The 111,820-nt window shown below is 43.8% G+C and overlaps 1 protein-coding gene across 1 annotated transcript; it reads left to right on the top strand.

Annotated features, from left to right (window-relative positions):
* The first annotated feature begins 10,837 nt into the window (after positions 1 to 10,837).
* On the top strand, positions 10,838 to 98,867 carry HIP1 (HSP70-interacting protein 1). The gene is made up of 11 exons (XM_087395332.1): positions 10,838 to 11,166; positions 11,367 to 11,418; positions 58,206 to 58,376; positions 58,994 to 59,081; positions 59,171 to 59,251; positions 59,388 to 59,452; positions 61,827 to 61,967; positions 85,313 to 85,429; positions 85,536 to 85,658; positions 85,797 to 85,854; positions 98,601 to 98,867. The coding sequence occupies exons 1-11, from the start codon at positions 11,057 to 11,059 to the stop codon at positions 98,699 to 98,701; spliced, it is 1,107 nt and encodes a 368-aa protein (XP_087251458.1). The 5' UTR covers positions 10,838 to 11,056; the 3' UTR covers positions 98,702 to 98,867.
* The last annotated feature ends 12,953 nt before the right edge of the window (positions 98,868 to 111,820 follow it).

The following is a 111,820-nucleotide window of genomic DNA, read 5'->3' as shown; positions in this document are numbered from 1 at the left end:
GTAATGGTCACCTGTATCTCGGCCAGCTCCCTCTCGCCTTCAATGTCTTCAGTGAAGTTGCTTGGAAATAAATCTATTTGTTTAGCAATATGCTTGGCCTTCAGTTTATGTTTGATATCAGTAACCACTTGGAAAATATCAATCTCACCAGCAGGAAGTATTTGCAATTCCATCAAGCGTAACTCCACATCTTGAGGAAATGGGCCTGGAAATTTCAAATCCTTAGACATATAACTACTCGAAAACTTTGAGGATTATTGGGAAAACAAATGTCTTGATTATTAGTTTTGATGATCATTTCCTATGAAGCCAAAATGATATAGTTACTTTGCACTTTTAAGCCAAGGTCATCCCAACAAAATAGGGTAGGCACTTTGCTCCATGGCAATCATATAAAACTAATTGTGTAATAGATGCCACCTCCTTTTTGATGAACTGGTCGTTGATCTGCTGTCCCCACTCAAAAAGGAGAGGTCTTGAATGTCTTAAAATTTATACTCTTAGCAATTTCTTCAAAAATAATGTTTACTCATGAAGCACCATCTACTATCACCCCTGGTATGGTCAGCTTTATGACTTTGATGGTGATCATTGGTACTTACTTCTTCATCATTGACCATTGTGCCAATGATAGGTATGGTAACTAAAGAATCAATCACTTGGCTACTCTTTGGATTCTTAAATTTGCTAAGTGAAGAATCCACGACAATTCTACAAACATTAGGCTAATTTTCATATTCTTTAATGTTTTCCATACTCGAGCTAGCTCTACACTAGAACCTGATGAAGTGCTCTGTTCCTATGCACTTGGTTCCTTAGACTTGGAAAATTTGCCTAGTTCAGTGATGGGTAGCTGAGACTGCTCAGATGGCATTTCTGCAGCTGGTGCTTTGCCCTTTAAATATCTGGTAAATTTAGTAGCAAATCCCTTTTATGCCTTCTAATTGAATTGATATCTTTGTCTAAGGGGCCAGTATCTATAGAGGTTCCAATTGGACCTTTAGACCTGGTAACCACTTGGGCGTCCACTATATTTGGTAGCTTGGCTACAACCGCCCCAGCATTTTGGATACACTTCTTTTTGTTCCATATTAGGTTTGAGGAACTTCAAATGATCATCCCAGATTGGACAGTCAGAATGGAGATGGTTCTTTCCATTGCAAAAACATGTGATCTTGGAAGGATTTGTCTTCTCCTTGCCATTCTACCCTTATCTTTCTGCTTTGGGCATGGCGGTTTCCACTAGTTGATCGAGTATTAGTGGTCACCTATTTTGCTAATACTTGGCAATTTACCAACATTCTAAGTCATCACACCCAAACTTGGTGCAAGTGTTCCAGTTCTTAGTTTTGTAGTCTTCTTCTAAGTATGCATTCGTAGAACACTCATTAATATCTGGTTTCCCAGTCTTGAGCTTATCTTTCTTTGCTGGCATTTATTCAGTATCACTGTCGATGTCTTTTTTCTTTGTCTTGCCTTTCAGGCCTTCACTTGTTTCAAGAGCTATAGCTTGGTCAAGCAACTCTTCATATATTTTAGTCAGGTTGACTATTCTTTACTTATGCAAGACCACTTGTGTGCATTCGGTAATCAGTCAGGCTCTCATAGACTTATCATCTAGTATGGTAGTCAACTTATTAAAGCTTGCATCCGAAGTACAAAGTCGTGGATAAACTCTTCCTTGTTTTGCTTTAGCTCGGTCAACTTTGCGTGAACATCTTCTTCATTAGTTTCCTACCTGAACTGTAAGAAGATAATACGTTGTTTGTGCTCAATAGATAACAGGATCTCGTATGCAAGAGAGAAAACAAGATAGTATGGAGAATCAAAAATTTGATTACTATAGAACTGATACAATAGATGGTGCTGCCTCCCAGCCGTGCACTCCTGTGAAAGAAGCTTTGATGGCATGCCAGAAATAGTAGAAGACGGAGGTTGGATGCTTGCTGTAGCCAGTGATGATGAAATGGGCTTCACGGGCTTGCTCTTCTATAGCCACTAGTCGTAGTCGATTAGACCTAATTTGGTGACCGACCCAGTCCGCCCAAAATGATCGACTAGGGGTTGGTCCCAAAATAGGCCACCGACCACACGATAGAACCGTTCGGCCCACAGCCATTCGGGATCATCTGGACCTCCAAACAGGCCCCGCAACCCGAGAGTGGGCTGCCCTGGGAAAAGCTCCATCTACCCTTAGTGCGGTCAGTCATGGGATGCCTTCCCGCACTTGCATGTAGCCTAGTTGGCAGTGTGCCAACTCCGTCCAGCCATCAGGCCACACATGGCCCCCATTTGGTGTCAAACCAGGACCTACCGGATAACTGAGCTACTCAAATGCCTTCTCCTCATATGGGGGGCTTACAAGTAGAGTTAGCTGGTTTCTGCGGCCTCTCCAGCAAGTCTCTTCCAAGAGCCTTCGTGAAGATGTCCGCAGCATTCTCTATAGTCGGATAGTACACCAAGTCGACCTCTCCATCCATGATAAGCTCGTGTACAAAGTGATATTGAATCTCAATGTGTTTTGTGTGAGCATGGAACACAGGGTTCTTTGCAATCGCCATGCAACTCTGATTGTCACATGATAACTGCGTGGGCTTGTTCTACACTGCACCCATGTCCCCCAAAATCCTCCTCAACCACATTGCCTCGCAAGAAGCAAAGCATGCAGATTTGTACTCAGCCTCGGTAAAAGAAAGAGCAACTATGGGTTGCTTCTTGCTGACCCATGACACAACTCCAGATCTAAGTGAGAAACAGTAACCTGTCACTGATCTCCTGCTGTCCACGTCTCCTGCCCTTGGTATAGGTGATGCCATAATCAAGTGTGCCTTTGATGTATTTCAGCACCCGCATCCCTACCCTCCAATGCTTCTCTTGGTACTGTAGTCATCGATCAGCGTCATGAAGTAGTAGGAACCACCCAAAGCTTCCGTCTCCATCTTTCCGTAGAGGTGCGTGTGAACGAGCTCTAGAGGAGCCTTTGCCCTGCTGGCCTCTTTAGGAAAGGGCTGCCGATGCTGCTTGCCCATCATGCAAGCTTCACATATATCGGGTAGATCTGAAATTTTTGGTAGGTCTGCAATCATTCCACTTTTATGCATCTCCTTTAAAGAACTAAGGTTTAGATGACCAAACATCTCATGCCACAGCTTAGTGTTCTTCACATCGGCTCGAGCATTGAAAGCTGAGAGTTCGTAGATGTTGTTGCGTTGTGTACCTTTACCAATGACCTTCCCTTGAAGATCCAGGATCTGTGCACCATTCTTATCGAATTGAACTTTGAGGTCCCGATCCGTGATCGCAGAAACGGACAAGTTCCTCTTGATATCTGGTACATAAAGAACATCGGACAACTGTTTTACAACTCCATCTGACTTGAGAGCAATCGTACCTTTTCCTTTTGCTGGACATTTTGCATCATTGCCGACTACTACCAGGATGTCATTCCCTATTGGCTGTAGAGAGGTATACCAATCCTTCTGACTGGTCATGTGGCGCGATGCACCACTGTCAATGATCCAAGGTTCATCCGCAAGTACATGAACTGCCTCCGTGCAAATCTCCTCAATTGCGACGAACAGCTCTACTGGTACTACCTGCACGTTGTTGCTGGACTCTTTCTTCACTCCGTTCTTCTCATCTGCAATCTTCTTGTGGCACTCATTCTGCTTGTGCCTCGCCTTGTTGCAATAGAAGCACTTGATCTTCTTCTTTCTCTTTTTATCATCAGAAGAAGATGGGTTACCAGAGTCCTTACCCTTACCTTTCTTTGATCCGGTCCAGAAAGCCGAATCTTCTCCAGTCCTCATCTTTTAACGCATCTCCTCCTCCAGAAGCATCGCGCTGAAATCCTCAAAGTTGAGGGGCGGATTTTTGTTTTGCGTATTCAGCGCCGTAACAAGACCGTCGTACTTTGGTGGGAGAATCCGTATGCACCTCCGTGTTAGATTTTCACTAGTGATGGTGATGCCAATTGTAGTCATCTGATCACGCAGATTCTTTACCCTGGTGATGAACTTCTCTGTCGCTTCTCGTTCGCGAGTTGAGTCTCTAGATTGTGAATCCGCATCTGATTCGTGGTCTCGTACTGATTTTTCAAGACCGTCCATGCCTCCTCCGCTGTGGTGACATGTTGAATTAACGCCATAACGGAATCACTTACACTGCAAACAATAGAACATAGCGCATCTGCATTTCTTCTTGTCCACGCGAGAATATCATCCGCAGTTGGTACTATATGTTGTCCTGCATTGGCTAGATCCGGTCTCACAACCAGCCTCACGTCCACCCCGGTAGCAGTGTCCCAAAGCTCATATGCGCTTAGGATGGTCTTCATTTGGGCCTCCAAACGGGCCCCGCAACCCGAGAGTGGGCTGCCTCGGGAAAAGCTCCGTCTACCCTCAATGTGGTCAGTCATGGGATGCCTTCACGCACGTGCATGTAGCCTAGTTGACAATGTGCCAACTCCGTCGAGCCATCAGGCCACACATGGCCCCCATTTGGTGTCAAACCAGGACCTACCAAATAATCAAGCTACTCAAATGCCTTCTCCTCATATGGGGGGCTTACAGGTATAGTTAGCTGGTTCCCCCGTAGTTACACGAGAGTGGAGCATTGATATCTAACATGAACCATCACAAGAATACAGAAAATACCCAATTGAAAATTGGTTGAACCACCTCTGTGCATTCTTGATTAAAGTACGTGAGAAATAATCCATATATTCTTCATCTATTGTAGTACCATTTATATAATAAACCTACAAGGAACTTTGAAGATGACTATATGGGTGTATCCTTAAAATTTTGAAAATTTACCTCGATGTTTGAATTGGTCTTGGATTTCTCTGTCTGTTCCATAGGTAGTTCCACTCGGTTTAATCCATACCCTAGGTGAACAGATTGTCCACTTAGAAAAACATGATCTCCAGATCTCCATTTGTCATACCCGCCTTCATGTGTACCAACACGCAATTGGTCCATAAGAAGATTTTCAATCCTTAAAGGGGTAGATCAATTTATACCAGTAGGCCAAATGGGGTTTTTGTCCACAGTTATAGGTACTCGTGTAAATTGCCTTAATTGCTCCATGTTCACCCCTTCAGATACTCAGTGGCATCTTCCTCCATCAAAAGCACACTGTTCTTTGTGTCTATTGATTCTTTGGCCATCTATGGTGGTTGGTCTCATGTACCAACACGCAACCGTTCGAAGTCCACACTTTTGGTATAATCTCTGCATAGTAATCTCATAGTAATCAACTTCCACCCCTAGGGTAGCTCTCTCTCCTTGCGCTCTGTGCTCCTGTTGGAAAATTTTTGCTCTTGCTAGCCTCCTTTGGGCATTGAACTCTAGTTTTGAGACTACAACAGTTCTCATGGAAGGATGTAGCCAATTCTTTTGGCTAAGGAACTCTTTACACCTAGCCACATATCTTTCATCTTCTTTGTGAGCGCATATGAGCCATTGGCTAAGTCAGAGCATAGTCGATTAGTTGCCTTAATACTCTCTGTATCCCACACTTTGGTCTTCCAACACAACACCATATTGTGCCACTTGTGTATAGTTACTTGGAAGAAATCTCTTGTAATAGCTCACAATACCCAACAATTGTTTCAACTAGTCACTGGTCAACATGAACCTCTCAATGATCACTCAATTCTAGGCTTTCTAACTCAATACTCTCAATTCCCCTACTAATAGCACGTCAAATTGCAATTCAAATTGACCCTTCCTAGGTAGGATCTCCAATATTGAAGCTCTGGTTTGCTCACTCTTGATAGGTTAACTCATAGGTGCTCGGTGCTCATAATAGCCCAACCCAACCCTATGCAGTGCTTGGGTAAAGATGCTCACTCTTGCAATCCGTTAAGTGCATGCTGGGGGTGATAAAATAGATGTCAACAACATAACTCGGAGGTCGAGTTTGCTATTGGAGGAAAAACCGTGTGATGACAAGGAGTCAATTCTTTCTAATAGCTAGAAGTATAGCACCACACTGAGTATACACATCATGGACAAATGGAAGGAAAACTACACTTGTATATTAAAGAAAGCTGATACAACCAAGCCAGGCTTGCAATGCACACTCAGTAGAGCAAACTTCCTAACCTAGCAAAAGCCAAGTGAGAGGGAGAGCGTAAAACACATAATGTCACTCTTTCTCCCTTCTCCCTATTACAACTCTTTTTTCTAACTATTGCAAAACCACCTTCTCTAGTTGCCATACTCAGCTCGCAGCTCTCCATTGGTTGACTACCCATAGTTTTTGGTAATCTCTGTGTCAAACACAAGGTCACCGCTTCTTAGTGCTGGTGCTTGCAATTTAGAAGTTGACTAACACCGTTGTTGCTTACTCAAACACCACCTATACTCGCTCCTACGTTGGCCTAACTCTAGGGACAACAATAGCACAATCCAAAACTGATTGCCACATTATAGCATTCCTAAAGAATATAGGTAATCAATTAGATATCAAACATAGCTCTTGAAGCTCCCACTTACAATATTTAGTATCCCAAAATATGCGGTCAAAATTGCTACTTATTTCAAGTGCAAAATATGGCACTTTACAAGTTGAGTGATAATTTAAATATAATCACTTACACCACTCCTATCCTTCCTTTCCACTAATTAATACATGTTTAATACTTTTTAACTATGGGGACGTAGTGCCACTTGAATGAGAGTTCACATAGTTTTTAGAAACCATTATATATAAGTATTCACAATTAGGTTTAGCACATTTAAAAATACATGATTGACTCATATACAATGCAAAATTCATCCAACATAATACAATGCTATATGAAAGCCTACAAAATATATAATTTTTAATTTAAAAATATGGTTGCACTAAAATTTTGTACCGTTGAATGTGAAACTATCAAAAGTTAATATTTTTTAGTATTGGATTGTGTTGATTATGTGCAATGTAAACTCTATTCAACTTTCATAGATAACGAGTTTAATATGTCATGTATAAAAAAATTATAATTGATTCTTTTAATTTCAAAAAGTGAGACTGAGTACAATTTTTTTAATGTGACATAAGTTTGCTTGATGATATACATAATGCAAATGGAATTTTGCATCATACATAAAAAGCCAAAGTCATTGAGTACATATTAAAGTATCAATTCTTATACAATGTAAATAATAATTGAATCAATTATTATACAATGTAAACTTCAATTTACTTTTAACGTCATCCACAAAAGACATTTGATGAGTTGAATTTAGTTTATACTTCATATTAAAATTTATTTTAATATTATTTAAAAAAAAGAAAAGATGACATTGTACAAGTCCAAAATTTATTTTTTTCCATAGCATATTAAAACTCATTATGTTTAGGAGCTAGTGTGTAAACAAAAATAAATATAAACTATCTTTAGGTAATTTAAATATAATATAAACGTCAATTAGCTTAAAATGTATCTTTTCACAAATGGAAAATCAAGTGACATTCATAAGTTAAATGTTGATGCATTTTTTAAAAACCATGATATTTTGATGTATCAAACTTTCAAAGCTTAGTTTAAAAAGATACAATGTAAAAATTTCTACAAGTTCTTTACATTATGATGTTTGTTCTATATAATAGATATAGATTTAATTTTGACCTATATGAGAAAGTTACCTTTCCTAAAAATAAAATAAAATAAAATACTATACATTAATCAAGAAGTTGCATATTAGTCAAAGAACTCAGTTCTTCTTCTTGCTTGGAGCTAGTGTTATCAGGATTTGGCTCACTTATTGTCTGCATGTTAAAGGGTGCTTTAGAATGCTCACAATAGGAATGCATGGGCCTATATAAAGGAGTATTTGTTTAATACAAAAACTTTATAGATAAAAGGACCTCTAGTAAGAAGCCATTGCATCCAACTCACTATCAAGTATAATTTGCTACTTTATGTGAAATATTTAAACATGAAAAATGAATTGAGAGAGAGAAAGAGAGAGATGATGATGATGATGATAATGATATTTTAGCGTCCTCGGGAGGCCATGGGACAATGACCTATGGGGCATAGCAAGAAATTACATAGTCTCCTCTAAGTGATCAAAGGGTTCAATTCTTGTACATTTTGTCATGATTCCTTGTCTATGCTCAAAGAGAAGACATAAGAAGATACCTAGGAGAGAGGGATTTTTGTAGTAGTTGATCTCAAGGAGTTGGGATAAATTGGCATATTGGGTAATCAATGCCGGATAGTGCACTCATCATGACTTTCACATAATGTGCATACTTGTCTTTTTTCTTTCCAGATCACTACTTACTCAGGTTTCAATGGCCAAATCATGGCAAATGAGAGCAAAGAAGTGTGATAGCTTGCCTTGCCTTGGGTGGCATGGAAATGAAAATGCATGGTTGGGTGCGCCTTAATGTTGCTTTATATGTTTCCCAACACATTGGTTTGATGAAAGTGCAATAATGCTTTAGTGTGTTATTCTTTGCACCCTCTTCCCATTTTGGTTTGATGAAAGTGCAATAATACTTTAGTGTGTTATTCTTTTCACCCTCTTCCCTTTTTAGCCTAGCATATCCTCTAATGGAAAATCTAGTGATTTCTACACATTCCATCTCTTAAACATTTTCAGATTTCATGTGCCCAACTAGAAGGGAGAACCTTACTTTTTAATTGTCTTTTGTACCTTGCAACTTGCATTTTGGTAGATGAGAATTTCATTCTCTTAACCTTCATCACATATTTGTACACCCTCATGATGGCTTCCATCTCAAATGCCCCGTGCTAGTTTCTAGAAGTATCACTAAGCGGTACTTCTCTTGACCCCAAGTGCCGTCTTCATAGCATTTTTTGCACTTTCTCAATGTCATTCCAAGAGGCTTGAGACATGCTACCCCCCTAAAATTCCACTCCATAAAGCAAAACTTGGACCACTACACTCCCACTATAGCACTAAATTGTCCAACCTTCGTATGCCATCTTTGTATGTTAGTTGAATTACATTTAGATTTGAACATGTTGTAGCTGGTCCCTCTTGCCTTAGTCAGCGTTCTATGCATGCACTCCATCATGATTTGCCAGCACATTGATACCCAAGTAGTTGAATGAGCCGACTATTTCAATTGTGTCACCCTTATAAGTCAAACACGGGTAGACCTTTGGTTCAACGATTTGACTACTGTGAACTTTGTTTTCTCCACATTGATTGATAAGCAGCTTGTTTCACAAAACTCTTCAACAATGTGTACGGCCTCATGTGCAAAGAGTATGATGTCATCAGCATATAAAAGCAGCATGATAAGATGCTTTCCCAATGTTGATCCTCCAAGCTTGTCCTCTATTGCCACCTAAATAATTGCTTATGTTGATCCTCCAAGCTTTTCATCTCTTGCCACTTACATAATTGCCTCCTTTGCATAGGCCAAATAGTGTGTGTAAGAGAGGACACCCTTGTTTTACCCCCAAATCACTACTGGATGGACAAAAGAAACCATTTCAACATACAATGGAGATGTTCGTATAGGCATTCCACTCCAACTTGATATTCTTTGGATAGAATAAGGAAGGAAACAAGGTGAATGATATTATCATTCATGAGGCCTGACCAAATGAAATGAGTGTAAGAACCAAAATACAATGAGCCTTATCGAGATGATCACTTGGAAATATGCAGAAGAGCACAATGTTCGAAAAGGAGGTAGTTAGCATAGCCGTGCAACGAGTCGTATGAAGCTTCCTGATTTCACTCTTGAAAACTATCACGACCTCCAACCTTTCAGCCCCGATGGTAAAGTGAATGTTTCGTGATCGAAGAGAAGCTTGAAAAGCAAAACAGATATACCAGTTTTTACTTGCCAATGTGGCTGCTTAATCTGCCGATTGATAGCCTCGCTGAAAACCTTAAAAACCATGCTTGTCGGTATGGATTTTGGGCCCCATGTGGACTATATATACGTGAGAATGAACCACAAACCTTTTGATCAACAACGCAGCAAAGAGCAAAACTCGGCATCGTACATTGTCACAATGAAGTAGCAATTCATGAAATGGAAGGAGGCATTTTCTACGCGAAACTCAAAAAATGCCATCACTTACATGTGAGCTACTGAAGGATCGTAAAATGTGGGATAAGAATAACATGAAGATGGAAATGCAGTGGCACCAAGGGAAAACTATGAAGCATGGACTCTTTCGCTGCATCAAGACTAGGAGAACACATGAACCAAAGAAGATTAGGATTGTCTCTATAAATTTCGATAGTTTGATGCTAATTTTTCAACATTAGAATCTTGTGATTGTGAGACAAGGTGAGCATGGAAAGAAGCTAAAAACTTCAAAGCGAGTGATAGGAGTCGAGCAAAATCAAAACAATACGACCACCACAGGAGTAACGGATCACTCCTTTTCTGTGAATCTCTAATGTGTTGTAGGACCTAGCAATGGACATTGTGGTGAGCTTGGTGATGGAGAACAAGGCGAGGGAGATGATAGGTGAGAGAAGAGGAATAATGGCGAGTTTGATGGAGGTGTACTTGGGCGAGGGAAGCTAGATTTGTCTCATAGCAGAGCGTCCCAAGCTAGATGCCAGGATAATTGATGCGCTGAACACTTACCAATTTCGCCTAGAGAGTTAGTTAAAGTCTTCAATACAACAATTCGGCGCCTTCAAGACAAAATCCCTTGCAACCATCCAAATTCAACGACAATGCATTTAAAGCCATAGGATGTAGACTAATAATTAAGTTACACGAAAGTAAACTTGGACCAATAGAGCTTTTTCTCAATCTTAAATAAAACGAGAAAATTATTTTACCTTTAAAAAGAGAACAACCATCACTATACCCTACCCACATTGGGCAGGCAATGACCTAATTAGCGTGTTTTGAGACTATGCTCGCCCATGGCGCATTGATTAAATTCTAAACTTCAAAGACAGAGACCTTAAAAGTTAAAATTAGAGAAAAGAGTGGACAAAAAGAGACGAACCCGATTGTTGTCAACTTATCTATCAGATACGTTGTAGTCAGCAGTCGACGTCCAGATTCATCCGTTTAGGCTAGCGAAGGGTTTTGGTGCCGTGCCATGGATCCGAGCAAGATTGCCCAGCTCAAGGCCTTCGTTCAGCTATGCGAATTCAATCCAGCTGTTCTTCAAGATCCTGCATTGCGCTTCTTTCGAAACTATTTGGAAAAGTGGGTGCCCAGCACCAGCTGCGACTTTGTTCTGTTTGGCTTTATTTTCGGCGGGAAGTGATTTGATCAGCATAGAGAGGTTTTATAGGCAATTGGACAGAGCTCATTGAGGAATTTGAAAGTGGGATGTGTAACGACGAGCTTCACGTGTCTGCAATCATAAACACAAATTAACCACTGTTACAACTTCGATGTTGCAGGCTTGACGCTAAACTGCCACCGTCTGCTTATGGGAAAGCTGAAAGTTCGAAGGTATGTCAATCTATGCCGTTGACATTAGAAAAAACCCTCTTGAATCATAAAGGTTATATACTGTATAATAGAAGCAATGATATAGCGCAGCTCAAACGATACCGCTAAGGGTTTAAGTAATGCATCCTTCACTGTGATCGTCCATGACAGCTTTAGGAAATAATCTGTCTCTACCAAGGTTTTGGCATACCAACGTTAGTGTTATCGAGCTAGCCAGTTTTGGAGAAATAAGTCATCACCATTTTAAGGGTGAAATTGACAAAAAGGATACCTCTTCTTAATCCATTACCACTCGTGGCCTGTGGGATTAAGGACTGAACATGGCGTGTGTGCAAGCTGTGGTGCCTAGGTTTCAGTAGAGGTACTGACATTTTGCGGTAACCTTTTGAAAGTTTGGATAGCAACTACTGCTTGGTACCTATGAAAACATAGGCGTTGCTTTGCTTAGTAAGTGTTTTTACACTGGTCTCTCATTGGCTGTAGATCTCCTAGTCCTTTGCTGCATGTTCATAGCCTTCTCTTGGCAAGTTTTTGTTAGAAATTACCCAACAGAGGGTATGCACAGCGGAAGACTGATAGTAATGCCCAGGAGCTCACACAGTGTGCGTGTGGGGTGTGGAATCACAAACTTCTTTACTTAATGTGCGTCACATAGATGTGCAGACTCATCAATAGACAATGAACCAGCCAGATAGAGAAACCACCAAAATATATTTCCGTCCAAAACTATGGACACAAAACAAAAGATATAGATCCAGAGTCCCACCAATGGTGTGGTCCTCTGATCTAACCACAAGGTCCTTCTCCTATCAGCCAGTTATCTCTAGACTCGAGCCCGCGTGCTTTACCTCGAGCGTCTGTAGACATTTTGTCCAGAACGATCCTCTCCACCTTGCTGTCTGGAAACCAGCCTAGGTGGGCTGCCACTCAAGCTTAGTCTGCAGCTCCTTCAGGGTCACCTTCACCTCCTGTGTATAGGCCCAAGGCTTGCCTTCTTGCTGCTCCTGTCTGCTGTCAGAGGGCTGCTCCAGAGAATGTGATCACAACACCTTGCTGCCCTAGAAGACAGCCAAGCTCCAGCCCTTCCTGGCTAAGTCTGCAGCCTTCAAGCACCCTCTCACCTCCTGGATATAGGCTCAGAGGGTGGCTTCCTGCTGCTCCTTTCTGCCTCCTAGATTGCTGGCTGCTGGATCTGCCCTCTGCCAGGCTCTTCTCCAGTGCCGTACAGTTCCGTACACTGTTGACGTCAGCGCCATGCAGATCCATCCTAGCTCCGGGTACCTTCCATGTTCTTTGATGTGAGGTGCTGCCCATGTGGCAGCCCCCTCTCTTCTTTTCCTCTTGGGCACATCCTGCCCTAGGTCTCCCTCCCCCACGCTCTCCTCATTTGGGGGCTTACAGAGAATGTGATAATAAAGATCCATATAGTCACTTATAGAGTTTTTTTGAGTCTGTCACATCAATGGTGCCACAATAGACGAGGAGTACATGGATTATTTTTCGTGTATCTTAATAAAAAATGCTAGAGGTGGTTTAACCAGTTTCCACTTGGTATACAATGTGTGAAGCTTTCCTATGAAGATTTAGGTAGGAAATCAATGAAGAAGATGTTCGAACGAAGCTAAGTGAGCTGAAGTAGAACAAGTCAAAGAGTTTGTACTTAGGATGCGAGCTCTTATGAATCAGTTGAGCACCGCTCCAGATAACTAGTCTATGTGAGCCTGGTTGATCATAGGCACCCAGGTAGACTTGCGTAAGCCAGAGATAGTCAATCTGACTAGAACTTATGAAGAATTGCTAGACCGAGCTGCTCTGGAGAAGAGTGAGGGCTCAAAGATTAAGGCAACGAAGAAAGATGGTGACTGACACCGAGGAGACGCCAGCAAAGAAAGCTCAAAACCGGGTTGAAGGCGGCCTTAAAAGAATTGGGCATACGAGGAAAACCAGGCAACAATGAGAAATGGTGTAATAAGTGTTCTAGGGGTGGACACGTGGAAGAGGAATGCAAAACTAAGTATTGTAATACTTGCACCAAGTTTGGGCATGATGAATCCGAATGTTGGCTCAATGGTGAAAACCACCTAGTGTCAGTGAACCAAGTGACGATTGATGCTTGGCCACCAAATGGTAAGCCACCATGTCCCAAGTAGAAGGACAAAGGTAAGGAGAAAACAGATAGATCTAAGATCGAGCGCTTTTGTTGTGGAGAAAATCATTTACGTTCTGATTGTCTAATATAGGCTAAACATTCGAAGTTCCTTAAAACTAACATGGAAAGAAAAGAAGTGGATCTAGAATGTTGAGCAGTTGTAGCCGAGCTACCAGATGCAATTGATGCCCAAGTGGTTAGCTGGTCATAGGATCAGTTGCAACCACGGAAGACATGGATTCTTCAAGTAAAGACATCAATTGGAAGGCTCAAAAGGAGTTAGCTGCTAAAATTGCAAGGGAGTTAAAAGGGAAAGCTCCAGCATTGGAAATGCCTGAGCAGATTCAGCATTCTGTTACCGAGCAAGGGAATCCTCAAATCTAAGGCAAATGCAACAAAACTGAGTGCTTCACCAGAACCTAGCGCAGAGCTAGCCCAAGCATGGGACATATTCAAGAAGATGCAAGTCAGTCTGACGTTCGTAGAGTTAACGTGAATAGCTCCTTATTGTCGGGATTTCTTTGCTCAGCTGATCAAAGAATCATCCGAGCAACCAAAAGAGGTACATTCTTTAGCTACTATACCTGTGATTGATACTCCAGTAGTTGATGAGGAAGTGACGGTAATCACCATCAAGGTAAGAAACAAACTATAATAGGAGTGATAGTGGGGCATTGATGACGTGAGTAGGGATGCCATAGTACCTAGTCCGTGCTATGGGTGATGGAGTTTATGGTTTTCAACCTTATGACTATCATGAGATTGAAACTGCACTATGTTGTGTTTTTAGAGCATGGGTTTGGGTATGTTTCTGGTATATACCAGGAGTGATAGTGGATGGTGGCTCTGGAGTGAACATCATTTCTAAAGAAATTGCTCAGTGATTGAAGTTTATGTCATACAAGCCATCACCTTTCCGAGTACGCATGGCAGATTAACGATCATTTGACCCAGAAGGTATGTTACAAGATGTTGTCATCTCTATATGTGGTATCTATTATACAATCAATTTTATTGTGATTGCCATGGAGCAGTATGACTATCCAATACTATGATTGGGGTTCATAAGAGATGATCACAGATAGTCAAGATGTATGCATACCTATAAATCCTCGGAAGGTCGGAGTAGTTGTCGACCAAAGAATTTGGGGGTCACAGATACATTTCCTCAGGATGTTGAGTCATGATTAATTGAGTTACAAATCCTACCTACGGGCGAGATTGATATTTTCCAAGTGGCTATAGATATCAAACAGAAGTTGAAAGTCGAAAAAATTGGTAAGCAAAAAGATATCTTTTCTAGTAACTTCACTAAAGACATTGAAGAGGAACGAGAGCTAGCTGAGATGCCGGTAACTATTACCAGACTCGGTATTGAACAGTTGGTACCAGAGCCAACACAAGAACTAAATCTTGGAACAGAAGACAACCTTGCCATGGTAGTGGTAAGTGCCAATCTTTCTTCTGAGCAACTAGGGGTTACGAGAGATTTATTTGTCAGGTATAAGGATGTATTTGCCTGGAGTTACAATGACCTACGCGAAGTTCCTCCTGTGTCAACATAAGATACTTTTGGTGCCAGATGCAAAGCCAATTCGACAGCTGAGGTACTGAATAGATCCTAACTATGCCAAACAGGTAAAAGCTGAGTTAGGTCAACTCTTGCGTGTTGGTTTTATTTATGCCATTGATCGTTGTTTCCTATAGTGGTTGTGCCTAAGAAAAATGGCAAACTCCGAGTCTGTGTGGACTATCAATATAGTTGAATGCCCAGACAGTTCTTGATCTACCCTTCACTGATGGAATCTTGGACCAAGTTGCAGGATATTAGATGTACTCATTTAGCCACCTTTGATGAGATGTTGGTAGATTTCTTGCGTTCATATAAGGCCCTACCTGAAGCCTTCAAACTTGAGATGTCTTTCTCCGATTATGTGAACCTCAGGCGTGATGATGCCCGCACATCTGGAGGTTACACACGCAGGAATTATGCAGCCAAGGATGTCAAGGACAAACTCATAGTGCATAAGTTCAAAGGGGATACTCGCACACCTAATTAGCTAGTGGAATGGCTTACGAGCTGGAAGATTATTTCCGCTTCTACCCAAAGCAAGATGAGGGCCGCATAATCTTTGGGGGTATGCACATACTTGGTGGCGGTATATAAGGGATTCACCTCAAAGGCCGACCACATGGAGGGTTTTCAAAAGAAATGATGGTAACTACCTTCGTATCCCCACTCATCTTCCTAGACTAGTACAGTCCAAGAGTATTTGCAGCACTTTTGGAGACTTTAATTGTTTGTATAGGGTGTATCTGAGGAAGGGAAGTTGCTGCGTTTCATCCAAGGATTGAGTCCTTCCCTAGCTGCAGATGTGAAGGCACATAACCCTCAAACAATTGAGTGTACACTTCAATTGGCAGAGGTGTTTGAGCCCAAATATGCCAACAAGGATAAGATGGCAGCGGGCAGCACATACGAGAAGGCAAATGAGGCTGAGAAGAAGCCTAAGGTGACTGATTGGCATGATAGGAAATCAGCAGCAACACCATTTCAGAGTTTTCGGTTACAGGCAGCAAGATGCCATATGCTAAGCCATACAGGTTATTTGATGCTAAGCTAGGAGTTAAGCCAAGTGTTGGTAATGAAAAATCTGAATTTAAATAACACACCAGGGCTATTATGGACAACAGAAAGCGGGCAAACTTATGCTTTAAATGTGGTGAGAAGTGGACTCCTGAGTATCGGGAAGTTTGCAAAATGTGTAACAATGGTACTGCAAAACTCAGCATGATTATTGAGATATCGAATGATTAAGGATTTAATGGGAGGCTTCTTAGACATTGGATGCCACTCATGATGATTCAGAGGGTGCACATGACGTGGAAGAAGCTCCAGATACTAGAGCCACGAAGGGGATTAATTCCCGGTGGTGCTATTGAACATAATATGCATGGTATACAATCCAATGACACTCAGCCAACCTGTGGCATGCGAGGCCGTTGGCCTACAGTCTTTCATGTGGAGCATACCTCTTGTGAGAGGGTGCAGCAAACAGAGCCACTTTGTGGTACCTTACCTCTTGTGAGAGGGTGCAGCAAACAGAGCCACTTTGTGGTACCTTACCTCGGTGACTGTTTGCTGAAGGTGTTGGTACAGTTTTTGTCCTTGATGTGTATGGTATCATATTCTGTTTTGATTTTTACATCTGAGTTTTCTTCCAGATCTGAGTTGTTTTCTATCACTGTTGTGTAAAGCACATAAATTTGAGTTGCGTTCCATAAATCTGTCTTGCGTTCTTGGGGTGATTCTTCCACTCGTGGGATTTGGCATTCAGCAAGCAATCTCCCTCTTATCTTGTTGTCTGGGAGCTGCTCGTTAGTGCTTGTGACAGGGAACAATCCTCCAGTCGTGGAAGTTGATTCCCAAGAGCGTTTGAAATGCAAGGTCCCTGCCTTCAGGCTCCCACACTTGTGAGCCTCCTACTTGGGCTCTGATACCATGTTAGAAATGCGCACAGCGGAAGACTGATAGTAATGCCCAGGAGCTCACACAGTGTGCGTGTGGGTGTGGAATCACAAACTTATGTGCATAGATGTGCAAGCCAGTAAACAGACAATGCTCAGAAACAAATATAGAAGCAACTCTTTATATTTCCGTCCATCCACAAAGTAGGACAGGATACAATTCTCCTTCTAGATGTCAAGCACTTTTAGATCTCTGAGCCCGCGTGCTCCACCTCGAGCAAATGTAGACTCTCTGTCTAGAGTGATCCTCTCCACCTTGCTGTCTGGAAACCAGCCTAGGTGGGCAGCCCTCTGAGTGAGCTAAGTCTGCAGGTCTTCAGCCAAGTTCACCTCCAGGATGAGGCCCAACTGTTGCTGCTGGTGCTGCTCCTTTCTGCTCCTCAAAAGCTGCTCCAGATGATATAGGGCTCAAGGCCCCCTTGAATGGACCGACCAGCCAGCCTCATCCTGGCCGACCAGACTGGCCGACCTGGTTGGCTGGTCCAACCAGCCCTATATAAGGGCCTTTGGCAGCCCCTTTTGGGCTGCTGCCTTTGCCCATTCCTGTGCCTATTGCAGGCCTTATGCCTGCCCATAGACCCCCACCATGCAGCCGTACTGCAGCCGTACAGGTCCGCGCCCTGTTTAGGACCTGCTGCAGGCAATAACCCTGTGCACAAGCCTGCCCAGGCCCCAAACAGGTCGCCATGCTGCGCCTCTAATTGCAGGTCCATGGCCTGCCCTTTGCCTTGACAACTGCCCACATGGCAGCTCATGTGCTGCCCATGTGGCAGCCCCAATATTTCCAAGTCTACCTCCCCCTCCTCATATGGGGGCTTACAGATGGGGAGGTGACCATTCCAACAAGGGATTCATATATGACTTACGTTGCTTATGGCTTGGCAATCACTATGTCCACAAAGAATACCATTTAGCCAAAAGGGCTGGAATCAAAGACACAAGTGGAGGCCCTCGATGGGATAGGCCAAGGGCTGCTTCTACACTAAGTGTCATGGGCATCTAAGGCAATACCTTGCTCATCATTTGAGGAGAGGAGACAAGATTATCTAAAGGTATAGCTGCAATAAATCGATCAGCCCGAACCACCGCAGACCAAAGCTTGCCAACCCCAAATCCATCAAGTGCTTGTGTCTCCTTGGAAGAGGATGCATTCTTTGTCCAATTTCTATTGGCAATTGTTTTTGGCTTAAAACCTTTTTTAGTAGATTGCTAGTCTGATGAAGAGGCTTTTTCTCCAACTAGCATTTTATCCACTACCTCAAAGTTTGAGGCCTACATTTTATCTTTGCCTTAATCGACCATTGGGGGTGGAATATGAGCTCTTGTAAGCATTGCCTTATTCTTGTATTTTTTGGGCTTCAACTCACAAACAGTATGGCCAAGTCAATAATAAATCACCACCCCTGACATTTGCAAGGAGGATCGGGTCCTAACGGACCCTGTGTCGTGTCACATGTCCATTTTTTTACTCATTCGTTGTTTGCCTTTAAAATTTGATAAAATGCTAGTATTCAAGTTCAATATTGAGTTAATAGCTACATGCTCCACCAGGGAACACTAGTACAGGCTTTGCCATGGAAGCGTCATTAGGGCGGGCAGCAGCAGAAGGAGGCTTCAATACAACCGTGGACATTCCGCTTGCATGTGTCCAACTTTGCCACACTCAAAACAGGAACCTGCAAATTTACGTCATTTCAACTTGCTGAGATGGCATCTTCACCATGTCAACCTGAAGAGCAACATGCGGGGGAGTGGGTTTATCAGTGCCCCACAATACAGAAAAAGGATGTATATTTCCAGGAGAATGAGGAGGACAGACCAACTTCTGCAATGCTTCAGTCAAATAAGGCAATGCGGGGCTTATAATATATAAAGGGAGATCAGACATCTATGTCTTACGAGACTTTGATAGTCCTTTGTAGGCATCCATGGATAGACATGAGCCAATTGATTGCCAAAAAAGAGATGAGATTTTTGTGAAAGCTGTTGCTTGTGGGCATTGGTGAAAATAACCTCACAAAAACCTTTGTCTGCCTTATGGCAGCAGGCATATGGCCAGGAAAGAACAAAACCACTGCTCATAACCAGTGCATACAAAAAAGAGAGAATATTTTTGCAAAAGCTGTTGCTTGTACTGGGCATTGGTGAAAATAACCTCATAAAAACCTCTGTCTGCCTTATAGCAGCAGGCATACGGCCAGGAAAGAACAAAACCACTGCTCTCTAAGACAAGCTCATAACCTGTGCATACAAAACCTGCCCAGGGACAGAAACTCGAAACTCAAGGACCGGATCATCACCCCAAGCACGATTTATGTCTGAAAAAGCCTAATACAAAGTGTCAGCAAGTGGCTGCAGCTCCGGATTGGTACACAATTCTGCGTCTTCTGCAACCAAGACCTGCTGACGCTTCAGGTCGTTCCTTTGGCATTGAACTGATTCCATGGAGACCTAACTGAGCTGAGGAAAGAGGATAGGACAGCAAGAGTAAAGGGAGTATGTAGATAGGTAATAGGAAGAGACAAGAAGGGCTAAAAGAAAAGGGGGTATGTAGATAGGGAATAGGATGAGATGAGAAAGGCTAAAAGAAAAGGGGGTGTGCAGATAGGGAATAGGACAGCAGACAAGGCAACGAGTAAAGGGCATATGTAGATAGGGAATAGGAAGAGATAAGAAGGGCTAAGAGACGAGGCGGGAAAAGCTTATAGACAGCACCTAAATTGTAATGAAGGTGGGAAATAGCAGGAAATTAGGTGGGAAAAAAGAAGGGAAATTGGTGGTAAGATAGGAGAAAGAAGGGGGACTATATAAGTGAGCCCCTAATGATTTGTATGGCACTTTTTGATGTGACATCGAATCCTATCTACTCTCCTTCCTCCTTCTTGCTACCTGCTGCCTACGCTCACACTCCCTCTCCTCCCTCTCTCTATCCCCTCATCCTTCTCTCTCTTCCTCTCTCCTTCCCCTTCTCCTCTCTTCTCCTCCCTTCCTTTTGCTATTCTCTCCCCATCTCCAAATCTGCCCCTTCCCCCTTCACTACATTGGTATCAGAGCCAGGTTACTAGCGCCCTGGTTTCCCTTTCACCTTCCTTCCGAATGGAAACAGTCCTGCCAATGCCAGAGCCACAACCAACACAGGGCCGGTAGTGTGCAACGTTCAATCACAAGCAAACTGTGATAATTTGGGATTATCTGCTCGCACCACAGATCCACAGATTTGCGAGGAAGCTTTGCAGCCATCGAGCGCCATAGCCAGAGCTCCACAAAGCTTATGGCTACCACCGCCATACAGAGATTTGCGAGGAGCTAGCCAGGACTCACGGAGTCTCAATTTTCACAGCAAGATCTCCCGTCAGGCCACCGCTGTGCTACCGCCGTGTTGCCCATCTCCCGTCACGCCCACTCCATGCCGTTCCGTCCGTTAGCCGTTCCAACCCGAATGCCCAGTCGTTACATTTGCCGTTCCGTCCGTCTACCCAGCCGCGAGATGCGTGAACACCCGTCGCCTGCTGCCCCATTGCCTGCTGCGTGATCTCGCTCGCGCCGCCGTTGCCCGCTGCGATGCCACTTTCTTTTTCCTTAGACTAAGGTCTAAGGTCCTAACTAGGGTACCTAACTAGGGTTAATCTTGTAGGTCAGTTAGGTGTAGTTAGTGTGGTGGGTTAGGATTGTAGTTAGGGGTTAGGTTTGGGTTTAGTTAGTTTGGACCTAGGTTAGGTTAGTGCTAACTAGGGTTAACAAGAGGGTTAGTTTAGACTAAGTGTGTGTCCAACAGTTCACTTTTCAGCCTCTTTTTAGGGGCCTTTTAGAGCCCGTTTGGAGCCATTTTGGCTCCATTTCGAAGCTTCTTTGACGACCCTTCTTTCGAGCCTCTCCATCGACATTTTCGTGTTTCCACGCACTATCTCAGGTGCTCATTACAGCAGGGTTTTGCTATCCATTTCTCCTTGCCTACATTCGAGCTCCTCACTCTAGGGCTAGTCACCATGGCACCGAAGCGTGCCCCTTGTGATACATTGCATGACACTAATGAGGTTGCTCAGTATGAGCAAGTGCCTGCTACAGTGGCTGCATTCACTGGTGGTGCAGAGGTTCCTTCCACTTAGCCTCTCTCTCCTGCATCCCGGGAAGCACAGGCAGTGCAGACATAGTTTCTGGATGCCCTTTCCTCTATGCTCCAGGGTGCTTTCCGCCAAATAGGACAGGAGTTTAGCCAGCAGCTTACCACAGCCATGGCTATGTAGGATACGGCTACGGCTCTTGTCTAGATGGGACAACAGATTGGTCAGTAGATCACATTTGCCGTTGCTACGCATGATAAGTAAGGGTAAGCAGCCCGCATCTCAACACGGGGACTATTCAGACAGTCAGGATGTTTTGTATGCTCCACGCAAATTGTTCTAGTAGGTAAGAACCTAGCCATTTTTGTCAAACGGTCGACTATGACCCAAATAGAGTCATGACCCTTGCGCGTTCGAGGCAAACCAGTAATAAAATCCATGGAAATACTTTCCCATTTATTACCTGGAATCTGTAATGGCTGTAATAAGCCTGCGCTTCTAAGGCGTTCTGCCTTAGTAACCTGACAAACCCGGCAACCTACTACATAGTTGTCAATAAATGCACGCATCTTAGGCCAATAAAAGGTATGCTTCACAAGAGACAGAGTCCTATGTATACCTGGATGTCCCGCACTAGGAGCATCATGACACTGCAAGAGTATCTTGGATTTAAGGTCCAAAACATCCGGCACACAAATCTTTTCATTCCGGAACAGCAAGCCGTTCCTAATCATCCACTGACCTCCCGCCGCCTGTACCATAGGTGGCACAATCCTTGAGTCCTGGTCAACCATGGAGCTCCCATCCTGGACTCTCTGCCAATAAGAACTGAAATAACTATCAGTTGCGTATAGCCCTCTGAAGGATTGAAATAGGTACGAGGATATTTCCGTAAATGACAGAGCATTTACAAACTTAACTCGACTTAAGGCATCCGCCACACTATTCAACGAACCCTTACGATAATGTATTTCAAAATCAAAATCTTGCATTAATTCTGCCCATCTAGCTTTCCTTCCCCTCAATTTTGATCCATCACACACATACTTAATTCTCGAGTGTGGGCCAACGATATTGAGTGTCGTCTAGCTTCTTACTCTCGAAAGCTACAAGTCTGCCCTCTTGGAATAGAGCTGTCCCAATCGCATAATCACTCGCATCGGCCTCTAAAACATAAGGCCGGGTAGGATCGGGTAATGCAAGAACGGGTGCTTCCTTATAGAAAACTTCAAGGTTTCAAAAGCCTTGTTCATTGCATCATTCCAAGAGATTGGCTGAGTAGACCTGCGTCCACGACCTTTCAATATGTTTGCCAAGGGTGCTGTGATATGTGAATAATCACGCACAGACTTCCGAAGAAATACCGTAAATCCTAGGAAAGAACGAAGTTGTTTCACAGTGTGAGGGATAGGCCATTCTGAAACCTTCTGGATACGATCCAGATCAATGCTAATACCTTCAGAAGAAATCTTGTGTCCTAAGTAAATGATCTTCTTCATAAAGAAGTCACATTTACTCATCTTGGCATAGAGCTTATGCTGTCTTAGAATAACTAAGACAATCCAGAGGTGTCCTATGTGATCCTCAAGCGTTCGACTATAGACCAAGATGTCATCTAAGAACACTACAACAAATTTGCCCAGAAAATCCCTGAATAAATCGTTCATCATCTGCTGAAAAGTAGCAGGAGCATTGGTCAAACCAAAAGGTAATACAAGAAACTCGTAATGACCATACCTAGTTCGGAATGCGGTCCTATCTATGTGTTTAGCATAGATACGGATTTGGTGATAACCCGTACGCAAATCAATCTTAGTGAAATACTTCGCTCCGGCCAAACGGTCTATCAAATCATCGGAACGAGGTAGAGGGTATCGATTCTTAATTGTCACTTTATTTAATCGTTTATAATCTATACACATTCTCCAGGAAGAATCTTTCTTCCTTCTTAGGAGGACAGGTGCACCCCAAGGTGATTTACTTTGGCGTATATAGCCCATATTCAGGTAATCCTGTAGCTGGGTAGCTAACTCATCCTCCTCTACCTGGCTCATCCTATAAGGTGGTACACTGATAGGTTGAGCCCCGGGGACTAAGTCTATGCGATGATCTACTGCCCGTTCTGGAGGTAAACCTTCCGGCAGTTGAGCAGGGAATACATCCTTAAAACTATCTAACAACATTCTCAATTCACGGTGTTCAAACACATTACAGAGACAACAAATGAAGAAAGCGGAATCAAAACACACTGATAGACATCGTAATGAGAAGTGTTTAATATATTCTGAAGCTGCATCGCAGATACAATAGGTCCCTGAGAAGAGGGAATTTTATCACACTGAATACAAAATTGGGTGTCCTTATCTACAAAAGAAAGTGTTTGCTCCGTCCATCTAATCTGAATATTGTGGGTTTTAAACCACTCTATCCCGATCAACAAGTCTACATGCTCTAGGTGCATAACATAATACGTAAGAGCCCCTGTGTAAGCTTGAATCCGGATAGGAAGCGCTTTAACCTTGCGATCCCAAAATTGCTTCCCAGCTGGAAGCTACACCTCATAGGTGTGATCACTAGGTACTGTGGACAGCCCCATCTTCTGCACAAATTTGTAATTAACAAAGTTGTGAGAGCTGCCCGGATCAAAGAGAATGTGAACCTGTTGGTCCATAACTTCTCCATAAACTCGGAAAAGATCATGGGAACCAAACAACGAAGTATTGAAAGTGCAATTACAAGAAAGTGGGTAGGTAATGACATTTACAGAAATACCTGTCCTCGAAACTTGGTTCGCTCCCTTGGCTTTGGTACCTGGACCCGCCTGGAGCTTCGGTCCAAGCACTAACTTTTGATTCTTGCGCTTTGGACATTCATTCTTGGTGTGACCCCGCTCCTCGTAGTAGAAGCAACGTCCTTCTTTCTTGAGCTTCAATGTGCGAAGGAAACGGGCTCGACCATTCTTTGCTTGAGTCAAGTTTTTCTTGGAGGCGTTGTCCGTAGACTTCGTCTCCCCGGTACCAGTCATAGGTTGAAAGAACTTGTGTTTGTTCTTTCCACTCGTGTCGAAAACTGTAGTTGCTTTGGCACGGGCCATGGTATCATCATAAATGCGCGCATAATTCATGGCCTCTTGCAACGCTGTGCATTTGTTGTTCTTTATTTGCAACTTGTATGAATCTGGCAAACCATCCACGAAGAAACCTAACAAGGTCACTAGATCCATCTTTGTGGCTCTGGTTTGCAGATCCCGAAATCTTTGAAGATAAACTTCAAAGGACAAGTTTAGCTTTGACATATCGAGGGCTTTAAGCTTGCCAACGATATCATAATCGTCCTCCTTCTTCAGGAACTCCTTCCTGAGGACCCCTTCGAAATCTATCCATGTATCTGGCTTAGGCTGGAGTTCCTTCCACCATAGCAACGCTTTACCTGACATGAAATCGGCTGCAAGCTGGATTTTCTTCTCATCTGGGTACGGGTGGAACTGAAAGTGTACCTGCCACTTGTGTAACCAAGTGTCAACTACCTCCTTCGTTCGAGACTTTTGATCTCCCGGAAAAGGGTCTGAGTTATGTTCGGGCCTAGCACTGAAGCCATGGCATCCACATGCGTGAGTGCTTGCACAGTGCTAGCCAGAAGAGTGAGAGTCGCTTGAATCCCTTGGAGTTGCTGTGTCAACCCCGTTTGATTTGCATTAACCTGCTCGAATTTTCCATCCAGAGCAGTGGTGAATTCACTAAAGGCCTTTTTCGTAATCAGGTCATCATAAAGACCCTGATCCTCCTCTCCCACAGGAGTGTAATCCAAATCCTGCTCTCCCATGGTGAACTCGGGAGAAATCTGATTTGAATATAAACTGAGAGAAATAACTGAGTGAATCGAAGCGGAAAGGAGAATGGAGCAGAGGAAAACCGTCCCAAGAGATGCTGACGGAAGGAGATGCTGAAAACTGGCGAACTGGAGGCGCAAAAATCCCGGAGTCTGGCTGAACTCGATGCCGACTGTAGCGTATGGAATTCTGCAGCAATCCGTACGGTACAGTACCCTCCTGCTGACCGTACAGGTGACGCAGCTGTACGGCTGCTGACGCGATCCGTACGGCTGCTGACGCAATCTGTACGGACGCTGGCGCAGTCCATACGGTTGATGACATAAGCGTGCGGCGGCTGACGCAAGCAGTACGGTGGCTGACGCAGGCATTACGGCGATGACGCAGGCTGTACGGTGATGACGCAGGCTGTACGGCCGATGACGCAGGCTGTACGGCTGATGACGCAGGCTGTACGGCTGATGACAGCTGTACGACCGCCTGGCGCAGGCTGTCCCGCAACTCGATGGCGCAGTCACTTCGTAGGATAGAGAGGGCTCTTTGCAAGGCTATGGCTGGGGCTGGAACCCTGCCCAACTATATAGGGAACAGGGCAGCCTAATTAGGAAGCCCCGCTTCCAAAAAAGGCTCACCCTCCCAGCTTTGGAGGGTGGTGCTTTTTCGAAAAAAGCAACCCCTCTCGCAGGGTGGCCGCACCCTGTTCCAGCTCCTTGCGTCTCTCCCTGCCCTGGCCGAAAATCGTACCAGCCATGGCGCCCAATCACAGCCTCCACCACAGCCCCGTCAGTCGCAATGTGCTTGCCTGCAACTCAGCTACCCTATCGCCTCTCTTTCCGTCTTCCCTGCTTTCTCCCTGCTACGTGCATCCTTCTCTCTCTTTAAACCCTTCAGTAAATTCGAAACTCTCTCCTTCTTTCTTCTACCTTTTCCCTACATCCTGACCACCCGTGCTAACCTAGCAGAATTTACAGCAGCAAATTTCGAATTTTAGGGCATACCTGGAGGAAGAAATCGGCAAAAATTCTCGCATTAGAAATTCCTACCTCAGGAGCTGGCTCTGATACCAACTAACACATCCCAGCACTCCTGAAACCTCTGATCTGCAAAACAAACACACACCACGTGAGAAACTGAGCAGGCTGCTCACCACCCAACCATGACATCTACGGGATGTGATCCCGAATCAGGAGATGTCCCCTCCGAGCCACGAGCTGAGCTACTGGCACGAACTCCCAATCAGATCCAAACCAACCTGGTGTCCCATACCACCAGGTGGCGCTATGAAGCCTGGGATCTGCCACTGGGCCTTGGGCTACGCTAAGATGCAGGCGCGCGTCTGCGACTCAATCCAGGATCAGACCTAGCATGTGGGAACGAAACTTGCTCCCAACTGCACACTGAGAACTGAACCCCCTGGGCCCCTTTTATAGACTTGGGCCCCAGCGCCAAAAATAGCGAAGACCTATAAATAGTCCGTACCCTTGCCACTCAACCCGAGAATCAAGCCTGCCTAGCTCTAAGCCTCCCAGGCGACCTGAGCTAGTCCTGTGTAACTAGTACACGTTGGATACCAATCCGTGCACATGACAATCCACCACAGATGAAATGCCTTTGAAGGAGAGAAAATAAGAACGTCTGGGTTCTTGTATGGCCAAAGAAGGGTGGAATACTTTAGACCAATAAATATTCTCAGCCCTCAAAGAATTTTCCGACAGAGAATCTCGGCCATGCTATTCCAAGTGGGATAAAATATGTTTCCAATCAAAACGCAGGCGAGAGACAAAAGGGCAGCCTCTGATCTTGCCTTGGATAGAGCCAAATAGGAAATCCCACTGAGTAGGCTGCCAATGCCCAAAGGCAGAAGTATGAATATGTAATAAGAGAGAGCGGACCATGAAAGCCCAAGGCTGATCTCCTTGCATAAACTGCAACATCATTTTCCCTCTGTGAGCAAGTAAATGCATTTGAATATTGAGAATGTTCAGACCCCCGTGCATCTTTCGAGAACAAAGATGATGCATAGAGAGTAATCTGAGACTTTTCTTGCCATTTTTTGAACACCAGAAAATTTCCATGATAGTTGACATAAAGGAAACCAGATCTGCCTTAGTGAACATAATGAGAGGCAGATAAAATTGTATGTATGCTATCAAAATGGATTGTGTGATTTGCAAACGAACATGTAATGGCCAAGTTATAAGCTTCCAATATTCAAGTTTTGCCCTCAACTTTGTTAGCACCCAATCAGTTTGTTGGAAAGGGTGAGTCCCCAACCTAGAGGATAGCCAAGATGTCGAATCAATTGAGAAGCGGGGACAATTTCCCTAGGCCACAAAAGACTGTGCCATTCCTGAGCATGCAACGGCAAGAATTTTGATTTCTGAAAATTGACCCGAAGACCAACAGCCAATCCATATGTAGAAAGAGCCTGCATAATCGTGGACAGATCACTCCGAGTATTTTTTGGGGTAAAGAATGAATCATCAGCATATGCTTGAGCGATCATGCTATGACTGCCAGGAATCTCCAAACCGTGCAACTGGTCAGTGTCCAAAAGGTGGTCCAGATATTGAAGCATTGATGAGTGGCTATGGCAAAAAGTAAAGCACTTAGGGGACATCCTTGCCTAACAGAACAACCAAGAGTCCAGGATGTAGAAATATCCCCTGAAAGTATGCAGGCAACTTTACTATCTTGATATAGCCAAGTGATAACTTGCTGCATTTTTGTGCCAAACCCCAATGCCTGCATAGTCGATGAAATAAAATCCCACTTAACAGTATCAAAGGCTTTGGCAATATCAACTTGCAATAACAGAACATCCTGCTGCGTGTATTTGGCATATTCAATTCCAACATAGGCATTAGCAATGTTATCTGTGATATGCCTACCCGGGACAAAGCCATATGGGGCAGGATGCAACCCATCATGTAAAAACCCCTTTAGCCGATCGACAATCATTTTGGTAGTGACTTTGTAAATGACTGGCATAAGGGTGATAGGTCTCCAGTCTGCCAAAGATTCACAAATTTGCTTTTTTGGAAGAGTTTAACAAGACCTCGCTTCCATGTGTCTGGCATTTTCTGATTTTGCCATGCAACATTCATTATATGTAGCAATGTATGCTTCAAAAGAGGCCAATATTCTAGAAAAAACTCGACTGTAAGACCATCCCATCCTGGAGATTTCCATCTGCCACAGGATTTGATTGCATGTGACAATTCCCTCTCAGTAAAAGGTTCCTCCAATTCCAAAGCTTGAGTAGTGGAAATAATAGGAGAAACATGTTGTAACAGTAAATTTCGTGCAACCAAAACCTGCTGTGAGGGAGGAACTGCAGAACCAAGCTACTGAGAGAAATGATGTACACAAACAGAAGCAAGCTGTGACCGTGAGGTGGTCCATGATCCATCAGGCATAAGCACCTTGCAAATTTCTGTTTTTAATCTCCTCTGATGGAAGCTTTTGAAAAATTGTTTGGAAGAGCAGCCTTTATCTGTAAAGGCTCTTTGTCTTGCTCTAGTCTCCCATTTAGCCAATTTCCTGTAATCATTGAGTTTAAGACAATGTCTAGCCTGGCATAGTGTTGTTTGCTCATGCAGGGACAACGAACAAAGATGGCTAAGTTTAGTGAGGTCCTGACAAGTGACTTTGGCCTGAGCAATAGTTTCCCTCAGAGTCTTCATGTAAGACTTGCCATAACCTCTAATCACAACTTGCATTTTGGAAACAAAAGAATCCCAGGCATCATCAATATGAATATGGCTGCGAGAAGACAGAGAATGAGATGCTTCAGTAACCATGGCCTTGAAAGCAGCATGTTGCAAATAGCTATTGTTCACGATCAGATGTCGCCTTTGTGGCAATCTATCATCTGGCATAGCATGAAAGGATAGGCGCAACCATAGAGGTGCATGATCTGAATGCACAAAGGCATAGTCAATCCACATTTTGCATGTAAAATCACCATTTTGTTGCGGAGCTACACTATACCATTGATCCAGACGTGCCTGATAAGAAGAAATGGCATTATGTTGGAAGGTGTATCTAGGTGACAAAGGCTGCAATTCCTTCCAACCAAATCCAGATGCATCAATAATTGAGACCATGCATGCCTTTTAGGGGTTAACATATGAGTATGTCTGGAGGTATTGTCACCCTGTTGTGGAGCATTAGTGAAATCCACATATAAAGGCATGATATCTCCATGGATATTGTTGCATGGCATGCAGTTCTTTCTCTAGAGGATTGAGGTGCATAAATAGAAGTAGATTCAAGCACCTCTCCTCGAATGATGCATTGAAGAACAAGCCATCTGCCTTTGTTGTCATTTAAAGCAATAACTGGTTGAAGCTCATGTTTGATCAGAAGGACTACCCCTGAGAAAGAGTGCTCCCCAGCATAGAAAATATCATAGCCACAGTAGTGTCCTGTCTTTTCTGCATAGACATGTTGGTTGTGTTCTTGTAATGCCACTATGTCAGGCTGAAATCTGTTGATATACAGCCACACAGATTTCCATTTCCTACTGTCACACATCTGCTGGACATTGAGTGTAAAACATTTGATATGAGCAGTCATATTTACAGATATTTATAGTAATATAACAAATATGTACAACAGCAAATTGCATGATGTCAGCCCTGCATTTCTATCTCAGGGTCCAGGCCTCTCCCCTGAGAAGAAGTATCCACCTGAGGAGTAGACAGCAAAGCAGCAACCTCTTCTTCAGGGAAGAGTGTTCTGCTAGCTGTCACTGCAGCCATGTGATCCCAATTCCTGTATTGACCTCTGGGGTGTTTCCACTAGAAGACGCACCATTCCAAGTGCGAGGGGGTGGAAGTCTTCGAGCAGAAATAACTTTTCTTGGACTTTGCCATCCATCAGTTGGAGGCTTCTGTCCTTTTGTCGAGGGTTGAATAGCAGGAGGTGAATGTGAAGAAACATTCCCATTTGAAATCATTGGAGCTTTGCCTTTATCCTGAATTCCAGAAAACTGTCTACTACTTTTGTTTTTATTTGCAATGGAGGTAGGAGCACCTTTAGTAGGCATTTGAACCGGCAAAGTAGCAGGAGGCATTTTATGCTGATTCATTGGACACTGTGAAGCCATGTGTCCAAATTTTTTGCAGTCAAAACAAGCCCCTGCAAATAATCCCCATTTCAGCTTATAAAAAGCACTTCCATGTCTACATTATTCACTGTGACTGAATAAGAGTCTGGTGTGGGATTATCAGTGACTGAATAAGAGTCTGGCCGTGGTGGGCAGACCACTTTGCCTAAAGATGCTGCAATTTTAGGCAAGAGTGAGGCCATGCATTGTGGGAAGTCTACAACTTCCACCTAGACCGGACATTTGTGTCGGATTAAAGCTTGAAAATCCCTTGTGGGAGACCATGGCAATACATGCACCATTTGCTGCCCAAAAAAGAGGGGCGAATGTTCCAAAAGCATTTGTTTGTGTATCTCATCCACCATAATAACCTCAAAAAAACCCCTGGCTGCATAGTGTACTTTGCGAACAAATGAGCCAGCCAGTGTGCGAGTCAACCAGTTGCCTATCTCTGCAGCAGGTGGCATCCATCCTGGAAAAAATAAAATAACTGCATTTTTAGCATATTCTCTGATTGGATCCACAGTTTCATCTACTTCAACCATGAGGCCAACGGATGGAACCGAGTCTTTCCACTCTTTCCTTGTGTCTGCAAATCCTTCATGCATGACATCATAGACCAGTTAGGCCTCAAGAGTATCATGTACCGGGTCATGCTGACCCTCAGCTTGCTTTTGCTTCTTGCAGTGAACCGAAGGCTCCTTTTGAAAAGTTTTTTCATAGGAATATTCAGCCATAGCTTTGTAAAAAGTGGAACCCAGAAAGGAGGTACCTGTAAAGTGATAGTGGAGGGAAAAAAAAAAACCCAGTCCCAAAAAAAGCCCACAGGAAGCCCACAGAGAAGAGGAAAAGAGTATATTTGTAAGGAGAAAGAAGGGAAAGAGGGATGTAGAGGTCGAGGAAGATAAAAACAGTTTTGTAGAGGAAAAAGAGAGAAAAAACCAGTAAAAAAAACCCAGATGAACTATATTTCAGAGGAAAAGGGAAGATTTTGGCGATGGGAAAGGTGCACCAGACCCAAAGACTCAAGAGGAAAGAAACGGGAGCAAAAGCCTTCAAAATCAGTGCGTAGATGTAGTCCGCAAGCAAATCCCTGTGTGGAAACAATCCAGGAACCGGAGATGAACTGGGAGCAGCAAACTGCAGCAGGCGGAACTGTCCGTACAGGCCGTACACATGTACGGATTTGTATGGGATATTGGCGGGCTGTACGGCAGGTAATAACTGCTCCAAGACACCGGTTTTTGTGCTCTGATGCAGTGCAACAGGGAGCTGAGGCTCACGGGCTGGTTGCGGGAGGCTCTAGAGCTGTTCTGGAATGCTGTCTCCTCTCCTCTCTCTCTCTCTCTCACACACACACACACACACACTACACACACCACACACACACCTCACTCTACCACACACACACACACACACACACACACACACTTTTTTTTTTTTGGTGGGTGAAACCAGTAACTATAAAATTAACATGAAATCAATGTACATGACATTAGACTCCAAAGGAGAGCCTAATGAAAGAACTCAAAAACAGTGAGAAAACACTTCAAGGCTAGTAGCATCCAAGTCCCTCGCAGCATAACTATCATATAAAGATTGCTTGAGGGACATTCTGAAGAAAGCATATGCCTGAGGAAACTGTTGTCCCATCCTAAAATGCAATCTCTGTGTCCAAATAGTCCATAGTACCCAAAAGCGAGCCTAGTGAAACAAAAGGAGGAATGGAGACATCTGAGATGAGAAGCATCCAAACATCTAGAAGAGTTTCCCGAATCTGATAGAGGGAAACCGGAGCCGTAGCAAATGAGAGACATGAGTGATCAATATTCGAGAGTGCGGGCAAGACCATAACAAATGGGGAACTGTCTCACGGTGATGAGAGCAACGGGGGCAGGAAGAGGAAGCAATACGACGTGCTTCCAATTTCACCCCAATGGAAAAAGCTCCCACTATACATCCCCAAAGGAAAAGCCTCTGTTTCAATGGCAATTTAGCTTTCCAAATTTTCCTGAGTTTTGATTGCCACCAAGATAAAGGCCTATCCAAATTCCAAAGTGTGTTGGCATGCTTATCAATCCATGGCGGTGGAAGAAGAAATCTGTAGACCATCAAGGATGTCAAATTATGCATTGAAAGTGAACAGGTAGCAGGAGACAAGGAAATCAGATTCCAGTCCAGTAATCTGTCTTGTACAAACAACGGAGGAACAGGAACAAATGGTTGCAACATAGTTGTAAGTATTCTCCAATTGGGGCTATGATGCAGACCCAAGGGGAATGTCCTGCAAGCTTGTGGAAATGAAAGCACATAACCATGTTGATCCACCACATCTCCGACAAATCTTATGCCCAATTTCATAAGATTATATGCTTTAATTGGTGCCTGTAAAGCAAGAGGCGATTCAAACACCTTGCTCCAATGGATGCTTTCCAAACGAAGAGAGTTACCATGATGGGAGGAAGCACCTGGCCATTTAGCATAAGAGAGAATTCTCTTCCAGTCATGAATAAAAGCAGTAGAAACAGGACAGCCAGGAATTTTCCCCTGAAATGTGGTCATGACTGCTTCCCAGTGATCTGTAATCCAATGCCCATATGCATGGGACTTCATGTTTCCACACATAGCTGCTAGCATAATAGCCCATGGCTGTTTTTGCTGAAAGAAATCAGCAATCATAGTGCTCTTTCTTGCCAACATATGAAACTGAAGATTGAGAATATTCAGTCCGCCATGAGTCTTAGGAGAACAAACAGACTGCATGGGAAGTAGTCGCAAAGCCTTTTTGTGAGATTTGCTTTTCCAAAATATCTCCATAGCCTGGGACATATAGGAAGCCAAATGCTTAAAAGACCAGTGAAGAAGAGGCAAATAAAAATTGCACATATGCCATAATGATAGACTGGACTATCCGAAGTCGAACATGTAGAGGCCAAGTTGACAAGTGCCAGTATTCCAGCTTCTTGTTAATCTTTTGAAGCACCCATTTAAGCTGTTGTTGAGGGGTAATATTCCAGCCAATGGGATATCCTAAATGCCTCACAATGGTATGGGAAGAAATAATGTGGCCTGGCCAGAGAAGTGCATGCCAATCAGCTTCTTTCAATGCTAGAAGATTTGATTTCTGAAAGTTGATATGCAGTCCAACAGCTATGTCAAAATCATTCAAAGTATGCATCAAATGAGAGAGGTCACTTTGAGAATTCCTGGGCATGAAATATGAATCATCAGCATATGCCTGTGCAAGAAACGGCTGTGCACTTGGAATTTGCAAGCCATGAAGCTGTCCTGTATCTGCAAGATGGTCCATATGCAACAATAACGGATGAGTAGCAATGGCGTACAGTAGTGAACTAAGAGGGCATCCCTGTCTCACTGAACGGGTCATAGTCCATGTCCTTGACAACCCACTACCAAGCAGACACTGTGCAGTGGCATGAGAATACAACCAGTAAATAACATGGATGAGCCGAGGGCCAAATTCCAATTTATGCATAGTCTGAGAAATAAAATCCCAATGGACAGTATCAAATGCTTTCGCAATGTCCACTTGCAGTATGAGAACATCTTGTTTAGAATATTTGGCATACTCAATTGCAAGCAAAACATTGGAGATATTGTCAGTAATCTGCCTTCTGGGAACAAACCCATACTGCCTGGGATGAAGTCCAGCTTGCAAGATAAATCGAACCCTAAGGACAATCATCTTGGCAATGAGTTTGTAGATGACTGGCATAAGAGATATGGGCCGCCAATCAGCCATTGTCTCACACAATCTTTTTTTGGGGATCAATTTGACAAGGCCATGTTTCCAAGAAGGGGGAAGAGATTGTTCTGCCCAAGCATGATTGATCATAAGAAGAAAAGTGTGCTTGAGATCACCCCAAAATGCACAGAAGAATTCAACAGTCAATCCATCCCAACAAGGAGAGCTGCCTTTACGTAAATGACTCAAAGCATCATCTAGTTCATTAAGCATAAATGGCTGCTCCAATGCATGAACCTGTTCCCGAGACAATATAGACTGAACATGCATAAGAAATTGAGACCTAGCTGCGTTCACTTGTATCGAATAATCAGGCTGAGGAGAAAAGAGATGGTGGAAATGACTAGAGCATTGCGATTCCAGTTCTGATTTGGAGGTGGTCCAGGTGCCATCATCCTGCCTGATCCTGCAAATATCCTCCTTTCGCCTATCCGCATGCAGGCTTTTAAAGAAGGCCTTGGAGGAGCAGCCCTTATCCAAAAGGGGTTTCATGCGAGCTCGGATTTGCCACTTCTTTAATTTGCGAAGATCATTTTGATGGATGATATGAACCGCATAAGCGTAAGAATCATGTTCAGAGGAGGTGAGCTGCCTATAAGAGCTGATTGCATCCATTTGTTGCTTGTGAGATTGAGCCCATTTCAGCTTAAGCCTGAGGTTTTCCATGTGACTCCGTCCATAATCTTGAATAACAGCCTGCAAGCGATGGGCTAGACTGATCCAAGCGAAATCCATGTCCTCCTGAGCATGTAAGAGGAGGGGGCGGAAAGCCACTCTCACCATGTTCTGAAATTGTTGATGAAGCAAATAAGCACTATTAACATGGAGTAGGCGACGACCAAAAAAAGGCATATCATCAGTCAAATGTGCTATAGATAATGTCAAGCATACTGGAAAGTGATCAGATAGCAAGAGGGAATGATCAACCCATAATGCACTACACACACACACACCTTTTTTTTTTTTTTTTTGGGTAAATCCATGATTATATTATCAGCAAAATTTACATGAGGGTCTCAAAAAAGCAGAGAGCCTCAACAGGAAATCAAAAGCAAAGAAAAACTATTTCCAGGCATGACACACACACACACACACACACACACACACAAACACACACTTTAAAACAAAAAAAAAAGTGAAAACTTTGAGTGCTTTATATTACAAAAGAGCTATCCAGAAAAAACTGGTAAGGTGAAAAAGTACATCAAGCAAAAATGTCCATGTAGGACAAATATACCTATATCTCACACACACTTTTTTTTGGGGTGAAATCTTTGCTTGATTATTACATGAGTAGCAACCTCAAAACAAGGTGCTACAATTACATCAACTGAAAATTTCAGTATATGCCAAAAAGACCTCATGATCTATGCAGCGGGTTTGCAAGCAATCAAAGAAAGATTGCTGCAGAGAACGCCTGAAAAAGACAAACAAAGAGAAAGTAGGATCACCAAAGACTTTACAATTCCTATATGTCCATAAAGTCCATAGTGCCCAATAGCGAACCCAAACGAAGAAAAGATGAAACTTCGGTCTGGATGGATAAAACCCAAATAGCGAGAAGAACTTTCCAAACGGAAGAGATGGGAATCTCGCTTGCAGGCGCTGTCGAAGCAGATAAAAAAACTCAGGAGAGCACGGACAATGCCAAACAAGTGAGGCACAGTCTCCGAAGAAGCAGAACATTTGTGGCAAAGTGCAGGAGGAATGCGTCGATGAGCCAATAGTTGTCCAGATGGAAACACTTCCAAAAAAACTCGCCAAAATAAAACCTGTTGCCGAAGCGGTACTTTATAGGCCCAAAGTTGCTGTAATCTTTTCCGCCACCATTTGGTTGCGCGATGCATTCGCCAAATAGAATCACCTCTCTCTGAAACCCAAGGTTGAGGCAAAAGGATTTTATACAATGCAGGCACAGTAGTTTGAGATAGCCTCAAAGGACGAGAAGAGGACCCTGGAGAAGTTAAAGTCCAATCTTCTAGCCGGTCCTGGAGTTCCAAACGAGGAATCGGAACAAAAGGCGAAACCATAGAAGTAATTTGTTTCCACAAAGGACGATAATGAGAGCCCAATCCATATCCGGTGGCTGCCAGAGAAAAAGGGAGCACAGTACCAACATCATCAATAACATCAGTAACCGAGGTGATGCCTTTAAACGAGACAAAGTAGGAACGTTGAGGTTTCTGTAAAGCCAAGGGAGGCTGAAAGACTTTCGACCAGTGAATGCTTTCAGCTCTCGAAGAATTCCCAAGCAAAGACCGCCGACCATTCCATTCTAGATGAGAAAGAACATGCTTCCAGTCAAGAAGCAGGCAGGAGACAAAAGGGCAGTGAGGCAAAGTGCCACGAGTGCAGCCAAAAAGGAAATCCCATTGATCGAGTTGCCAATGAAGAAACACAGAAATACTGATATGAGTGACTAGAGATCTCATCATAAGAGCCCAAGGCTGATCACCTTGCAGAAATTGCAGCAACATTTTCCCCTTGTGAGCAAGGATATGCACCTGAATATCCGTGATGTTCAATCCACCATGCATCTTGGGAGAACAAATGTGATGCATCGAAAGCAGCCTGAGACTTTTTCTGCCATGTTTGGATTGCCAGAAGATTTCCATAAATATATCTCTTACACACACACACACACTTTTTTTTTTGGGGGAAACCAAGATACTTATATTATGAAACATTCATTTACATCCGGGCAGTGCTCAAAAGAGAGCTAAAGCCCTATCCATCAGAAGCAGTAAAAGAAAAGTTGAATACAAGAAACATCTAAATCTTCCTCATGTAAGGCATCGTATAAAGACTGCCGTAATGAGGCTCTGAAGAACTTATAAGGATGCTGAAGGGGAGAATTCAGAAATGCTTGATTGCGCTGCAGCCAGAGGGTCCATAAGGCCCAGTATCTGATCCAGTGGAAGAAGAGAGAATACTGTGACAAAGAAGCTGATAGTTTGCCATACATCCAGAAAAACCTGTAGAACCTGTGTGCTGGAAATCTGAGAGATAAGAAATAGGAGATTCTGTCTAGAAGGTCTCTGGAATATGAACAAAACCACAATAAATGCGGAATACTCTCAGATGTAAGGTGACATCTTGGACAAAGAGGTGAAGCTATCCGTCTTTGAGCCATTTTCACTCCCACTGGTAGAATACCAACAATACATCTCCATAGAAAGAGTCGTTGCTTCAATGGCATTTTCAACTTCCATATCAATTGCAATTATCCTTTCCACCAGGCTAATGATTTGTTCAGATGCCATAAAGAATTAGCATGATGGGCAATCCAGGGAGGAGGTAGTATCAATCGATAAGCCTGTATAGAAGTCAATAATTGCAAAGGCCTAGAGGATATGCTTGGACTTGAAGACCGAAGGTGCCAATCTTGAAGCCTGTCTCTGACATTCAATGTCGGAATCGGAACCAGAGGGAGTAGGAGATCAGCAATAGCTTTCCAAATTGGTCTATGATGCATCCCCAGATTGTATTGTCGACATGCTACTGGAAAAGTGAGAATATTTCCTTGCATATCTACCACGTCATCAATGAACCGGATACCCAATTTCATAAGATTGTAAGCTCTGATGGGTTGTTGAACATCAAGGGGAGAGGAAAACACAGCACTCCAATGAATACTTTCCAATCTGAGTGAAGAAGCTATAGAAGCAGGATGAGGAGACCATTTGATGTGAGAGAGTACTTGCTTCCAGTCCTGAATCAAGGAATTAGAAAATGAATAACCAGGGATTTTACCTTGAAATTTTCGAAGTACTACTTCCGATGGATCAACTAGCCAATGTCCATAAGCATTTGTGCTCATCTGACCACACAAAATTGCCAGCATGATAGACCAAGGCTGCTCTTGTTGAAAAAATGTCTTGAGCATAGTGATCTTTCTTGCCAACACATGATATTTGATGTTTATTATATTCAAACCACCATGCATTCTTGGTGAGCAAAGCAAGTCCATTTTGAGCAACCGTAAAGCTTTTTTATGAAGCTTAGTTTTCCAAAAAATCTCCATGGCTTGAGACATAAAAGATGTGAGATCTCGAGATGACCAATGTAATAGAGGAAGGTAGAACTGGACATAAGCTAGAACAATAGACTGGACAATTCGAAGCCGTACATGGAGAGGCCATGTGGAGATCTTCCAATATTCTAATTTGTCCTGAATTTTGTTTGACACCCACGACATTTGTTGCTTATTGCTGATTTTCCAGCCAATAGGATAGCCCAAATGTCTTACTATGTTTTCCGGATGAATAATCTGGCCTGGCCACAGGATAGCATGCCAGTCACAATGCTTGAGAGGCAAGAGTTTTGATTTCTGAAAATTAATTTTAAGACCAGCTGCCAACCCAAAATCGGAAAGGGTATACATCAAGAGGCGAATCTCCAATGGACTGTTCTTTGGCATGAAGAATGAATCATCTGCATAGGCCTGTGCAATGAAGGGTCGTGAACCAGAAATCTGAAGCCCCTCTAGCTGTCCAATATCAACCATGTGATCCATATAAAGAAGCAAAGGATGTGAAGCGATGGCATAAAGCAAAGCATTGAGAGGGCATCCCTGTCGAACTGAACGTTCGAGAGTCCAAGACTCAGACAAATGATTCCCTATAAAGCATTGTGCAGTGGAATTTGAGTAAAGCCAATAAATGACATTAATTAGCTTTGGCCCAAAACAAGTTTTAACATGATTTGAGAGACATATTGCCACTGTACTGTATCAAATGCCTTCGCCACATCCACCTGCATGACCAACACATCTTGATCTGAATATTTTGCATATTCCATTGCGATGAGAGTGTTAGAGATATTGTCATGTATGTGCCATCTTGGAACAAAACCATATTGCCTGGGATGAAGTCCATCATGAAGGATACCCTTCATCCGGTGTACCAACATTTTGGCAATCAGTTTGTATATGACCGGCATCAAAGTGATGGGCCTCCAGTCATCCATAGTCTCACATAGAGGTTTTTTGGGCACAAGCTTAACCAGACCATGCTTCCAAGTTGAGGGAAGATGTTGATGCTGCCAGGCTACATTAATAAACTGCAGAATTGGACCCTTCAATTTAAGCCAAAAGGCTTCAAAAAATTCAACCGTCAGACCATCCCAGCCAGGGGATTTACGTTTACCCAAATGCTTAAGGGCTTTATCCAATTCATCATCTGAAAAAGACATTTCCATCATTGAGGCTTTTTGCAAGGATACAATAGGAGAAACAAGCTCAGTAAATCTGTTGCGAGCCAATGCAACCTGAGGTGTAGAATTGGCTTTGTCTATGTGCATATAAGTTCCGAAAAAAAGATTTAGAGGAACAGCCCTTATCTAGCATGGGTTTAACTCTGGCCCTGATCTGCCATTTGGACAGCTTGCGTTTATCATTGGCATCAATTATGGAAGAAGCACAAGACAATAAATGCTAGAGATCTTTGATGACTAATAATACTACTTGTATGATTTTGCCCACTGGATATGCTGTCTGGTTTCTGCCATGTACCATCTTCCATATTCCTTAATGACATTTTGAATACGATGTATGAAAGAGGTCCATGCAAAGTCCAGATCCTCCTGAGCATGAGATAGCAATGGCCTGCAAGCCAGTCTGATCATATGCTGAAATTTTTCATGAGAAAGAGATAATTGATTGACCTGTAAATTTCTGACTGAAGAGAGCTGCAAGTCATCCAGAGGGATACCAAAAGAAAGGGTGAGCCAAAGTGGAGTGTGATCAAATAATTGTTGTGAATAATCAGTCCACATCTGACATGTATATTCATCATATTGCTGAGCATGAATGAGATAATATCTATCAAGCCTGGCCCAATATTCTGTAAAAGCATTATGATGATATGTAAATCCCATAACTGAAGGGTGAGTTGCTGTCCATAAATCTGCAAATTGAAGTGATGATGTCATATGTTCCCATTGCTGGATTTCAGAGGGCTGCATATGGGATTTATGGGTGGTATTGTCCTTCCAATGAGGAGAATTGTTGAAATCACCACATAGTAGAGCATTAGAGGACCAAGGATATTGCTTTATGGAGTTCCACATTTGAGCTCTGGAAGCTGAATTTTGAGAGGCATACAAAGATCCTATTTCAAAAATCTCTCCATTGATCATACATTGGATAATCATCCATCGTCCACCAAGATCATTATATGCTATCTAGGGTGGTCTGGCTAAAATGCACAGCCCAGAGAATTGTTCAGATCCTGATTAAAATATATCATATCCAGAAAAAAACCCATGCTGGCCAGCAAAAAAATGCTGATTATGCTCTTGCAGAGACACAACATCCGGATGAGTTGTATTTATATAATGCCAAAGAAGCCTCCATTTATTCTGGTTGCAGAGGCCCTGTATATTATAGGAAAAACATTTAAGAGAAGCACGCATGAAAATATATACAAGAGATGATCGGTCCTCCAAAAGAAACGGGAGGCCTCAAGCCTCTGCCATTGCCACAGGGTCTTGCTGACCCTCAGCATCCAATTCCCTGATAATATCATCTTCTTCACAAAGGGGAAGACCCTTCTTCACTGCATTAACCCATGCCTTTGAGATGGGGTTGCTTGAAGAGGTAGAAGATTGTCCTGGAGAAGGAGCAGAGGCATCCCAATTACGCGATTGGAGAGGTCTTTGTTTGAGAGGCACCGTCTTCTTTGCAGTCTGCCATCCCTCATGAGAAGATGAGTTATTTTCCCCTGACTTGCTTTTTCTTTTATCCTTATTTTGAGCTGAATTGGCCTGGCTTCCTGTATGAACTAAAGGCTTTGCTCCTTTAGCTTCAATCTTTTCCACATATGTTTTCTGACCTCCTTTATTAGATGGCAGAGGAATAGCTGCTGGAGGACGAGGATGAAGAATAGAGGGACACTCCGAAGCAAGATGCCCAAACTTGTGACAAGAAAAACAAGCTCTAGCAAAAATGCCCCATTTTAAAGTGAAATATTTCTTTCCCAAATTAACACCCTCAATCTCAACTGCAATAGAGGAGGGGGGCGGTCTATCAGTATCCCATAAGATGTAAAAACGATTTTTATTACTTGTGGGACGAGGGGGACAGATCACTTGTCCCAATGTCATAGCTAAACCTGGAAGCTCTGTTCTCATATAATCTGGAAAATCAACCACTTCAACCCATACAGGGCAATGATGGTTGATGAGGTTCTGATAGTCCTTATTAGGGGACCAGGGCATGATATGCACCATCTGGCGACCAAAAAATAAAGGAGACATTTCCAGCATCTTTTGTTTTGTCAAAGCATCCAAAAGATGAACTTCATAAAATCCTCGGGAGGCAAAATAGACTCCTTCTACATAGCATCCACCTAGGAGAGAACTCACCCATTGTCCCACATCATTTGCAGAGGGAATTTTGCCTTGGAAGAAGATGATAACTGCAGTTTGAGAGAGCTTCTTCAAAGGATGCACAAGAGATGGCAACTTCATTTTGTGAGTGAGTTCCAGAGCAGGTTAAATCCATTCCCTTCTACTTTGTTGAAAATCATCATTCAGCATATCAAACACATAGGAAGCATCTTTAGAAGAAGGAGCTATGGGGGAAGAGGTTTCCCTTGATTGTCTTTTGGGTTCAGGAGAGAGGGCTGTCTTGACATAGTACTTGTTTGCTTCTGCCATGGAGGCTAAGGGATTCAACATATATTAAACAGAGAGAATCTGATAGGGCACAAAGAAGGGCTGGCGGGCTGTACGGAAGCTGGACTGAAGCACTGTACAGACGCACGAAGAAACTGATAGAACTGTACGGACAGATTGAGAGGTTGCAAGAAAGGAACTGACAAACTGTACGGGATTGCTGACAGGCTGTACGGGACAACAGACAGTCTGCACGGAAAATTTTACGACTGTACAGAAACTAGTACGGGGACAGTACGGACGGGAAGATTTGACGACTGTACGGGAACAGTACGGACGGACTGTACGAACTTTGGGAAGGAAAACTGCAGGTAAGAACTGTCGTGCAGGGTTGAACGGAGCCGCGATGGTAAGGTAGCCTGACTCAAAAGCCGTACGGGAACCGTACGACGGTCGTACGGAGGTATGGACAAAAAGGCAGGCGCCAAAAGATCTCGGACGACGTTGATCAGCGCGCATGCAGACTCTTCTCTCTCACGCATGCACCTCTCACACACACACTCGTATGTATACACACACACACTCTCTCTCTCTCTCACACACACATACACACACACACACATTTTTTTTTTGGGAAGAAATCTTTTATTTCAGTAGAATAATTACATTCATAGTTACTTCAAAAACGAAGTAGCTACTACTCAACTAAAGATCTCAGTATAAGCTGTATACACATCCTGATCAATCAAACGAGTCTGAAAGCAATCGTAGAATGATTGTTGCAGAGATCGTTTGAAAAAAAGAAAGGATGAAAAGAGTGGATCACCAAAGACTCTATGATTTCTAGCCATCCATAAAGTCCATAGGGACCAATAGCGCATCCATACAAAAAATAAATCAAAACCCTGTCTCTGTGGATGAAAGCGAAACAACCAGAAAAATCTGCCAAAAGTAACAGTAGGAAATTGCTGTCGAAGCCTCTGTCTGATGAGAGCAATGAGATCGAAAGTATTTGGACAGGACCAAAAGATGTGAAAAATTGATTAAGTAGAGTGCTGGCATCCGTGACAAACAGCTGAAGCAATATGTCTATGTGCGAGTAACTGTCCGGATGGAAAAATGCCAAGCAGAACTCGCCATAGGAAAAGCTGTTGTCGAAGAGGGACTTTGTAATGCCAAAGGAGACGCAGCGTTTTTCTCCACCACTTCATTGGACGATCCATATGCCAAACAGTATTTGCTCTGTGAGAAATCCAAGGTGGAGGTAAGAACACTTTATACAGTGATGACACTGTGATATGTGAGAGCTTCAAAGGACGGGCCTATAAGGAAGGAGAGCGTAAAATCCAGTCCTCAAGCCGATTTTGAAGTTCCAAATGAGGTACCGGCAAGTACGGTTGGAGCATTTCTGAAATTTTATGCCATAAAGGACGATAATGAGCTCCCAAGCCATATTTACGAGCAGCCATAGAAAAGGATAACATTGTGCCATCATCCTGAAGTACATCCGCCACAGATGAAATGCCTTTGAAGGAGAGAAAATAAGAATGTTGAGGTTCTTGTATGGCCAAAGGAGGGTGGAATACTTTAGACCAAAAAATATTCTCTACCCTCAAAGAGTTGCCCGAGAGAGAGTCCCTGCCATGCCATTCCAAGTGGGATAGAATGTGTTTCCAATCAAGAAGCAGATGAGAGACAAAAGGGCAGCCTCTGATCTTGCCTTGGATAGAGCCAAATAAAAAATCCCACTGAGTAGGCTGCCAATTTCCAAAGGCAGATGTATGAAGATGTAATAAGAGAGAGCGGATCATGAAAGCCCAAGGCTGATCTCCTTGCATAAACTGTATCATCATTTTCCCTCTGTAAGCAAGTAAATGCATTTGAATATTGAGAATCTTCAGACCCCCGTCATCTTTGGAGAACAGAGACGATGCATAGAGAGTAATATGAGACTTTTCTTGCCATGTTTTGAACGCCAAAAAATTTCCATGATAGCTGACATAAATGAAACCAGATCTGCCTTAGTGAACATAGTGAGAGGCAGATAAAATTGTATGTATGCTATCAAAATTGATTGTGTGATTCGCAGACGAACATGTAATGGCCAAGTTGCAAGCTTCAAATATTCAAGTTTTGCCCTTAACTTTACTAGCACTCGATCAGTTTGTTGTGAACGGGTGAGTCCCTAGCCTAGAGCATAACCAAGATGTCGAATGAATTGAGAGGCGGGGACAATTTCCTCAGGCCACAGAAGGTTGTGCCATTCCTGTCCATGTAACGGCAGCAATTTTGATTTCTGAAAATTTACCCGAAGGCCAGCTGCCAATCCATATGTAGAAAGAGCATGCATAATCATCGACAGATCAGCCCGAGTATTTTTTGGAGTAAAGAATGAATCATCAGCATAAGCCTGAGCAATCATGCTGCGACTGCCAAGAATCTCCAAACCGTGCAACTGGTCAGTGTGCAAGAGGTGATCCAGATATTGAAGCAGTGGATGAGTGGCTATGGCAAACAGTAAAGCACTCAGGGGACATCCTTGCCTGACAGAGCAAGCAAGAGTCCAGGATGGAGAAATATCTCCTGAAAGTATGCAGGCAGCTTCACTATCTTGATATAGCCAATTGATGAGTTGCTGCATTTTTGTGCCAAAACCCAATGCCTGCATAGTCGATGAAATAAAATCCCACTGAACAGTATCAAAGGCTTTGGTAATATCAACTTGCAATAACAAAACATCCTGCTGTGTGTATTTGGCATATTCAATTCCAATGTAGGCATTAGCAATGTTATCTGTGATATTCCTACGCGGGACAAAGCCATATTGAGCAGGATGCAACCCATCATGTAAAAACCCCTTTAGCCGATCAACAATCATTTTGGTAGTGACTTTGTAAATTACGGGCATAAGAGTGATAGGTCTCCAGTCTGCCAAAGACTCGCAAATTTGTTTTTTAGGAAGGAGTTTAACAAGACCTCTCTTCCATGTGTCCAGCATTTTCTGATTTTGCCACGCAGCATTCACACACACACACACACACACACACACACACACACACTTTTTTTTTTTTTTTGCGTGAACTTACAAATCCTCAAATTTTGTTGATCTGTGCAATAGGTTACAGTGCACCCCCAACCTGTTGCACGTGCAACAGATTGGGGGTACACTCAACCTATTGCACATGCAACAGGTTGGAGGTGCACGCAACTTGTTGCACAAATCAATATATTTTATAAATTATTGATTTTAATCTAGGATTTAGCTAGGGTTTAGGATCTATGGTCTAGGGTTTAAGGTTTAGAGCCCAAGGCCTAGGGTCTAGGTTTTAGGGTCTAAGATCTACGTTTTAGGGTCTAGGATGTAAGGGCAAGCGTTCAAGGTCATGAGTCTAGGGTTTAAAGTTTAACGTTTGGGATTTAGGGCTTATAGATTAGTGTATAAGGTTAAGATTTTAGTGTTTAGGGAGAAAAAGTGAAAAAGTAGGATCACCAATGACTCTATGATTTCTATCTTTCCATAGAGTGCAGAGTGCCCAATAGCGAACCCTTACAAAAAATAAATCAAAATCCTGTCTAGGTGGGTCTATCCCAAAGATCCAAAAGAACTTTCCAAAGGTAGCATTTGGAAATTGAGCTCGTAAACGCTGCCCAAGGAAGCTTAAGAAATCATGAGTATGAGAGCAAAGAAGATGAGGCACAAATTGCCGCGGAGCCAAACATCTGCGACAAACAACCGGAGCAATATTCCTGCGTGCCAAAAGTTGCCCAGATGGAAGAACTCCCAACAAAAACTCGCCACAAGAAAACCTATTGTCGGAGTGGAATTTTTGAATTCCAAATCTGTCTCAATCTCTTCGGCCACCGCTTGGCAGTGTGATTCATTTGCCAAAGCTGATTTACCTTGTGAGAAAACCATGGTGGAGGCAAAAGCACTTTATATAAAGAAGAGACACTAATATGTGACAGCTTCAAAGGGCGACAAAATGACCGTGGAGAAGAAAGAGTCCAGTCCTGAAGGCGATCCTCCAGCTCTAAAGGCGGAATGGGTTGAAAGGGCTGAAGCATTCCAGTAATAGTTTGCCACATGAATTTGTAATAAATACCAAGACCAAATTTTGCAGCAGCCAAAGGAAAAGAAAGGGGAATTCCATCATCATGAATGACATCTGCAACTGAGTGGACTCTTTCAAGCTAAGGAAATATGAGCGTCTAGGCTCCTGCACTGCCAATGGAGGGACAAAAGTCTTTGACCAATGTATGCTCTCAGTTAGAAATGACCCAACAGAGGGTACGCACAACGGAAGACTGATAGAATTGCCTAGGAGTTCAGACAGTGTGTGTGTTGGGTGTGGAATCACACACTTCTTAACTTAATGTGCATCAGATAGATGTGCAGACTCATCAACAGACAATGAACCAGCCAGGTATAGAAACCACCATATATTTCCATCCAAAGCTATGGACACAATACAAAAGAGAGATCCAGAGTCCCACCAATGGTGTGGTCCTCTGATCTTACCACAAGGTCCTCCTCCCATCTGCTGGCTATCTCTAGACTTGAGCCTGCGTGCTCCACCTCGAGCGTCTGTAGACTTTCCGTCCAGAATGATCTTCTCAACCTTGCTGCCCTGTGTTTCAGCCTATGTAGGCAGCCCTCCAAGTTCAGTCTGCAGCTCTTCCTTCTCTCCTGGTCCTCCAGGAATAGGCTTCAAGAGTAGGTCTCCTACTGCTCTTCACTGCTTGTCTTTCGTTGCTCCAGAAGATGAGTTATGGAGCCCCAAAGGGCCTTTTTTTATAGGGCACAAGGCCCCCTTGAACCAACTGACCAGCCAGCCCTAAATGGGCTGACTGTCTGGTCTGCTAGGTTGGCTCAGCCCAACCACCCCTACAAGGGCTCTCCTTGCTGGCCCATCTGTACCTGCCTGGCCACGTGTCACTGTGCTATTGGCCCAGGCCATATGCGCCCTATTGCGGTCCTTCTTGCAGGCTTCAGCCTGCCCTGTTTGTAGCACCATGGTTGTGCCACTGTACGACCTGCTTTCAGGGTCTGATGCAGTCCCCGACCCTGCCCATAACCCTTGCCCCCCTGCTGTACTGCGGATGTACCTGCTCGCCTCTGTCCGCCTCTGTCTGGAGCTCCAAACAACCCCGACCCTAGCCCAAAACTGCTGCGACCTGTCTGCCTGTTTGCTGCCCATATGGCAGCCCCTTTCTCTCTCTTTTCTTGGTGTTGCCCATGTGGCAATCCCCTCTCCAGGCTTTTCCCTCTAGGCAAATGCCCTAGGTCTCCCTCCCCCATGCTCTCCTCGTATGGGGGCTTACCAATGGAGAGGTGACCTTTCCAACACTCTCTGCTATGAGAGACTTTCCTTGCAAAGAATCCCGCCCAAATGAGAGAGGACATGCTTCCAATCCAGCAACATATGAGAGACCAAGGACAACCTTTGATCTTGCCATCAACACAGCCCAAAATAAAATCCCATTATGTAGGCTGTCAATATCCAAAAGCAGGAGTGGTGAGCTGTAAAAATAAATGGTGTATCATAGCAGCCCAAGGCTGAGAACCGTGCAAGAACTGCAGCATCATTTTCCCCTTGTGGGCAAGAATATGCACTTGAATGTTAAGGATATTCAACCCCTCGTGCATTTTTGGCGTACAGAGATGCTGTAGCGAGAGTAATCTCAAACTCTTCTTGCCATGTTTTGACCGCCAAAAAGTTTCCAGAACAGTGGACATAAAAGAAGAAAGTTCCGCCTTGCTGAACATTATTAGAGGCAAGTGGAACTGAATATAAACCACCAGAATCGATTGAACAATTTGTAACTTGACATGTAGAGGCCATGTTGCCAACTTCCAATATTCAAGCTTTTACTAATATCCAGTCAACTTGTTGGCGATGAGTAATTGACCAACCCAAAGGATAGCCCAAATGACGAACCATCTCATTGGGTGGGACAAATTCCCCTGGCCAAAAAAGATTATGCCACTCTTTTGAATGCAATGGCAATAACTTACATTTTTGGAAATTTACATGAAGACCAGCTGCCGATCCATATAAAGATAAAGCCTTCATCAATCAGGATAAATCCTGCTTTGTATTCTGAGGAGTAAAAAAGGAATCATCTACATAAGCTTGAGCAATCAAAGCACTGCTTCCCTGAATTTCCAAATTATGAAGCTTGTCAGATGCTATGAGATGATCCATGTACTGAAGCATGGGATGTGTGGTTATGGCATATAGAAGTGCACTAAGCGGACAGGCCTGACGGACCGTAGTAATTTAACATCATGCTGAGTGTATTCGGCATATTTTATTTCAACGTAAGCATTTGCAATATTATCAGTAATGTGCCTGCAAGAAACAAAAGCATATTGCGTAGGATGAAGGCCATCATGTAAATACCCTTTAATGCGATCCACCACCATCTTAGTGATGATACTTGTAAATGACAGGCATAAGGATTATTGGCCTCCAATCAGCCAAGGATTCACATATTTGCTTCTTGGGAAGATGTTTTACAAGCCCTTTTTTCCATGAATCCGGCATATACTGCTTTTCCCATGCATAGTTAATCATACACAGCAAAGTTGACTTGAGGATATCCCAGTATGGAAGAAAGAATTCAATTGTACGACCATCCCGTCCTAGAGATTTCCATCTGCCACAGGATTTTACCGCATCTGATAATTCTCTTTCAGTGAAAGGGCTTTCCAGCTCTAGAGCCTGAACATGCCAATGGGAAAAACATGCTGCAATATTTGACTCCGTGATGCAAGAACCTGTAGCGAAGGAGGATTTGCAATCCCAAATTGCCTTGAAAAATGATCCACACAAGCTGCAGCAAGTTGAGCTTGAGAAGAAGTCCAAACACCATTAGACATATGGGCTCGGCAAATATTTGTAGACTGTCTCTTGTAGTGCAGACTTTTAAAAAATTCCTTCGAGGAACAACCCTTATCAAGGAAAGCCCTCTGTCGTGCTCTTGTCTCCCATTTAGTAATTTCTCTGTGATCATTGCTTTGCAAGCAATGTCTAGCCTGACATAAGGAATTGCTTTCTTCAAAAGACAAAGGCCGAAATTGGTTGAGCTCAGTCAAAGATTGACAAGTGTTTTTTCTCGATGTCTTCATTTTACCATAATCCCGAATAACTGATTGCATTCGAGCAACAAAGGCATCCCATTCATAATCCATATCAATATGGCTCTGATCTAAAAGGGGCTGACAAGCATCATAAACCATTTGTTTGTATTGATCATGCTCCAGATAGCTGGTATTCACAATGAGGAGTCTTCTGTGTGACATCCTATCATGTGGTATTTCATGAAAAGAGATTCCCAACCAAAGAGGAGCATGGTTAGAATGTGTAAAGGCATGATCTACCCACAAATCAGTACACTCTACTGTGAGTTGATCTTGTACCAACGATCTAATCGAGCTTGATACAAAGACTGTGCATTATGATGGAAAGTAAAGCATGGCATGGTAAAAAGGGCGCTGGGGACAGACTGCAGCTCCCTAAGCTCCCGCCTCAAACCCCCCTTCCCGCCTCCTTCCGCCTCAGCCTCCACCCTCCTCTTCGCCTCGCCTCCCGCCCCCCTTACGCCTTCCTCCCGCAGCCTCTCCTCCCTGCCTCCTTCCACCTCTCCCTAGCCTCCTCCCACGTGCAGGCCGCCCCTCCCCGTCTTTCCTTTCCACCCTCCCTACCGCCGCCTTTGCCTCCACCCCGCTCCTGCACGCCTCCCTTTTGTCGCCTCGCCTCCTCTCGCCCCTTCCGCACCCGCTTTCTCCTCCCACTTCCCTCTCTCCACCCTCTCCTTCTGCCCCTGCTGCCTCCCCGCCCACCCCGCCTCCATCCACTCTCTTCCCTCCTCCCTCTCCTCGCCTTCACATCGTCTCCTTCGCTTCGCCTCAGACCCCTTACCTCCACCTCACCTCCTCTTCGACTCCCTCCTCACCTCCCGTTTGTCGTCCCCTCTTCGCCCCCCTTTGCCTTTTCCTCTTTGAGGGCTCTCCCTCTCCATTGGTAGCCAACTGCAGGGGTGTGTACCTGTTCCCCCGCAGCTGGTCCTTGGGTTTTTTCCTTTCCTTTGGGCAGCGATGAGCGGTTTGTTTGTGTTCAGGGAAGATTTTCTTGGTGGTGAGGACCCTTGGTTTGGCCAGAGGGGCTCTATGGCAGCACCCTCGAATCCCACAACCGTTAAGATTCTTCTCTCCCCAACAAGCAAGCAACAGGTGAAGCATGCAGTTCGGTCACTTCAGGACAAGGCGATCGTGGGTAGAATTGTGGGCCTCACTCCTACAAGGAGATAGGTGCAAGAGTGGATCCAGGCGAGCTTGTCACTAGAGGGTGACCACATTCAGGAGGTCTTCCATCTATGGAAGAGGCGCATTTCTCATCCAGTTGAGCTCCCCCAACTCTGCCTCGACACTCGTGGAGCAAAGCCCCATCCTTCTTGGTCTGCATCTGGTGTCCCTCTTTCCTTGGTACCATGGCTTTACAGTGGAGGACATGGACACGACACACCATGTTCCCCGTTTTTCGGTTACGCTCCGCTTTCAAGGGCTCCCAAAGGAGTATTGAGTCATCCTCCCCTCTATTGGTCGGGCATTTGGCACCGTGCTCACCACTGAAGCGGTCGAATCTGGCGGAGACTCAGCAGATGACGGGGTTACCTGGATCAGACTGGTGGTTGAGAGCTCGGAGTCCCTCTCAGAGTTGATCCTACTAGAGACCCTCGAAGGGGGCAACTTCGCTAGCGAGTGGAGATTTCTGGGTTACTAGGCTAGTGTCTTCGTTGTAGACAGATGGGTCACCTAGCCAGAGATTGCCCTCGCGGCCAAGGTCGAGCCTTCCCCCCCTGCACCCTTGTAGAGCAGACAGAGTCAGTATGCCAGAGCCCACCACCCCTCAGACAGGAGCAGCAAGAGTCTCAGACCCCCTCGGTGACTTCCTCAGAAGGAGAGTGGACCCAAGTTAAAAAGAAAAAGAAACCAAGCGAATAGGCCCGCAAGCGTCGTAGGCAGAGGGCTAGGCGTAGAGAGAGAGAGACAGGGCTTTTTGAGAGGCACTTGAGGAGGAGCAGCAGCAGGAGCCCTTACGTGGAGATCCACCTCCCTCAACATAAGGGGCGAGTGTCCTAGCCAGAGGATCCTCTTGTGATGGAGGTTCAGCGTCCGCACTCACCCTTGCATCAGCAGCGAGTCCCAGGAGCTCCTAACGCTGCGATGGCGGAAGCTGTGGATGTTAGCCCGGCAGTGGTTGAGGAAGAGCGAGTCCAGAGCCTCGATGAGGGTGATCAGCAGGGGCGGCCTGTGGTTGCCTCTACTCCCCCTGTCCCCCTCCCCCTCTAGATCCCGCTTCCTCTCCACTCCCCCCCTCCCTCCTGGGTTCCCCCCGCTCCCTCTCCCCCCCCTCCCTCCATCTCCCTCCCTCCCCCTTCGCCCCCCTCTCCACCTCCTCAACAGGTTCTTTAGCCTCCCACCCCCCTGCCTCGACACCCCTACCAGCAGGCAAGGGTAAGACGATGTCCCCTTCCGCTTCCTCACGGCAACATCCGGTCCAGTCGGGGAGGGAGCCAAAGGGAAGGGGCTTGTCCTCTCGGTCAGCAGCTCCTAATCTCTAGCCTGGACGTCCCTTACCGCAGGACTTCTGGAGATTGGGACCCTGGAATCATTTGGAGATTTTGAACTCTTACCCTCTACCCTTCAACCTTGGAGGTAACGCTTGTGGTCTTGCAGCCCCAGAAAGGGGGTTCAATTAGCGTAGTGGGCTCCCAGACACACCTAGTTTGGAGATTCCAGTTCGCATCCATAGGGTTGGAGAAGTGGTCCCGAGTGGTGTTTGATGCTATTCTGGGAGATCAGATTTCACGCATAATGGACGAGTGGATGGGGCCACAAGGATTGGGCCTGTGGCACGCCCATGGTGCGGAGCTGAATTTTCAGCTGGGCTTCACGCAAGAGAAGCCAATGTGTGGTTTGGCGGTAGGAGTTATCATATTGCCGCTTGAGGCAAAGGTTTAATCATGCATACTACTGGCCACTCCAGAAGTGTGTCGAGTTGTTCAGAGTCGAAGTCTCGTTCATGATGTAGTGGACACGGAAGATTGGCATTGAGCTAGTGTCCACCTTAGTACGTCGACGTATAGACACGGACTACTCATCCTCCAACCCCCCCACAAAGTCACATAAGGTAGTCTTTTTTGAATAGGCACCTGCTCACAGGAGGAGAGTCTTGTTTTCTGCAAACCCGTCCTCATGAGTTGGACCATAGTGAGTTGGAATATGTACGGGCTCCACGACCGTGCTCGTAGTCAATCGTTGTACCTGATCCTTCAGCAAGAGTTGCAGAGGGCAGTGATAGGGCAGACAATGGACATCCTTTTGATTCAGGAGCATATGTTCTCAGCATCAGACATCATACGGCGACACCACCTCCTCCCAGGGAGAGGTCCGGAGGTGTGGTCCCTTGCAGTAGGAGGGAGTGGAGGGGTCTGCATCTCGGTCTCACAGACAGTGGCTCTAGAGGTCTATGATGAGGGCGAGCTTATCCCAAGATGAGCAGTTTGGATGGGAGTTAGGATGGGATTGAGATCTTGAACGTGTATGCCCCAGCGTGCAGACAACACCGTCCGGCCTTTTGGAGGAGGCTTTCAGGGTGTCTTCCGGATGTAGATTCCTAGATTGTTGGAGGGGACTTCAACAACCAGGAGTTTGGGGAGGACAAGCAGGGCGGTGCCTCCTCTGAGATGCCAGCAGCAGAGTGGAGCACCTGGGAGCAGTTCATTTTCATGATTAGTGTGGCAGAGACCCGTGGGGAGTGCCAGATTTCAGCAGGATACCTGTCAGCCTCCTCTTCTCTTTCGGACAAAGGAGACATGATGGACTGCTTGAGAGGCTAGACCGCTTCTACGTTGGCGATTGGGCACTACACAGAGGCGGCTCTATCGGGATTCTAGCAGGTGCCACGATGTCAGACTACTCTCCAGTAGTACTTCACTTAAGAGCAGCCCCACAGAGGTCTTTTTCAAAAGGGGGTCCGCATTCGAGAGGACCTCTTGTCATGTATAACATCATACAGTAGCTTTGCTTCAAAGATATCATGAACAGGGCCATCCTGACCCGCAGCCTTCTTTTGCTGCTTATGCTGTCCCATTCGATCCTTCTGAACTGTTTTCTCGAACTCATACGCAGCCATGACAAACGTAAGACCATCCACAAAGTCCGGGTACACACCTGTACGATGAGTAGGGAAAGTGCACACACACCAAGCAGAGCTGTACGGAACAGCACACGTGAAGTGCACACACACAGAGCAGAGCTATACGGAACAATAGGCTGCAAATTTGCACAGCGAAAGAGTACTTGAAACTATACGGGAATCTGTACAAAACTCTATACGGTGAATTTGCACGGAAAGCAACGAATCTCTGTACTACAAAATTTGTACGGCAAATCTGTACAGAACAGCAGAGGAACACATAATGTGTATGGAGAACCTGTACGGAACACAGAATGTGTACGGGAGCCTGCACGTAGAATCTGTACGGAGAGCAGAAGTTGTACACAGAACTTGTTCGGAATAGCCGTACAACAGGCGCAGAATGTGTATGGAAAAGCAAAGATAGGTGCAGACCTAGATGGACAGCCTTACAGCAGGTAAGGGGAGTGGCAAAGGTACAGACACTACACACACACACACTTTTTTTTTTTTTGAGAAGAATATTTTATTGCTGTGAAATAATTATATTCATAGGTACTCCAAAGGCGGAGTAACTACTACTCAACTGAAAATCTCAGTATAAGCCATATATACATCATGATCAATCAAATGAGTGTGAAAGCAATCATAAAATGATTGCCGCAGAGATCGTTTGAAAAAAACAAAAGATGGAAAAGTAGGATCACCAAAGACTCTATGATTTCTGTCCATCCATAGAGTCCAAAGTGCCCAGTAGCTTACCCAAACAAAAAATAAATCAAAACTTTGTGTAGCTAGATGAAAACCAAATAACCAGAAGAACTTGCCAAAAGTAACAGTAGGAAATCACAAGTATGTGGACAGTGCCAGAAAATGTGAGGCATAGATTCAGCAGAATGTAGACATCGGTGGCAAACAGCCGGGGCAATATGTCTATGCGTGAGTAACTGCCCAGATGGAAAAATGCCAAGTAGGACTCACCAGAGGAAAACTTGTTGCCAAAGAGAGACTTTATAATGCCAAAGGAGACGCAGCCGCTTTCTCTACCACTTTGATGGGCGATCCATATGCCAAACAGAATTGGCTCTGTCAGAAACCTAAGACGGAGGTAACAACACTTAATACAGAGAAGGCACTGTGATATGTGACAGCTTCAAAGGATGGGCTGAAGAAGAGGAAGAATGGAGAGTCCAATCCTCAAGCCTATCTTGAAGTTCTAAATGAGGTACCGGCAAGAAAGGTTGAAGCATTTCTGAAATTTTGTGCCATAAAGGACGATAATGAGCTCCCAAACCATACTTGCTAGTAGTTGCAGAAAAGGATAAAAGAGTGCCATCATCCCGAAGTACATCCGCCACAGAAGCAATACCTTTGAAAGATATAAAATAAGAACGTCTGGGTTCTTGTATAGCCAAAGGAGGGTGGAATACTTTGGACCAATAAATATTCTTAGCCCACAAGGAATTTCCCAACAAAGAATTCCTGCCATTCCATTCCAAGTGGGATAAAATATGCTTCCAATCAAGAAGCAAACGAGAGACAAAAGGGCAGCCTCTGATTTTTCTTTGAATAGAGCCAAATAGAAAATCCCACTGAGTAGGTTGCCAATGCCCAAAAGCAGAAGTCACTTGAATATTGAGTATGTGCAAACCCCCGTGCATCTTTGGAGAACAGAGACGATGCATAGAGAGTAATCTGAGACTTTTCTTGCCATTTTTTGAACACCAGAAAATCTCCATGATAGCAGACATAAAGGAAACCAGATCTGCCTTAGTAAACATAATGAGGGGCAGATAGAATTGTATGTATGCTATCAAAATGGATTGTGTTATTCGCAAACGAACATGTAATGGCCAAGTTGCAAGCTTCCAATATTCAAGTTTTTTCCTCAGCTTTGTGAGCACCCAATCAGTTTGTTGAGAACGAGTGAGCCCCCAACCTAGAGAATAGCCAAGATGTCGAATCAATTGAGAAGGTGGAACAATTTCCCCAGGCCACAAAAGACTATGCCAGTCTTTAGCATGCAACGGCAAGAGCTGGATTTCTGAAAATTCACATGAAAACCAGCAGCCAAGCCATATGTGGAAAGAGCCTGCATAATCAAGGAGAGATTGCTCTGAGTATTTTTTGGGGTAAAGAAAGAATCATCAGCATATGCTTGAGCGATCATGCTACGGCTGCCAAGAATTTCCAATCCATGCAACATTCCAGTGTCCAAAAGGTGGTCCATATATTGAAGCATTGGATGAGTGGCTATGGCAAATAGTAAAGCACTGAGGGGACAGCCTTGCCGAATAGAACAACCAAGAGTCCAGGTTGTAGAAATATCCCTTGAAAGTATGTAGACAGCTTTACTACCTTGATATAGCCAATTGATAACTTGCTGCATTTTTTTGCCAAATCCCAAAGCCTGCATTGTTTGTGAATTAAAGTCCCACTGAACAGTATCAAAAGCTTTGGCAATATCAACTTGCCATAGCAAAACATCCTGTTGCATGAATTTGGCATATTCTATTCCAACATGGGCATTAGCAATGTTATCTGTGATATGCCTACGAGGAATAAAACCGTATTGCGCAGGATGCAACCCATCATGCAAATAGCCTTTTATCGGATCAACAATCATTTTGGTAGTAAATTTGTAAATAACTCGCATAAGTGTGATACGTCTCCAATCAGCCAAAGATTCACAGATTTGCTTTTTTGGAAGGAGTTTAACAAGACCTCTCTTCCGTGTGTCTGGCATTTTCTGATTTTGCCAAGCATAATTCACCATATGCAGCAAAGCATGCTTCAAAAGAGGCCAATAGTCTAAAAAAAACTCAACTGTAAGACCATCCCATCCTGGAGATTTCCATCTACCACATGATTTGATTGCATCTGACAATTTTTTTTCAGTAAACAGTTCCTCCAATTCCAAAGCCTGAGTAGTGGAAATAATAGGAGAAACATGCTGTAAAGGCAAATTTTTTGCAGACAAAACCTACTGTGAAGGAGGATCTGCATAACCAAATTGTTGAGAGGAATGATGTACACAAACAGAAGCAAGCTGTGGCCGTGATGTAGTCCATGAACCATTAGGCATAAGCACCCTGCAAATGTTTGTTTTTAATCTCTTGTGATGCAAACTTTTAAAAAATTGTTTGGAAGAACAGCCTTTATCTGTGAAAGCTCTTTGTCTTGCTCTAGTCTCCCATTTGGCAAGTTTCCTGTGATCACACACACACACAGATAAATATATATATCTATGTATAGATACACGAGACATAATCCAAGAAAAGTAATGAACAAAATTTGCCCAATCTTAGATATGAATTCTTTTATCTATGGTGTATCGGCCTTAGGCATGTTTAGATTGATTGAACACAAGCTGAAAACCAAAATCTTGGAGCTGAACAGCTTGTTTTTCTTCTAGTTTTAAAAAAGATTTTGATTGAGTATGCATGTGCTTTCTAAGTTAGGAATGTAACTTTGCATCTTTGTAGGAAGTGGTACGTAAGTGTAAGTATTTCCTTTAGTTTTAATGTTTTAAAAAATTTATTCTTTCCTGTTTTTTGGTCGATTTTGTTTCTTGATTTGTTTGTTCATTTTTGCTTTCTTCTTTATTTCTTGTTTCTTTCATTTTTGTTTAATTGACGTATTTTAGTAAGCACGGGCTTTGCCCAATAGACTCTGCGAGTCTTTAGAAACCCAATATAGCTGCTTAAGCTTGGGCACTGATGAGGACATAAGTGTTGCTTTGCTTGCTAAGTGTGTCTACCTTTTGTTTTTCAAAATTTTTTGGTTACCTCATTTTTCTTTTCTTTCGTTTTCTCTTCTATTTTCTTTGTAGAATTTTGGTCTTTAGAGAAACAATAATGAATTTGTACAATTGTAGTCTTACAAAGAAAGATATATATGTGTGTGTGTGTGTGTGTGTAGATCCTTGGGCAGATTTTGAGAGCTCGGTTTCCTTAGATTGCTTTTGGCAAGTTCTTCTGGCTTTTTGGTGTACATCCACCCAGACAGGATAGTTTGATTTCTTTTTTGTTTGGGTTTGGTACTGGGCACTCTGGACTCTTTGGAAGATTGCAATCATAGGGTTTTTGGTGATCCTGTTTTTTCCAATTTCTCTTTCTTCAGATACTCTTTGCAGCAATCGCTTTTTGATTGCTTGCAATCTCGTGTCTTTGATCATGATGTATATTTGTCCTACAGTGAGATTTTCTCTTGATGTATTATAGCTTTTCCTTTCTGGGATAGCTTTTTTTGTAATATAATGACTCACCCAAAAAAAAAAAAAAGTGTGTGTGTGTAGATAGATAGACAGATACATAGATATGAGAGAGAGAGAGAGAGAGAGGGAGTGAGAGAGAGAGAGAGAGAGAGAGAGAGAGAGAGAGAGAGAGGATGATATGATATGGTATGATTGTATGAAAGTCTGCGTGAGACCCTTTAGGATCTATGGGACTGGTGACCACTATTAGACTAGTAGTGGTCTTTTACAACTAGTGAAATAAACTACTTACAAAATCGTTATGTGCTTAGTACTTATGGTGCTCGTTTGTGTGGTACCCCGAGTACCTTGTTGTGGTAGCTTCCTAGCTTTTTGGCTGGCTGTTCCAACAGATTTCCTCTGATGTCCCCATATCCTTCTCTGATGTTTGCGTAGGCTCTACATCTTAGGATTACATGGTGTTCATCTTTGACCTCCCCTGTGCGGCAGATTTGGCAGGTTCTTTCCTCTCTGGGGATCTGGGGTCTTGCCCACCTGCCCCTCTCCACCTCTAGATCATGTGAACTGGTTCTAATTTTGTAGACTAGATGCCTTTTGAACATTGATATGTCTTCCATGAGGTATTATTGCATTCTGTACCCGTCTATTGGGTGAATTTCTTGTTTGTAAAATTGCATTTTTGTCCCTGCGTTATGCCTTAATTTCCGTGGTATTTTTTGCGTCACTCCCCCCCTGATTTCACATGCATCACTTGGTATATCAGTGGTTGTTATGCCCCAAGATTCCATCCATTTCATTCCCTCTCTATGCCATCCCATGATTTGCGTAGCTTCCATTGCTTTGTGTGGTATCCTTTTGGCAACTTTGTTGAGGTAACCCATGAATTGATATAATGCCTCTTCTTCTAGAGGTTTCATACCTGTCTCAAATGTATGATGTCATAGTGTGTCTGTGCCTTAACCCCAACTCCCCTATGAGAAAACGTTTTTTGTAAAGTTTCGATTCTTTCCAAGCAAGCCCTAGAGATCCTGGGTGCCCAAGCTGGGCATCTGTAAAGGATCACTGTTTGCACAAGCATGGTGTATGGAAACCTTCTCATTTCCCAACTCCATAAATGTGCCTTCTTGCACTTATTTTGGAAGCAGTACAAAGCTTTCAAACCTCCCAGAATTCTTCTCTCCACACATGCATTCCATGAGAGAGAGAGAGAGAGAGAGAGAGAGAGAGAGAAAGAGAGAGAGAGAGAGAGAGGGAGAGGGTATATACCAAGCAACTGACTTGAAATGCCATTGTTTATAATTTAGGTCAATCAAGGAGAAGAGAGTGATGATGATATGCCAGAACTTGAAGACAATTCCAAAAGGACATTTGCAACTGGAGCTTTTAATACTGATGGTAGTGACAGTGAAGATGAATCTGACTTGGAGCTGGACAATGGTGATGTTATTCCTGTTGATAATGATCCTCCTCAACAGGTCAACATTTTTTGCAGCCCTTAATGTTAAATGCTCTAATGGTTAGACACATGAATCTGGATTGATAGTGATGATATCATTTGAAACAAGCATAAGAACCGTGAAGATCATTGTCAGGAGCAAATATGAGTTTATGAGTTTATTTTTTCACCTAGCACTTTCGCCACTGGTCACTCTGACAATTTCTTAGATTTCGTGTTGCAGATGCTTTATTTCAAAATAAAATTTCAGAGGAAAAGATTTATAAGTTATAACTTCCCAGTTACGAAGGTTGATTTTCTAATTAGTTCCAGAGTTCTGGGCCTTATTGTAACATAAGCAGGGATCTTTTGAGTTTTAATTATTACGATGATTGTTGAAAGGTCAATCTTTTTCTATACTGTCCTGTGTCCTGCACATATCTTGCTATTATTGTGTCTGTCAACTTCTGTTTTTTTTGGGAACAGTACTCCACTTTTGTGCAGCCTGAGTTGGCAGAGCATGGATTGATGTTTAATACCTTTTTTTAAAAGGAAAGTTTTATACCTTTTTGGGTTGTGGATATTGAATATTTATCTCTCTGGTTTGGAAATGTTACTCTATCGGACATATATTCATCTTTTTTCACTGAATGTCAGATGGGTGATGCATCAATAGAGGTGACAGATGATATGCGAGAAAATGCTCAAATTGCGAAGGGAAAGGCAATGGAGGCACTCGCAGAGGGTACCTTTGTACAGGCTGCCTGATACTTTTTCGTAGATTTAATGTGTCTTTTGCTGCATCCTGATCAGAATTCTCAATCAATATTTCAGGCAATCTAGACATGGCAGCTAGCTTTCTAACTGAGGCTATTCTCTGTAATCCTACATCCGCCATACTGTATGCCAATAGGGGTATGTACTCTCTGGAAGTGTCTCCAGATCTTGCGGAATGCATTATTGGTGTACCTTACATGCTTTATTATAACAAAGAATGTAATAGTTCCTTTTAAGTATTCTCAGTGTAGTTGTTGCCTGTGTTTTTTTGTAGCTGGTGTTTATGTAAAGATGAAGAAGCCCAATGCTGCTATACGAGATGCTGATGCAGCTGTCAAGGTAGTTTTGCATCTTGGTACTTCGCTTTCACAAAATGGAATCTTGCATGAATGGATCTGGGAGGGAAAAGTACTAATTTGAAGCCTGTAATGGGAAATATGCCACTGCTTGGTGAGAGTGCATGTTAAAGCCTGTAGCTCATGGAATAATATGGAGGGAAATATGCCAATGCTTGGTGAGAGTGCATGTTAATTCCTGTAGCTCATGGTATAATATGGAGGGAAGGCCACCCTTTGGTGGAATCAGGACACTGAATGTTGTGATATTTTTATCATTTGAAGTACACCATAATGTGGTTTAGTTTGGTGTGCAGCAATTGTAGTTTTCTGTGTTCTTGAAATTTGGCAGGGCTCTGTGCAATGCACAAAGTTGCAGAAATTTTAGTTGTATATACACCATATGGAATGCAACCAGATTTCCACTTGCCACATATCTACCAGTCTCTCTTAGAATGATAGCGAATAAGAGCATGAAAAGCCAACTCCTGACAATATGTTTATTATCCATCAGTACTCGCAGACATAACAAACTCGATATCTTTTCCTTTGTCCAGTATTCGAAGAACTTTTCCATGACAATATTGCTGGCATCTGAAATCCCTAGTACTTGAAAAAGTTTGTCTCAATTTTTCGTTTCAAACCTGGACTGTTTCCATACATCAGAGAACAGGTGCTCATGCTAGGGGACTAATGAGAATATTAGGAGGTGCTTTGCTTAGAAAGTAATTTTTTTTCCTGATGTTATAATTTCATTTTATGGCATTATCTAAATATCTACCCCTCGGATGAAGCTGAATTGCAATACTTGCCACCGTACCTCACTCATATAAGCAAAACGTGGATCAAGCTTTGAGCATGTGTGAATGTCACATAGGCGAACATTCATTTGACCAAAATATCAATTGAAACATCCCTCACAGTAAAGGCAGGAGAGAGAGAATGCCATGCAATAGTTGGTAGGATGCAGCAATTATGCTAGAATCAGCAACAACAGAATGAAAATGGACTAAGGAAATGATCTAAGGCAGTATGCAGATGAAGAAGAGGAGTTTTGTGAAACCAAAAGATTGGAGCGTATGACCTGCTCAAGAGAGACCCATGAAATCTATTAGGAAATCTTTGCATTTCAGAAGGGAAACAAGGTGGTAAGACTGGTAGCTTGTAGTAAATACCTTATGCAAAAGACAGGGTAGAAGACGAGGGAAAACAAACAATAAGACATATAAGGGTAGGTTTATATCAAGAATGAAGTTGAAGACCTTGGATTCACAAGTTCTCCTTGCAGAGATGCTGAAATGCTGAGGATAGAAGCAAAAGGCATGATAATCCTGAACAATATTGTAGGGAAAGGTTTCCCAAAGGAGTGTTGGTTTAACAAAATACATCTTATATTCAAAGGAAGAGACAACAAAGACACAAAAATTTACAAAACAATCATGTCATGATGTGATGGGGCTATCATTGTAGCTAGCCCGTGCTAGGTCCCTGTTGATGTCCTCAAATATAATTGATTTTGTCTCTGTCATTTGTTAATGTTATATCCCAATTTGAGTCCATTAAAAGAGTGGCTGCAGCAGATCATCCAAAGCTGATGAAGCTATTAAGCCTTGTGCCCTGCTTTTGTGTCCAATCTCATTCAGTTGTTAAAACTTTCTTTTAGGGCATAACGATATTTGTTTGAAGGGAGTTAATGCGGCTATACAAGTTTGGCTGTTGTGACACGACTAAAACGTATTTTATGATATCTAATGTCATCTTTAGCACTATTTTCTGTGCTTTTCTTGGTTGTACTCAGTGTCTTGCTGTTCTTAGGCTGTTGTATATCGCATTTGCACCTTGCTATTCTCTATGCGAAGCTGTGCTGAGAATGATTATTCAAAAGATTGGGCACAGCAAATGGTTCATGCATTGCTGAGGAACCTATAGATTGTCTGTTATTCTTCCTGTTTCTCAGTTCTTTTAGCGTTTGTGCGTTTCTGCTTCTCTACCTCCCTGATTGTCAAGAAGTGAAGAGAATTATGATGGTTATGGCATGCACTAGCTGTCATACGCCTATGTAGGTTGAATGCATTCCCTCTTGTATTGCTGCTTTGCCTATCTGGACGAAGAGAGATGGTTGTTCATAAGGGATATCGAATTTCCAACTCATTTCTTCAAAAAGAATTGTATGGATGTGAAACCTTTAAATAAACATAGGCTCTGGTGCGGAATCTTTGAAATCCAAAATACACACTACGAAAATCATCACGTTTGGCAGTAGTTTGAAGGTTCAATTAAATGTTCAGGGTTGATTGTCTGATGACGTTTCTTTCAATTGAGAGCTCTTTTATTTTTAATGCTTATACCTTTTTTTTTTCGCTGACCTGTTTTTTTAGATCAACCCAGACTCTGCCAAAGGGTATAAATCAAGGGGGCAGGCCTATGCTTTGCTAGGATGCTGGGAGGATGCTGCAAAGGATCTTCACCTAGCTTCGAGGCTTGATTATGACGAGGAGATTGCTTCTATTCTGAAGAAAGTATACACATTCAAACCTTGCATTTATTTGTTTATTATCTTTCAGTGATGTTAATGGTTTATCTCAATGACTGACTTCATTGCTCCATATCTCTTGTTCAGTCTGCGGTACCAAGAATCTAACACAAGGGGGCAATGGGGCATCGCAATTAGCTTTTAAAATCTGGCAGGAAAGGATAAAAAGTGACTACAAACAGGATAACTCAAGAGCTTGCATATTGGAGCACATATTTTAATCGTAGTACATCCCCCAAAAAAGAGAGTAGTACATGCAATACCTCATTGAAACTGATGGAAAGGGATGGGAAGTTTGGATACGTATGGTAGTAATCTCTTTGACATGCCATCCTCTTAAGTGTTTTAGTGGTGTGGATTCATCTGTTGATGGTGTGTATATATGATCTGTGGGATGTACTGTCAGTTATAGGTTATGATTTATGGTTCAGTAGATCTAAGGGATACGACATCAAAGGATAGGGGATCAAATATAAACTCTTGATCAATGCAAAGATATAATGGATGAGATTGAAAGAGGAGGCGGGTCAATTTCAGCCATACATCAAGCAATAGGTCCAGGGGAGGAGATGAGATCTGGGCCATGGATTTTGCAAGATGATAAGGAGAAATCCAGAGCCACCTGCATCGGCCATTGGCAATCCCATAGTGCAGTAAGTCAAAGGAAAATGTTGTCTGCCAAGAACAGCTCGCAAGACACCACTGGGCAAAACTGGCAAAACTTCTTGTGCAAATGGAAGGGATTTTGCAACTGGTAGCTGCTTTGGGAATGTCTGCGTGGCTATCTCTGGGTGGTACGGCTGAGACATTTGTGTGGCTGTCTAGACCTACCTGACATCTGGGGAGGACGAACCAATAGTAATGAAAGGGGCAGGCCGGGGATCGGGATCCAGGACCAAAAGGGCTTGGGCTATGGTCTTCTCCCCCGAGGTGTGCCCTTGTACTTGCTTGGCCAGTGGCTTTGCCTCCTTGTGTTAAGTAAATCGGCATACGTGCCTTGTTTTTAGGCACATGCATGTGCTGGAATGTTATGCAATGTGAAAGTTATGGGTGTGTGTCACCTATTGGATGAGGTCTACATGCAGTCACATGTGGGCAGCAGATGAAGCATGCACGATTGCATATGTGTGCTAGAAGTTGCATGCAGTCGTGTGTGGATAAGGACTGCATGCGGTCTCGTGTGGCACTTAGGTTTGTCTTTACTCCAGTGTGGAGCTATGATGGCTGCTTATTTAGCCAAACTCACAATTGAACCCCCAAGGGGGCCCTTCTATAGGCTTAAGGCTGAGCCAAACAGCAGACTTTTACTACGGACTGGTTGACCCCTTTTTAGATTTCCTGCAGACAGCCGACCTGGCCAATTCCTATAAATGGGCCCTAACCTGCCTCAAACTGCTACGTGTCCATTTCGCCTCTGCTGCACCTGTTTACTGGGCTTTCCTGCACTGTCCCGACCTGCTGTACACGTGAGGATCTGCTCCAATCTGTACCAGTCTGTTGCACTGTCTGCTCCAGCTTTTCACAGCACATTCCAGATATTGCTTCGACCTGCAGAAGTCTCTCAGACATGGCGCCTGACAGCCGCATGTCAGCCTTGATCCCTGCACCTCTGTTTTGTACTGTTCTGACCAACAGATCTGCTCCAGACACTTACAGGGTGCTGTACAAATCCTTGCTGCTGATTGCAGCCTTGTTTGCAGGCCCAGTGACAACCAAGTAAGGCCCACATGGCAGCCTGCATGCTGCCCATGTGGCAGCCCTGCTTTCTTCCTTACCATCTACTGGTACACCTCATGCTCCCGGAGCCTAAAGAGGGGAGCTGGGAGCTACCAAAGATTGGATTGTCAACGCCTGAGTTTTTTAGTAGAATAGTCAGTATTCGGAATATCACATTTGGCTACTTCCCGTAAGGGGAATGTTAAGTCCCCATATGCTCCAACCACCCCCATCTAAGAGCTCACACGTTGGTTAGACAATGAAAGGATCGGGCGTTTGGCTCACCTCCTAGCCATAGACTCGGAGATTCCCCCGAGCTGAAGGTTTAGGAATACAATACCATGGCATCTCATACTACTGTGACACACCTCAAGGGTGTTATGTTTATATCCAATTGAACATGCTGACATTGAGGAGTTTAGGCACTGCAATGAGTGATAGCGAAATAATGACGGTCAAGCCACTTACGTAACCTCAGCTCTTGTGGCTGAATTTAGTGGGGCTTTAGTAATTTTGCTAAAATTGCCTTTATACTTGAGCTAATCGGTCCTTAGCGCAAGGATTATTTATCCTAGCATATACCTTTTATGCCTAGGTTAATAGGTACTTTCCTCTGCAATGTGCCATCTGTTTTAGGGGCTAAAATTCATCGATGCATTGTCTGTGATGCTTCAGAGCATGGCCCCAGATCAAGCCGAGGCATTGAAGTAGATGGGCCATCAAATCGGCCAACAAATTTGTGAGAAGATTGGAAAGGTTGTGCACCTTGCAATTCAGAAGATGTGCAAGCAGCCCATGCTTTCTTTTAGGAGGGACAGCAACCCATTTTTAGGGGGAACCAGAAAGAGGCTAGGTGGTCTCTTATTAGGAAGGATGTGCGAAATGGCACTCGTGAAGACCTCCGCATGTAACTCAAGCGATAAATGCAAAACACAACACTAAAACCCTCCAGTCTGGAATCATGAAATCATGGGTGAAGCCACACGGATAATCCATCCAGCCTTTCTCTGTGTCGCATGAACAAAAGATACATACGTTGAAAGCTCCTACATGCAAATCCACTAAGCCCACAACTCCCTAGATGCATCTAGTTGCCACATGTCATAATTATGAGGCCCTTCCTTGGTACACCCTTACCCCTCTCTTGGAGTACATTTAATACACTTGCCCCTAGGCATTTTCCCTTGTTTGCTGCACCTTGGCCTTTGGCCTTAGATTCATGTAGTCTGTGCCTCATCACCCTCATCAAGGACCTTGAAATCGATTCCTTTGACCCTTTAATAAAGCGCTAACAAATATATTACAAAATTCTGCTCGGTAAAGGAAAATGTCGACCAAGCCTTCCAAGGTCTTGCTATCTCAACTAGAGCATAACATTCCTTCCCTCTTTAGGCATCAACGTCCTTGATGATTAAATACTCTGCGCATTTGATATACGGATTCCCAAGTAACCTCAAATAGAGGTAAACCATGCCATGCAACCAACACCATGGGTATCTTCTGATTGCGTACTTGCATTGTTCCTCGGTCCATATTCTTGGTGGTTTGCGCCCTCTATGATACACAGACATCATGAATAAATGCATCTGCAAGTCAAACAAGTTTAAGGTGAGTGGAAATTTTTTCTAAGAGAAACACAATCCAATTTATAGGCCACCTTCGACAGTATCGGGTGACAACTTAGCACACTCTCTTGCAGTCAAAGACTTCGAGTTTGAAGGTATTTTGAGAAAACTTTAGAAAACTTTTTCTCTTTCCTTAAATTCTTCGAAAGATCTATTTTCATCCACATATACCTTAGCTCTATCCATAGCTTGACGGATGTTAGCTTTCTTAAGTGCAAGCATCTCCCGCATTTGAACAATATAGTTCGCGGCACTAGGCACTTTCTGAGGTATTCCAACCGTGATTGGATTTGCTGGTCTATAACCTTAGTTCAACTCGATTGGATTCATTCTTGTAGAGGAATTTTTTCTATCATTATAGGCAAACTCTAACTATGGTAAACACTTTTCACATGTATGTTGCCTCAATGATACATATGCTCTAAAGTTTGGTTTACTATTTGTGTCTGGTCCCCACTACTCATTCCCAACTCAGTCCTTAGTGCCTCAAACACTGCAGTCCGAAGATGACTGGAAAATTTAACATCCTTTATTGACACTATGGATCTGGGTAGTCCATGCAGACGAAATGTATGTTTAATAAACAAATCCGCTACTTATGGGACACTAACAGACTCCCTAGTTGGAATGAATTGAGCCATCTTGGTAGATGGTCAACCACCACAAGGATAGAATCATATCCACATTGTGTTGTATGTAAATGCTCTCCCATCTACCTGATGGTATCTCCAAGGGATATAAACGGCCAGGTGGCTTTACCTGGTATCGTAGCCACTTTCTTCGGTTCCATTTCCACCCCATCAGGAGTAATAATGAATCCCAAATATTCAAGTTTCACCATGCACAACACAGTTTTTTTAAAAATTCACATATAGACAGGCTTTTCTCAAAGTATCGAACACTTTTCTTAAGTGTTCACGATGCTCATCAATACTTTTTCTGTAAACAAGGATATGGTCAATAAAATGTACTATGAACTTTCTGAACAGACGTAGTAAGTCATTCATAAGCATGACGAAATGGCATTACCAAAAACTCGTAATGTCCAAGCCTGCTTCTGAAAGCGGTTTTATGCACATCCTTGGCTCTAATCCAAATTTGATGGTAGTTACTGTTAAGATCTATCTTGCTGAAACTTATGGCTCCATGTAATGCATCTAGCAAAACATCAATCCGAGCCATCGGATACTTGTACTTAATAGTGATATTGTTCAGTCTCTGTAATCTATACAGAGACGAAAGGTATCATCTTTCTTCTTCTTCAATATCACCGGCGGAGCGAAAGGTGAGAAATTGGGCTGAATCTGGTCCAACTTGAGTTATTCTTTTAGTTGCCTTCGCACCTCAGCTTCTTCAGTAAAACTCAATCTATAGGGAGGCCTATTTATGGGCTCTGCCCTCGGGATAAGTTCAATCTTATCTTATGTTGAACATTCCGCTCTGGAGGCAAACCACAAGGCAACTCATCCCTAAAATAATCATAGAATTCCTCTATGCTTTGATTAGTCATCTCCCTATCTTGGGTAGCATCAGTGCTAGTTGATGGACCATCAATCGACTCTACCGATGCTGTACAAAGAAACAAAAACTCGTCCTGAGTTTTTCGAACTTCCATCAAGGACACTAACTGTCCGTGAGGCAAATCCTTTTCAGCCCGCAAGACATGTAGCACATCGTTCATCTTGAACTGATAAATGTGCTTTTTCTAATCAATGGCTAGATTCTTCTTAGAATGCCAAGCCTTACCTAGGGCTATATCTGCGTGAGCAAGTCTGTTCATTTCAAAGTTTAACTTTTTCGCATAGTCCTGAATCCGAAGTTCTAACTGGGTAACCCTTTGGTCCTATACTTTAGTTGAACTTCCATCTGCCATTCTGATTGTATGTGCATAGTCAGACTAGTTTTTAGTTTTAGCCTCTTTACGAGCTTGGAGTTAATTACGTTGTGTGTTGATGCCGAACACAATGATGTCATGATTGGCCACTTGCCCTTTCATTTGTATCGCTAAAAGCTATATGTTATGTTGCTGCAGGCTTAGATAGAATGTTATCAGGTGCATTATTCACTAACTTAGCATACACTAACACTGGTGCTGACCTCTGAGAAGGTACCGCTAGCTGAATCTTCCTCTGGTCGGCGGCTCTTGGACTTTCCTCTATTTTTTGAGACTACCATCTGAGCGATCTGATGATCTTGTTACGTGGACAAACTTTCCACTAATGAGGTTGAAGGTATCCAAAACATAAGCCGTCTCTCCTCGCTCTCTCTTTTTGTTCTGGGTCAAAGAAGATTTTGACCAAGTTCTGGCTGCCATTGTAGTTACTTTTCTCTTCAATCTATGGTGGTACTTGGTTTAGAAGGAGCCTCTGTTGGCTTTGCTTGCTTGGCTTGGCCACTAGACTGTGAGACACTGCCTTTACTAATCCACTTCTTCTTAAACCCACTCTTTTTTGGGTACTCAAACTACGTCCCAGTCTGCACAAACCCACTTGGCTTATTACCTTTGGCATCTTCTTAGTTTAGGGCTATGGCTATTGTTTTGTCTACAGTGCTTGCATATTTAGCCCGAACTTCCATCTTGATTCTATCATTCAATCCGATAATAACATCCTTTACTTAATTGCACCGATTGAGGAAGAGGTCATATACCTATTACACATTTTCTAAATATATTAGTGTATTCAGCCACTGACAAATTCCTCCAATGAAGGTTTCTATATTGATCCCAAGCTCGGCATGCTTCATTAGGAGGCTAGAAATGTTTTCTAAAGTCGTTCTTGAATCCCTCCCAAGTAGTGGATGCCACACCATCCCTTTGTTGTTTAATCCACCACCTATCCGTTGCCTCATTAAACATATGAGTGGCCTCACGGATTTTCTTCATGTCATTTCTGATTTCACAAATGGCAAAAGCTTCATACCGTTTGTGCAACCAAGCTTCAATAACATCAGAATTATGGTCTGTCATCTGACCAGAATACTTTTTTGGCTTGTAATTGGCAATATTAGGTATCTTAGCCCTCCTAGGCTCGACTGTATGAATATTGGTTTCAGGCTCCATCGGAGCTTTTCCTTTATCGTCTGGATGGTCTTGCAGACATACTATGAACCATTTGTCTAAGTTTGGATTGCCCTACATTGCTTGTAGTTGCTGAGCCAAAATTTGTTGTAAGGCATCCTCTAACAAAGCAATCCTACCTGACAATGTATGGGGATGCTGGGAACGACACCTGCTGTGTCGGCCGGACTCTCGATTCCACGAATCATATGTGAGGCTTCTTCTTCAACCTCCATTGCTATGGCCAGCTGGGCGAGCATGCAAGGGTCCTCCCGGGCAACCTCTGCTAGGAGGGTTATATTCCTTACGGAATGGAGGGGCTCTCCCTTTTTCTCAGAGACTACAACAAGGTTGAGGTGGCATTTTCAGCCTCAACCTTGGTTTCTTTCTAGCTCATTCTAAGTGTCATTGTCACACATGCCGTGCCTTTGGTTTGGTGAACATGGAGGGAAGATATTCAAGCTTGATCTCCGCTCTAGAGTGTTTTTTTTTCTCATGCTAGCATGATGTATTTCCGCTTCGAGCTTGCTCACGCGGGTTTCTTTCATACTCGGAGTGTTGGATATTGGTTGCTCCATCATCATCATCATCATCAACCGTCCATTCAATGCTAGGTATGGCTGCTTTGACATGTGCTAAAGTTTCATTGAAAGAGTCCTTCTCTTTGTACTAGCCTTCAGGTAGTCCTCCCACTCTAATCTTAAGTGCATTGTCACGTCCGGCTGTGTGTTCCTTGATCTCTTCTTGGAGATCAGTTTTATTTCCCTTTGTGTCAACCTCCACAATGACTTCTTAATTGTTTGTACTTTAGTATGATTGAGATATTTAACTGTAGAGAATTGTTGAGGGGTAGGGGGAGACCTTGCAAGCTTCTCAAATTCAGCTTTCAACTCAGCTTTGAAATCTGCAATTATATCCTCATTTGACCCTGTGAGCAGCATGTCATCTACATAAAGAATGATGACCAAAACATCTCCCCCATCCTTCTTGATGCATCATAAAAAACAACCTGAAATTCTCCTCTATTGAGTGAGGACATTGAAAGCATATTCTTCTTAATGCCTGGCACATAGAGAACATCTGAAATTCTGAAATCTGTGCCATCAGTGGATGTGAGAATAATGTCTCCCATTCCACACACTGAATAAGAAGAATTATTTGCACAAGTCACCTTCTTTTTGGTAGGTGGTGGGTGCAGAGATACAAAAAGACTCTTCTTGGAAGTGATGTGCTTTGAAGCACCGCTATCAAAATACCAAGTATTCAGTGTCTCATTGACACTGAGAGAGCCTGCATCCTTTGAAGGATCATAGTTGCAAGTCAAAAAAGCATATGGGTCATTATCATTAGTGGCTGTAGCATCTGAACTACCCACTGAAAAATTTGAAGTGCAAGACAGAAAGGCATAGTGCTCTTCCACAAAGTTGGCTGCAACATCTCCTCCATCATGAGAATGTGGAGCTGATGCATCTGACACAGCCATACCTGAATCCCTTTTCTTCTCTTTGGCTATGTGCTGCTTGCATTCTCCAATATAATGACCATGCTTCTTGCAATAATGACAAATGCCTTTCTTTTTTTGCTTATCTGCATCACCCTTTGCCTTATAAGAGGGCTGTCCTGAATCAGCTTTATGCTGATGTGTGGGCTGATTGGCATGTGGCTTTTGCTGCCCTTTACCCTTGGGCTTGAACTTGGAAAGCATGGCATGCTCGCCAGCCCGGGTTGCCATATTTCTGCAAGTCTGCTCCTCCTGCAACATAAGTCCTATGAACTCGTGAAAAGAGAGAGGATTGCTGCCCCTTCTCAATGACAAATTCAGCGAGGTGTGGAAACCAAGATAGGACTTAGGAAGAGAATTCAGAGTGGTGATGATCATCTCTGAATCGGGAATGACTTCATCAATATTCAGCAACTGTTCCCTCAAGTCATGAAGCTTTGTGAGGTGAGAATTCATGGAATCTTCCTCATCCATATGCATATGGGAAAGCTCTCGCTTCAGAAAGGAAACTCTGGCATCATTTCTTGCCGCAAACATACTCTCTAGTATCTCCCAAGCTGCCATAGATGTCTTGCATGACCGAATGTGAGGTATAATGAACTTCTTGACAGAGAGAGAAATCACTGAAAGAGCTTGTGCATCTCTAGAGTCCTATCTTTCTGCTCTGTTGTGGGAGCTCTTGGAGCGGTTGCTCCAACTACTTGTGCTGCATTTGCACCTCTACCCCTGCCTTCACCTGTAGGAGTGACAGGTGTAGCCACTGTATCTAGTCTTGCTTCATCTCCATTGATAAAATCCCGAAGATGTCTGCCAACCAAGATATTGTGAACCATGAAACTCCACAAGGAGTAGTTGGTGCCATCCAACTTATCCTCCTGTGTGAGAACTCGGAACACCTCATTGGGGTTGTTCTGAGCCATTTTCACTAGATAATCTCAAAAAACACAGCAAACTGACCAAGTAAATCCCTTTTTGGGATGTCAAATGCACAAGTAAAATCTGCAAAGAAAATCTGCCCACAGTGATAAATACTGTCACAACCTATCAAAGGCTCAAAATGCACCTCAATGCTTTGTTGAATGCCCAAAAATCTGCAAATAGAATCTGCAAAAAGTGACAAAATTCTGCAAATTGACTCGTACTGAGTCGAGAACTGCTTGCAAACTTCCAAAATGCTCTTTTACCTGCAAAATTGCAATCCAATTGCAAAAGCCCCAATTTATTGCGGGAAATTGCATACGAAAGAGGGAAAATGATCTAGAAGCCCCAAATGTTGCACAAATTGCACTCTGCCTGCAAAAGCCCTAAATTTCATTGCCAGATTGTAGTGCAATTGCAAAAGCCCCAAAATTCTCCAAAACTTGCAGATCTAGTGCAATGTCTGCTAAAGCTTCAAATGTGCTCCCAAAAGCGAAGCCAAACAATGGTTGAATGCACTATTGAACCTATAAATGAACCATGCCAATAGATGACGAACACCGGACACCTTCAGCTTGCCAAAATCTGCAAGTATAGAGTTGTACAGAATCCTGTACGGATGAACTGTACGGACGGTACTAAAGTTTGTACGGACTAACTGTGCGGACAGTACGGTAATCTGTACGGACTAACTGTGCGGACAGTACGGTAATCTGTACAGATGAACTGTACGGACAGTACGGAAATATGTACGGACGAGTTGTACGATCGTACAGGCGAACTGACACGCATGTACGGGAATCTGTACAGTCGTACAGACGGAATGCGTAAGTGTATGGACAAAAGCAGGTGTTGGTACGGAATCTGTACAGTTGTACGGTCTGTACGGTCGCAATGGAGCTGTATGGATGAACAGGAGTTGGAGCTTGGCGGTGGAGTTGAAATGCGGGAGCTGGAAGCAAGAAGCTGGGAGCAGGGAGCAGGTATGGGAAGGAAGTTCTCTGATACCAAATGTGAGAAAATGCAAGAGAGCAAGAGTGAGCAAGATGGAGAGTTAGCTGAACGTAGTTCACTCCTGAAGTGTACTAAATTGAAGTGACTGAAGTGTGAGTACAAAGAAAGAGAGAAGGGTTTTGTCTAAGTGACAAAACCCTATCTAATCACTAACCGTAGCTAGAGATTAGATCGTGGTTAGGGGGAAAAACCTCTAAGAGGAAAAAGTGCCCCTAACTCACTTATTACATTTCATCGGCCACTGCCTAGAATATATTAATAATTCTAACAGTTCGCGACATATAAAGCTGGAGGTGGTCTAACCTTATGATACGGTTAATCTCATCTTGTGGGATAGCCTCTGGCAGTGCATCCATGCTGTACTGAAATGTGGGGAGTCGGTCCATTTGAATACCATGTTTGGCAAACCAAGCAGATATGAGTGCGTACCATGATGTGCTGCCCCTGCTCTCTTCTAGTTGTCTGGGTGACTCAAGTGCTAGCCTCGGCAATCTCCAACTGGGTAGCTCCCAAACTCTATGGATATATGAAAGATGGCATCAATCTGAAGTGGTGTCATAGCGAACTTTGCCTGTACGGTATCGTGTGGACTGAGGCTTACTCTGAATCATCCAAGATCCCATGGTCAGCTGTAGCTTCTTAAATTCTTCCAATCTGTCGTCGGGAGGTCACACCCCCACGAATGGTGCTGCATACATAGCAGCCGGTCTCACTAGGGTGTCCAAAAGCCAGTCCTTCCTCGGTGGATCGTGGAAGTGAGCTTGGAAGCATTGTCTCTCTAGTCGGTAGGCTAGAGCACCCCGTCCTCGTAAGTCGTGCTGTGGTTGCGTGGGTCATCGTGAAGACTGGTCCTGTGAAAGTTGCCCCCAGGTATGTGTAGGACTACACTATCTCCATTGAGTCCCCTCGGTAAGTGAAGCTTAGTCGATGAAGTACTACTCGCAAGATGTTGAAGATCGTAACCTTGGTCTTCCCAAGGTAACGGTCAGGTCTCTCTCTCTTTGCAAAGCACCTCTAGGGCCTCCAATTGTCTATGTAGTCCGTTTGCGTATGAGGACTATGTCAAATCAGCAAGTAGTGATCCCTCGCCTCCTAGGCGGTCTATGAAGGATGTGATCTCATCAATGTAGAGTCCAAAAAGGGTCGATATGAGGACTATGTCATCCGCATATACTAGTATCTGTATCATCAAATCAGCAAGTAGTGATCCCTCGCCTCCTAGGCGGTCTATGAAGAATGTGATCTCATCAATGTAGAGTCCAAAAAGGGTTGATGAAAGGAGGCATTCCTGTTTCACCCTAATCTGTTATGCTCTAGTCGAGATAGCATGACCTCGGATAGATCGGTGGGCATTTTCTCTAAGATGACCAACTTTTGTAATAATTAATGTGCGTAATTAAATGGTCAAGAGAAGTAACTGCCAAGGTCCTAGGTGAGGGCGTAATGGCATTGACTAGATAGTTCTAATAGGGCTTGGGCCTAGGTGCATCTAAATGTGAAAATTGCCAAGGGGCAATTTGTTTTAAAGGAACTCCAAGAGAGGGGTGAAAAAGGATGCATCTAAGTAAGGGCCTAGAATGTGAACATGTGGCCAGGAACTATCTAGGGAGATGTGGGTCTCAAGGATAAGGATGAGGAAAAATAACGAAGAAATGGACGTAATGAGACGAATCCTATCCTGAGAGTATGGCTGGGTGGATTAAAGGTTTGCCATCGCCCGTGACTGCACTTGCGTAGGAATTAACCTTGGAATGGTGTCACATTTGGTATCAGAGCACAGGAATTCAGAGAGGGTTCGACGGACAGACGGAATCCATGCTGACCTGCGACGTGTTCGACGAATAGTATAGGGGTGATTACGAAATACGACGGTAGGGTGGTTGTTGCCACTGCCGTGATTGCGACGTAGAGATTGGCGCTACTCGTGGACTACGGAGGATCAATGAAAAGAACTGACGGGCTCATCCTCATCTAGACCAAGGCTGTGCGGGAAAGGAAGTCGTTGAGATTGGAGCGATGGGAAATAATCAGGCGCAGCTTCTAGAATAGACCAGCGTCGGAATTGACGATCTAAATGGTTTAACACTTGGTATCATCACGACGAATCAGATGAAGACATGGGATAATCGGAATTGACGAAAAGCCCAGGGAGCATCTTTTCCGTTCGCTTCAGTTTATCGTTTTTCGCAGAGTGGAAATAAAAAAAAAAAAACTGTATATATATTTTCCTTAAAAAAAAAAAAAAAAAAAAAAAACCCAGAAAAAGGAGGCAGTATATATTTTCCTTTAAAAAAAAAATAATAAAAAAATTTCCTTTCAACAAAATGGAAGCAGAAGGGCAGAGTTCAAGGGTGAATCCTAGTGAGTCTAGAGCTCAATCTACACAACAGATGTCACATCACGCAGCACCTACATTGATTGGTAGGATCTCAATATTAGAGGATGCTTTACAGCAGATTATGAACCAGCAGCTTCAGGTGAATGCTGGTCAAAATGAGATTAGGGAGATGGTGCAAGCCTTGTCGGCTAGACCGTCTAGGATTGACAAGGGCAAAGCTCCAGCAGAGCCAGAGCCCAGTGTACATTCCTTAGAGCGCAAGGGTCAAAGTGCCTAATATCGCTAATTATAGACCGGAGAAGTACGCTGGTCGGATGACCGAGCGCAGCTCTGATGTGATCGAGGTTTGGTTGCACAAGTGGGAAGAAGCCTTCGCCATTTGTGAGATTAGATCCGATCTAAAGAAGATCCGCGAGGCCACACATCTGTTTATTGAGGCAGCGGATAGATGGTGGATAAAGCAACAGAAGGATCAAGTTGCTCCAACCACCTGGGAAGGGTTCAAAATTGAATTCAAGAAACACTTTCTCCCACCTGATGAAGAATCCCGAGCTTGGGATGCTTATAGAAATCTTCGTCAGAGGAGCTTGTCAGTGGCAGAGTACACTGACAAATTCAGGGAATGTGTTATGAAAATAACAGACCCTCTCCCTATGTCGGTTCAGTTAAAAGACTATATCTATGGACTGAACGACAAGATAAAAATGGAAGTTCGGGCTAAATATGTGACCACACTAGATGAATCTATAGCAGTAGCCCTGAACTATGAGGATGCCAGAGGTAGGTCTGGTGGATTTGTGCAGGCAGGGACTCAGTATGAGCACCCGAGAAAAGGGGGATTTCAGAGGAAATGGGTTTCAAAGACAAGTGTCTCGCAGCCAAGTGGCCAAACCAAGCAGGTGAAGCCGGTTGAGGGACCAGTAAAGACTAGTACCACCGTTGGGGTGAAAAGGAAAATAACTCCAATGGCAGCCCGGGCTTGGTCAAAGTCCTCATTGACCCCTGAACAAAAAGAGAAAGCTAGGAAAGAAGGATTGTGCTTCGGCTGCCTTCAGCGACATCAGTGGAAGGATTGTCCACTGAATAAAGATCGTCGCACGGCTAATATGATAATATCTGAATGCGACGTAGAAATGCAGGAGAGTCCGAGTGCGGAACATATGCAGATGCAACTGGCGGGACCTTCTCAGAGGTTAGTACCTTGTTTGTTATGTGTATCTGTTGCTAAGTTAGTGACGAGTGCACCTGATAACATCCTATCTAAGCCCGCAGCAACGGGGTATACAGCCTTCAATGATACGGAGTTAATTAAAATGAAAGGGCAAGTAGCCAGTCATGATGTCATTGTGTTGTTTGACTCAGCGTCAACTCACAATGTGATTAACTCCAAGCTCGTGAAGAGGCTGAAATTAAAGACAAGTCGATCTGACTATGCGTATACAGTCAGGATGGCAGACGGAAGTTCAACTGAAGTATGGGACCAGAGGGTTACCCAGTTGGAGCTTCGGATTCAGGACTATACTGAGAAGCTTGATTTTGAAATGACCAAGCTTGCTCATGCGGATATAGCCCTGGGAATGGCGTGGCATTCTAGCAAGAATCCAGCCATTGATTGGAAAAAGCACGTATATCAATTCAAGATGAATGATGTGCTTTATGTCTTGCGAGGTGAAAAAGATATACCTCAGGGACCGTTGGTTTCCGTGATGGAAATCAGAAAGGCTCAAGTAGAGTTTTTATACCTTTGCACAGCATCGGTAGAGTCGGTGGGTGATTCTTCGACTAGTACTGATGTTACGCAAAGTGATGAGATGGCCAAGCTGGCTAATCTTATAACAGAGGAGTTCTCTGAATGTTTTAGGGATGAACTACCTTATAAGTTACCTCCAGAACGGAAAGTTCAGCATAAGATTGAGCTGATCCCGGGGGCAGAACCTGTAAATAGACCTCCCTATAGAATGAGCTTTACTGAAGAAGCGGAGGTGCGTAGGCAACTGGAAGAATACCTCAAGTTGGGGCAGATTCAACCAAGTTTCTCACCTTTTGCTTCACCAGTGATATTAAAGAGGAAAAAGGATGATACGTTTCGCCTCTGTATAGATTACAGAGCATTGAATAATATCACTGTTAAGCACAGGTATCCGATGGCTCGGATTGATGATTTGCTAGATGCATTACATGGAGCCGTGATTTTCAGCAAGATAGATCTTAAGTGCGGCTATCATCAGATCCGGATTAGAGCCGAGGATGTGCATAAAACCGCTTTTAGAAGCAGGTTTGGCCATTATGAGTTTTTGGTAATGCCCTTCGGACTTACCAATGCTCCAGCGACCTTCGTCATGCTTATGAATGATTTACTACGTCCGTATATCGGAAAGTTCGTAGTACATTTCATTGACGATATCTTGATATTCAGTAAAAGTGTTACTGAGCATTGTGAACACTTAAGGATAGTGTTCAGTACTTTGAGGAAAGCCAGTCTTTACGTGAATAAAAAGAAAACTATACTGTGTATGGTTAGGCTTGAGTACTTAGGGTTCATAATTACTCCACAGGGGGTAGAAATGGATCCGAAGAAAGTGGCTGCGATACTAACTTGGCCAATCCCTCAGAGTCTGACCGCATTGCGATCATTTTTGTTAGTACCTGGTCAGAATGATCTCAGGCAGAGAGTCATTCGACAATGCCATGATAGCCCGTGTGCGGGACATCCAGGAGTCGAGAAGACCTATGATCTCGTGAAGCGAGATTTCTTTTGGCCAAAGATGAAAAAGCATATTCATGAATATGTGACACGGTGTTTCTCGTGTCAGGTAAGTAAGGCCGAGCGGGTGAAGCCACCCGGACTTTTACAGCCCTTGGAAATACCACTAAGCAAGTGGGAGAGCATTTCCATGGATTTTATTGTAGGGCTACCTGCAACACAAGGAGGGTATAATTCTATCCTTGTGGTGGTTGATCGTCTAACCAAGATGGCTCACTTCATTCCGACTAGGGAGTCTGTTAGTGCTCCGCAAGTGGCGGATTTGTTCATTAGACATATATTCCGTCTGCATGGATTACCTAGATCCATAGTGTCAGACAGAGATGTCAGGTTTACCGGTCACTTTTGGACAGCGGTATTTGAGACCCTAAGGACTGAGTTGGGAATGAGTAGTGGGGATCATCCTGAGACGGATGGTCAGACGGAGAGAGTCAACCAGACTTTAGAGGATATGCTGAGAGCATATGTGTCATTGAGGCAACATACATGGGACAAGTGGTTGCCATTGTTGGAGTTTGCCTACAATGATCGAAAACATTCATCTACCGGGTTCAGTCCGTTTGAGCTGAACTATGGTTGTAGACCAGCCAATCCAACTATAGTTGGAGTACCTCAGAAAGTGCCTAGTGCCGCGAACTTTGTAGTTCAGATGCGGGAGATGCTAGCACTTGCGAGAGCTAACATCCGCCAGGCTATGGATAGAGCCAAGGTGTATGCGGATGAAAATCGGTCTATAAGAGTATTTGAAGAAGGAGAAAAAGTTTTTCTCAGAATTCCTTCGCACTCGAAGTCGTTGACTTCAGGAGAGTGTGCTAAGTTATCACCTCGATACTGTGGGCCGTGGTTAATTCTAAAGAGAATAGGCAGTGTAGCCTATAAATTAGAATTGCCACAGGGGTGTAAGGTGCACCCGGTTTTTCATGTTTCGCGCTTAAAGAAATTTTTGCATACAGGTGACTCACTAATCGAAGGTGTGGTTTTGTTTCAGGAGATAGAGGATATTGCAAGGCGCAAACCAACCAGAATCCTGGACCGAGGAACAATGCAAATACGAAATCGGAAGATACCCATGGTGTTGGTTGCATGGCATGGTCAGCCTCTATCGGAAGCTACCTGGGAATCCGTATACCAGTTGCGGAGAGCATTCCCAGATTTCATCATCGAGGACGCTGATGCTTGAAGAGGGAAGGAATGTTATGCTCTAGTCGAGATAGCATGACCTCGGATAGATCGGTGGGCATTTTCTCTAAGATGACCAACTTTTGTAATAATTAATGTGCGTAATTAAATGGTCAAGAGAAGTAACTGCCAAGGTCCTAGGTGAGGGCGTAATGGCATTGACTAGATAGTTCTAATAGGGCTTGGGCCTAGGTGCATCTAAATGTGAAAATTGCCAAGGGGCAATTTGTTTTAAAGGAACTCCAAGAGAGGGGTGAAAAAGGATGCATCTAAGTAAGGGCCTAGAATGTGAACATGTGGCCAGGAACTATCTAGGGAGATGTGGGTCTCAAGGATAAGGATGAGGAAAAATAACGAAGAAATGGACGTAATGAGACGAATCCTATCCTGAGAGTATGGCTGGGTGGATTAAAGGTTTGCGATCGCCCGTGACTGCACTTGCGTAGGAATTAACCTTGGAATGGTGTCACATAATCGTGCTCTCAAATCAATCTGATAGGCCTCCTAGGGCACAGAATCTCCCTCTGACGGACTTGTACAGGCTCATCAGCCCCCCAATAGAAGCCCCCATCCAATCCCCGTGGGGGCACGGTCAAAGTGGATATGGCCATGAGTGGGTGTGGGATGGGCCCTCCCTATAACTAGCATAGTAGTGATAGACAAAAGGCTAGGTATGAGTGGTCAGCACCCAGTGGGGGGGGGTAGGCACAATAAATTCATGTATCTGTGAGGCGAAGGCTAAGGCCCACTAGGTAGTCCACTGTGCTCGTTCCCCTGCCATGTGGGAAGCAAGTGAGCCCGCTAGATGGAGACCATTATATATGATCAAATGATGAACTGCACCCAAGTCAAGTAGGTGTCATCGGTATGCTGTCACAAGTGCTGCGTCTGCTGAGTGTCTCACTATCCCAAGCTCTACTGCATCTAGCTCCGGCAGAGAGAAAGAAAGAAAGAAAGAAAGTGTATTATTGTCCACTAAAGGCCAAAATGGGCCCATGGGACATCAAGAACTCTGCGTACAAGATAGCACAAAATCAACGTGCCACAAAGAAGAGGCATCGTCGAATATCATCTAAGTGCTACGCAATACAGTGCAAGTGAAAGTACATAATGTCAAATCCGAGCCTAAATACAAAGTAAGCTAGATGCAAGGAAACCGCCCCTGGGTGCAAAATGGGGGGATGAGTACAATATGTCAATGCAAAGATACAAGTCCATGTATCACGGAGTCTGAGAACCAAAATAATACTGGAAATCCTGTCCATCGACTCTGCCTCCTGCTATGAGAGTACAAATCTGAGCAAAAGTGAGGTGAGCGGCTGGTAGGGCGAGATCTCCATGAGTAAGTCTCCTCCGAAAAGCTGCCATCATCCTGGATGGTCTGGAGATGAAGCGGCGAGTACGTCCCCTATGTAACAAGATCCTGCGGCGTCTACAAACCATCTCATATGTACATCCACAGGGTGGAGGCATGTGTCCTGTGTGAGCTCTGACCTCCTCGTGCTCCTCCTGATACCTGTCATCTGGTATAGCGTGTGTCTGAGCTCTATCGGGCTGGGCTCTATCACGCTCCGGTCTGTGCTGATGGTCTCTGAGGTAGTGTCGTCGAAGCATAGTGGCCTCCTTGACATAAAGAGCTAGGCAATGCTGATCCTCATAATCCATCACTCGTGAGAGAGGTCCAAAGCCATCCGTGAAGAGACAGTGGAATCTCCCTTTGATCTCATAATATAGCGGGCATCTGCAAATGAAGTGCTCCTCTGACTCCACCTCTCCCATGGTGCAACAAGGGCAGATCCTGGTCTCTCGGCCTGGACGCCGTCCATCCTCCATGCGTCGCATCCTACCAGCCTCTATCTCGAGCTGATGCGAGGAGACTCTAAGCTGGCCAAGGGCAATCCTCAGTGAGTGGGACATGTGGATACCTGTGTAGCCTGGTGGAATGACAAATCCATCCTCTGAGATCCGAAGGAAGTGGTCACGATATGTGGCCATCTTCGTCGGAAGCTGCGTGGGATAAATCCAAGTGCGGTACGTATGAAGCTGCAACAAGTCTGCTCTCGTGACCTGACTAAGCTCGTGGCGAGTCAACTCGAGATGAGGGGCATCTATGCTGTATCGGAAGGGAGGCAGTCTATCCATGTCTAGTCCAAGAGATGTGAGCCACCTAGTGAGTCTGAAGTACCAGCAGTATCGGGCCCCAGATCGTGCCAACTCCATAGAAGATGCAAGTGCTAACCATGGCAACCGAGCTCTGCCTGCTGCTGAGTCTCCAAACTCCCTAACCCTGTGCAAATACATGACCGACTGAAACGCTGCATCCAATGCAAGGGGAGTAGCTCCAAACTCTGCTAGCATGATCTCGTGCGGAACTGTAGCCTTGGCCCTAATGAGCCGAGAGAACATGATGATCTGTAACCTCTCTACTCGTCTCCAATCTGCAGCGCCAAGGTCTCCTGCCCAGAAAGGAGCTGCATACATCGCAGCTGGTCTCACCAATGTGTCAAATAGCAGGGATTTCGTATCGGGATGCTGAAAGTGGGACTGAAAACACTGACGCTCAAGATGAGCCAACGAAGCATACCCTTTACTAATCCTATCTCATGCTGCATATGTCATGGTAAAGATCGGTCCCCTGAAAACTGCTCCCAAATAAGTGTACTCTCTAACAAGCTCAATGGGCTGTCCGTCATAAGTGAAGCAAAACTCATCCGTGCTGTAGATACGATCAGAGGTGTTGAAAACCATAACCTTGGTCTTGCCAAGGTTTACGGTCAATCCCCTGTCCTGGCAAAACCTGTGGAGTGCCTCAATATGTGCCTGGAGGCCCTGAGCAGTAGAGGAAATGAGAACCACATCGTCCGCATACAGGAGGATAGGAATGGAGGATCCTGAGAGAGTAGAGCCCACACCGCCTGTCATCTGTACAAACATCTCTAGCTCATCAATATATAGTCCAAAGAGAGTAGGAGAGAGCGGGCAACCCTGCTTTACCCCAATCGTGCTGCATACCTCCTCTGAGAGCCCCTCACGTGTCCGAACCCGACCAGTGACCCTCTCATACAAAGCCATGATAGCCCACTGTGTTTCTCCACTGAAGCCCATCTCGCGAATCCTCTGAAACAATCTGAATCGCGGAACTGTATCAAATGCCTTCCTGAAGTCCACGAAACAACAATAAAGCCGTTGCCTTCGTGACTTCGCCTCCACTACTAGTGCCCTGAGTGTGAGAATGTGGTCAAGCGTCGAATGATCCCTGCGAAATCCAGCCTGTCCTTTGGCTCTGAGTCCTGTCGTCTCGTCATGGTCATTTATACGGCTTTCCAAAACTGATGCATAGATCTTGGCCATAACGTGGCCAATCATGATGGTCCTGTAATTCAACGGCTCCATAGGGTCCCCTGACTTGTGGATAGGTACTATGGTATTGCCTAACCACGACTGTGGTAGGCCTGTACAAACAGACTCATTGAAGAGACGGGAGAGAACAAAAGCTAAGGTATCAATCCCATGGATTACATACTCCGCTTGCAATCCATCATGATCCTTAGCTCTCCCGTTCTTCAATTGGTGGACTGCTGCACGGACACTCTCCGGTGTGAAGAGACTAGATGAAGTTGGCCTAGGGGAGTGGGATAAATCGATATCTGGCTGATCTGGAACATCGTATAGAGCTGAAGTATATGCAGACCAGACACGTGGATCTGTGGGGGGGCTCTGAGACTTCGAGCGGAGGAATTTTCTCCAGAATTCCTTGGAGTCACAGCTGAAAAGCAAGCTTCTCAGCTCCTCCTCATTCCGGGCTAGAAATTGGCGTTTCTTGCGCCTAACCAACCACTTGTAGTCTCTCTTGGTTTCGGCAAGGAGGGGAGACTTCTCCTTGGTCTCAAGGTTAAGTTTCCTGCGGAGTTCCTCACACTCCTCGTCATACCAACCGTTGCAAGGAACAAGACCAACCGGTGGGGGACTAGACGAATGACATGTGGCAGGGAACGACATGTGAGCGGCAGAAACGAGTGAAGTATGTACAAGTTCCCAGCGGTCCCGCGTGGATGGTAGAGCATCTAATAGATGAGGACGGAGTAGGCGGCTGAGGTTTTGGCTATATACATCATCGAACTGGTGGTCGAAATGAACCTCGTAGTAGGGTTGGCGGTCGTGATAACGAGGGGGAGGTGGGTCATGGGAGACATGAGTCAAAGTAAAGTGGATGAGTGCATGGTCGGCAGAGGGCATGAAGGGGCTAACAGTAAGGCTATGGATGGAAGGGACTAGAGTCGGGGGACCTATGATGTAGTCGATCACGCTAGTACCACGCCCAGAAGCAGAAGAGAATGTAGGCATGGAAGACTGTGGCCACCTGGACAAGCCGTTATAAATGACCATACTGTGCGAGGTGAGGAGCTCCAGTAGCTGACGTCCCTGATCTGTGGGCTGTACTGTGCAGTCTGATGAAGTCCGATAGAGGCTATCATCGTGAAATGCTGGGAGTATGACCGGATCCTCCATGAAGTCATAAGTGAAGGCCTGTCTGTCTGAGGTCCTCGCGTTGAAGTCTCCTAAAAGGATGACTTCTCCGCGACGTGAAAAATCTGCAATGTCCGCTGAGAGATCCTCAAATATGGACTGGCCTGGTCCAGTGGAAGAATAGATCGACTGCGCCAGGGGGAAGTAGCAAACTGCAATAAAAAGATCTCGCTGAGGGGCCCTGCGGCAGATGCGTACCCACAAGAATCGGGCATGTGAATCTGCTCTCTCCACTGTGATGATCCGATCGAGATGCTCTCTGTACAAAATGGCCACTCCTCCAGATCCTCTCACTCCAAATGTCCGGGCATGCTACCTGAAGGCAGATCTCCATGTATACCCTGTCACTCGTGGCAAAGGTCTCTCTGGACTCTCGTGTGTCTCCGTGAAAAAGATGATATCTCTCCCAAAGAATGCCCCCCGTAGATTGCCTGGTTGTGCTGTAAAAGAACCATTGCAGTTCCATACAGCGATGCGTAGACTATCTGACGGGTGGTGTGTCCCATGGGCCCTGTCCCGTCAAGCGGACGGGGCAGGAGGTGGAGGTGGAGGTGGGGCTGTATCTGCTGGTCTGCCATCTCTAAGCACTGTGGGAGCACGCCTCAAGGTGCCTGTGATGAGTCTGCCATCCCTAATCACTGCCCACTTGCCCTGAGCTCGGGCTGCATCTCTCTGAGGCATGAGCGCCTTGCGCTCCTCAACCTGTATATGAGTCAGATCCTCGTCCATGGAAATCTGTGGGTGGTCTCTGAGTGTCCCTCTCCTCCTGAGGGTAGCTAGACGTGCCTGGGCATCTCTGAATCTGATAATGAGGGGCTGCTCTCTAGTAGGATCCCTCCCAACTCTATATGCTCCTACTATGCCATGATCCTGTACTCCCAATGTCTGAGAGACAAAGGTCACAGCCTGTGTCATCGTGGACTCTGTCGCCGAGGGCAAGATACCACGAATGCGAATGTTGAGGGCCTTTGTGGCCCTCTGCTGTGACTCGACCAATGTAGCTGATACAGTAGATCTCTGAGGCTGTGATGGCTGACGGCGGACGACGTCCACCCACTCTGTGGCTCTCTGGACCTCTGTCTGAAGGGAGGTCAAACGCTCCTCAACCGCTGCTACTGCTGTAGTGGGAGATGTATCCATGTGCTGAACGCGAGTCTCGATCTGCTGCACTCGCTCTGTGTGTCCATGAATCTCTCCAGCAAGAGTCCTATGGGTCGCCTGTAAGACCTGAAGATCTGTCCTAATAGATAAGACCTCCCGATCCTGCTGTGTCACTCGATCAGCAAGAGATGCAACCTGAGCTGTAAGTAGAGAAATGGTCTCGTCCTTTCTGTGAAGCATCTGAAGTGCAGCTCGGAGATGGGTCTCAAAGTGCTGAAGCTCTGGCAGGATGTGGCGGCAAGGACAAACAGTGCAAGGCATGGAAGGAGAAAGAGAGGGAGACAGGGGGGAAACCGGTAAGGTGGGTAGCGGGGATGAAGGAGAAGGCTGGAAAGGGGGAGAGAAAACGGGTACCGGGGAAGGAGAGGAGGGGATGGGTAAAGTCTGTAGAGAGGATGAGGAGGAGGTAACCTCTGGCAAAGTAGGTAAAATAGGCAACAAAGGGGAAGAGGTGACAGAGGGCTGTGAGAGGGAGAGAAAAAAGGGTGGAGAAGGGGTAGGAGAAGAAGGAACCTGAGAGGAGAGGGGTGAAAAAAACTGCGGGTATAAAGTAGCTATGGGCGAAAGATGAGATAATGGAGCTGAAACCGGTGAACCTGCGACTGGGAGTGCGGGCACTGCGCTGGGCGGAAGATGGGACAATGGAGCTGAAACTAGTGTACCTGTGACTGGGAGTGCGGCAAGTGCGGGCAGTGCGCTGTCCTTTGTAGAAGATGCGAGTCCTCTTCTACTATAGTGCGGTCGTGGTGGCCATTGATGCTGCTGCTGTTGCTGCTTCTGTAACATGCTTGACGGTGTCGGCCATTTTTAATTACGGGAAGCCGGCAACATTGAAAAGCGGGAAGAAAAGTTGGGGTTGGGGCTGCCCCCCCCCCCAAAAAAAAAAAAAAAAAGAGGTGTGGGGTTGGGGCTGCCAAAAAAAAAAAAAAAAAAAGGGGGGGGGGTCGGGGCTGCAAGTGCGAGGGGGTGAGCGGGGGGGGGAGGTGAGCGGGGGGACTGAGCGGAGGGGTGAGCGAGGGGGGGGGGCTGAGCGGGGGGGCTGAGCGAGGGGCTGTGAGGGCTGTGGGGGCTGAGCGGGGGGGGGGGTGAGCGGGGGGGGGGCGGGGGGTGAGCGGAGGGGGGAGCGGGGGGACTGAGCGGAGGGGTGAGCTGAGAACGGGGATCCGGATTCTAGAGAGATCCGGAATTGGGAACCGGAACAGAGAGTTACGGGATCTAGAACAAAGACTTACAGGATCTGGATTCAAAAGCGGAGAGAGGGAGAGGGTGAGAGAGGTAGAGAGGTGTGGGGGTTGCCGGATGGGCTACAAGGGACTAGCGGAGAGGCTACGAGGGGCTGTGAGAGACTGGCAGCGGAGAGGCTACGTGAGGCTACGTGAGAGGCTATGAGGGGAGAGGCTGAGCGGAGAGGCTACGTGAGGCTGAGCGGAGAGGCTACGAGAGGCTAAGCGGTGAGGCTGAGCGGAGAGGCTGAGCGGAGAGAGAGAGAGAGAGAGAGAGAGAGAGAGATTCATTTTAGTTTTCATACAGGTCGAACCAAATGTCCACAAAATTGAAGAGCATCGCAGGAAGTATCAACGCTTACGGAAAGAGCGAGATTCAAGGAGAGCCGCACGTGATAAATCAAAGCATGAGCCTGAATCTAAGGTGCTAAGATATGTTGTGAAGAATTTGTGAGTGTATTCGATTTTAAAGGAAGGATTCTGCAAGTAAGCTGACTTGTGTTTAATTTACATTTTTTACTTGAGAGCAGAAATCTGGAACAGAAGCAGGCAAGTCTTCCAGTGGTCAAGGATTTAGTGGTATGCCAGGTGGCTTTCCTGGTGGTTTCCCTGGGGGTATGCCAGGAGGAATTGATATAAGCAAAATCCTTAGTGTAAGTATATCTGGAGTTTTAATTTGCTGCAACTGCTATGAAAAGCACTTGTCTTCCTTTCTTTTGTTACAATAAACACTTGTGCTGTCTCATTTCGGTTATGCACTTTCTGAACATATTTCATCTATGAATTTACAGGATCCTGAGCTTGTTGCTGCGTTTCAAGATCCTGAAGTTATGACAGCTTTGCAAGATGGTATATTGGGTTTTCCACTTTCTTTCTTTAAGGATGGCTACGTACACTTTTTGGAATTTTGAGGATGTTGCAAATTTGGAATTGTTGCAAAAAAAACAGAATCAAATTTCTGATGCCCATAGATGAATTACTTGAACTGGATGTTGAGGAAAAGGGGAAAGATTCATAAATCATGCACTCTTGTAATTTGGAATTTATACCATTGTGCTTACTGTGAAACTAGGATGTAGTGGTAGTTGTAATCCATGGTGCACTTTTTACTTTGCATCCTCTGATGGTAACAATATATTCGAGAGTGTAAAGATCTGGTTTGTTAACTTTATACTGTGCTGTGCATCGTTGACCACTTTTTAGTACATTCATTTTCAACCACCTATTTTCTATGTGCTTTTGGAAGATCCCTGCATACTCTGCTAGATGGCCATGAAGGTATGTACCATGTCTGTCTATATACTAGCCAATGTATGAGAGGGATGGACCTAGGAGCCATCAAGTGTTTCTATGCATTTGGATCTCCAGGTATACCAGTCTGATATGCTCGCTACGATCTCCCGACAAGTGTTCACCGTGTCTGTAGTGAGAGAATGGAACATCATCCAAAGAGCATACTAAATGGCGTCGAACCTAGAAAGCCCATGAGGAGACATGCCTCTCGTAAAATGCCTAAAGTCCAGTGAGAGAGAACCAAACCACTGAACCCCAAGTCATGAAAATAGGGAAGGGAACAAAGCTACCCACAAGTCTCGTGATTCCCCTCCAAATAACCATGGCCTATATGCAATCCCAAAGGCAATGTTGAATGGATTCCAGATTTGAGAAGCATGGAGAGCATCCCTGTTTGCTCCTGGAGGGTTTGTCTTTCTGGGATGTCCCCATTTAGTACTTTCAGTGGGTCCCCGGAGAGTGGGAACGAATTGATACAGGAAATCACGAGAAGAGTCTCGCATTCTTTAGTACACTGTAGCAATGCGAGGATGTTCCAGCTGAGGAGGCAGTCCCAAACCTTGACTGCCATTGGTTTATTGCAATTCCTCCATGAATAGAAAGCCAAAGAGCCTCCTCCAAACAGACTTTTGTAAATCTGCTGAAATTTACCACTCCTTCCAATGGAGGGCTTTGGAAGGTGGGTAATTTACCCACATGATCCACAATCTTGAATTTGCTCAAGGTGTGTATCCATCAGGATATCCTCATCCGTGGACCTGGAAAGACTTCCCCCAAAGTGCTCATTAAAGACCAAAGCATCCCCATCTGTGCCTTGCTGGAGGCCTATGGTAGCGGGGTTCCTGTCCTCAAAAAGACCCCCGTCCGCCTATAATAGTGTGCTGCCTGTCTTCTGCATGACGCGAGGCTGCATACCCTCCTATTTCCTTTGAGGTGACTCACCCACTGAAATTTGTGTTACTTTGGAAGGCCTTCCACGAGCCAACAGAGGATGCAGGTCCTCACTCCCTCGTGGACCATTGCATACAACCAAAAAAGCCCAAGATCATCAAGGATTGAGTCATTCCAGTGTAACTAGAAAATGCGTTTTGCCTAGGCGAAACGTGTAGAAATGTGAAATGTTTCGCTGAAACGGGCGAAACGCCCTGGTGCCAGAGTGTACTATTTTTGATTCTTTTGAGTGTGCTCAGTGTGTCTGTGTGTATCTGAGAGCTCTTTTCACAGAGAGAGAGAGAATCTGGGGATAATTATTTATGTTTGATATATAATCAATATAAAATACAATTTTTAAACCCGTTTCTAACGCTTGGCAAAACCTAGAAACGTTTCTAGAAATGTGTTTCTCGAAACGTTTCTTGTGACACTGAATCATTCCACATGATATGAAGAGACTTTCTTTTTTTTTTTTTTTAAAGAGACTTCCATTAAGTAAGAAAGAAACCTGCTAGAGCAAGCTCTGTGCGGAAATACACCATGCTAAGCATGTAATAAAAAACACCTAAGAAACCAAGGCTGAGGCTGAAAATGCCATCTCAACCCTGTAGAAGTCTCAGCAAAGAAGGGAGAGTCTCTCCAATCTGTGAGAAAAGTAACTCTCCTGGAGGAGGCTACTCGAGATGATCCGTGCATGGTCGCCCAAATGGCCATCAGAGTGTGTATCGTATCTGTCCAAGTACTGGCCAAGATCTGAGAAGAGTGAACCTGAGAACCCTCCAAAGCCTCAGTGCATCTGGCTCTCCAAATGTGCCATGCATGAAGAGAGTTTCTGAAGCTGCTAGGCTTTCAAAATGGCAGCCATAAGGAGGGAGGAAGGAAGGAATCTTGAGGTGTGCTGAAGTAAGGTGCATCCCATCACCACCTAAGGAGGTGTACAGAGCCAATGCACTGAATAAAAAAATCATTCCAAGGATCTTGTCCTGGCATAAGTCCTACTACTATTAATTGGCAAAGCAAAGCTTGCACTGCAGATCTGGATCAATGATATTGAAGGCCCCCTTCATGCAGAATCAAGGCCTTCCAAGCCACCCTGGCTCTGGTATCTATTGAACCATCAAGGATACCCCTTAAAATAATCCTAATTGGCCTTTTAAGCTGAATAATGCATTTGGTTGTCCATTACTACTCTAGTAGCAAGGTCAAGTCTAGCTGAACTCCAAAATATGAGTTTCATCTTGATGTTATCCAACACTGGAGCAAATTGACCACACTAGCTTGACAGCCCAAGTACCCTAACAGAGAGGCCAGTTTGAATCCAAGTAAAACAAAAGTAGTTTCCCAACCTGGGTGCCATTATCTCTAGGCCTTATCGAAATCCAAGAGTAGAATGGCTAAACCTTGACAGCTATGCGTAGCCCACTCTGTTGCTTTCCGAAAAGAATAAATATCATTAAAAATGGTCCGACCATGCACAAAGCTAGTCTGACTATTGTGAATAAGAATTGGCAAAAGAGCCTATCATCACAAGCTGATTCCTTTGCTAAGATTTTATACACCATGTCCAAGAGGTTGATGGGCTTCCATTGGGATGCCGAATTTTTGCACCTCTCCTTTGGGAGAAGATGAATGAAACCCTCTATAACTGAATCGATATAGTATCAGAGTCCCAAATGTTTGCAAAATTGAGGTTTTATGGCCACCAATCATGTCTCAAAAAGTAATGAAAAACAAGGGGCCTAGCCCATTGGAACTGTTGGGGTAAAGGCACATTGCCAACCCTTCATTAAAAGATAGGACACCTATGACTGTCTTAAGACAGTCATAGGGTAAACCTAATCCTAATAAAACATAAGTGAGTTTGTGGTGTGGCTCATCATTCTTCACACCCGCACTTGAGTGTCACTCTCTCTCACTCTCACTCTCTTGCTCTCTTCCACTACTCTCCCCCTTACAACTGGTATCAGAGCCTACCTAGCTTCCCCCTTCCCTACCCAGCCTCCTCTCCCTAGCCTACCCTTTCTGTACGGACGTACGGACAGATCCGTACGGCCGTACGTCGTCCGTATGACCGTACGGACGGGCTCGACCTGCGCAGGACGACGGTGCGCGGCACATTTCGCAGGGTAGCTTTTCGCAGGGCGGCGCATTTCGCAGGGCTTTTTTCGCAGCTTCAGGGCGGAGCTGCATCAGGTAGCTGTACAGCAGCTGGCTCTTCGGGCGTCGCGCTGTCCAAGGGCGGCGCTGCGCAGCTGCTTCGAGGCAGCCGTACAGACTGTCCGTACAGTCGTACGGACTGCCGTACAACTGTACGGACGCCTCACCTGCAGGTACAGTAAAGTACAGCAGGACTTGTTTGTTCTTTGCTGCAAAGACTCGACTTTTTTGGGGGGAAGCGTGCCTGCTACAGGGACAGAGAGTACATAGGTACTCTGCAGGGACAGAAGTACAGCAGGTACTTTGCAGGTACTGAAAAGTACAGCAGACACACTTTTTTGTTGGAAGAGGAATAGTGCTGAAGCACTCTGTTTTGTGCATGTACGCGCAGTACATAAAGCATTCCTGATGCATTCCTGAAGCATTTCAGCTGTATACTGTGCATTTGTTGAGGTACAGCAGGTACTCTCGTGTCACTCACGCTTGAGGTGACTTGTGCCACAGTGGTGGTGTTTGCGCAGTTACTTGTCATTCAGGAAGGTCAGATGCTTGTTTTGCAGAAGCTTCTATGCATTTACTGAGTGCAATTCTCAGTTTTGGGTGACCATTTCAAAGGGCTTTTGCCTGGATGTGTTTGCAGTATATGCCTTGAGGCAGTGTGTAGCCAGGGAGCACACATTTGCTTTGTTTCCACAGTGCATTTGGTGACATTTGTTGCAGGTCACATTCTTTGTACGCACTTTGAAAATCTCAGTTGAGCCATGCTTGGTCAGGGCGCATCGAGTTTACTCGGTCCCTAACTGCCCATCGTTGACAGTGCTCAAAAGATTTTCTTCTTGGTGTTTGTACTTTGTGATTTGTGTTGTTACTGAGTACACAGGGGCAGTCTATGAATTGCACATTGTCAGGTACAAGTGTCAGAGAGATTTTCATATTGCATGCTACCTCAGTGTTGGGTGTTCTCCACTTGATTCAGGTGTCAGATCAAGGGGCTTTTGCCCAGACTTTGTTTGATAGCACTTGGGTTACCGACAGAGATCTTCAGATGCATTTTCTCCCCTTGGTCTAAGGGTGATTGCTTGGGATTTATCCCATTTACTGTTGCAGGTTTTGTGACAGGCTGAAGGATCATTCACTGTTTTTTGGGTGTTTGTCAAGTGGTTTCTGCAATTTAACTCAGTGCAATACCTCATCTGAGGTGGGAAAAGTGATCAGTACAGTCAGTACAGCAGTGTTTACAGCAGTGTTGGTGGTTTTGTCAGATGATTATGCACTGTTAAGCACTTGTTGAGCAGCAGCAGCAGTCTGAAATTACTGTTTTTATGCCTCTTTGAGCTCAGAACAGTTTGTCAGAAGGTACAGTATTTGCTGGGTCATTTACTGTTTTGCTGCAGATTTTATTGACAGTAAAAACAGCACCATTGAGAGTGCTTCTGGCTCTTGAATAGAGCAGGTTTTTTCTGAGAAATCAGAATTTTTGATTCAGTCCTTTTTACTTCCAGGGAGTCAGGTACTTTCCTCATCTGATATGGCATCAGGGGGAAGTGATTCTTCAATTCTGAACATAAAGAAACTGGAAGGAGCACACAACTATGCATTATGGGCAGAACAGTGCTTGAATGTACTTCTGTTAAAGAAGATTGCTAAGCCCATAAGGGTGAAGGGTGTCAAGCCATCTGATATGGCAGCTGATGACTGGGAAGAGCTTGATTTGTCCGCGAGGGCAGCTATCATGCTCACTATTTCAGACACTCTTGTGTTCAATGTACAGGCTGAAAAGACCTCTTATGGTCTATGGCAAAGACTAGAAGAATTGTATGCCCAAAAGAGCTCAGCCAGTAAGGTTTATTGGCTGAAGAAGCTGGTCGATCTTCGCATGAAGGAAGGTACAGCTATGACCTCACACTTGAGTGAGTTCAATGCTATCTTTACACAGCTGATTGCACAGGGGTTGAACCTTGATGAGGAGTTCAAGGCTACTTTCTTGCTGTGTACCCTCCCCGAGAGTTGGGACACTTTCAAGACCACCCTGTCAAACTCGAATGCCACTCTTATTTATGCTGATGTAGAGAGCTCTCTCCTTATGGAGGAGATGAGCAGGAAGAATAATGCGGGCAGCAAGTCTTCAAATGCTTTGCAGGTACAGGACAGAGGCAGGACTCAGCAGAAGGGGAGATCTGCTAGTAAGTCCAAATCCCGCAGTCAGTTTCGTGGCAAAAAGGACATTGAATGCTTTTATTGTGCAAGAAGGGACATGTGAAGTCGAAGTGCTTCAAGTTCATACGGGATCAGAAAGCCAAGAAGGCTGAAACAAAGGATGCAGGAAATGCAAGCAAAGGCAAAGGCAAGGCCAAGGCAGATGACTTGGATGCAGTGAATGTTGCAGCAGAGGACAGTGACAGTGATATACATGATGTTTTATGCTCTTCTGCTGTAATAGCACATGCTTTAGTTATTGATGGCCATGACATGCACACCTGGCTCTTGGATTCAGGTGCCTCTTTTCATGTTACTCCTCATAGGGAGTGGTTTACTTCCTACATAGGTACTCATGGAGTTGTTCATCTTGGGAACAACTATGCATGTCAGATTGCAGGGATTGGCAGTATACAGATAGTATTTCCTGATGGACGGTCATTTATGCTTGATGGTGTTCGCCATGTGCCGCAAATCAAGAAAAATCTGATTAGCACTGGCTTATTGGATGACAGTGGTTACCACACCACATTTGGGGATTCCAAATGGGTGATTACTGATGGCCAGACTGTAGTGGCTGAGGGTTTTAAGAGTGATACCTTGTACCCTCTTTATGTTTCCAGTGTGGGTAATCATGTTGTTGCCATAACCGAGCTGCCAAAGGTTTCATTGTGGCATAGCCGGTTGGGACACATGTCTGTTAAAGGAATGCAAGAACTGTCACGTTTGGGTTATTTGCCGCCTCTCTCTTTTTCAGATTTGCCTACTTGTGATCATTGTATATTTGGCAAGCACTCTATCACTCCTCATAAGAGGAGAACTCCCCAGAATAGAGCACCACTTGATCTAGTGCACACTGATTTGTGTGAGATGCCACAGTTATCACTAGGGGGTGCAAAATATTTTATTACTTTCATTGATGATGCCACACGTAAGGTGTGGGTCTATTTCGTGAAGCATAAGGGAGATGCCTTAGATGCTTTCAAGAAGTTTGTCGCTCAGGTTGAGAATCGGACAGGTCGTAGGCTGAAATGCCTCAGATCCGATAATGGGGGTGAGTATGTGTCACATGCTTTTGTGCAGTTTTGCCAAGCTAAGGGCATCAAACAGGAACTCACAGCCCCTCATAATGCATCTCAAAATGGTGCAAGTGAGTGTATGAATCGAACTATTCAGGAGAAGGTTCGATGTATGTTGTCTTATGCTGCATTACCCCATGGCTTTTGGGCAGAAGCCGTGCAAACAGCAGTTCACATCATTAACAGGTCACCAAATAAGGCTTTGGAGTTGAAAGTGCCAGAGGAGGTGTGGTCTGGCAAGCCACCCTCATATAAGCACTTACGTGTATTTGGCTGCGAGTGCTTTGCTCATGTACGCAAAGACCTACGCACCAAACTGGATCCAAAGTCTATCAGATGCATCTTTATGGGTTATGGTGACGAAGGTGAAATGGGGTACAGGTTATGGGATCCCGTTAAACGGAAGATTATACGCAGCAATGATGTCATCTTTAAAGAAGATAGTGTACACAAGGAACCCGTGCAACCTGTGGAATACAGGAGGGTTATTTATGATGATGTTGGACAGCAAAGAATGCCCATTTACATGCAGCAGCAGGCTGCTGCAGATAACCCTGTTCAAGAGGGTATACATGCTGAAAATCAGCCAGATAATTTTGCCAATGATGTACCACTGGATATGCCAACAGATGGGGCTGTAGATCAGCCAGATATGGTGGTACAGCCACCCGTCATGCATGAAGAACAGGCTGGACAGCAGCCTAATCCGGAACATTTTGTTAGGAGGAGCACCCGTGCACAACGGCCTCCTGCCAGGTTTGTTCCAGGAGCCAATAATGTGGCTGATTTTATCATGCTGACAGATTGTGGTGAGCCTTCCAGCTTCAAGGAAGCTATGGGAAGAACAGAGAAAAAGAAGTGGGAGAAAGCCATGCAGTCAGAAATGGACTCCCTACTTCAGAATGATACATGGGACTTGGTGCAGTTACCTGCAGGCAGAAAGGTTTTGCCATGCAAGTGGGTTTACAAAGTCAAAGTTGATTCAAATGCTTTACCTCGGTATAAGGCCAGATTGGTTGCCAAGGGATTTAAGCAAGAAAAGGGCATTGACTTTGATGAGATCTTTTCCCCTGTAGTCAAGATGACTACTTTGAGAGCAGTGTTAGCTCTTGTTGCTCATGACGACATGGATTTATGTCAGATGGATGTGAAGACAGCTTTTCTTCACGGAGATCTTCATGATGAGATCTATATGAGTCAGCTAGAGGGTATGCTGTTAAAGGGAAAGAACAGCTTGTGTGTAAGCTCAAGAGGAGCTTGTATGGACTCAAGCAGGCGCCAAGGGAATGGTACAAGAAGTTTGATGCCTTCATGCAGTCCCAAGGGTATCATCGGTGTGAGACCGATCATTGCTTGTACACCAAACGGGCAAAGGATGGCAGTTTGATACTACTCATTCTATATGTGGATGACATGCTTATTGCTAGTAAATCTCAGCATGAGATTAGTGCTTTGAAGAAACAACTGCATAAGTCTTTTGACATGAAAGACTTGGGTGATACAAATCATATTCTTGGCATGCGTATTACTCGTGACAGGTCCAAGGGACTTTTGTTTCTGTCACAGAAAGAGTACATTGACAAAGTACTGCAGAGGTTTAAAATGGAGGGGGGGAAGTCCATTAGTACCCCGTTGCCTCCACATTTAAAACTCAGCAGTAAGGACAGCCCCAGATCAGATGATGATAAGGCTGAAATGGCCAAGGTTCCGTATGCATCTGCAGTTGGATCTTTGATGTATGCCATGGTTGCCACTCGTCCGGATATTGCTTTTGCGGTGGGAGTCATCAGCAGGTATATGGCAAATCCAGGCAAGCGGCATTGGGAAGCAGTGAAAGGTGTCTTGAGGTATCTCAAAGGTACCAAAGACTTGTGCATATGCTATGGTAGGCAGGATGCATTGGTGCATGGTTTTACAGATTCAGACTATGCAGGGAATGCGGATAACCGGAGGTCTACTACCGGTTATATTTTCACATTTGCAGGAGGTGCTATATCTTGGGTGTCTCGGTTGCAGAAATGCGTTGCACTGTCAACCACAGAAGCTGAATATGTTGCAGCCACTGAGGCTTGCAAGGAAGCAATATGGCTTACTCGGCTGGTGGGAGATTTGGGCATTACAGGAGATATGCCAGTTTTGCATTGTGATAGTCAGAGTGCTATCATGTTGGCAAAGAATCCGGTCTTTCATCAGAAGACCAAGCACATAGAAGTGAAATATCATTTCATCAGGGAGGTATTGGAAGACAAGCGACTTGAGCTTGTGAAAGTGCATACTGATGATAATCCTGCAGATTTGCTCACTAAGAGCTTGCCTACAGAGCGGTTTGCACATTGCCGCCACATCATGGGATTAGGATGAGACCATTCTTACTTTATGGTCTTGTATACAGTAACTGTATATTGCTGTAATTTTTATTCTTTTCTCCCCTTTAGGCACATTGGCCTTTAGGTGGGAGGTTGTTGGGGTAAAGGCACATTGCCAACCCTTCATTAAAAGATAGGACACCTATGACTGTCTTAAGACAGTCATAGGGTAAACCTAATCCTAATAAAACATAAGTGAGTTTGTGGTGTGGCTCATCATTCTTCACACCCGCACTTGAGTGTCACTCTCTCTCACTCTCACTCTCACTCTCTTGCTCTCTTCCACTACTCTCCCCCTTACAGGAACTAGGACAATTGCCCCTGTGTAGAGCAAAAAGAGTAGTCTATAATTCCATATTGGTGAAAGGTGGATCAACTGAAGTCCTTAGATCTTGCTTCACCAATCGAAGAATAAATTGTCAAACTCTTTGTCTAGCAAGTACCGTGGTATGAGTGCCTAAATTCGTAGGCATAAAAATCTGTAGCAATAGGCAAGACGCGTACTTAGCTATAGAAGGAGGTGATTGGTTCAAGGAGCCTCGGGTCGCACACTAGCAATAGAGGCCTAGATAGCCACCATGCAATCGGTGATCGCGGAGACATCCAGATGGATGGATGTGGCGAAAATGGGAACCTGCAAAGGCAACCGTCTCAGCCACTCTCCTGGAGCAAGAACAGAGGGCCAGTTTGACTTTGAATATCATCGTGGGATTCTTCGTGTAGTCGTCACATTGATGGATGATGCGATCTCTTTTGTGGCTACCACCCTAGGGGTCGCAGAGCATGCGATCGAGGGAGCCTAGGGCATGGGGAGCATGGTTGCTTACGTTCGACATACGGAACGTTCCATACGATTCCTACGGTCCCTTCGATCACCTGTAGATTAGGGTTTTTGGCCAAAAACTGACCGTTGCAGATTTAAAAACTAGCTGTTTTTCGCCCATTTATGCTCGTTTTGGGCCTCCCTCTCCTCTAGACTTGCATATAAACCCTCTCCCCCTTCTAAGAATTGAATGTTCATTCAAGAAAAAGCCTGCACAAGTACTTACTCTAAAACTCTAAAATATGTTTTGTTTTGGGGTATCGAACATATGATCGCACATACGCTCAAGATTTTTTAGTTCTTTTAGTACCACACTAATATCGAACGGTAAATATCGTACGTGATCGGACGTGACAACCATGGCACTAGGGAGAGACCCAATCAAGAGCAGCCTCTTGTCATACGCTTGCGCAACATTGAAGCCCGACTAGCAATACTATGTTGTAGATCAGTCTTGTAGGATCACCCATCGATTCCCATGGATGAGGACCCGACGGCCCTGCATGTTGCGGCGAGACGTATTTTGATACAACAACATACATGGCCGGCAAGGAGGGGAGGTGGGCTGTAGTACGAGATGGATGACTCCTCACTGGTCCTCGTCGGGTATCTGTGTGCTCTTCCACATAGGGGGGCGGGGTCTATGAGACTTAGGATACCGAGATCTTGTCCTGTACTGGAGACATCAGAGTCCAAAGCACCCACTACCGTCGGTTAGTGGATACACTGACAGCATACAGAGACGAGACGAGGAATATAGGCGGAGTACGAGGGTCAGGAGGGGTAGCAGTACTTTACAAAACATCCTTTATCGGGGAAAAATCTCAGTAGAGAGGAGGGATACACACTCTAGATTAGTCATGACCATCGTACTTTGCCAAAGGTGTACGTGAGGAGACCGAGATGACACCATACACAGCCCTTTATATGGGCATTGTAGACTGGAGTTAATAAACATTCTGTTTAGCAATTTTTCAAGGACTAGATTTGGCACACTCACCTCGTCCTACTCTTACAGTTTTTTTACTAAGGGCGGTGTCAAGAGTGCATTATTAAAGCTTCATAATGGCCAAGAGGACCTTCTACAGCCACACACATTCAGGACTTGGTTTGCACATCTCTGAAGAGGGTTTTATTGATCCTCAAGGGTATACCCGGATTCACCTTACACATTCACTGAGGATCTCTATTGGATAGTTCCGGTCTTCATGACATTGACTCAGCATTGATAGTGGGCGAGCTGAGGGAGTACCCAGGGAGAGGCGCATCTGTACCTTGTGGGATCGAGAGGAGATCGAGTCAGAGGAGCACTTCATTTTCAGATACATTGTGTACTGTGAGATCTGAGGACACTGTCATTGCCTCTTCAGCGAGAGGTAGTTAGGGACATAGATCTCGCTGGTGGTCGGCGAGGCAGAGATCCAGAGCTAGCAACACGACATACTCGACAGAGGCCGGATGCACAGATCATGTTTGGGGACATCCCATCTGTGTTCAAGACCAGAGCACGACTTGACATGAGTTCCGTGGTCCTTGTCAGCCCCGCAGAGCCACTACCATAAGGCACGACGGACCACATCCAAAGATAGCCGCCAACGTTTTATCTCTGGTCTCATACCCGTACAGACCCTCCTACTGCCGGGCCCATCATGACCTCCTCTTGGGGAGCTCCACTCATGTATGTGCAGCGTCTGGCTAGACTTGGCATTGGATCTGATTTGATATGACGATGATGACGACGACGACGACGACAGTGATGTTATGACTATGTAGTACTTGATGATGTTATGACTATGTAGTACTTAGCATTTAGCATGGGTGATGATGCTCTTCTAGTAGCTCCACCCTTTCAGCCTATTGTATCAGGTTTCTCAGTCTCATAGACCCATCGGTCTTCTGAAGACTTTAACAAACTTTCTTTCTTAATTTCTTTATTTCTCCCCCATGGAATGGAAAGAACAAATGTTATGTTCAATGAGTAGGTAATTAATTGATACAAAGGGTAAATGTGAACTGTACTGTTTGCTCCTATGGGTATGGATAGATTTGTCATACGAGTGTTCCCTGTCAAGATCTATTAGTTCCTCAACTTCAATGAACAAGCAAGCTGCATCCATGAGGCATTCACTGGCAGTAGTTTTAGCTGAGGTCCTAGTTGTCACAGAGCACAATTCCGGGGAGGTCTGTTGCAATTGCTCTCCTCCTATGGTTTCATAATTGATTTTAGACTCTTTAAAATATGTGATGTTTCAATAATCATTTACTATTGAATGTCGAAATGCCACGCTGCACTTCATATGCATGCCAGATCACAAATTGCATTGTCTTTGCTTAGTATTTGAAATGTGCCATGTGTTGATAATCATTACGGTTTGAATTTGGAAATCGCCACACTGCACTCCACACAACACATCACAAATTGTGATGGATTCTCTGAATTGCAAAGGTATACTGGAATGCAGCCTTGATTTGTTATAATTTAAAATGGAGGGAAAATAGATTTGGTTAGGTTGTCAAAAGCGCATTAGTTGCATTAGTTGCATTGGTCAATGTCTGTTATTTCTGAAGGCTATATGAAAACAAGATCCCTGCAAGAGTTAACAAACACTTCACCTTAAGATATTACTGATCATACCATTCTTTGAATTCTCGTTTTTGCCTCTCAAGTCTTGTTAGTGTTCTCATTTTGTTCCCCTCAGTTTTTGATATTCGGGATGCTAACATGGTTTCTGGTTATAAATGCTGCAGTTATGAAAAATCCAGCAAATATTGCCAAGCATCAGGGAAACCCAAAAGTAGCTCCTATTATAGCAAAGATGATGAGCAAGTTTACTGGTCAAAAATCATGAATACGTATAAGCACGATGCTGGATGCACTCATCCACAGAGACAGCTGGGATGATTTAGAGAATTGATTTAAATAGCTGGCACATGTTGCGATGATTAGAGAAAGGAGTTAGGTTATATGCAACAAAAACAAAGAATTTTTTGAAATGGACTGTCTGGATTTTTAAATTTTGAATGAGCCTTTGGAGCATTTGGGCAGTTGAGATAAGTTTAATAAAGATAACAGGGAATAGGCTAATGGATCGTTGTTTGTCTCTTGTTAAAAAGAGAGTTGCATCAAATATGAGTTGATTTTAAGGTTTACAACGATTGCATAGTGTGCTAAGAATCACAAATCATGTGGTAAAGTAGTTATGGGAGACGCCTGAATGGCAATTACTGCAAGTTAGTCAGTCTGTTTCCTTCCCCTTGGTCACATATATTCCATCATTGTGGTCTGTGCTTATGGATCTTTGCTGGTACATTCTCTGGTCATGCAAGGCTTTCATCTCTGCCAGTCAAAGCTAAAATGATGAGCCCATGCTTTTGACTGATGAAGCCTTTCTGTTCCTTGTTTCTAAACAGTGGGTGTCATGCCTCATGTGGATCCGCAGTTCTAGTAGAATATGTCAGCTACTTGAGCAGTCATATGGATTTTATTCTACACTGAAGCCCCACTTTGATGTCCACTGCAGTCCATTGAAGTGCCTTAGGTATCTTGAGCACTTATTTGATGCGTATCGGTCCCTTTGAATCTCCTTCCTCCTCTTCTCTATCTTCAGTGGCTGGCCGCTGGCTATTATTAAACAATTGCTTTTCTGAAAGATGGAGGGTCAAGCTTTTTAAGTGTAAAACATGGTAAAGTGTCAGTGACTGGAAGTCAATGCAAGCTCAATCTATTTTGAAGCAACATAAGGGAAGACAAATGAGGATTATCTTACAGCCATGGGTCAGATGACTACACGTGCTGATTTCTTCCTGTAGGGATGATATATTAGTGTGAGCCTCTCAAGGTTGCTGCAGATTGTGTGCTGATTGTTCAAAAATCTATCTTTCATATGCCACTAGCATAGACTTGTAAATGTCTCTCAGGCAGTGTCACCTAGATTTTCTCTATGACATCACTAAAAGTGATTGCAAGGGCTATGTTTGTGTTTGCTATCATTCAATGTTTTGTTTGTGAGAATGCCAAAGTGAATTGGAATCTCTTTCTGCAGCACCTCTGGTTGATTGAGAAGTTTTATTAGCTTTGGTAATGTTGTCCTGTCCTTAGTGCCTCTGCTTTTTGGCTGATAGAAGCTGTCGTCTCATGAAGGAATGAAGGGCTGAAATGGGCACTGGATGTAGTCATGCATTCATGCCAAAGTTTTTATTAAACATTGGGAGTGCACTCACTGAGATCAGGACCTCGGTATAGTATGCTTATTGTTTATGGTTTCAAGCCTGAGCTCTCATTGATACATCACCAGCAGGGCCATCTGAGTCGAAAGAGCTGATTGCTTTGAGAAAACTCATTTCAGGAAGTTTAAGCATGAGACTGCAAAAGTTATAGCAGGCAGATACCTATGTACATCTTAAAGGCCTCTGTGAAGAGAGTGGCTGGTATGTGTAAATTCGTCTATATTATACTAGTCTTTCAGCCCTGATGTGTCGACATTCTCTGATAGAGGACCTCTGCTACAAGCCTTTCCGTTCAAAAGAATATTTATCCTCAAATTACAATGCAGGAAATAAGACGGGCGGAAAGAAAGCATATCTCCTGATATGTGGCAGGACCTTATTTGCAGGTTTTTAATATAGCATCCACCATTTTAAGAAACAGTCCATGCAAATATCTCGCATCTGTGATGATGAGCTGGCTCTAATCAATCCAACAGCTTTTGGAAAGTGGCTATGCAATTGATGCCAATATTTGTCGTACTCTGATTTTTGACGAAAATTGGACTTCCTCTCAAGCTCAACTTGCTGCAGCTTGTGTTCATCATTTTTCAAGGCAGTTTGGATAGGCTGATCCTGTTTCTCCGGCAGTATGGCAGTACGGACTCAATTATGGCAGCATGTTTTTCCTATTGTTTTTCATGCACAAGCTCTTGAGCTTGAATGCCCTTTCAATGAAACAGAATTGACCACTGCTGTCCGATCATGTGGTAAATGGAAATCTCCGAGATGGGATGGTCTTACAGTGGGATTTTTTCTTGCATATTGAGATCTTCTCAAGTTCATTTTGTTGCATATGATCAATCATGCCTGGGAACAACAACATATGTCAGGTTCTTGAAAAAAAAGGCTAGTAAATCTTCTTTCCAAAAAGCAGATTTGTGAATCGTTGGTTGATTGGCGATCCATTACTCCTATGCCTGTCGTTTATAAAATCATCACCAAAATGGTGGTTGATCGTATTAAAGGATACGGGCATGATGGTTTACATCTTGCGCAATTGGTTTTGTTCCTCGTAGACATATCACTGATAATATCGCAAATGCTCATGTTGGAATTGAGTATGCCAAATATACAAAGCAGGATGTTCTTTTACTGTAAGTTGATATTGCCAAGGCTTTTGATACTCTTTAATGGGACTTCATCTCTCAGACAATACATGCTTTGGGATTTGGACAGAAATTACAACATACCATATATTGGCTTTATAGTGGCAGTCAAGTTGCTATACATTCTGTCAAAGGATAGCCAAGATGACGAACAAATTGAGTTGGTGGGATGATTTCTCCAGACCATAAAAGAGAGTACCATTCCTTGGAATCCAAAGGCAATAATTTTGATTTCTAAAAATTTACATGAAGCCCAGCAATTAAACCATATAAAGAAAGAGCTTGCATGTGCTCAGAAAGATCATGCTCTGTATTACGGGGAGTGAAAAAAGAATCATCAGCATAAGCTTGAGCAAGCAATGATTTACTGTCATGAATTTTCAAACCATGTAGTTTATCCGTAACCATATAAAGAAAGAGCTTGCATATGCTCAGAAAGATCATGCTCTGTATTACGGGGAGTGAAAAAAGAATCATCTGCATAAGCTTGAGCAAGCAATGATTTACTGTCATGAATTTTCAAACCATGTAGTTTATCCGTAGCAATGAGATGATCCATATACTGAAGCATGAGGTGCATGGCTATAGTATACAAGAGCGCACTAAGTGGATGGCCTTGACGCACCGAGCAACGAAGAGTCCATGCTTCAGAGATATCGTTAGAAGGGAGGTTGAAATCACAAGCTTCAAAATAAGAGCGCCCATGATGTTCACGGTTTTTTTGAGTCTCAACGGGATTCGTCTGGTTCAGGATGTTGATGATGCTGGAATTTCTCATACTTTTCCTTTGGCCGTTATCAAATTTAGTCTTGGATTGCATTATCGTTCACTTTGGCATAAGATTACTTTGATGCTCTAACCTTTTCAGTCGGTTCCTTCCATTGAATCTATTGATCATCTTCAAGACTGGACACTTTCTTCTGTTGGGTGTCATACCGTCCTTTGCAGTTTGCACATATTACTATCTCTTCTCTTTATAAAGTTCTACTTCCTCCGTCATTTGTCTCACAAAAGGCAAATCAGCTTTGGCATCTTAATCGTCCTATGAAATGAATCTCCAACTTTTGGTCATTGGCAGCTTTTCCAGTGGGAGTTCCTTTTTGGTTCTGCGACAGGCAAAGTCCCCGGCTGTTCTTTGGTTTTCCATTTGTTGATGGATTGGAAAGGTATCCTCTCACTTGGATTGGCATGGTAGTGATTCCTTGAAGGGCAACTCTTTCAGAGTTGAAAGTATACATAAGTCTAGAGTGATTGTCCTTAGTTTGGCTTTGCAGGAGCCTCGACGTTCGTATTTTCTGAGTCTCAATGGGATTCGTTTGGTTCACGATGTTGATGATGCTGGAATTTCTCATACTTTTCCTTTGGCCGTTATCAAATTTAGCCTTGGATTGCATTATCGTCCACTTTGGCATAAGATTACTTTGATGCTCCAACCTTTTCAGCCGGTTCCTTCCATTGAATCTATTGATCGTCTTCAAGAGTGGTACAATTAAATGAGAGATGGTGATTCACGTAAACGAGGAAAATCTTTGGATGAGTGACGATTCCGTCTCATCCATCTATCTCTATGAACCATAAGCCTGAAACGAAGGAATCGCTCTTGCAAATCTTCCATTGGAATGCTTTGATACGAGTGAATAGGAACAAATATCTGCGGGTATTGCAAATATATATGGACACTTTCTTCTGTTGGGTGTCATACCATCCTTTGCAGTTTGCACATATTACTATCTCTTCTCTTTATAAAGTTCTACTTCCTCCGCCATTTGTCTCACAAAAGGTAAATCAGCTTTGGCGTCTTAATCGTCCTATGAAATGGTGGCAAAAACGTTTGAGACAGATTTGGCATTCTAAGATTCCTCTCCATTAGCAAGTTTTCTTGTGGAGAGCTTCGTTGGGTGTTCTTCCTCATGGACAGCTCTTGGCAGATGTTTGGTTTCAGAGAGAGATTGTGCCTCATCTCTTTTGGCATTGTCCTTCCTCTATTTGTTGCAGATGTCTGGTTCCGAGAGAGACTGTGCCTCATCTCTTTTGGCATTGTCCTTCCTCTTGTACTTTCTTGGGTAGATTTTGAGAGCTCGGTTTCCTCAGAGTGCTTTTGGCAAGTTCTTGTTTTTTGGTGTACATCTACTCCAGACAGGGGTTTGATTTCTTTTTTGTTTGGGTTCGGTACTGGGCACTCTAGGCTCTTTGGAAGGATCGCAATCATAGGGTCTTTGGTGATCCTGTTTTTTTCAATTTCTCTTTCTTCTTACACTCTTTGCAGCAATCGCTTTTAAATTGCTTGCAATCTCGTGTCTTTGATCATGATGTATATTTGTCCTAAAGTGAGATTTTCTCTTGATGTATTATAGCCCTCCCTTTCTGGGATAGCTTTTTTTGGGAGAGATGTATTAGTCTTTGGGAGGCCTCTCGGACATATGAGACAAAGTGTAATGAGCTCACTAGGGACCTTTGTTGAGAAATAAACTAAGAAATCCAAAACACAAACTCAAAGTCCATAGAGAGAGAGAGAGAGAGAGAGAGAGAGAGAGAGAGAGAGAGAGAGAGAGAGAGATGAAATGATATGCTTGAGACCCTTAAGGATTTATGGGGCTGAACACCATATAGTGGCTCTTACATCAAAAACTTTGTGGAAAAAGAAAATCATTTAATATTTTGTTATGCCTAGCCAAATGGTGTCCTGGGTCAAGGGCTTTGTTGTGATGCCCTAATACTTCCTTTAGGTAGGCTCCTAGTTTCTTAGTTGGGTGTTCTAGAAGGGTTTTGAGATTGGACTCATTGTGGTTGTAGACATTGTGGGTAAATGCCTCTATCACACCATAGATTGATACGTTGTAAGCCTTTTATCCTCATGTTCTCTCTTTGTGTTGCACCTACTTGTGGACCCTTCCCTCGTTTTTTGCACAGGCACATACTCTTATTCTAAATCAATATGGAGAGGGTAAAGTCTCTTCTTGTTGGATTGTTCTTCAAGAGTGTGGTCACATGCTCGCCACATGTTGACATTTTTTTGAGCAATGTTGTCCCTTTGCTTCACACCCTTGCCAACATTTAATAAAACAAAGTGTTAGCAATGGACTTATCATGATGTTAGCAATGGACTTACCATGATAAATCCATGTTAATATTTCGTGGGGATGTTTAAAAATTTGAAATACAAATATTATTAAAGGTTTCTGGCCTGCATAAGTCAACAACAATAAGCCCATGTTTACCACGATAGTCCATGTTTATCTTTCATGCAGATGTTTAAAAATTTGAAAAATAAAGATTCTTAAACAACAATTATGAGATCGTGACATGGAAATCTATTGCCAGCATGAGTTGGTATCAGGTGAAACCCGCTTTAAAGAGAGAATATGATAGGAGCATTTAATGGTAGTTCTTTTTTGCAAATTTTAGAGCAAAGAAAAATGAGAAAATTGTGAATTTATTACAAGGCCCCAAAATGAGTTCCCTTTTTGACTCATGCTACATCAAAAGAAATTTACAATCACACATCAGCACCTTAGTGGGGGGGCCCTCATGAGGATTTTCCATATTGGATTCACATGCCTGCAGATGTTTCATTTTTGTCAGCACTAGTTTTATGCCAAACCTATTTTTGTCAAATTTTAAGCACGTTTGAACCCCTTTATTCAAGTATCATGTGCTAAGAATCTATGTAGCACCTTTATGGGAACATAGACACCCCATCGTTACATAATAGACAACTAGAAAATGGTATTAGAGCATGAGAGATGGGGGGGAAGGGGGGGAGCAAGAGGGAGAAATTGGGGGGAGGATAATTTGCCACATGTCCCCCTTTTGGATTTCTCTGCATGGCCTTGCTCAAGCATATAAATTTCTTTGCCTCTTACTCCACACATCCCCCACGAGATCTCTATTGGTCTCTAGCTTTCTCACGAAGGGAGGGATACAGTCAGGGTGCATATGGGCAATATCTCTTTCATTTGTCTAAGAATATTGATATTCCCTTTGTACTTGCTAGTAGAGATGGTTGTGGTGAAGGCCATGAAGAGCACGTATCCGTTTTGAATATCATAGATGTAGAATCCTTGGACAACACCAAGGTGAGTGGAAGTGTTAGATGGGGAGATGATGAGCAGATCCTTGTAGATGAAGATGTCTAATGGAGGTAGAAGGTGAAATTGTTGGGGCACTTGGGATGGTAGAATGAACGAGGGAAGGCGAGCTGGCAATGGTGAGTAGAAGGGCGAGGGTGAGGACAAACTAGAAGGATAAAGAGGCTGGCTTAAGCATGGTGCGAGGTGCTAGGAAGCCCAAAGTTTAGGGCTTAATTTCTTGCATTAGCTTAGGTTAATTTTTTACTTCTTTTGCATGACCCATTTAGACTTAGGTTAATATGATTGATTTTTGGAGGTGAGGGGAGCTAAAATAGGAAACCCCCCATTGATCCAATGCAATTTCTAAATGCAGAGACAATCAAAACACAAAATTACAAACCTGATGGAGCAAATTCCATGGAAATCAAATGCTTGAATGCATAGATCATTAATTTTCTAGATTAGTAAACCCGTTAGAGAGTAGGATAAGGTTAGTGGCTTATGCAATGAGACACTATGTCCATATGTAGTAATAACAGATGTACTAGCAAATATTATACCCCAATACCATCTTTGTATAATAAACAATATTCTAAGTTATGAAAAATAAGCACTTCTTGGGCTTATTGATGTCTTTGACTATTATGGTCCCACAGTATTGTGATTACTTTGGATGAGAAATTTTTCGTTGACCTAAGATTAGCTCTCCTTGCTCGATATGCTGCCGTCACCTCATTGTGTGTAAATAAGGATCCTGTGAGATTCCCACATCGCATGGATTCTACATTGGAATGTGAATGAAGCTTTTGCATACACGAAAAAATTCCACGTGAGCACAAAAAGGATTACATGCTTTCCACGGCTATTCACCTGTGAGAGCTCGTTTTTGCAAGTTGTTTGTACTCAAGACGTGGTAGCCTTGGTTGCTATGAGCCATCAACCCCATTCACAACCAGCTTCATACAATGAATACGTGTCAATCAGTAGCTTTGTTTGATGCAATTCTCACAGCTATGTACCCCTTACGTTTTACCAACTCTTAACCTCCTTACCTCACAGGGATTCCAGTCGGGTCTCTAGAACTAGTTTCTAGGGCCTCGCACTCCCTTACCTCATTCCTTGGACCTTCAAGCACTCAAGCTTACGCTCTATCAATGGCAACAGTGGTGCATCCTATTCACATTTGTGAAATCCACCAGTAGTAGAGCTGGTGCACCCCTGTCCTCAGGCTCATGACTGTTCATGATCTCACTGAACCTCAGGGGCCTCAATTGACAGTTTTGTGACTCAAAGAATGATGTGGTAGATCGTAAACTAGCAACCCCCTTTGTTTTTCCTATCGATAATTCAACTTACATCCGGTATATTTTGTTTGCATTCCCATGATTTTGTGAACTTTTCTTCTGTACATGTCATCATTTATAAAAACCCTTTGTTCATTCGAATGTATGGTCTATATACTATGCCACATAGGGTACCTAGCCCTTATATGCGCATATCTTGCTCATGTCCCCATAATTCGCTAGTTTGACCATATGTATTTCGATTGCCAAGACTTTCGTAGGAGTATTTTCACGTCCGATGTAATAAATGCTTCATTATGTCCATATACACATAACTTATGTCTCGTCAGACCACATCATCATGTGTGTGTGCGCGCGCGTGTGTGTGTGTTCAACCTAGCAAAAATCTACCCTACTATACTACTAGATCACTTTCCAATCATAAAGTCAACCAAATGCAACCATATGCAAGTACCCTTTTACAAATTACAAGTGAGAGTATTCCATTACTATTCATCCCTTTCTGACAAAATTTCGAAGTGTGAATCAACTTAAATCCTGGCATTCATATTAGTAACATGTACCGTGTAATATAATATTCATGATTAGTCTCCAACAAATAGTTCAATCCTAATTCACAATGGTCAGAGATAATCTTCTAGACAGTGCTCCTCAAATTTGCCAACATCGTATCTTCATTTTATGAAATCACACAAAAATTTTTCAATGCAAATCTGAGGGAGAGATATGCCAACTCACTTTGCACCATCACAACGCAATGAAAGTTAGAACATCTCATTCATGTTATGGAAGCCAGGCTTCAATGCTAGCACATAATTGTTATCCATGTCACCCTATATAGAACAAATCCCTTACGCCTCATATTGCAAAGATAATTAAAGGTTGGCAAAAATAAATAGATGTAACAGTCAAAATAGTAAGAGACATTAGTCAATTTTAGCATTCTAATATTCTAAAAATAGTAAGAGGTTGTCATTTCCAAGGTAAATGGAATACTTAAGAAATGCTGGAATAAATGGGAATCAACTTCATAAAAAGTATTACATGAATTGTCATGTAAAAACATTCTTATTTCATTAATCAAAATCTGCCTCAAGTTTTAAGGGCACTTAGGCAAATTTCCAATGGAAACTCCTTTAATCCTTTAAATAACATCCATAAATTTCCATATAGAGTGAGGAAACCAAGGACTTCATAGTGTGAACATAGAGTGAAAAAACCAAGGAATCCATAGAGTTAAGCAATTGCTCCAGCCATCCAAGGGCTAAATCTCCATGGACATTTGTCCTTGTCATAACATTCCAATGCCGATCCCTACAATCCTAATAAACAAGACCATTATACCCTCTTCTATCATCATGTCCAAAGTAAATAATGATTGGAATGATTAAACATTAGTAAAGGGAGTACTATGTCCTCTTCTATCATCCTAAATAAACACTTCTCAGAAGTAAGAAGAGTGAAAGGGAATTTCTTTATACAATTATTAATACCATAAAGGAATCTTCCAATAATAACCATCAATGCCATTGCTCTTTCCCATTGTGTTTGAAACTCCCTTGTACCATAATTAACAAAATTCAAAATAACATATTCTACTTTTCTATGCTTTTTGTCAAACCATTGTCCATTTAGGAATCCAAATACATAATCTTCTAACATAAGCTCAAGGGACTAGAATAGCTACCTCTATAGCTATAAAAACTAAAAATAGCTACCTCTTTCCTGGTCTTGCATCCATATATTTCAACGAATCCCCCAGCATAAAAATTATCATGAAGTATAAAGATTGGTTGCCATTTAAGCATTTTGTATCATCTAGAGCTCTGCATGCCACAAGGTATAATGGCCATCACAATGCAGTTTCATTAGAACCACTCTTCTAACGCTAAGACAAGGCAGCTAGAGGGTCGTTGTAACCACACTTTTCACGACTAGTAAAGCCAAAAAATCGTATGTGTACAGTCAGGCTCCCATCCTTCAGCCTCGGATCCGAACGTCTTTCTAAACATTTTTGTAGTCATCCTAGTGCAAGTGAACGTCCTCGAGTATGCCATCGATGCGATCAGTTGCTTAGACTAGGAGAAGGGTGGCAGCAATGTGAACATCTATCGAGCAGACATTTTACAGTTGTTCTTTCTTTGGTCAATGCCCAACGAGATCCGGAGTCTGCCATCGTAGCTGCTAGATTGACAAAGTGCAACATTCAGCTGGATCTTATTAGAAAAGAGCACATCAAAGATCAAAAGCGGCCTCAGTTTGTGAACTCGATCATTCAAAAGGTGATGATCTTGGTGCCCCAATTCTCTAAGAACCATCATCCACACGAATCAACTTTTTGCAACTCGCATCCGTCAAGGTTGCCGCTAGTGTACAGAATGAGGTTGCCGCTAGTGTACAGAATTTGCAATGATCACCGACAGAATCCCCAGAATTTTCTATGATGACTGGCAGCCACCTTACGGCATCCCTTGATGGCCGGGAAGGCCCATCAGTCAGCGAGGCAAGCTCCCTACTACCGCCGGTCACCTGCTCGCCTCCTAATGGCCCTTCCCTACCCCTTCAAGCCCTCATCATTGGATTCTGCTTCGGAACGATATTCCTCAAAGTTTGCTACAACTTGCAGTGAGTTCCAAAACGCATTTTGCTTCTTCACTTTCATCCTCATATTCCTCCTCTCGTCCACCACCAAAGGCCTTCCCATCTTCTTGCAGGAGCACCACATCTTGCTCAAGGAGACATGCAGAGGAGCCTATAGAGTCTCATCTTATGTTCTTGCAAACACCCTTCTTTTCCCTCCTTTCGTGCTCGTCGTGGCTGCTCTCTACACCATTCCTGGCTACTGGCTTGTCGGCCTTGATTGTTGCACCAGACATGGAGCATGCGATCAAAATCCAATATAGATGATGATCGAAACCACCGCTCGACAAAAAAAAGAGCAAATGTGAATAGAATTGGAGAAACAATCAAAAGATTTCCAAGCGAAATTGCAAATGATCAAAGGATAGAAGTTTTGGCACTGGAAAATTTGGCAGAATTACCAAAAGAAAACTTAGAGACTACAAAGTGTGAAGCGTTAAAGAAGCGATGGACGATGTGAATTAGCAATGGAGATTGTTTGTGCAGGCATATTTTATTGTTTTAGAGGAAAGAAAAATGAAGAAATGGTGAATTTCTCTCAGGCCCCCAAAATGAGCTCCCTTGTTTCCTAAATGGAGACTGACTAGGTCAGCCATTAATCCGTGCATTGCATGTTATTTTTGATCCATTGATACTATGCTCTGCCTTTAGACCTTCGCTCCATTGATACAGGGTCCAACCTGTCAAATCGCTTTCATTTGTACAAGTTGCTTTCCAGGACTTTTTGGCCTTTTTCCAGCCTCCGAGGACGCGTTTTAGGTGTTTCAAAAGCCTTTTTAAGGGTTTTGGCCTGCTCCGGACGCACCGGTGAAGTCAAAGATACCAAAATTTACACCATACATCAGTAGCTCAAGTGTCCTCATTGAATGCAAACGCGACCGCTTTTCTTTTGTTTTCCTTTTTTTAAAATTTTCAACGTTACGTTGGCCCTCCTTTGATTGGTGGAGGGCTATTTTCTTTCTTGGCTAAAAGGCCCCAAAATGAGGTCCCTTTTTTCCTAATGCTCATATCTCCATTCTGTGTGACCAATAGTCCGTAGAAAAATTTGAAGCCATAGCAATGCAAAGTACACTCTCCTTCAACTCCCATAGTGAGATACTCATCCACGACCTAGTAGGGCAGACATGACTTCTTTTTCTTGTAGTACTTTGCCTTGGTCCCAGGGAAGTGTGTTGAAGTTCCAAGCCACTCAGCTTCCTCTGTCATCAAAATAGCGATGCAGAGTACACTCTCCCTTCAACTCCCCATAGCGATGCAAAGTACACTCTCCCTTCAAGTCCCATAGTGAGATACTCATCCACAACCTGGTAGGACATATACTCCCAATATAAAATTTTGAAGCCACAGTGATGCAAAGTACACTCTCCCTTAACTCCCATAGTGAGATACTCATCCACGACCTGGTAAGGCAGACACACCTTCTGATTATTACAGTCCTATGCCTCAATTCCAAGGAAGCGTGCTGAAGTTTTAAGCCACTCAGCTCCCTCTGTCATCCACCTCTCTCCTTTACAATAGTCCATTATTACCATTTCCTTCGTATAGTACACAATGCAGGAATTTGTTGTACAAGGACCTTCTGCCATCCATTTCCATATCCACCCACATTTGTTCACTCTATATTTACTGAAAGTCATTTTCATAATCTTAGAGAATCCAACTCTATATGTTGATAATAAATATCCCCCAGTACTAGGGTGGGATTTAGTGGACATGCCCTTTTCAAACCATTCACCACCAAGAGCACATGATGTGTAAAGGGTGTTGGGTCGACCACCTTTATAAAGATTTTCCATCAAGAGCTCGGTCTAGCACTCTAGTGACTTATCCAAACACAACAAGCTTAAGCATGTTGAGTATACAAGATAATAAGTTCATTCAATTCATCTCAATTCACTCATAAGATTTCAACCTACAACTAGGTTAGCCTACAAAAGACATGCTCATTTACTAGCCAACATTTTCAAGCATACAAATTGCCTTAATGCTTAATTGGTCTAGAATTGACATATTGTGAAGCAAGAGTAAACTTGCATTGATGTATTTAGAAAGACTACCTCAAGTATGTTAGGATATCTTTTTACCTCTAGAGATGAACCAATTTTATTACCATTTAAAAAGGTCATCGATCTCATGGCATCTTTTTGTGAAGCTCTCTTTCATCTCTACAATTCATTTTTTGTTATTTTCCAAAGTCTTTTCGAATATGATGGTTGGTCTATCATACACAAAAAGAAAAACCTAAAAAAGGTAAATAAGGTAAAGTAAATTACTTGAATAGTTTGCAACATTTTACAAGATTTATGAAGACTTGGAATGTTTGATTTATTGTATACAAATATGAGGCAATACAAAGTGTAACTATATATTCATTTAGGTACTAGGGTCATGTCTTAGTCCTCAAAGTGCATCCTATGGGTGTAACTACCAATATGTTTTGAATAGAGTCAATCATGGTTTACTATCAAGGAGGGTTGCTAGTATAAAAATCTCACAAAAACTTGGGGAGTCCCAAAAGGGTTAACAAATCTTGCCAAGAATATATATATATATATGCATGTGTGTGTGTGTGTGTGTGTGTA

This window comes from Dipteris shenzhenensis, chromosome 24, assembly GCF_047967505.1.
Source record: "Dipteris shenzhenensis isolate YYH24624 ecotype China chromosome 24, Dip_SZ_1.0, whole genome shotgun sequence".
NCBI lineage: Eukaryota > Viridiplantae > Streptophyta > Polypodiopsida > Gleicheniales > Dipteridaceae > Dipteris > Dipteris shenzhenensis.
The sequence above is the reverse complement of the archived record's forward strand: the minus strand, read 5'-3'. Positions and strand labels throughout refer to the sequence as shown.

Bases quoted from the DNA above. Each gene is read 5' to 3' on its own strand.
- HIP1 (XM_087395332.1), top strand. From the start codon at position 11,057: ATGGATCCGAGCAAGATTGCCCAGCTCAAGGCCTTCGTTCAGCTATGC. The intron at 59,252-59,387 runs GTATGTACTCTC...GTTTTTTTGTAG, and splicing joins CATACTGTATGCCAATAGGG to CTGGTGTTTATGTAAAGATG. The intron at 61,968-85,312 runs GTATACACATTC...GTTTTCATACAG, and splicing joins TTGCTTCTATTCTGAAGAAA to GTCGAACCAAATGTCCACAA.